This window comes from Saccostrea echinata, unplaced genomic scaffold (assembly GCF_033153115.1).
Source record: "Saccostrea echinata isolate AGI-Se365-2 ecotype Australia unplaced genomic scaffold, CSIRO_AGI_Sech_v1 ptg000034l, whole genome shotgun sequence".
NCBI classification, from domain to species: Eukaryota; Metazoa; Mollusca; class Bivalvia; order Ostreida; family Ostreidae; genus Saccostrea; species Saccostrea echinata.
Window position 1 is genome coordinate 2,160,001 of NW_026889783.1, and position 105,000 is coordinate 2,265,000.

At 34.7% G+C, this 105,000-nt stretch overlaps 6 protein-coding genes across 8 annotated transcripts; 3 read left to right on the forward strand and 3 right to left on the reverse strand.

The window, feature by feature from the left end:
- Positions 1-4,249: 4,249 nt before the first annotated feature.
- On the forward strand, positions 4,250-28,814 carry LOC133199366 (UNC93-like protein MFSD11). Its single transcript, XM_061335174.1, has 14 exons — positions 4,250-4,354; positions 8,882-8,946; positions 9,040-9,147; positions 10,586-10,665; positions 11,064-11,160; positions 15,926-16,108; positions 16,298-16,335; positions 16,562-16,627; positions 22,675-22,800; positions 25,727-25,895; positions 27,264-27,327; positions 27,423-27,494; positions 27,935-28,099; positions 28,352-28,814. The coding sequence occupies exons 1-13, from the start codon at positions 4,250-4,252 to the stop codon at positions 28,091-28,093; spliced, it is 1,332 nt and encodes a 443-aa protein (XP_061191158.1). The 3' UTR covers positions 28,094-28,099; positions 28,352-28,814.
- A 1,848-nt stretch (positions 28,815-30,662) lies between these two features.
- On the reverse strand, positions 30,663-59,387 carry LOC133199548 (transmembrane protein 184B-like). Its single transcript, XM_061335366.1, has 8 exons — positions 59,309-59,387; positions 57,446-57,679; positions 53,158-53,323; positions 46,809-46,899; positions 46,104-46,179; positions 45,922-46,013; positions 44,093-44,262; positions 30,663-34,436 (listed from the first exon to the last, which is right to left on the reverse strand). Exons 2-8 carry the CDS (start codon positions 57,677-57,679, stop codon positions 33,883-33,885), a joined length of 1,383 nt encoding a protein of 460 aa, XP_061191350.1. The 5' UTR covers positions 59,309-59,387; the 3' UTR covers positions 30,663-33,882.
- A 1,168-nt stretch (positions 59,388-60,555) lies between these two features.
- On the forward strand, positions 60,556-89,422 carry LOC133199547 (DNA ligase 1-like). The gene is made up of 24 exons (XM_061335365.1): positions 60,556-60,594; positions 70,707-70,760; positions 71,025-71,238; positions 71,408-71,504; positions 71,589-71,884; positions 71,985-72,105; positions 72,198-72,260; positions 73,920-73,983; positions 78,549-78,653; positions 79,268-79,324; positions 80,594-80,766; positions 81,159-81,223; positions 81,305-81,406; positions 82,503-82,671; positions 83,134-83,233; positions 83,322-83,407; positions 83,496-83,611; positions 83,880-84,086; positions 84,231-84,447; positions 84,638-84,720; positions 86,391-86,543; positions 87,220-87,417; positions 88,780-88,872; positions 89,257-89,422. The coding sequence occupies exons 1-24, from the start codon at positions 60,578-60,580 to the stop codon at positions 89,335-89,337; spliced, it is 2,931 nt and encodes a 976-aa protein (XP_061191349.1). The 5' UTR covers positions 60,556-60,577; the 3' UTR covers positions 89,338-89,422.
- On the forward strand, positions 60,924-62,364 carry LOC133199367 (radial spoke head 1 homolog). The gene is made up of 2 exons (XM_061335175.1): positions 60,924-61,731; positions 61,874-62,364. The coding sequence occupies exons 1-2, from the start codon at positions 61,026-61,028 to the stop codon at positions 62,113-62,115; spliced, it is 948 nt and encodes a 315-aa protein (XP_061191159.1). The 5' UTR covers positions 60,924-61,025; the 3' UTR covers positions 62,116-62,364.
- Positions 74,287-76,953, reverse strand: LOC133199368 (complement C1q tumor necrosis factor-related protein 2-like). Its single transcript, XM_061335176.1, has 3 exons — positions 76,665-76,953; positions 76,371-76,514; positions 74,287-74,696 (listed from the first exon to the last, which is right to left on the reverse strand). Exons 1-3 carry the CDS (start codon positions 76,873-76,875, stop codon positions 74,287-74,289), a joined length of 765 nt encoding a protein of 254 aa, XP_061191160.1. The 5' UTR covers positions 76,876-76,953.
- Positions 89,423-99,631: 10,209 nt separating the features above from the next.
- On the reverse strand, positions 99,632-103,572 carry LOC133199539 (protein Tob1-like). 3 transcript variants are annotated; one of them, XM_061335351.1, is made up of 2 exons: positions 103,429-103,572; positions 99,632-102,090 (listed from the first exon to the last, which is right to left on the reverse strand). In XM_061335351.1, the coding sequence occupies exon 2, from the start codon at positions 101,986-101,988 to the stop codon at positions 100,822-100,824; it is 1,167 nt and encodes a 388-aa protein (XP_061191335.1). In that variant the 5' UTR covers positions 101,989-102,090; positions 103,429-103,572; the 3' UTR covers positions 99,632-100,821. The 3 variants fall into 3 exon arrangements, with proteins under 3 accessions (XP_061191335.1, XP_061191337.1, XP_061191336.1); XM_061335353.1 differs by having other exon boundaries at positions 103,433-103,561; XM_061335352.1 differs by lacking the exon at positions 103,429-103,572 and adding an exon at positions 102,873-103,012.
- Positions 103,573-105,000: the final 1,428 nt, after the last annotated feature.

The following is a 105,000-nucleotide window of genomic DNA, read 5'->3' on the forward strand; positions in this document are numbered from 1 at the left end:
TTTATTTAAAATTTTTATAAATGATCTTCTAGATTACCTAAACTCAGCTAGTGGCTAATATTAATATGTTTCTAATATTTCAATTAAATGTCCAATCTGTAATTTTGCATATTTAATATATTTCCCAAGCACTTTCCCTGAGTAAATGAGATCATTGAGAATGATATTTTTAAGTATGATGTAAATAGAAAGATCTCATCGTTATAAATATATTTTTAAGGTAACATATTTTTATGATCTGGTGTGTAATATTGTGTAATTAATTTACAGATCCCTCTGAGACTGTATACATATTGTATATATGCAGCATTATTGCTTGCAGTTACACACCTGTTCCCATAGAATGGTATGCATATAATGATTTTATGATTATTCAGTAATATATAATGTTTAAATACATTATGATGATAATTATTGTAAAGTTTTATGATGGGAATTGATTGTTCTTTAATCGCGGAGAAATGTATGTATATTTTATGTGTAATGAATTATCTCTCTTGAAAATCATTGTATTTTTATGCTTAAATATTTACACTTCTTGACTTGTTATATTGTTAATATATTGCAGGGTTTTCTCATTTATCTGGCAATAAAGTCATGTCAATAGAACCTTCATCAGGCTGTTATTCTTCTTCGATAACCCAAAACCTGTTACATTACGTCTTGCGCACGAGAAAATATGTTTTGCACAAGATAATATGTCGTGCCCACGACATATTTTCTCCTGCGCACGAAACATTATGTCGTGCGCACGACATCATCTCGTGCGCACGAGATAATTTTTGCCTAGTATCTTTGAAAAGAAAAATCTGTGTCCCAAATATATCACCGCAAGCAAGAAACAAATAAAAAAAATAATAATAATTCAGATAGTAACACGACTTGTTCTCCGCTTATGGTGACGGAGTTTAGGTACTGGCGGGGATGTACGTCAGGCTAGTCAGCGCCTGTGTGAGACAGTCTTCTCTTCCTCTCTCTCTCTCTCTTAGGGAGGGGCTAGGTCAGGGCTCAATATTTACTAAAATACATACTTGCCCATCGGACAAATTGATAAGAAATATTACTTGTCCGACTGAATTCTGAAAACATATAAAAAAATTGTAGAACTTTATTTGAAAAATGAAATATGTTTAGTTTTGACTTATAGAGTTTGTTTTATCATTAAAAAAAAAAGAAGACACATTGCATGCTGATCTAGCTACCCCTATAGCACTGTCTGTAACCTAATCTTGGTCGTTAACGGTATTCGCGGTGATGTTTGACCAGATTCGTTCTATATAAAAATTCATGTTTTACCGTTCTATACTCTATACTAATGTTACATTAAAGTTTTAGAATTCATAGAATTTAAAACTAACTATAACAATCTTATTTACATTACTAGCAATCATTTCTTTGTTGAATTACTCACGAAATAGTGTTTTTGGAATTTTTCTATTTTTATAAATTTTTGGCAATTTAATTTTACCGCTTATGAATTATGTTCCCTGTTCGGAACTCTCTAGTCAGAGAAGGTAACTAAATTTTCCCGAAGTTTTGTAAACATTGTCTTTGGAGTTAAATGTTTGTAAGTTTTCTGATTTTATTGTCTACTTTTGGTTTTTAACTTCTGTAACTGTAAAAACTTTGGTAAGCGCTATGCATGACTGATTTCACGTAACCGATCGATCTTTATTTGTTGTTTAGTAATCGTACCTTCTCTTAGCGGGTTTCGCTACAGGTTGTTTCAAAAGTTATTTACTTATCTGACATTGTTTATTCGATAATTACTTGTACCTGTTTATTATAATTTTTTTTGTGTAACAACTTTTATAAAATTCACTTTCTATCTGCTGACTTTACAATAAACATCGTTCAACTTTAATCGGAATTGTTTCTCTTTGCCAATTTAGCATTACAGTAGAAAAAGCGAGTAGCTATCCTACCAGGCTAATTTCCCCAAACTTCACAGACGAAAAAAGTCACTGTGAAACTAAATTCAATAATTCAATTCACTTTATTGACAATTACCATGTCGGCATACAGTCATGACATAAAAAAAACGAATTAACAAGAATACATACATATACAAAGTGACAAATGTGAGTTGAACAAAATAATGTAGAGTATATTCACATATTTCTAAGTATTCATTGCTGACTTTCTTTTCTGGTGTCAAAGCACTTTTTCAAAAAACAACACATCCTTCTAGCAGTTGTAATATTTGTAGGATTGACAATTTTTCTAATGGGATTATCACTAGTATATGTGTTTACATTAAATATATCAGTATAATTGCATCTAAATTGGTCATACTTTGAACAGTATAGAACAAAATGTTTTTCATCTTCAATAAATAATTTACATGAATAGCATAAACGTTTTTCTCTAGGAATAGGGGGTTTACAGTATCTGCCCGTTTCAATATACAATGGATGGGCACTGATCCTTAATTTTGTTAATACAGATCTAAAACTTTTCTTTAAAGGCAGCTTTAAATAACTTTGCAATTTGTATTCATTTTGAATTACAATTTTACTATAAAAAGCTAACTTTCCAGAGTTTGATTTGCTTATATTTTTCAGTTGTTCATGTATCTTGTTTTGGTAATGCTCTTGTAATTTGTTTTTCAAGGTTGTGTGAGAAATATCCAAAGAAGTGATATTTAATTTTTGTAGTAATGAAGACAGTTTTCTTTGCCAAGATATTCTAGATACAAGTTTTTTGTCTTCTTTAAATGCAGAAATCACTAAATAATTATTATAATCATGTTTGTTTTCCATTTCCTTAAGTCTCTTAAAATATTTAAACATATATTCATAACATAAATAGTACAAAGGAAAATGACCCAATTCACATAAAACAGCAAGATTTGATGCCTTTCTATGTACCCCTAGTATGTCTTTAAATATTAAGTGTTGTGTTTTTTCAAAAGGAAATTGGTCTGAAGACATTAAATCACATTTGAAGTCAGTTATCCATACTTCAGATCCATATGTAATATTTGGTATTATCATTGACTGGTATAATTTTAACATAATTTCAGCTGAAAAATTAATGTTTGCAGGAAAATTTGATTTAATAGCATAATATGCTTTCCTAGCATGTTCTGATAGTTGTTCAGCTGCAAATTTCATTTTTCCATCAGATCTGAACACAACACCCAAATATTTATATTCATTCGTTATGTTAATCATTTGGTGATTGTAATAAAATCTAAATGATGTCTCATCATCTGTTTTTCTTGAAAAAATCATAACATCTGTTTTATCCATATTAACACACAATTTCCAGTCTGAACAATATTTTCCTAAAACATCTATACAGTTTTGTAGACCAACTTCTGATTCTGATACAAGGACAAGATCATCAGCAAAAAACATATGATTTATTGGCATAGTATCTAGATATGCAGGATATGTGCTTACATTTTTAAGATAATTCACAAAATCATCAACAAAGATATTGAAAAGTGTTGGACTTAAATTATCACCTTGTTTGACTCCTCTATTGGCTTTAAATTTTTCACTCATTTGATTGTCCTTTTTACAAGAATAGTATGTATTTGTATACATGTCTGTCAAAAGTTTGAGAAAGTTACCACCAATACCCTTTTTATTCAATTTGTATAAAAGTGCAGATCTCCACACAGTATCAAATGCTTTTGAAAAATCTACAAAGCAGACATATAAATTCTGTTTCTTTGTATAAAGATATTTGTTTACAAGTGTTTTTAGTACAAATATATTGTCAGTGGTCCTATGACCTTTTCTAAATCCAGATTGATATTGACTTAGTAGGTTATTTGACTCAAGATAATTGTCTAAGCGTTTCTGTAGAAGGCCTGTAAAAAGTTTTCCTAAAAAAAAAATACTAAAAAAAAAAAAAAAAGATGGGAGTTCAAATTTTTCAAAAATAATAATGAGACCTGTATAAGCATTAATTTCCGTTAAAGGTAATATTACCTTATTGATGACCACTGGTCACGATACCAGATTTTGTGAATTCTTCTTCTTTTTTTTCCTGTGATGTTTTTTTCGGTAGTTTTGTTTTTTTTTTTTTTTTACAACATCATTAGCAGCCAAAAATCAGATGTTGCTTGCTTTAACATATACACAAATGAAAGGAGATTTTAAGAAAAAAAAAGGCCATTTTTAAAATGCTTTTATTGAAGTATTCACATGATCTAAATTAGAAGCACGTGATTCGGGATTTGTTGGTTCTTTGTTTTATTATTTTCCGATCATGTGACAGATCGATGTAAACAAAAATGGCGGAAGCAAAGATTTTCGATGTTCGCCTGTACAATATTATTGTTTTAGGTGTTGCGTTTATGCTGTTATTTACCGCCTTCCAAACAGCATCTATGGCTGAGGTAACTGTAATTGTCTTCTTGATTTTAATTGTTTGAGTCGTTTACATTTGCAATGCTACCACAAGATAATCACCGAAGGTCTTTTGGTCACAGATTTTGTTATGGTGTGGTTTTTAAAAGGAAACATTATTTTTTTACTGTTTTGACAAAGTTGTCAGAAGATGAGAAAAAAAGCGAAGTAACAAATTATTTTTCTGCAACCACCTGAAACTAGACTAGTCTACATATGGTTAAGTAGTTAGAATAATCTTACTGTGTCTCGGGACGAGCCCTCACGTTATACCGGGTCCGTAGGACAATATCATTTTAACGATAGAACGTTCTATCTAATGGTTTATTCTCTATTGAGAAGTTGATGGCTCATTTTGATACTCCCTCTCAACTTCTCTACGAAAGGCCTAATAAAAGCAGTTCAGAAATTGACTAAATGAAGAACCAAAACCGGGTCCCACTTCGATCGGTATTTTAGGATTGATGCATTATCATAGACATATTTTGGATTCACAGATGTTTTTTTGCTATGGAAATGGGGTGCGTCGATTTACCCAAATGGACCCAAATGGAACCCAAATGGACACAAATGGAACCAAATGGACCCAAATGGAACCCAAATGGAAACACAAATGGACCCAAATGGAAATCAAATGGACCCAAATGGAATATTAAATATATATTATCGTATTCTCAAGTTGTTACTTATTTAAAATGATGAAAATAATAAACTTGCAAATGGAAAATATTAATTATTCATTTCTAATATTGTATTTTAAAATACGAATTATTTTTTTTTCTATTTGAAATAACTTTTGCATATTGTAGTATAAATACGTTTATTTATATCGGGTTCGGGGTTGGTCTGTAGTCTATGTGATTACAGATCACCTATTTTTAGGGCCTTTCCTTTATCGGACACTGAAGAGTGCAGACGTATCTCCGTCCTGTCTGGTGTTTTCGGGTTTGAGGCCATCTTACCCTTGGTAAGAATAATTGTACAAATTATATAGAAATATACAACAATATCATTGAATACAAAATGGAAGTATTTCATATTATAGTTTATAGATTTCATGGCTGAAGGAACCGGGGGGAGGGGGGGGGGCACGAGAGAGGCGCACTACACCCCCCCCCCCCAATAATTTTGCCGATGTATAGAATCCTATAGAAAATTAATTCGTATTTTAAAATACAATATTAGAAATGAATAATTAATATTCTCCCATTTGTAAGTTCATTATTTTCATCATTTTAAATAAGTGTCAACTTGATAATAGGATGATATATATTTAATATTCCATTCGGTTTCCATTTGGGTCCGTTTGATTTCCATTTGGGTCCATTTGTGTTTCCATTTGGGTCCATTTGTGTCCATTTGGGTTCCATTTGGGTCCATTTGGGTAAATCGACGTGCCGTGGAAATGCGATTAAAAATACCGATTCTGCTGACTTAAAAAACATTCTACACGGTAGAACACTTACTTGCGATATATGTGTCACCGGATTCGTTTATTCATTCAAAACTGCGTTTGAACCCGGTTGACCTCTAAAAAAGCCTAAAATTATTTCTCCGAATAATTATTTAACACGGAAACATTTGAGCCAATGTATCCGGATAAAAGTGGGACCCGGTTTTGGTTCTTCATTTAGTCAATTTCTGAACTGCTTTTATTAGGCCTTTCGTAGAGAAGTTGAGGGGGAGTATTAAAACGAGCTATCAACTTCTCAATAGAGAATATCTAATGGTTAAGTGAAACATTTATGCTGTTTTAAGCAGGTCTGGTACAATTATTAGATCTATTATAGCTACTTGGCTTGAATTACCTACCGTAGCTTTATTTCTAGCTACTTGAAGAAGCTTTATTTAGCTATTTCATTGCAACTTTTTACAATTTTGATTTTTACTTTAAAATAGACCAAAAATCGCAGGAATATGACTACTAATTTTTTTTACTATAGAGTTTTAAAAACGCAATCCAAAGCTAAGATGGTTTAAACATTGCTGCTTTTGAACACTTTTAAGCAAAAGATATATTTCCATTAATTGAGTAACTGTACACCACTTTGTGTGCGGTGAAGCATGGATGATAATAGATAGAATGTTCTATCATTAAAATGATATTGTCCTATGGACCCGGTTTAATGATAGAATTTGTTCCATATATTGCCAATGTAGCAAAACAAACATGAGAGATAACTCTAACTGAGTGCAATTACTATGAAGAATTCAGAAAGTTCCGAATGTTAACATGGCATGTAAATTCGAAGTGAGAAAAAACGTTGAGAAAATGCGTTGAATTTTCGTCTTTATATGGATAATTTTTTAGGTTAAAAGGCATATACAATCTCAAAAAGGTTTGTCATGATTAATTTGTTAGTTATTTTCAGTGCAACTCCTTTTGTATTCTTCAAAATCATTTCGGAGTGGATCCGCTCCGATTTGCTACATTGCAACTATATGGGACGTATTCTAACTGTGGTGAGGGCTTGTCCCAAGACACAGTTAGATTATTCTAACTAAAATGATAACTTCACATTGTGTTGAATTTTTACCAATCAATTATCATGTATAGATGGTTTTCCATCGAGGTGATTTAAGCAAGAGTTATTTCCCCATGGCTGCCATATTGTAGGTCAACATCCCCAGAACCCTTCATAATTCAACCAAATTCAATTTGTTATACTGGGCACTGAGGTAAAGATAACACTGTTATTCTTATGAATATACATTTGTTAAAGCTTCTTTTAATTCATAATTTCAATATTGTAAATATTTTTTCCCATATATTTCTGGCATGCATGTTTAAAATTGGTTTTTCAAAGAGGAAGATTCACTATTTTGACCTACAAGATGGCAGCCAAGGGGAATAACTCCGAGGCAAAATATGTCATAGGAAAACTATCTATACCATCTATCTAACTGGTCTTCTTTGTTATTTCATTCAAGAAGTAAAAGTTTGGACACAAATCAACTTTTGTATATAGCCCCAAAACTTCTTCAAGAGCGATTTTTTCATGAATTGATTTCAGATCAAAGTTCAAAGTTTAAAATTGTCACTGCATCAAAGTGCCAATTTCTGCACATCCTAAAAAAAATGCTAATTTGAGAAATAAGTATGATATATGTCGAGAAATTTGGTACTGTGTTTAAACAGTTGTTAAGAGTTATGACTAAGAGTCACACCCTTTTCAACGGGAGATAATGAAGAATCAGTGGAAAATTGGATGGGACCATAAAAAAATTTCATCTCTAGAACCACTTGGCCAGAAAACATTAAAATGAGACACTGGGGGGTTCACTTGTTTATTTAGTATACATGGTATATAGTCAGATCTTGATGAGCCCTAAAATTGAAAATATATCATAAACACATGTAAATCTGCAAAGCAAGTAATTTCAAACACAAAAATCATATAACACATGAAATATAATAGCATAACATAATGTTCAACATTATACTTTCCTTCATGATAAATTCATATACAGCGCTGCACTCTGAATAAAGGGCAATAACTCTTAATTTAACTGGATAGATTCATAGGGCTTAATTTACAGATAAAACTCATAAAAATTGAAGTAAAAATAGATTTTGGCTTTAGCTTGGTAGATCAAAAATATTTGTCAAACATACTTTATAACCAATAGCTCCATTAACCAATTTAAAGTATTAAAAATAATATCAAAAATATATAATGCATGTTCTTACCAAAGACAGTGTGCCAGGAGGCTTTTAATATATGCTTTTAATATGTACTGAAATTACATTAAATCTTGAAAAACCAGCATGTAGTCATCAAAATAATTATGTAAAATAGTTCAAGGTGCTGCATATAGACTTAAATGTAGTTTTAACATTTAGATTATTACTTAAAACTATTAACTGATTAAGCCTAATTTAATCAAACAAAGTAATTAACTTATTCAGATCTTGAGCTTTAGATAAACTTTATATTTACTTTACATGTCATAGTCAAAAAGTAAAGAGAACTAATTAAACAACCAAATGAGTAAAATTACTGGGGTAGTAAGAGAAATCTAACCTGCTGCTATCAGAACCAAGGTCTGGGTGGAAAGTGAAGAGCATGCTTTGCATGAAATAAAAACTATCACCTGGCTGGTTAATTATCATAATTAAATAATACATCACATGACACTACCAAACTGGACAAAACACAACACAACCAGGTAGCCAGGTAAACATGAAATGACATAAACAAACACATTTATAATATTTTAATCAATTTTGTTAATGTGACCTTACTACATGAGTGTAAATTCAACTGTGTTCATCTTGGCTCTCAGCATGCTCAGGGTGTTTCTATGCTAATTAACTTGCAATCTAACTCAGGTCAAGATATCCCCTGGAACCCTTCCTTACAATGATTTATTTCTTGATGTTGGTAGGCCTGTATCATGTTGATCCTGTTTTGGGTAGAATACGGGTCTGGGCTGATGTAAAAGTGTGTGTTTTTAAAAATTTAAATGACATTTTATTTATGTATTTTTGCTATATATAATTAGTCTTTTTACAGCAAAGTGTGTTGACCAGTGAAAAGAAAAATACAAATGGAACTTTTTCTGGAGATGGTTACACAAGGTCAGTGTTTATGTGTATATTATGTCATTGTTTTTTAAATGATATAGGAAATTGATTTTCTGAAGACCAACTCTCTTTAACTCTGTTTTGCAGTTTGAGCATTATCTACGTAGTTTTCTCGGCAGCGAATTGGATTGCTCCCCCTATTGTAGCAGTTCTCGGTCCTAAGTTCACTATGTTTGTTGGTAGTATCCTCTATTTGTAAGTTTATATTCAATTTATATATTATTTTTATACCCCCCGCAAACGAAGTTTAGGGGGCGTATATTGGAATCAGCTTGTCCGTCTGTCTGTCTGTCCGTCTGTCTGTAGATGAGATTTTGTCCGGACCATTTCTTGGAAACTGTTGCAAGGATTTGTCTGAAAATTTGTACACTTATTATTTGCCATATGAAGGTGTGCACCTGGTATTTTCATCATGATTGGTTAATTTTTTTGCATTTTACAAGTGTTTTTTTTCATTTTTATTATGTGGTTTTGTCCGGATCTGTTCCCAGAGACTATTGCATAGATTTGTATGAAAATTTGTACACTTATTATTTACCATATGAAGATGTGCACCTGGTATTTTCAACATTATTTGATAATTTTTCTGCATTTTACAGTTTTTTTTTTTTTTTCATTTTTATTGACTTAGTCATTTCGGGTTCATGTCTAAGGTTTGAGACATAGAATCTAGAACATCTGTACAAAAATGTGAACTACAGCTTAAAACAACTCATTAGAACTAAAAAAAATCACAAAGTATTAAAAACAGTTTTTACATTACACAGCAGATAGTGTAAATCCATTTGTCCCTTGGGAGTAATGAGTGGACATACATCTTAAAGATTAATTAATGAGTTCAGTGTGGGAAGCTGTTAGGGCATCTCTGATCAAGCAGGTCTTATCTATATCTCCTGGGAATTGGGCAGAAAGAAATAAAGATCTCTGTTGTCTAAGTCTCTTAATTGTAATTTATGTCTGTCGAAATACATAGTTACTGGAACCAGCCTTTTATTTTTAAAATGAGTTTGATATAAAGGTATTAAGATCAATTTGATTTTGTATAATTAATTATGATAAATTTTTTTTCAACAATCAATTTGCAGAGTGTCATGTCTCACAAAGATGACAGATAGTTGCAAACTATTTTTTCAATGTAATAAAAACACTGTAATTATTCGTATTGATGTTTTATTAGACTGCACCTTAGTTTTAAAAAAAATATAATGAGTAATTAAATTTTCACTCTAAATGTTTAAGCAAATTGTGAACACCTCTCACATCTAGAAAACATTAGTGATTTGGTACTTTCTCTGAAAAACCCAGCGGGGGGTATTCGTCCCTTTTGGACAGTTCTAGTTTTACAAGGTACAAATAGACATTGATTAACTATGCATTTATCGTTATATATTTATTCTGTCTAAATATTTCTTATTGTATTAAATATAATATTTTTTTTGGTGTGCACAAATAAGAAAAGTGTGTTCTAAAAAGAAACATGCTAAATAATATGGTAGATATTCTTGTCCTTGAAAACATTAAGAATGAAAAGTAATGGGTAAGTTTATGTTGAGTGATATATTTCATAGCATTATGTCCAACATTTTAAATTATCTCTCTGTCACATATTCTTTCTATGATTTTATATTTGTAGTCTGTTTATCCTGTCATTTCTGAAGCCTATGGTTTGGGCTTTGTATTTAGGATCGGTGCTTGTTGGTATAGGAGCAGCCAGTAAGTGACATGAACACATGGACCTGATTTAATGCGAACTTTGACACTTTTTAAAAAAATAATAAGTAGATACATGTAATAAGCAATTTTTATGCCTCTGATATGACAATAGAAGAATAGATTAATTTTGAATTTGTCTGAATATCCCTTTTAAACAATGAAAATGAAACTAAGATGTGCTACAGTAAAACACACTTATAGTGAACATGCTTATAATGAATTGGCACTTACAGCAAAGTGATCTTCATTCCCTGTGACTTCGAAATACATTGTATACTGAATGCATATAACTAATTAGACTTATAATGAAGCAAAATCGTCCGTCCCTGTACTTCGTTATAAGTGTGTTTTACTGTAATTTGAAATGTTTGATATTTAGTGATGGTTTGTAATTTCAGTATTGTGGACAGCTCAAGGGAACTTTCTAACAATTAACTCGGACTCAGAAACTGTGTCACGGAACAGTGGAATATTCTGGGCACTTTTACAGTGCAGGTAATGAATAAAGCAAGAATGACCTGCCAATAGAATTGTAGATATTTATTAAGACTCAAGTGAAAAGAAGATGGGTGAATAAACAAAGAAAAATGCCTAGGGTTCAACAAATAAGAAAGTGTAAAATTAAATCTCAATTATAAAAAATTTTCTTTGATGTTTCAGTTTACATTAATGTATAGTTTATGTAAAATTACCACAATTTGGAACAATCTCACAAGTATTAAACTCATTTGTCTATGAGATAGCATGCACACACCAAAGAAAACAAAAAAGAATAATTTCTTCATTCTATAACACAGTTTTTTCCCTCCTTTTTTAAAAAGTCTATCTTCAAATTATGCGTAAAAATAAAAAATAAAAATAAAAAAGAAGCAATGACCCACCCTACCTTTAAAATGCACTTTTATGACACACAACATTCGTATCTTTCTGAGAAATATTTGAAGTTCAATTAGTCAAGGGCATAGTTGCCAACTCACCCGATTTCGTCGGGTTACACCCGATTTTTCGACCCTTAACCCGATTATTTTTTATGACATGGCGGGTCATGCTTTTCACCCGATTTTTGCCGAACAACTCGAAAATCTCCCGATTTCCGGATTTGGTTCATAAATCAGGTTGCACTTTTAACTTCCAGTTACAACTCAAGCTTGGATCTACGTAAACAATGCCGATGGCTATGTCCAGTAGGCTGTGTACCAGTATTGGCAGTAAATTATCAGTGCAGGTGTAAACAATTACCTGGGAGTTGTTTTGACAAATCAAAGTTTGAAGTCAATTTAAAATGGCTTCCAATGGAACTAGATCGTTATCAGGGCCAACAGGAACAAATTAAACTGAGAAAAAGAGAAACATCATGTACATATCAAGGAATCTTGGAAAACAACTTTCTTAGTTAAAATAAATTGATCAAAGATAGTGTAGGCCTAACTGTACATTTAATACATATTGCACTTGTTAATCAAATAAATTAAAAGAGAGGAAAAATAATTTCACAACCAAAATTTAAATACTTTCAAATTTAGTACAGACTGAAAAGGCTTTTTTTTTAAAAAAGAAAATGTACTCTTAATTCAGGTCAATACTGAATAATGAAACCTTCGATGCTCTTTTTTAACATGTAAATTTAATCAATATTGATAATTTTTTGTCATTGTAAGTTAAAGCCTTTTTTTAATAAAAGAATTCTCAATACACAAATATTTACATATATATAATTTAATCAAGGTAAATATGTCATGAATGTTGTTACGCATTATGACCAGATTTTTTACTTTCCAAATCTGGTCATGACCAGATTTTTACATGTTGGAGGTTGGCAAGTATGGTCAAGGGTCATATCAAAAACAAGATGTAAATGCCATTACCTGTTATGAGTTGTGTGGTGTAGGTGTGAGCATGTCAGTCTCAAAGAAAATTCTCATACTTAGGATTTTCAATTCCCTAGAAATCCTTTTTTTTTGACCATAGAATAATTTTTGTCAAGAGAATTTTCTGCAGGAAAAAAATGTGTTTGTGACAGTCATAATTTGATACCTTTCAGTAATAAGAACTTTGCTTTAAATACTTAGTTCACAAATTAAATTTCATTTTTTTCCCCCTTGCCCACTTTCGTGAAAGTGAGGGGACATTAAATCCCATTCATCTGTCAGTCTGTCTGTGTGTCTGTCACAAATATTTTAACCTTGGTCATAACTTCAGAATGAGAAGAAACAGGGCTCAAGATTATATTTCACGTTTACATTACCTGTGACAAGACCTTTCTATATATACATGTACTATTATTTTTGACCACATGACCTTGACTTTTTTGGCCTACTTTTCTAAAAATTTAACATTACTTTAACTTGGTAATAACTTTTGTATGAGAAAAGACGGTGCTATCATATTTCACATATACATTACTTGTGACAAGACCTTTTTAATATACTATAGTTTTTGACCCCTTGACCTTAACCTTGAAGTTTGACCTACTTTTAAACATTTTAACCTTGGTCATAACTTCTGAATGAGAGAAGAATAGGGCATTCATATTTTGTAATGTACATAACCTTTGACGAGACATTTCAGAATGTGCTATGGTTTTTGACCCCATAACCTTACCAGAAAATTTGACCTAATTTTCAAAAAAATTAACATTGCTGTTAATTTTTTAAGGAGAGAAGATAGGTCATTTTTATTTGACATGTGCGTTACCTGTGACAAGACATTTTTAAATGTACTATGATTTATAACCCCATGACTTTGACCTTGAAGTTTGAAATAGTTTTCAGAAATTTTAACATTGCCAATAACTTTTAAGGAGAGAAGATGGGGCATTTACCGGTATATTTGACATATGCATTACCTGTGAGTCTTTTTAAAAAATTACATTGGTAATAACTTTTGAATGAGAGAAGATAGGGTATTTTTATTTTGCAAGTACATTACCTATGATAACACCTTTCAGAAAGACTTGTTTTTTGACTTCATGACCTTGACCTAGAAGTTTGACCTACCTAAAAAAGTTAATTTTGCCATAACCTTTGCCCCAGTAGAGACATAGCTGCAATAATGTAGCCCTCTCCTATTTTTTTTTTTTTTTTTTTTTTGAACATATCAGATTAAAAAAAATCGGAGAGGGCTACATTATTGCAGCTAGAAGAGACAGGGCTTTCATTTTTTTTCATGTGTTCATTACTTAATTGTGACAGGACCTGTGGATTGTAATATGATATTTGACATCATGACCTTGATCTTGAAGTTTGATGCAGTTTTGAGAAGCTTTAATCTTTGCTGTAAATTTTATTCAATAAAAAAGTATATCTTTTTCATATAATGGACAGACAAGTCAGGACATATAGACAAGACAGTTGCAATATGCCATAAATAATTGCATCCCAACCACTTAGACATGGAAAGTGAGGGACCACAATTCTTTGAGTTTGCTTGTTGTATATTTTAAGCTATAGGCATTTCACATGCCTTATTTGCCCATCTTCTTTGTTTAAGGCCATTTAGAAAAATTTTTCAAGTCATTGAGCTAGAAATTGCAAAACTTATACAAAAACGTCCTTTGGATGTAAAGAATTTATTTATTTCTAATGTGATATGAAGTATTTGGGTCATATTACCTTTTTATGCCCCCGTAATTGAAGATTCAGGGGCATATGTCTGTCTGTCTACAGTTTTTGCCCTGTCCGTCTGTCTGTCTGTCTGTTTGTCCGCAAAAACTTTAACCTTGCCCATAACTTTTGATTGGTAGAAGCTATGGCTTTCATATTTCACATGTGTATTCTGACAAGACCTTTCTTTGGGTGCCATCATATTTGACCTTTTGACCTTGACCTTAGAGTTTGACCCACTTTTGCAAAATTTTATGAGGCTATAACCTTGGCCATAACTTTTGAACACTTGGAGCTTAGGCTTTTAAACTTCACAAGTGTATTCCTTGTGAGAAGGCCTTTCTTTGGATACCAACATCTTTGACCCTTTGACCTTGACCTTAGAGTTTGACCTACTGTTGAAAAAACTTCAACCTTGGATGTAACTTTTGAATAGTTTGAACTAAGTCTTTCATACTTCGCATGTGTACTCCTTGTGACAAGACCTTTCTTTGCATGCCAACAGCTTTGACCTTTTGACCTTGGAGTTTGACCTACTTCAATTTTGAAAAAATTTAACCTTGGCCATAACTTTGAAAAATTTAGTGCTAGGGTTTTCATACTTTACATATGCATTCGTTGTGAGAAGTCCTTCCTTTAGATACCAACACCTTATGACCCTTTGACCTTGACCTTGGAGTTTGACCTACTTTTGAAAAACTTTAACCTTGGCCATAACTTTTAAACAGTTGGTGTTAGGGCTTTCATTCTTCACATTTGCATTCCTTGTGACAAGACCTTCCTTTAAATACCAACAATTCTGACCCTTTGACCTTGACCTTGAAGTTTGACCTACTTTTAAAAAACTTTAACCTTGGCCATAACTTTTGAACAGTTGGTGTTAGGGCTTTCATACTTCACATGTATATTCCGTGTGACAAGACCATTCTTTAAAAACCAACAATTTTGGCATTGACCTTGACCTTGGAGTTTGACCTACTTTTAAAAAATTATAACATTGGCTAAACATTTGAATGTTTGGTTCTAGGGCTTTCACATTTCACGACCATGTGTATCACTTGTGACAAGAACTTCCCTTGGGCACCATTTGACTCACTTTTAAAAAACTTTAACCTTCGCCATAACTTTTCAACAGTTTGTACTAGGGCTTTCATATTTCACAGGTATATTCCTCAAGTCAAGACCTTTCTTTGGGTACCAACATTTTTGATTTCTTGACCTGGAGTTGCATTTAAGAAACTTAAACCTTCGCCATAAGCTGCCGTACGGGGGCATCAGTGTTTCACAAACACATCTTGTTTTTAATGCAGCTGAGATAGAAATGATAAAACTTTAAAAAAAAAAAAACTTCCTTGTATTGATTTTAATTTATCTAAACAGTGATATGAAAATCATGAATCCTCTTGGAGAGAAAAATTTTTGCACTGGTCACATTTGTGTAAATGTACGTACTATGTGCGTTCCACGCAAGTCTTTTATGTATCTTATATATTTCCGATAGTTTATCTTTTTTGATTAAGTTAGGTACATGTAAACTGCAAGTAAAGAACAGTATTATTTACTGCTATTTTAATTTAGCTGAAGGCATTTTAAGTTGATAAAACTTGTGTTTTTTTCGCTACACCATAGAACACTAATGTTGTTTTCTTTTGTTACAGCTTGTTGTTTGGGAACATGTACAGTTATTTTGTGCTAAAGGGCAGTACAGACATCACAGACTCTGAGAGAACTAAGCTTTTCATTGGTCTGTCTGGGGCTGCTCTGCTGGGGGTCCTCTGTTTCCTTATTTTGAGGAAACCTGTTTCCACGGATACTGAGAACCTGGTCAATTTATCACCAAGGTAGGAACAATATTTCCCCAATACCTATAGACAGGATCATTTTAATTGTGAAATGGTATGTTCACATTGTCTCTTATGCATGTATAACATTATAGATACTGGTCTTCACAATTTATAGTGGTAAAAATGATGTGGTCAGTGAAGTATTTATTATCTTTTTATATTATTAAGGTTATTTTTGTGTTGCAGTGATAGAAAAGAACGAGAAAGTCCTCTGAAAACTATAAGTAAGGCTTATTTCTGTGAATTTTTCTTTCATCTACATGTAGCTAGAACTCATTATATGTAAAAATTATCTTCAAAGCACACATTACCTCTCTTCAATTTTGTCCCATGAACTAAACTAAGTGTTTTTAACCCATGGTAAAATAATGGTTTTGTTTATTATGTGAATAGATATGTAAATTAGTGCACTTATATATATATAATAGCTAATTATCATGTTTATTTCAGAAAGAGCCTTTCACTTACTAAGGACAAAGGAGATATTGCTATTAAGTGTGGCCATAGCATATACAGGTACATTGTATTATTTATATAACTGTGGCCATAGCATGTACAGGTACATTGTATTATTTATATAACTGTGGCCATAGCATGTACAGGTACGTTGTATTTATATTAAGTGTGGTCATAGCATATACAGGTACATTGTATTATTTATATAACTGTGGCCATAGCATGTACAGGTACATTGTATTATTTATATAACTGTGGCCATAGCATATACAGGTACGTTGTATTATTTATATTAAGTGGGCCATAGCATATATAGAGGATATTCAATGTTTTGTAGATAAATATGGAATTTATTTCACGAGTGGGACAGGATTTTTTTTATTTTCTCGAGTGCGAAGCACGAGTGAAAATATAAAAAAAAAATCCTGTCTCACAAGTGAAATAAATTCCATATTCATCTACAAAACATTGAATTTTCTGTTTATTACATTTTCTTAGATTTCCCTTTGCCTCTGTCTATTTGTTACACTTGTCATAGACTGTGACGTCATAGTTGAGCGGTTGAGACGTCATCCACAAACATGGATTTTTAACGACATATTTGGAAAAACGTTGGCAGTATAACCATTAGTCTCTGTCAGGATGGCTCATTAACTCTATCTTATAACAGGCCAGGATTTTTTTAAAAAACACTCTTCATGAAGGAAATGAACATTGTAAGATTTACTGCACTTCTGATATTCTCACTCTGTGAGAATACTTTTTAGCTCACCTGAGCTGAAAGCTCAAGTGAGCTTTTCTGATCACCCGTTGTCCGTCGTCCGTCCGTCCGTCTGTCCGTCCGTCCGTCTGTCTGTCTGTCCGTCCGTCTGTAAACTTTTCACATTTTCAACTTCTTCTCAAGAACCACTGGGCCAATTTTAACCAAATTTGGTACAAAGCATCCTTGAGTGAAGGGGAGTTTAAATTGTTAAAATAAAGGGCCAAACCCCCTTACAAGGGGAGATAATCAAGAAAAGACAAAAATAGGGTGGGGTCATTAAAAAATCTTCTTCTCAAGAACCACTGGGCCAGAAAAGCTGAAACTTATGTGGAAACATTCTGGGGTAGTGTAGATTCTAAATTGTTAAAATCATGACCCCCGGGGCAAGGGCGGGGCCACAATAGGGAATCCAAGTTTTACATTGAAATATATAGAAAAAAATCTTTAAAAATCTTCTTCTCAAGAACCACTGGGCCAGAAAAGCTGAAACCTATGTGGAAGCATCCTGGGGTAGTTTAGATTCTAAATTGTAAAAATCATGACCCCCGGGGGAAGGGCAGGGCCACAATAGGGAATCCAAGTTTTACATTGAAATATATAGAAAAAAATCTTTAAAAAATCTTCTTCTCAAGAACCATTGGGCCAGAAAAGCTGAAACTTATGTTGAAGTATCCTTTGGTAGTGTAGATTTTAAATTGTTAAAATCATGACCCCCGGGGGCAGGGTGGGGCCACAATAGGGAATCCAAGTTTTACATTGAAATACATAGAAAAAATCTTTTAAAAATCTTCTTCTTAAGAACCACTTAGCCAGACAAACTGAAACTTATGTGGAAGCATGCTGGGGTAGTGTAAATTCTAAATTGTAAAAATCATGACCCCCGGGGGAAGGGCGGGGCCACAATAGGGAATCCAAGTTTTACATTGAAATATATAGAAAAAAATCTTTAAAAATCTTATTCTCAAGAACCATTGGGCCAGAAAAGCTGAAACTTATGTTGAAGCATCCTTTGGTAGTGTAGATTTTAAATTGTTAAAATCATGACCCCCGGGGCAAGGGCGGGGCCACAATAGGGAATCCAAGTTTTACATTGAAATACATAGAAAAAATCTTTAAAAATCTTCTTCTCAAGAACCACTTAGCCAGACAAACTGAAACTTATGTGGAAGCATGCTGGGGTTTACATTACATTGAAATATATAGGAAAAATCTTCAAAAATTTTCTCCTCAAGAACCTCTTGGCTAGTAAAGCTGAAACTTATATGGAAACATCCTAGGGTAGTGTAGATTTTAAATTGTTAAAATCATGATCCCCGTGGGTAGGGCGGGGCCACAATAGGTATTACAAAAAGATCATCTGGTGAAGAACAGCAGGGCCAAAGTTATTCAGGTGAGCGTTGTGGCCCATGGGCCTCTTGTTTGATATCCTTTCAAATTGTCAGAATATCACTTTTATTCAGTAAGTATATTATAGTATTTCACTGTTGAAAATGTAATAAACAGGTATATTGCATTATTTATATAAAGATATTGCTGGGAGAGGAAAGATTTGTCCGTTTTTAGCTCACCTGAGCTGAAAGCTCAAGTGAGCTTTTCTGATCACATTTTGTCTGTAGTCCGTCTGTCCGTCTGTCCGTCTGTCTGTAAACTTTTCACATTTTCGACTTCTTCTCCAGAACCACTGGGCCAATTTCAACCAAACTTGCCACAAAGCATCCTTGGGTGAAGGGGATTCAAGTTTGTTCAAATGAAGGGCCACGCCCTCTTTCAAGGGGAGATAATTAAGAATTAGTGAAAAATGAATAGCATCTTTAAAAAATCTTCTTCTCCAGAACCACAGGGCCAGGAAAGATGAAACTCATATGGAAGCATCCCCAGGTAGTGTAGATTCAAGTTTGTTCAAATCATGACCCCCGGGGGTAGGGCGGGGCCACAATGGAGGATCAAAGTTTTACACAGAAATATATAGGAAAAATCTTTAAAAATCTTCTTCTCAAGAACAGTAAAGCCATGAAGAGTCATATTTATATGGAAGCATCCCCAGGTAATGTAGATTCAAGTTTGTTCAAATCATGACCCCCGGAGGTAGGGTGGGGCCACAATGGAGGATCAAAGTTTTACACAGAAATATATAGGAAAAATCTTTAAAAATCTTCTTCTCAAGAACAGTAAAGCCATGAAGAGTCATATTTATATGGAAGCATTCCCAGGTAGTGTAGATTCAAATTTGTTCAAATCATGACCCCCGGGGGTAGGGCGGGGCCACAATGGAGGATCAAAGTTTTACATAGAAATATATAGGAAAAATCTTTAAAAATCTTCTTCTCAAGAACAGTAAAGCCATGAAGAGTCATATTTATATGGAAGCATCCCCAGGTAATGTAGATTCAAGTTTGTTCAAATCATGACCCCCGGGGGTAGGGCGGGGCCACAATGGAGGATCAAAGTTTTACACAGAAATATATAGGAAAAATCTTTAAAAATCTTCTTCTCAAGAACAGTAAAGCCATGAAGAGTCATATTTATATGGAAGCATCCTCAGGTAATGTAGATTCAAGTTTGTTCAAATCATGACCCCCGGGGGTAGGGCGGGGCCACAATGGAGGATCAAAGTTTTACACAGAAATATATAGGAAAAATCTTTAAAAATCTTCTTCTCAAGAACAGTAAAGCCATGAAGAGTCATATTTATATGGAAGCATTCCCAGGTAGTGTAGATTCAAATTTGTTCAAATCATGACCCCCGGGGGTAGGGCGGGGCCACAATGGAGGATCAAAGTTTTACATAGAAATATATAGGAAAAATCTTTAAAAATCTTCTTCTCAAGAACAGTAAAGCCATGAAGAGTCATATTTATATGGATGCATCCTCAGGATGTGTAGATTCAATTTTGTTCAAATCATGACCCCCGGGGGTAGGGCGGGGCCACAATGGAGGATCAAAGTTTTACACAGAAATATATAGGAAAAATCTTTAAAAATCTTCTTCTCAAGAACAGTAAAGCCATGAAGAGTCATATTTATATGGAAGCATTCCCAGGTAGTGCAGATTCAAATTTGTTCAAATCATGACCCCCGGGGGTAGGGCGGGGCCACAATGGAGGATCAAAGTTTTACATAGAAATATATAGGAAAAATCTTTAAAAATCTTCTTCTCAAGAACAGTAAAGCCATGAAGAGTCATATTTATATGGATGCATCCTCAGGATGTGTAGATTCAATTTTGTTCAAATCATGACCCCCGGGGGTAGGGCGGGGCCACATTGGAGGATCAAAGTTTTACATAGAAATATATAGGAAAAATCTTTAAAAATCTTCTTCTCAAGAACAGTAAAGCCATGAAGAGTCATATTTATATGGAAGCATCCCCAGGTAATGTAGATTCAATTTTGTTCAAATCATGACCCCCGGGGGTAGGGCGGGGCCACAATGGAGGATCAAAGTTTTACATAGAAATATATAGGAAAAATCTTTAAAAATCTTCTTCTCAAGAACAGTAAAGCCATGAAGAGTCATATTTATATGGATGCATCCTCAGGATGTGTAGATTCAATTTTGTTCAAATCATGACCCCCGGGGGTAGGGCGGGGCCACATTGGAGGATCAAAGTTTTACATAGAAATATATAGGAAAAATCTTTAAAAATCTTCTTCTCAAGAACAGTAAAGCCATGAAGAGTCATATTTATATGGAAGCATCCCCAGGTAATGTAGATTCAAGTTTGTTCAAATCATGACCCCCGGGGGTAGGGCGGGGCCACAATGGAGGATCCAAATTTTACATAGAAATATATAGGAAAAATCTTTAAAAATCTTCTTCTCAAGAACAGTAAAGCCATGAAGAGTCATATTTATATGGAAGCATCCTCAGGTAGTGTAGATTCAAGTTTGTTCAAATGATGACCCCCGGGGGTAGGGCGGGGCCAAAATGGAGGATCCAAATTTTACTTAGAAATATATAGGAAAAATCTTTAAAAATCTTCTTTTCATGAACAGTAAAGCCATGAAGAGTCATATTTATATGGAAGCATCCTCAGGAAGTGTAGATTCAATTTTGTTCAAATCATGGCTCCCGGGGGTAGGGCGGGGCCACAATGAAGGATCAAAGTTTTACATAGAAATATATAGGAAAAATCTTCTTCTCAAGAACAATAAAGCCATGATGAGTCAAATTTATATGGAAGCATCCTCAGGTAGTGTAGATTCAATTTTGTTCAAATCATGACCCCCGGGGGTAGGGTGGGGCCCAATGGGGGATCGAAAGTTTTACATAAGAACATATAGAAAAAAAAATTTCTTCTTAAGAACAGAAAAGCTATGTTAGTCTTATTGATATGGAAGCATCCTCGGGTAATGTAGATTCAAATTTGTTCAAATGATGACCCCTGAGATGGGGAGGAGCTACAATGGGGGATCAAATTTTTACAAAGGAAGAAATGTGAAAATTCTTTTAAAATCTTCTCAAGTACAACAAATTCATTTGTTATATTGACATGAAAGCATCATCAGGTAGTTTAAAATTCAACCCCCCCTCCCCGTTCATTACTGAACTGATTTGTGCCTTAGTCTAGCCAGTGTGCTCAGGTGAGCGATGTGGCCCATGGGCCTCTTGTTAAATAGTAAAAGGCAAAGTTAAGCATAAGGTTTTACCAAATTTCAGTCAGAGGTGGACCTTTACACTAGAACAAGTGACTGTGAGTGCCAGGGAATGGATATTTTTATGTTTGGGAAATGAATCATCTTTAGAAAAGCTTGTGTAGAATTCTTAATGTGATATCTGCTGTAGAATGTGATGTCTGTGATATCTGCTGAGTATGATATCTGTTGTAGAATGTGATATATGTGATATCTGCTGTAGAATGTGATATCTGTGATATTATGCTGTAGAGTATGATATCTGTGATATCTGCTGAGTATGATATCTGCTGTAGAATGTGATATCTGTGATATTATGCCATAGAGTATGATATCTGATATCTGCTGTAGAATGTGATATCTGCTGAAATTCTCCTCACAGACACACAAAAAAGAAAGAGGTAATGAGTTTTATAGATGCTCAGTGATGTCCGTTTTGGAAATAAGATATTATTTACATTTTGGGGACTTTGGGTCAAAAACACTCTTCTTCAAAGTTTTTCATAATTCTTTTGAGCCTTAGATTAAACTGTTGTTTATTTTTGTTTTTGTTTTTTTTTTGTGTGTGTGTTTTTCTGTTGTCACTGTGTATATCTGTCTGTATACAGAAGTACTTATAAAATTTTCATGTTTTCAACCTTATAAACACTATGAGAAAATTTCTTGTGTATGAAAATTTAGGTAGTCATTTCATACTGATATTTTGGCAGGTATTGAACTGACTTTCTTCAGTGGGGTGTATGGAACCTGTATATCTAACACTCAGCAGTTTGGTGAGGATGCCAAGGGCCTTATAGGAATCTCTGGCATGTTCATAGGAGTTGGAGAAATACTTGGTAATTCTGGATCAGACACTAAATAAACAGAACTAACTTTATAGGTCACCTGAGTCACTCAGGTGATGTAATGCTATCTGCTTTTTGCCTGTCTTTGTCTGTCATGTGACGGTTGAACCAATACTTGAAATTGTGATTACTTAACTTAGTGGAACTCTTCCACTGTGGAGGTAGGAAACTTTTGTTAGCTGGGGACAATATGCTGTTAAATCAGTATGAGATTGTAAATTTTTTAAGGACCTGTAAAAAAGAAGTCCTGGTGAAATATCTTGCTGAACATTCTGTGAACCACATTAACAAAATTTAAAAGGAGCTGGTCCTCTTTTATCACATATTTGTTAATACTTTCCTCTAAGCAAACTCTCTTAGTTAAATTCAACCATTTCTTTCTGATAATTGTTACTTTTGGAAGTCAATAAAATACTCTTAACATTCCAGATTATACTGTCTACTATTTGAAGTGAACCCTCAGCAATACAACGTACTTTAGGCATACTGATTGCTCAAATCATTAAATTGTCACTAGCGTAAACAATATCATGTCCTAGAAATCTCTCAACATTAAGAACTTCTTTGATGTTGCAGCAAAAGAGTGGCAGTATGTTAGATAACTGTAAGTCGTGATACAAAGTTTAGAACAACTTTGGTATATAACATATATGGGCAAAGGGAAAAGGATTTCATTCTCCTCCTCCCTGGGGTCTGAAGAATGGGGCTAACCCCTTTAAAATTAATGCAATCTTCAAAAATCTTCTTTACTTCTGGACATCAAGTAGTCAAATTGTTGACATAATTATGATATTAAGCATTAATTAAATCATCTCCCCAAATTGTGAAATTAATGGCCCCAGAGTCAGGATTCCTGGAATTAGGACAGGACTCAATTGATCATTAAGTGAAAATGCATTCATTCAAATCTTTGAAAACCTTCCTGGATATAAAACAGATAAACTAAGTGCATGATTATGATGAGCAAGGGTGCTCTCTCAAAATTCTTAAAATTTGTGGCCCCATGGTCAGGAGTTTTGGTGTTAGGGCATGGCTCAATGGATCATTAAGAAAAAATGCATTTAATCAAATCTTTGAAGACCTTCTCTGTTCCTGGATACTGTAGATTCCTAAATATATGTGAGGAATTAATTATCGCATAATTTTGCGAGAAGCACTTCTTGTGAAATAAAATTGCTCAGTTTTATTTTTATGGGGCTGCAACCCATGTAAAATCTCTTGATCAACAGGTCAGTTGTGAATTTTTGTTCTCACAATTTGGCAGCAAAGAGCCATTTCACACTATTAAGTATTTGCATAAAATAAGGAATCTTCAGTATTAAGCAGACAAGGTAAGTGCATGGTTATGCTGAGCAAGGGTGCCTCTACTTAAAGTGTGAAATTCATGGCCCTCTGGGTTCTACTGATCATATGGCAAAAATGTGTTAATTTTTGGAAAATCTTCTCTGACAAAGCATATATATGTAGTTGTAATGAGCAATGATGTTTTTATCAGATTTGTAAACTTCATATCCACTGGTTCAGGGGTTAATTCTGGTACTAGGACAGGGCTCTTTTGATTATTTAGGGATTTTTTTACTCATCTGTGAGAGAAATATTCACTCAATACCATAATGATAAATAATCTGGTGACCACTAACCATTAGGGCCCTTGGGCCTCTTGTTTTATGATTTATATATGATTTATATTATGACTAATTTGAGGATCATGATTTACATTTTTTTTTATATATATACAGTAAACTTCTTTTATAACGTACTCGGTTATAAAGTATCTCTGGATGTAAAGTAGCCATTCCGTAGTCCCGGCAAAGTGTCTATATATTTCATTGGAAAAAAGACCGCTTACAACGTATTTGTATATAACGTAGTATTGCTTATAAAGTATTAGAAATTTGGTCCCGTTACATAATTACACCTCTTATAACGTATTCTGACACCTGGTTTCACACCTTTTCTATCAGCTCAGTGACTGGGATTAGTCACGGTTTGTTGACTTCATAGCTTCTCCATAATGGGTTTTTTTCTAACAAGGTTTTTTTTTTGTTTCAGGTAGGTGTATTTATAATAAATTGTTTGAATAAAGTTCATCGAGTAGATGTATTCATAATAAATTGTTTGAATAAAAAAACATCTTTGAGTCAGTTAATAGCAATATAACCGAAAATGATATAATTAAACTAGTGAAAGAAAAATACAGTAATTCAATATCAGTAAACCGCAAAGACAACGAGGACGACAAGGCCATGCCTGACACGTGCATACCATCTACCCAGACGATCAACGGACATTAGTCCGAAGTTTTCACGACTCTGGAGACTTTTGTAAATAAATGTCGTCAGACCAAACAGACAAAGATAACAGACTTTTTATATGATCTGACGATCAATAAATAAAATGTTACTGAATATTAATCTTTCTTAATATAAGAAACGAAACCAAATTTACTTGTAAATCATTTACAATCTATACATACTTTAAAATATTCAAATAACACACTAGCAGTTTGAAAACTGTTTACGGTAAAGCTGTACTGAGTACCTCCGGTCTCCGTTTATAACGTACACCAGTTATAACGTAGGATTTATCACAGTCCCTTGAGATACGTTATAAAAGATGTTTACTGTATTTTTTTCTGCTTAAATTGTAAATCAATGTTTGAACCTTGTTCATCAGATTTGAGGTATTGAGGTACATCATGTATAAAGATTTTAAACATCTAGGTAATTTACTAACGAGTACACTCCTTCTTGTTGATTTTACTGATATTGATAATGATATTTAATATTGTCCATGACTGACGTATATTTATTTACCATTTATAGTAGAGATTTTTATTATATCATTTCCTGAGCACTTTCTTATCTTTTGGGTTGATTCTGGAACTAGAATTTTTACCAAGATATTTTCTAATCAGGAGGCGCAGCATTTGGATTAATGGGGAAGAGAACTAATAAATATGGCAGGGACCCGATTGTGTTGCTTGGTTTTCTTTCACACATGGCAGCTTTTTTCCTTGTCTTCATGAACCTTCCCAATGGTTCACCTAAGAATTCTGATGACTTATCAACATTCATGACACCCAAGTAAGATCTCATTGTACAGGCAAATTTAGTACAGTTGAGTAAAACTTGGTTATAGCAAATTCTTGGGGACCTGCAAAATGGTTTGACTACCAAATGTATTTTGGGAAGATTTAAAGACAAAAGTTACCTTGTAGTTAAAAAAAAATTTGGATGAACTGAATTTCAGATTTAAAATACTTACAAAAATAGTGTCAGTCCAATATTAAAAAAATTGAGATCTATGAAAATTCGCTGTAAAAGATGTAAATTTCGTTATTTTAACCTCTATGGAACATAAAATCAGTTTGCTATATCTGTAAATTTGCTGTATCCGAGTTTGTTATATCTGAAAAAAATCACAAGGAATTGTTTAGAATTGTGCCAGGGATTCCAAAAAAAAAATCCATGTTTGTTACTGTATTATAAAATATTGATTATATACACTTTGATTCTTGAAAATTCACCAGATGTTTTAATTTAAACAATAATAAAGTACAGCATTATTTTTTTTAGATTTAAAGCAAAGATGAATAGTTTGTGCACTGTTAAAAGCAAATCAATATCTGTACAATAGGGCTGGGTATTGGCTGGAGATTTCGTATTGCGATATTTTAAACTGTATTGCGATATGTATTGCAATATTTTCGACCCCAAATAAAATGGCATTTTTAAAATTTATTATCTTCCGTTTACATGCAGAACGTACATAACTGTGTTAAATGACCAAGAAAAAATAGCTTGTTGATTTTATTACAATAATGTTTCCATTGATTGATTGATTGTATGTTGTTTTATGTCCCATTCAAGAATTTTTTCACTCATATACCGGTAGTGATTTCACCATATACCGGTGAAGGGCTTCAAACTTAGATCTTTACTCGGTACTTAGGGTCATTGAGCAGTGAGGGTTCTTTATCGTGCATACGCCTACCGTGACATGGGGCCTCGGTTTTAAAAGTCTCATCCAAAGGACCCGCAACTTTCACTTCAAAGTGCCGAGTGCCTAGCGAAGGAACAGTTGCTACCTATTTTTTATTGACTTGATTCAAACACAGGACCTTTCGATCATGGACTGAGCGCTCTACCGACTGAGCTACAGTGATGGTATTTATGCTTCGAAATAGACGTATACAACAACTTTTGCCATACTATTTCACACAATCATAAGCATTTCTGACAACTTACACTGCATATTTATCATAAAAATCCTGAGTCCAAACGTTTTGCCGGTATATCGGTACTACAAAAACGTATTGCAATATGATTTTTTTTTTCATTGTACCGCAATATATCGGAATATCAATATTATTGCCCAGCCCTACTGTACAAGTACATGTACTATTTTATGATATTATTTTGAAAATAACACTTGTATCTTGTATGTTTTAGTCAATATGTTGCAATATTCTGTTCCTTTCTACTTGGATTTGGTGATAGCAGTTTCAATACTCAGGTAAGTGTTGCAATGAATACATAGTGCTGGTGTGAATTCTAAAAGAAACAGTATGACTGTATTATTTTTGATCATGTCTTTGTTTCTTTCCACAGCTCTACTCTATTCTTGGATTCATGTTTCCAGAAGACAGCTCCCCAGCTTTTGCTTTATTTAAATTTGTGCAGGTAAGATGTACAGGTATAATCTGGATGAAGCTACATATAAACAGGAGTTATTCATGAGCTGTAAAAGTAGAATAATATAGGGTTATTAAACTTATACTCATGAATATTGGCATTAGTTGGCTGTATGATGCACGAGCTTCTGAGTTATTGGCTTTTAATTCAGGTTGTTAAAATGATGGTCGACTTAAACATACCTTAATGCAAAATTTGGCCAGTTGGTCATGCATAATTGAACAGTAATTATTATACCGCTTAAAATAATGATGTATTTTCATGTTTAAAAACCAAGATTTATTTCCAATTTTAAATTTTTTTTAAAGGGTAAATTAGTTACACTTATTCAAGCCAACCACTCCTTACTTGATGATTATGCTAAATTCTGAATAGCTCAATAGTATAATGTAGAGTCATTATATAGATATCATGCCTTTTTCCATTAGTCTATAGCAGCAGCCGGGGCATTTTACTACAGTGAGGTGCTATTACTCCACTACCAGTTACTAATTCTAACTCTGTTAGGCGTGGTGGGGACTCTGGCTTTCTGTGTAGTGGAGTGGGGAGTCAGCAAGGCTTTCAGGATGGGTTATCAGACCATCTAAAATCAGGTACTCCATCTAGAAGCCTCCTTTGCATCACTTTTCATCAATTTTATACAACAAAACATTGTGACATTATGTGACTTTGTTACAAGCAAGTATTCACTGTTAACCTGTTAGGTATACAGCAGTTTTTACTATAGTTGTCAGTTTGTCAGTCTTTTAAATGTAATTAACTAATAGTGGGAATCCCTGAATTGATAAGGGCATGATGGAGAGATTAATAAATGCAGTTACAGATATTGTTTGATATTTTTTTAGATGAGGTTTCCCCTAGAATGAGATTACCTGTGATATTATGTGGTCTCTGGACACAGTCACTTTTAACAGTCACAACAGAGGCCCCTGTAAAGCTGTGTCTGTGACATACAATTCTGCTGGATTACACTGGTGCAATAAACTAGATTAGGTTATGGAGGTGTATTTTTGTTTTCCTATTTTTTGTATGAATGATAGAATGTGAATGCCAAAATCTTGAGCTTCAGACCATTTTTGATGATTGAAAAAATTTTTTTTTATGAATGAGAATTTTCTCTGGGACAAATGAGGTTGTATTTATATTTAGTGGCATCACTTGATTACAAACTATATACACGTTGGAATCATGGACATTAACTATTTTAATTTAAAGCAGAAATTAATTTGCATTTAAGAATTTTACATTACTATGCAGCTTTTAACATTTTTTAAATATTTTGATATGCATATGCACAATGTACTTAAATTCATGACATAGAAATAAATATTTTTAATTATCATATTATAAAGTATTCTTTTATTTCATTATTCATAGTACAGAAAAACTTTAAACCTGTTCAGCTACATGTATGCTGAAACTTCACAGAATTACCATATAACAGGTATTTTCTGCGGTTATCCAATTTTGCGGATAGGACAAATCTGCAAAAATTACAATCGCAAATTATTTACGTGACTAATTAAAAGAAAGTAGAGCTTAGTATCAGTCATTTCCCATGTACCTTTGATCAACATATCTTTAAATGAATTTATAAAACGTAAATATGGCAGTGTTCTGCCAAATCCCTTAGATAAATTTTTGCGGTATAATCCAACGCAGAAATTGAAAACACAGAAATTAATTTGCTATCTTTCAAGAGTCAAATTGCAAAGTTTTCCAACCGCAGAAAATACCTGTTATACAGTATATTTAGTATATCAATGAGATTTGAAGATTCCAACATTATTATTAGTTTACTGTCTGGAATCTTGAAAAAAAAAATTGTTTAGTACCCCTAAATTTAAAAGACATAGATTTTTATGAGTGCTTTCTTCAGGATTTGAGATCCATATTTATTAGCAAAATTCTTTTATCAGATAAAAACTTGAATGATAATGCAAAAATCTGATCCTTGCTAAAAAATTCCGTGAATTTTATCACTGAACTGTTTTAATTAAAGTTGTCAAAGCCTACAAGTATGTGAAAGATTTTCTTCTGCACTCTGTTGAAACCACAGTTAGCATTTTAAAATCAAAACATTTATGTAATAAATATCCATCTAAACCTTGGGGAAAAAAGCCTAGGTAGCAAATGGTTTACAGTCTGGGAACAAAGTTTTACACAGAAATATAATCTGCTGCAAAAAATACAAGGTAACAAATTTGTAAACAACATCAAGCCTCAACACACTCTTAAAATTTGTTAAACATGGAATGTATATGTAATTTAATAGTCAAGAGGTGGGGGGGGGGGGTTATCTATACATAAGAAAGGTGACTGATGGATACTAAGCTTTGTTTAGTAACTTAAAATAGAATTACAATGTGGAATTCTTTTTAATGCTTCTTCTCTCAAAGCACAATGACTTAACCAAGACTTGGAATTCTATTTAACAATGTTGCCATGGTTACAAAGAAAAGATCATGTGTAAAAATTCAAAAATGCTACTCCTCTTACAGTTTGGATGATTTTAATGAAACATACAAGTTTAAAAATATTGGGATACATACTTTGTAGAATAGAAAAGTGTTTCAAGTCCAAAGTTTCTTTTCATTTCCTTTATTATAAGTACTGAGCTGCCAAACCTTTAGATTTTGGCATAGGGCTTACAGATTAAGTGTCTTAAATACACCTTATGATTTCTGTATGCTTCTGACTTCCTTTTTTCTCATTTAAAAGTTTTGAATACAGGAATTTTCAAAGCTTGCCAAATTCAGTTTTCACTATTATAATAAAAAAAGTCATAGTCCTTGCAATGATTATTGTATTGTCATTGTCCACTTCCATGCACACCTGCAATCTCCATGCATTCACAAATCATCTATTCATAAAAAATCTCTAATGGCTGAGGACCTCCGAGACCCCAAAACCCTACTTTACAATTTTCAATTTATGATGGCAGCTCTTTAAGTACACACCAGAGAGCAACAATCTCATCAGAGACTTCTGATTTCATTCATTTTTAACCAAAATTTAAAAAATATGACAGGCCAAAATTACAAAAGATAATTAATTTTATGTGTACTGACTTTTGATTATCATGTAAATATTGAACAAAAATCTATTATTTACACTGTCTGTTAAGTAACCATGCATGAACAAAGAAAAACAACATTTCAGTTGATATTTTATTATCACATACACAAAGACCAGGACAACATGGCACAATTAACAGTCAACAGATATGTGTAAGCTGTACAACTACTTTGTTATAAACTAAGAGTCAAAAAAAGATACAAGATGTTGTCCACTTGTCAATAATGTCTAAGATCCTACCACAGCCACAGTTAATATAAATCCTAACAGTAAGTAGTCTATTCACCATTTGTAAGTTATGGTCAGCTAAACATGCTTTCAAAACTAATTTAAGATTATAGGAATACACATGTATTACTGTTGGATGCTAGAACTGGCTCATACTGATGGTAAATGAAATACCAACGCTGTATCTACTACCAAACACCAGGAATGAGAACAATTTTGCAAATACATGTATGTAAAATAATATGTAAAAAATCCTCAAATGTAATGCCTAAAACATAATATATCTATATGTAAAACAATTACAAAAATAAATTTATAATACACACGTCCCTAAAAATGTTTCTATGAGAGTGTAGCAAGGATGGAGAAAGAGAGAGAGATGTAAAATTCATTAACCTAATTTTTTATGACAATGAATAATAACTGTTCAATGAAAAAACTGATATTGATCTAACAAAAACATTTAATGAAAAAAGGCTCAACCTCCCCCTCCCCTCATCCCTTTTCCCATATATGTGATATAGGAATACATTTCATGTTTTAATTGGTCCCAGAGACATTTGAAAAAAATTATGGACAACAATTTACAATGTTGCTAAAACGATGCAATTTAGCAAAAGGAAATTTAATGTATGTTCATGTATATACATGTACATTATACATATACTAAAATTTATGTGAAGAATTTTCCTATAACTACCATTTCACAAATAATTTCTGTGAAAGGAATTTTTTGTCATTGTACCAAATGAATGATTTAAATGCCCACCTTTTAAAATTTTTAGATAAAGTTTTGGAACATCTTCAGTATCTCCAAAATTGCACAACCTTAGAACAAGGAAATTACAACCCTAATACTTTTTTTAATGGTGCCATAAAATTAATACAAATTCCTGATCTAATAATGCTAAAAATGATTTTCTTTTTAAAATATAATACTGATAGTGAATTCTGTTGATTTTCTTTTATCCCATTCACAAAGCCATGTGATGTGCTTGAGTGGGGTATTAAAGTAGCTAAGCCCCTAAAGTGTTTGAAATTATGTACAATTTTTGCAAAACAATCTAAAACTCTGCTGAAATAAAAGAATCAGACAGGCCAGCATTAATTTGTTGTTGTTGAATGTACTCCAACTCTCATATTTCAAGGTGGGTAGGTAGGTATTATCTTACAAATAGATAATCATCAGACTTACAGATTCATTGATGTTTTCATAATGTATAGACAAGACAGCTAGACATATTTAATATTTATTGTTGTAAAAACTTTAAAACTAAAAATATCTCTTAGAAATGAAAAAAACTAACTTTAAAAAAGATAAAGACAATCTGTACTTTCCCATGAACAAATAATAAAATAAAATTTAAAGAACTGAAATAACAAAAAATGATCAGGTTGGGGTGATTTTAGCAGGTTGGTTGGAGTACATCAAACAAATCATTTTTTATTATTGGCCACATGTACATATTATAATGATACCAATCATTTTACAAGTCAATATTTCCCTGACAACAAAATTGATAATCCCTCCTTGAACAATGTCGTGGCTCTTAAAAACCGCTCGGCAACCACCTGAGCATTACATGGAGGTCAATAATTCCACTCAAGTGATGAACACATTTCAAGCTGATTATGCAACAAAAACCAAACAGAGATTAGTTAATGTGATTTGTCACAGCAAGTCTGTGTGAATATATTGTAATGCACTCTATAGGTTGTATGACAATGCTTAATAATTAATGGTCATTTACTTGGATACATTAAAAAACTTACATGTATTGGGACATCTACAGCATTAAATTGGTTTAACTGATGAATTTACAAATGTACAAGAAGCCATTTTATGTCACTGTATCCAACCACCATAAACACAGAGACCTCCGACATAATATCTCAAGGGAGACAACTTGACATTCATACACAAGTCCAATATCCTCACAAAAGCACTTACTCTGAACTATGAACCTTTACAAACCAAACTGACAATGTGATTATTGCACTCTATGCTAAATGGAATTGGTCATTCTTGTATCTGTCAGGAAAATTGAAAACTTCATTCACAAGAACACAGTCACAGACAAAAATGATATATTAACCTGTTATGGAGAGGCAATTTTAAAGCAAAAATGGTATAAATTGACCCCCATTTTTTTTTTAAACAGAACTGAATTAAAGTGAGACTAGTACAAAAAGTAAATAAAATTTGTTTTGGAGAGTATTGTCCTTCATTTTAAAATCAGAATACTAGTACTATGTACTTGTCATTTTAAAAAAATGAAACTTAATTTTTTTGTTCCTTCCCATACACGTACTGCCATCCTTTGCAGAATCCACACACACTCTCAATTTCTTCTCATATTATTAGGAGTTACAAAAAAAGTGGGGTTATGTTGATAATAACAAAGTACAAAACTTTAGCTCTCCATTATTAAAAAAGAGATTCTTCAGCGCATTGTTCAGAATAGTCATTATGACAAACAAAGGCTATAAAACAGTGTTCATACAGCTATACCTACTGTAATGTAATTCAATAGCTACTGGTGAACATGTAAAAATGATATGACCTCAATTATCACAATAACGGAACTCAAAACCTTTAACTTAATTATAGACTCTTGATATTGTATACATTTGTACAGAACACTGGTACAATCACAAACCTTAGAACTACTAACTCTAATACTACTACAGATTACATTGTATACACTAACCTTGATAACTCGGTGGGTATCAACCTTATCAACTTCTTTATATATACAAGACAGAATAGATTGTAGTTAACATTGCACATAAATATAGAAATAAGACTGTAATGGCTGTTAAATGGTTAGTGATAGCTAGAGCTGTAGTGCTTCACGGCATAACTGGATTAAAAATATTTGTTAGAATAATTCAGCTTCTGTATAGAAAGTTGATGTAATCTGTTAAGTCTTTGGAGGAAATCCATTTCCTACACAAGAAATACCAATTCCTTTGTCTGACTGCAGTGATATACATCAATTCTCTTCTCCACTAATCATACTGGTCACACAGACTAGAGATTGTAATGCGCTACCCATCATTTCAAAGTTCACTGAAATTCATCATCAGAACTTAAAAGGGTTGTCTTCTCATTAAATTTCCTTGTGGTTGAGCCAACATGAGGGCGCTGTGCTTGCTGGCCTTGGGCAGTTTCTGGTTGTTGATGGGGCAACGGCCTTGACAACACGTCCCTCGTAACATTACCATTGCGAGTGGGACGATTCTGGTACTGTTCATACGGCCATCCATCTGCCTGTTCCTCCTCGTGAGGGATCTTACTTCCTTGCTGTGTGTATTGTTGATAATTCGGGTGGAAGTTATGAATTGCATCCTGCATTATGTCCCTGGGGTTCATGGTTTCCTTGAGACTGCTGGATATGCTCTGGAGAGACACCGTTCTTCCTGTTGTATTGGCGGGCCCCGAGCTGTAGATCGAATGAGGGAATGCCAGTCGCAGTGCCAAAGCAGCAAAGAACATTTCTATGCAAATAAAGAAGTTCTGGTATCCAGCTGAGACAGTACCTAGTCCAACCTTCATGGTTCCATTGTCAGAGAAAATAGGACTTATAGCACCTGCCTTTTCCAGAATTGCCAGCACAATACCTGAAAAAGGATGAAGACGCTTGTCAACAATTGTTCATTTATAGAGACACTGTAGATTCCTAAATATATGTGAGGAATTAATGATCACGTAATTTTGCGAGAAGCACAACTTGTGAAATTAAAAGTACTTGCTTATGTTATTATGTTGTGGAAATACATGTAAAAACTCTTGATCAACATTTCATTTGAGAATTCATGATCTCGCGGCATTTATGATTCATTTAGTGATACTAAGCAAAATAAGGAATCTACAATATCCTAAATGAGATACATGTAACAGAGATTTTACAACAGTTTTTTTGTTTAACCATATTACAGTGGTTCCCGTTTTATCGAATAGTCAAGTTGTCAGCCTTGTTTTATCCGAATAGCCGAAAATTAGAATAGCCGATTGCTTCATACCGAGTCCAAAGATAGATGCATAGAGCTACATGTATTGATAATACATCGTAGCAAATTTCCAGCTTGCACATTCGTTTTCTTTTGACATGTTTACTTAATGACTTTACTAAAAATAATTTATTTTACTTACTTATGAATTTAATATGAAATTTTTTTTCAAATAAATTGACGTATAGAATATATTCTTTGATAGTTATTGCCATCTTTCTTCAGCACATGTTTACATTCCTTCTTCGATGGTCGCCATTTTGGAAACGGAAGTAGACTAAATGCTTGACTAATAACCGTAAACTATTTTTCCCTGGATAGATTGTAAATTAAAAATAAACAAAAATATTAAATATATGTAATTGTTTCGTTTTTATTTGTTTCTTTAATACGGTTGCGTATTTTATACTGTGTGTGAGTTTACCAGTCTCGTTCTTGTTTGCTGAAGAGAGATTTTGAGAGCCATGTGGAGAAAGATGGTATGAATTTTGAGACGTATTTTTATAGAACGGGCCATTTATTATTTTTACCATAAATTTTGCACTGAAAAGTGAATAAATATTAAGCCAATTGACCAAGTTAAACGATTGAATAGGCTTATTTCATTATCCAAGTAAATTGTCATACACAAGCTAATCAGTTTAATAAATAAATTTCACGCCGAAAAAATTGCAGATAATTGTCATAATTAACAAGTGCATCATTGAACCCAAGCTGATCACCACAACTGTAATCAAAACATATCTATTTACTATGCCCACTATTGACACAGGTAAGGTGCCTGTGTGCGTCCAGCCGTAACTAATCCCCTCATTGTCGTACTCAAACCAGTCAAGGTAATTGGTGTCAAACTGTGTAAACAAAGGCTTCACATACGAAGTTGGAGGTGTGAACAAGGTGCTGATTATCAAAAAACACTATGATAGTCTAAATTTTTGTATCGGATAAAACGAAATTCCAATATTTTCTCATCAGAATATCAGGTGAAATTATTAATAAATATATAAGAAATGGTTTTGTGCTCTGATATTATATTGAAATAGCCGAAATATTCGTTAAACCGCTATCCGATAAAATGGAAGCCACTGTATTATAAAATGAAATGCATGCAATGTAAGTATTGTTTCATTCTTTATCAAGTAATGAGAGAATGATATGAGACAATAGTTTTACAAAGGTATGTCTTGTACTGCAGCAGTTTTGGCACTTTTAGTATAAGTCAACGGCCTGTTGGCAAATCATAAGCCATGGAGATGGAACTAAAAATCCGGTAATTCAAAAAGTAAAATCAATTCTTCAGGATCATAGTCAATTACCTGCACTGGTCACTAGAAGTATATTTGAAATATATTTGAAACTATATTTGAAAAATGTCTGGTAACAAAGCATGCTTTCTTGAAAAGTTGAAAATATAAAAGTTTAATGCCAGGGCACACATATTAAAAACTCAACAAGAGGCCCAAGGGCCTTAACGGTCACCTGAGTATAATACAACACTAAAGGATCCATGGAAGTATAAAACAAAATTAACTGATAGACGAAGCAATGTTGCTAAAGAATTTCAAACATAGGTAATCAAAGATTACGAAGCTCACCTCGACAAATGTTATCTGTAAGTAAGGCAAATCTCACATCATATTTTTTTCAAGTTAGTATACATCCCAAGATCAATTTCCATGCAAGTTTGGTTTAAGTAAGACTTATAGTTACTTGGAAAAAGACCTGCTCCAAAAACTTTAACTTGGTCACTCATCTGGAAAATCTAGGTCAGATTCAGCATCCGAAGCAAGTGTGGTAGTGTCCATCCCTAGATGCATCATCCATGCGAGTTTGGTTCAGGTAGGGCTTATAGTTACTTGGGAGTGGACTTGCTTCTAAAACTTTAACCGGGACGCCAATGTAGGAGGTATAGCATAAGCTCATCTCGACTTCGTCTAAGTGAGCTAAAAATCTGGTAAAAATACCCTTGCTTATTGTAATGTGCTAGACCCGATTGATCTCCTTTGGATCATACTTGGTTTTCCCAAGTCTTACAGGGATGATAATGAATGCAAAATATACAAATACAAAGAACACTTGCCTATTGTGTAAGGTATTCAATATATACAGATTTTTTTTTTGTCACTTGCCTAGTGCTACAATTCAGTACACACAGACTTGGGTATATACAACGTGGTTATTTGCCACTTGTCACTAATTACAATAAGTCACTCTGGCCCTCTGCGATTCTTTGTTCACTTTGATAAAGTATAAAACAACATCCAGTCTCCTGTCAACCACAACTCCTTTATAAGTGACACTAACTTAGATCACCACATAGTATACATACTGTATACAATTACAACTTTTGCTAAATATATAAATAATCTTTATGTCAATCTTTTATACAGCTTTCCAGGCAAGAATCTGACTTTGAGCATACTTTGCTCATTTAAACCAAACATTCACTTTATTTTGTTTCTATATATATATAACATTCTTTCTTGTATTCTCATTCAATCAAATAACCTGTTAATTAAATTATATACAAGGATTTCTTGATTAACAATATTTAGCAAAGGGGAGTAACTCTCATTTGCTTCACATCACAATTGTGTACTCTGTCTCCTAGATAACCTGACAAGCAAAGAAAAGGCACATTTACTTATAATTAAATTTAATACATGTATTTACATTGATATTATTGCATTTAGCTTGTTTGCTTAGTACTCAGGGGCAGAGAAGAAGTTTTTCAAAGCATTAATGCATTTTGCTAATTAATCAATAGAACCCCACCCAAGCTCAAGAACACCTGACCCAGGGGCCATGAAATTCAAAATTTTGGAAGAGGCATCCTTTCTCATCATAACTATGTATTTAGTTTGTTTAATTAATACCAAGGGGCAGAGGAGAAGATTTTCAAAGCATTAATTTATTTTCAGTATATAATAAATAAGCCCCCCCCCCCCCCCAACATGGAACCCCTCACCAAGAAGGGCCATGAAATTCACAATTTTGGAAGAGGCATCCTTTCTCATCATAACTATGTACTTAATTCATCGGCTTAATACCCAGGAGCAGAGGAGAAGATTTTTAAAGAATTAATGCATTTTCACTATATAATCATTAGAGCCCCGCCCTAGCACCAGAACCCCTGACCCTGGGGTCATGAATTTCAAAATTTTGGTAGAGGGCTCAATGCTTATTACAATCATGCCAACAGTTTGACTGCTTGATGTCCAGGAGTAAAGAAGAAGATTTTTAAAGATTGCATTAATTTTGATGGTTTTAGCCCCACCCCTCAGGCCCCAGGGGGGCAGGGGCCATGAATTTCACAATTTTTACTCCCCTTCACCCATAGATGCTATATGCCAAAATTGGTTGAAATTGGTTCAGTGGTTCCAGAGAAGAAGCTAAAAATGTTCAAAAGTTTACAACCGATTGACGACGAACAATGAACGACGTACGCCGAACGACGACAGACAAAAACAGATAGCAATAGGTCACCTGAGTGACTCAGGTGACCTAAAAACAAAATCCATGTATGAAAAATTATCGTGCTTAAATTTTCGATACATTATTTCCACAAAGACTTTAAGTAAAAATTACCGCGATGTGAAAAAAGACGAGATTACCGCTTGATCAATTTGGACTGTGTATAATACGACCAAGCTGCGTTTTTCCCAAATGTTCAGGCCCAAAAAGGGGGTGCATATTTTTACACCAATGCATATAATATTTGGCCAAATATGGTAATTGACTTTTATTATAAAGTTAACTTTGACGCTGACTAGAATCTAGTGTGTCATTTCATAATCAATTTCTACTTTTCACTGCGTCTTCAAATTATTATAAGACAGCTAGTCAATGTTGATTATTTTAAGAGCAGATGGACATCAATATGATTAATTACATTTTTATCAATCATCACCTTGCAGGACAAGTGTCACCTGAATAAACATCCCATTCCTTGGGAACAGTGTTCAGTGTTCCAGCTAGGGTGAAATGGAGGGGCGCCGTGCCCCGCCCTCAAATCAGTGCGCCCCTCTGCCTCCCACAGGGGCCCCTGTGTCCCTTGTTAGTTCCCCGTATCATTCTGACTGTCCTTTTCCCTCATTCAAATAATTAATGTGTTCCAAAGCAGATTACCTAAGGACAATCAGCAATTCACACCTCCTGCCATGGACGATTACGCAATGAAACTCGCATTACGGTACCTGTGTACTATACAGGTGCTTACTTTCAATTACAGGTGATTAGGTAATTACTTTGATCACTTGACAGTCTGAATAGGGGTTAAAAGCTGAAATAATTTGAGAATGTCCAAGGTATCTGTTTTAATTAATATAAAACTAGAGTCTTGTATTATAGCGTTCTAAAAATAAATCACGAAGTGAAAGTAGCATTAACATTGACCTTCACTTCTATTGAAATCGTTAACGTTTTTCTAAAATAAAAAGAAGGAATTTATAATTTAAATAGTACAGAAACAAGTATAAATATTCAATTAACAGAAACAATTATTTTCTCCTTCATTATAATTTTTGACACTCTGGAAGGTATTTTATACATTTACAGATATGTAACTGTATTCAATTTCATTGCAGAAGTTTAAAATCTTAATTTAATTAATCAATTATCTGCCACCAACATGACCAATATGATAAAACAAGCAAAAATGATATTAGCTTTAAATTGTAAGTTACTACTAATATGTTACTGATGACCTACAAATACTGTATCTATTTTATACATTTGCCAAAAACAGACTCAATCAGCACATGAACATCAACATGTACTGCACTGAATAATGAGAGACACTAGCTAGTTTATAATAAGAATTATAGTGCTATTATTGAAAATAGGAAATAAGAATAGAAAATGATTAAAAAAGAGAAAGAAAGTAATATTTATTCTCAGAGGATTTTTAAAACTCTTTTTTATATATCTTAAAATCAACAAGAGGCCCAAGGGCCTTATAGGTCACCTGAGTATCATGTATCAACTTTGCCCTGAGCCCTGCCCTAACACCAGAACCTTGACCCAGGGGGCATAAAATTCACAATTTTGGAAGAGGCACTCTTACTCATCATAACTATATTCTTTGTTCATTGGCTTAATACCCAGGAGAAAAGGAGAAGATTTTCAAAGAATCATTGCATTTTTTAAAATGTAATCATTAGAGCCCCCCCCCCCCCTAAAACCAGAACCCCTGACCCAGGGGCCATGAATTTCACAATTTTGGAAAAAGCAACCTTGTGCACCTTTACCATGTACTTAGTTTGTTTAAATAATACCCAGGAGCAGAGAAGAAGATTTTCAAAGAATTAATGCATTTTCACTATATAATCAATAGAGGCCCCCCCTCTAACACCAGAACCCCTGACCCAGGAGCCATGAATGTCACAATTTTTTAAAAAGGCATCATTACTTGTCCTACCATGCACTTAGTTTGTTTAAATATCCAGGAGCAAATAGAAGATTTTTAAAGAATTAATGCATTTTCACTATATAATCAATAGAGCCCCCCCCCCCAAACACCAGAACCCCTGACCCAGGGGCCATGGATTTCACAATTTTGGAAAAGGCATCAATGCTTGTCATAACCATGCACTTAGTTTGTTTAAATAATACCCAGGAGCAGAGAAGAAGATTTTCAAAGAATTAATGCATTTTTTGCTATATAATCAATAGAGACCCCCCCCCCCCCCCCAACACCAGAACCTCTGACCCAGGGGCCATGAATTTCACAATTGTAAAAAAGGCATCATTACTTGTCCTACCATGCACTTAGTTTGTTTAAATGATATCCAGGAGCAAATAGAAGATTTTTAAAGAATTAATGCATTTTCACTATATAATCAATAGAGCCCCCCCCCCCCCCCAAACACCAGAACCCCTGACCTAGGGGCAATGGATTTCACAATTTTGGAAAAGGCATCAATGCTTGTCATAACCATGCACTTAGTTTGTTTAAATAATACCCAGGAGCAGAGAAGAAGATTTTCAAAGAATTAATGCATTTTCACTATATAATCAATAGAGCCCCCCCCCCCCCACACACACACACCAGAACCCCTGACCCAGGGGCCGTGAATTTCACAATTTTGGAAAAGGCATCAATGCTTGTCATAACCATGCACTTAGTTTGTTTAAATAATATCCAAGAGCAAATAGAAGATTTTTAAAGAATTAATGCATTTTCACTATATAATCAATAGAGCCCCCCCCCCCCCCCCCCCACACCAGAACCCCCGACCCAGGGGCCATGAATTTCACAATTGTAAAAAAGGCATCATTACTTGTCCTACCATGCACTTAGTTTGTTTAAATGATATCCAGGAGCAAATAGAAGATTTTTAAAGAATTAATGCATTTTCACTATATAATCAATAGAGCCCCCCCCCCACAAACACCAGAACCCAGGAGCAGAAAGAAGATTTTCAAAGAATTAATGCATTTTTCACTATATAATCAATAGAGCCCCCCCCCCCCCCCCCCACCCCACACCAGAACCTCTGACCCAGGGGCCATGAATTTCACAATTGTAAAAAAGGCATCATTACTTGTCCTACCATGCACTTAGTTTGTTTAAATGATATCCAGGAGCAAATAGAAGATTTTTAAAGAAATAATGCATTTTCACTATATAATCAATAGAGCCCCCCCCCAAACACCAGAACCCCTCATCCAGGGGCAATGGATTTCACAATTTTGGAAAAGGCATCAATGCTTGTCATAACCATGCACTTAGTTTATTTAAATAATACCCAGGAGCAGAGAAGAAGATTTTCAAAGAATTAATGCATTTTCACTATATAATCAATAGAGCCCCCCCCCCCCCCCCCCACACACACACACACCAGAACCCCTGACCCAGGGGCCGTGAATTTCACAATTTTGGAAAAGGCATAAATGCTTGTCATAACCATGCACTTAGTTTGTTTAAATGATATCCAGGAGCAAATAGAAGATTTTTAAAGAATTAATGCATTTTCACTATATAATCAATAGAGCCCCCCCCCCCCCCCAAACACCAGAACCCCTGACCCAGGGGCAATGGATTTCACAATTTTGGAAAGGCATCAATGCTTGTCATAACCATGCACTTAGTTTGTTTAAATAATACCCAGGAGCAGAGAAGAAGATTTTCAAAGAATTAATGCATTTTCACTATATAATCAATAGAGCCCCCCCCCCCCCCCCCCCCCCACACACACACACCAGAACCCCTGACCCAGGGGCCGTGAATTTCACAATTTTGGAAAAGGCATCAATGCTTGTCATAACCATGCACTTAGTTTGTTTAAATAATATCCAAGAGCAAATAGAAGATTTTTAAAGAATTAATGCATTTTCACTATATAATCAATAGAGCCCCCCCCCCCCCCCCCCCCCCACACCAGAACCCCCGACCCAGGGGCCATGAATTTCACAATTGTAAAAAAGGCATCATTACTTGTCCTACCATGCACTTAGTTTGTTTAAATGATATCCAGGAGCAAATAGAAGATTTTTAAAGAATTAATGCATTTTCACTATATAATCAACAGAGCCCCCCCCCCCCCCCCCCCCCCACAAACACCAGAACCCAGGAGCAGAAAAGAAGATTTTCAAAGAATTAATGCATTTTTCACTATATAATCAATAGAGCCCCCCCCCCACCCCCACCCCACACCAGAACCTCTGACCCAGGGGCCATGAATTTCACAATTGTAAAAAAGGCATCATTACTTGTCCTACCATGCACTTAGTTTGTTTAAATGATATCCAGGAGCAAATAGAAGATTTTTAAAGAATTAACGCATTTTCACTATATAATCAATAGAGCCCCCCCCCCCCAAACACCAGAACCCCTGATCCAGGGGCAATGGATTTCACAATTTTGGAAAAGGCATCAATGCTTGTCATAACCATGCACTTAGTTTGTTTAAATAATACCCAGGAGCAGAGAAGAAGATTTTCAAAGAATTAATGCATTTTCACTATATAATCAATAGAGCCCCCCCCCCCCCCCCCCACACACACACACCAGAACCCCTGACCCAGGGGCCGTGAATTTCACAATTTTGGAAAAGGCATAAATGCTTGTCATAACCATGCACTTAGTTTGTTTAAATAATATCCAAGAGCAAATAGAATATTTTTAAAGAATTAATGCATTTTCACTATATAATTTATAGAGCCCCCCCCCCCCCCCTACACCAGAACCCCTGACCCAGGGGCCATGAATTTCACAATTTTGGAAGAGGCATAATTGCTTGTCATAGCTATGCACTTAGTTTGTTTATATAATACCCAGGAGCAGAGGAGAAGATTTTCAAAGAATTAATGCATTTTCACTATATAATCAATAGAGCCCTGCCCTAACACCAGAACCCCTGACCATGGGGCCATGAAATTCACAATTTTGGAAGAGGCACTCTTGCTCATCATAACTATGTACTTAATTCATCGGCTTAATACCCAGGAGCAGAGGAGAAGATTTTCAAAGAATTAATGCATTTTCACTATATATTTATTAGAGCCCCGCCCTAACACCAGAACTCCTGACCCAGGGGCCATGAAATTCACAATTTTGGAAGAGGCACTTTTGCTCATCATTACTATGTACTTAATTCATCGGCTTGATATCTAGGAGCAGAGGAGAAGATTTTTAAAGAATTAATGCATTTTCACTATATAATCATTAGAGCCCGCCCTAGAACCAGAACCCCTGACCCTGGGGCCATGAATTTCAAAATTTTGGTAGAGGGCTCAATGCTTATTACAATCATGCCAACAGTTTGACTGCTTGATGTCCAGGAGTAAAGAAGAAGATTTTTAAAGATTGCATTAATTTTGATGGTTTTAGCCCCACCCCTCAGGCCCCAGGGGGGCAGGGGCCATGAATTTCACAATTTTTACTCCCCTTCACCTATAGATGCTATATGCCAAAATTGGTTGAAATTGGTTCAGTGGTTCCAGAGAAGAAGCTAAAAATGTTCAAAAGTTTACGACCGATTGACGACGAACAACGTACGACGAACGATGACAGACAAAAACAGATAGCAATAGGTCACCTGAGTGACTCAGGTGACCTAAAAAGGGAAAGCAATGTCTCTATTAATTTTTTGATTTATTGAACATCTTAATTGCATGGAAACTAGTGTTGGGACAACAATCTGATATATAAATGATAATGTATCGTGATGACGACCACAATATCGTGATATGTATCACATTATAGGGTACCTGTACCATACCAACCCCAAAGAAAGCACATGAAAGTTTCAAACTTGGTGTACCTTGCCAGAATGACAGGAAAATGACAGATTTGACAGTGAGGAACTTCCAGACAGGATCATAAGGACTCAAAAGTTCTCTTGTGGCAAAATAAAACAGGAAGAGGGCATACAGGGCAAGGCTGACCGATGTGTTGTATATCAGGGTAATGTACAGGAACCCAGAGGAGGGGCTGAAAGATAAAAATAGACACGACTAAAGCAATACAAATATACATATATGTATGCAGAGCTCCAGATAAGGTGCGTATTTGCAGAAATACGCATTGAATTTTACAAAATACGCATTGAAAATTAAAACTGGGTGTACAGTTATGCATTAGCAATCGTAGATAAGCATTACACCACGAAAGTACTGCGTGCGATGGTTTGAATAATAAAAGTACGACTTAGTTAACGATATGAATTGAGGTTAATTTTAACTCAGTGTTTGATTTTTCTCAAAACGAAATACTGATTTAAATGCGTTTTATCAACCAGGAATATTCAAGTAATGGCAACGACGATTTCCATTTATGGAGAAAGAATCAAAGATTTAGATTAAAATCGATTTCTTTAAATAGAAAGACTATGCACTAGGCATACTTACATGTACTTTTAAGCATGCACACAAAAGCTTGTGTCGTCTACATAAGATGATATTGTAACAAGTGTAATACATAAGTAAAGAAAACAATGTTACCTAGAAAACAAACGATAGTTGGAGGAATAAAGTCTTAGCTGGAGAAAAAAAGTTTGTACTGCAATGTTATCAAAGAGGACATGATGTGTAAGGGGAAAAAAACCTAGTGAAGATCATATTAAAACCATATCGAAAAAAAAAAAAAACGAGCTCTGTTTAATATCAAGACCAATTAAATAAATACCATTAAATAAATTGCTGTAGAGGGACATTACGCATAACATGTATTTGAATTTACCGATCAAGATTTCCCTTAGATTCTCTAGAGTTTTTCTGTTTAGTAGGACTGTTACACACGGTTTGTACACAATTTTTTTTTATTATGGGTTCATCTGATTTCTCTCAATTGCCATATTAATGAAGATTTTTTTTTCTCTCGGTTTACTCTTGTTACGATATCGTCTTAAATAAAGGAAAAGTTTTATGTGCCTATGGTAACTTAACCTACTGTATGATCTTCCTTCTCAAAAAAGAACATTCAGTTTTAGCAAAAAGTCTAATGGATATATTTTTAAAATTTATTTAAATGAATGCAGGAACTGTCCTTTGTAGTATTTTTTCCTTTCATCTTCTAAAACACTTATATTTCGATAACAAGCTCAAAATCAAAATAGATGTCAAAACATTATATATTAACAAAATACTCTTAAATCATGATCAATTTGCTGAAAATCAAAATCTGCATTTAATGGAAAATCAGGGAGTAAATACACTTTGGGGTAAAAAATTATCTGGAGCTCTGTGTATGTACATAACAAAGCTCCCTTTATCTGTTAAAACTTCTTTATTATCATTGTTCTGATCAACTGATTTTGTCTTTGCATCATTTCCCCTGGAAAATTGATTAATTGATCTCAAAATTCAGTACTATGTCGAGAAATGATCAACAAATTAACTAGAGGTACAGAGAACACTGAGCTTACAAAATGACACCCCTGCCTTTCAGGCAGTGCCTGAGAAACTATAGAATAAGATTATTTTTTTTTGGCCTAATCCCAACTCACCTCTTAATATACTGAACATAACAGAAGTAGTCATGTCATATTCATTTTTTGTACTTAGAAATAGATCAGATTTGGTCTTTGCTGCTAGTGAGAATTGATTGTTTGGTGAACTAACAGATATTGTTTTATTCTACATTTAAACTTACGAGAAGTTTCCATCCTTGTAGAGACCGAATGCTTGTAAAATCAGGGTAATCACAGCCATTACTGGTTTAACAATACAGAACTGCAGGGTGGCCTACAAATCCAACCAAATAATAAATTATACACAGTACTGCAGTCAGTGGTTGATTACAGAGTTGTTTTGCTACATCTAGGGACATCTTACCTGTTTACAGAATCGGAGAAATCCAATGGTGTACTGTTGTCCAGCTAAACAGCAGGTACACCAGATCCAACTGGACCTACATTTGTAATGAAAGCAGCATTTTAATAAGTCATATATCTACAACTAGTCTGCCTTTAAATCAAAAACATACCCTTAATTCATACACTTATATACATAAATAAATCAATAACTGATATGTAACATATTTCATTTTATATTTCAGTACAGTGTTCGTCTCTCAGTCTCAATATTTAGTAAGTTTTGTATAAATTAGAATCATCAATGTCATCATTAACTTTAACAATAAATTATATTTATGCACAGAGCTTTCAAAAAGATTAGAAATAGGTGGTTACTTTTAAAAACTAGGAAGTACCTTGTGGAAGCAAATTTAATCAAATATGTTATTGAATTTCTCTCCATTGTATATCCGGTAAAGTCCTGGTTTCAGAAGGGTAAAAGTACCAGGTACTGGTAGATTTTGAAAGGCCTGCATGCATGTTTTAAGTTATGCAAATATGGACTTTTGAGATTAATACAGTTTCATTGATATTAACCATAAAAAGAAGAATACTGGGCAAGAAAAGTGGAGGCCAAAATTGATATTTTTATTGTCAATATCCAACTATATTAACCACTTCAAAAGTCCATAATAACATTATCATAAATTCTACAATTGAATGTAGTTATGATAATTAAACTCACTTGATTGGTTTTCCTCTGATTTCTGACATAATGGAGCTCTCTCCTCCTAGATATTCATAGCACAGACTCAGAAAACTGTAGATTACAAATGCTGCAAAATCAAAAATAAATACCATGAAATTATAATGAGGACTGTTTATCTATTTCTTTGCTATTTGAATTTGAGAGACTTGCATCAAAATATATAAATTGTCCTCAACTATTTATGATTATTCAAACATCCTTAAAGCTGATACTTTAGGTAATCTTGCTCATTATAACACTCAAATATAACTACTATACAAGATAAGTCACATTTTCTCCCTAAAAAATTAAAAAAGGTATTTGTATACTCCTCTGTGTTTACATTTCCAAATAGTTTTCCCTAAGATTCTTTACAAAACATAGGTAATCAAAGATTACGAAGCTCACCTCGACGAATGTTATCTGTAAGTAATGCAAATTTCACATCATATTTTTTTTCCAGTTAGTGTACATCCAAAGATCAATATCCATGCAAGTTTGATTTAAGTAGGACTTACAGTAACTTGGAAATAGACCTGCTCAAAAACTTTTAACCTGTTAACTACTCAAGAAAATTTTGGTCCGTTCCAAAATCCAAAGCAAGTCTGGAAGTTTTCATCCTTAGATGCACAATCTATACAAAGTTTATCATAACAGGCCATAATATTATATAGCTACTCCAAAAAATTATCTTGGTCACTCATCTGGAAAATGTAGGTCAGATTCAGAATCCAAAGCAAGTCTGGAAGTATCCATCCCTAGATACATCATCCATGCTAATTTGGTTAAAATATGGTTAAAATTCACTCATGTGGAAAATCTAGGTTAGATCCAGCATCCGAAGCAGGTGAGTTACTGTACATCCCTAGATGCATCATCCATGAAAGTTTGGTCCAGGTAGGGCTTATAGTTACTTTGGAAAGGACCTGCTCCAAAATCTTTAACCTGGTCACTCATCTGGAAAATCTAGGTCATATCCAGCATCCCAATCAAGTTTAGTAGTGTCCATCCCTGGATGCATCATCCATGCAAGTTTGGTCCAGGTAGGGCTTATAGTTACTTGGGAATGGACCTGCTCGCAAAACTTTAACCTGGTCACTCTTGTGGAAAATCTAGGTCAGATCCAGCATCAGAAGCAAGTGTGGTAGTGTCCATCTCTAGATGCATCATCCATGCAAGTTTGGTCCAGGTAGGGCTTATAGTTACTTTGGAAAGGACCTGCTCCAAAATCTTTAACCTGGTCACTCATGTGGAAAATCTAGGTCAGATCCAGCATCCCAATCAAGTTTGGTAGTGTCCATCCCTAGATGCATCATCCATGCAAGTTTGGTCCAGGTAGGGCTTATAGTTACTTGGGAACAGACCTGCTCCAAAAACTTTAACCTGGTCACTCATGTGGAAAATCTTGGTCAGATCCAGCATCCGAAGCAAGTGTGGTAGTGTCCATCCCTAGATGCATCATCCATGCAAGTTTGGTCCAGGTAGGGCTTATAGTTACTTGGGAATGGACTTACTCCTAAAACTTTAACCAGGACGCCGACGCTAACACCGACACCGACGCCGGGGGTATAGCATAAGCTCATCTTGACTTCGTCGAGGTGAGCTAAAAAGGAAACTGCTCATTTTCTCAGGAACTAGCCTGGATAAGCATGACTATCTCCATCGTTACATCATAATTCTGTACTTGATGTCAAAACTATAGTGCAAACTATTTTAAAAATTCAAAAACTAAAAGTCTCTGATGAGTCTGTAGCTCTCCTGGTGTGTACTTATGATAACGAAAGATGTATTTAAGAAATAAAGTCCGCGTTTTCGTGAATGTTGCAGGATAACCTACGAGGTTGGGAAATGTTGTTTGAAATATAAAAGCCAAAGCGTTAGCAGAGGCTTTTATTTTGGTTGATTTTTTGCATCATATTTTCGAGTGTGTTTTTGACGACCTGTACATTACAAATATAATTTCTCATTTAAATCAATTTCCAAATCTTCCAAGGAAATGTTAGTTGCTTCCAAGTAGTCCTGGATGATTCTCAGATACACAAATATTAAATTTTATGAGTTCTTGCTATTCCTATTATCCAAAAGTTGGTCAATCTCCCCGTCCGAGGTGTCTGCAAATCTTTTTACCTGTTGTATATTTGACTTAAACGATAAACTATTGTGATGTCACATTGTTTTTGGAGTCGGGAAGGTTAAATTATGTCCCTTTTTATAAATCTTCCAATCAAATGAATTTGACAGAAAAGGTAGGAAAATTCTCTATGAATTATTCCTAGCCGGTCAATGGAAAAAAAAAATATTGAATGGTCAATTTTTTGGATGGACTAATATTTCAATTATTGACTGTTCGTCTATATAGTTATATAGAGAGAGTATCTTACTGCATCTATCTAAGTATAGTCTACTTGTGTACCAAATCTTGTTGAAATCATATTTAAACTGTAGAAGGAAGAATCATACACAAATTTTCTATTTTTTGTAACCATGGCAACACCATTTGCCTTAATCAAAAACCAATAGAGTTATGTTGTATCTTAGCATTATCTACTTGTGTACCAAGTCTTACTGAAATCAAACAGAAACTGTAATTTCACAGAAAGAAGAAGGTATGGTTTTAGCTTTATTGTGCCCTAAAAATTCAATACTTTCAAAAAGTTTTGAAACTGGCTTAAACATTTGTTGAGTATATGACAGTGATAAATCAGGAAAAAATATAGCATGAAAGAGTACCATTCTGGAAATATGACGTCATTAATTTGATGCATTTCTCTATTTTAAACAGAAAAAGCCTCAAAATGACCCGTTTCAAGGGTTATTTTCCTTAAGAAAATAGTGTCCACAGCCGTCGCCCACCTTTATTTTCGGATATGTTGTGTAAAATTCTTTGAAAAATCACATATCTCAAAATCTTTGTGGGCGATGCCTGTGTACAAAATCATCTGAGAGAAAATTCCATTGAAAATTGGTGTCTTCTGCAACTTTTCAAGGAAATACGGGAAAATGCAAAAGTTTATGACGTCACAATTAGCATTTAGAAGATCATGTGAGAAAAATGATTTGTATGATCTTTCTGCGTGTAATTTCAATGATTCAGAAATCATGAGTTTTAATTTTTTACATTACTTTCATTCTTAAGAAAAACAGGGCAAAATTTGTATTGAAACCGTACCTTGTTCTTTCTATTTTTAGTAACCATGTCATCACCACTTGGAACTCAAAATCCAATAAACAGAATCACGTATCTTCGCAAAATCTACTGATTTACCAAGAAGTATTGAAATTTAACCAAAAATGTGGGAAAAGAATGGTTTTTAAAGAACTTCACAGAAATTCCTATTTTTTGTAACCATGGCAACACAATGTGACAAAATCAAAAACCAATTTTTTAGAATTACATATGTATCTTAGTATACATGTACTTGTGTACCAAGAAGAGTTGAAATCAGACCAAAACCAAAGGAAGAGTAGCCTTTTGAAAGAACTTCAAAGAATTTTCTATTTTTAGTACCCATGGCAACATTGTTTATCCCAATCAAAAACCAATATTGAGAGTTATGTATCTTAGTATAGTCTACTTGTGTACTAAGTTTTACTGAAATCAGACTAAAACTGTAGAAGGAATAGTGTTTTGAAAAATTGTTCACAGACAGATAGAGAGACGATGGACACCTTACCAATACATGAGCTCATCTGGTCTCTGACCAGTAGAGCTATAATAAATGAATGACATAATCTATGGCCAGTCATCAGATGAATAATAACATATGAATTTTTAAAAAATTAAAATTTTTGATAATTCACAAGGTACATAATCTACATACTAGTTCATATCCTCATGAATTATGATAAAAAACAAGAGGCCCATGGGCAACATCGCTCACCTGAGCACATTGGCTAGACTAAGGCACAAATCAGTTCAGTAATGAACAGGGGGGGGGGGGGGGGGGGGCTTGAATTTTAAACTACCTGATGATGCTTCCATGTCAATATAACAAATGAATTTGTTGTCCTTGAGAAGATTTTAAAAGAATTTTCCCATTTCTTTCTTTGTAAAAATTTGATCCCCCATTGTAGCTCCCCCTATCTCTGGGGTCATCAATTGAACAAACTTGAATCTACATTACCTGAGGATGCTTCCATATCAATAAGACTAACATAGCTTTTCTGTTCTTGAGAAGAAATTTTTATTCTATATGTTCTTATGTAAAACTTTCGATCCCCCATTGGGCCCCACCCTACCCTGGGGGTCATGATTTGAACAAACTTGAATCTACACTACCTGAGGATGCTTACATATAGATATGACTCTTCATGGCTTTACTGTTCTTGAGAAGAAGATTTTTAAACTTTTTTCCTATATATTTCTATGTAAAACTTTGATCCTCCATTGTGGCCCCGCCTTACCCCCGGGGGTCATGATTTGAACAAACTTGAATCTACACTACCTGGGGATGCTTCCATATAAATATGACCAATCATGGCTTTGCTGTTCTTGAGAAGAAGATTTTTAAAGATTTTTCCTATATATTTCTATGTAAAACTTTGATCCTCCATTGTGGTCCCGCCCTACCCCCGGGGGTCATGATTTGAACAAAATTGAATCTACACTTCCTGAGGATGCTTACATATAAATATGTCTCTTCATGGCTTTACTGTTCTTGAAAAGAAGATTTTTAAAGATTTTTCCTATATATTTCTATGTAAAACTTTGATCCTCCATTGTAGTCCCGCCCTACCCCCGGGGGTCATGATTTGAACAAACTTGAATCTACACTTCCTGAGGATGCTTACATATAAATATGACTCTTCATGGCTTTACTGTTCTTGAGAAGAAGATTTTTAAAGATTTTTCCTATATATTTCCATGTAAAACTTTGATCCTCCATTGTGGCCCCGCCCTACCCCCGGGGGTCATGATTTGTTAACTTGAATCTATACTACCTGGGGATGCTTCCATATAAATATGACCAATCATGGCTTTGCTGTTCTTGAGAAGAAGATTTTTAAAGATTTTTTCCTATATATTTCTATGTAAAACTTTGATCCTCCATTGTGGCCCCGCCCTACCCCCGGGGGTCATGATTTGAACAAAATTGAATCTACACTTCCTGAGGATGCTTCCATATAAATATGACTCTTCAAGGCTTTACTGTTCTTGAAAAGAAGATTTTTAAAGATTTTTCCTATATATTTCTATGTAAAACTTTGATCCTCCATTGTGGTCCCGCCCTACCCCCGGGGGTCATGATTTGAACAAACTTGATTCTACACTACCTGAGGATGCTTCCATATAAATATGACTCTTCATGGCTTTACTGTTCTTGAGAAGAAGATTTTTAAAGATTTTTCCTATATATTCCTATGTAAAACTTTGATCCTCCATTGTGGCTCCGCCCTACCCCCGGGGGTCATGATTTGAACAAACTTGAATCTACACTACCTGGGGATGCTTCCATATGAGTTTCATCTTTCCTGGCCCTGTGGTTCTTGAGAAGAAGATTTTTAAAAGATACTATTCATTTTTCACTAATTCTTAATTATCTCCCCTTGAAAGAGGGCGTGGCCCTTCATTTGAACAAACTTGAATCCCCTTCACCCAAGGATGCTTTGTGGCAAGTTTGGTTGAAATTGGCCCAGTGGTTCTTGAGAAGAAGTTGAAAATGTGAAAAGTTTACAGACAGACGGACAGACGGACTACAGACAAAATGTGATCAGAAAAGCTCACTTGAGCTTTCAGCTCAGGTGAGCTAAAAATAAAATTCATTTCTTAAATGCCCCTGTGGTCTACAATGCATAATATGAAGAACTGAACCTCCCTCTGAAAGAAAAAGTCAACTGCTAAAGGTATCTTTATCCAAACACTCAAAGACATAAACAATATTTTATGATGCTCAAATAATTTTTCATGTTTTTTTTTCCTGACCAAAAGAAGCTCAAGTTTTTACTGGTAAATGTACAAACAATGTATAACTTTTTATACACACTCTTTAACTTGTTAGCACTTAGGCTGGAATTCATATTCTAAACTACCTCTGTCAAACCTATTCTTGACAATAATGCCATGCACACCAGTTACGATGTTTTAAACAGTGACTCCTGCATGGCCTCTTTTTAGCTTCTAATTACTGCTAGTACATAATTGGTCATAAATTTATAGGCACATTTGATTACATCAAGCATTATTTTTTAGGAGGAATATTGTGCCATTTTTTGTTGCCATGACTTCTAATATACCAACAAATTATGTGTTAGGTATTGATTTTCAGTTTCCTTTTTCTCACTACTTAGATATACATACTTTTAGTGTTTCCTATTGGTTTCATTTTTCTCAACATAACACACTCACCCTCATAACAATCTCTTACACTGTCAAAGTACACATAGTAGTTGTCATTGTTAAAGAACATCAGGCTTAGGAAGGAATCAAATGAGTAAATAGGAACAATAAAGAGAATCCGTACAATCCAGCGCTGCTCATTTGGGCAGGTATAATATCGGAGATGGAGATAAATCTGCAAAAACAAAACAGGTCTAGTGTCAATTTACTGTTTAACACTGCCACAAAATCAGAATATATATTACTATGTGTATGTTTATAGATTATTAGACTGAAATGCATGAACTGATGCCCTCTTTAATGATTTGCAGGTTATCATGAAAATATACTTCTCTTATCCTTGAAAGCAAAATTTTTTTATGGAACTGAACTTTTTCTAAAAATATTTTTTGTATAACTATTATATTATAAATAGCTTTCTTAGTTTAATATGTATTAAAAGTCTGTATAATATATACACAGATTCTCTATTTGTCTCTTGACTGTATATAATTAGGTATGAAATCAGGCTTCTCTAATTAGCATGTGTTATCCCTTTACAAACACAATTCTGTTAAACTGTCACTGCAGGCAGAATTGCGAATAACATTATTATTGGAAGAATATGTCCGTGATGTAAGGACATGTTTTCTCGCTATAAATATATGTACTCCATTAGTAAGGACCAGAATCTAGTGATATCCTAAACATATAGTCTTGACACTCTCTTACATGCATGGTAATTCAAAAAAAAAAATTTTATTAACATCAAAATAGTAAAAGCAAAAGTTTAGATCCATCTTGAGCCACCATCCTCTGTTTAATAAAAAGGCAGAATGTAAGATGAGAGGACGAGGTTATAATCATTTTTATTGATAGTACTATCTTATAGCCTGTTTATAGGTAATGACAGTCTTTTGTCAATTAATGACCTAAACAAGCGGGGTCACAGACCGCAGTAAACAAAACATACACCACTATCTATAATAGATTTATTCGCTGAAACCATGGTTATTAATCACTGCAGTTTGAGAATATGGACTTTTGAACCATGTAGAAAACACTCTTCTACCAAATGATGATCAAACTCACACATTTAAAAAAAATCATAAGAATTATTGATACAAAAGTGTATAAAATAAAAAAATGAGTAGTAAAAACTAGGGATGTCAAATCAGTCAATTTTTGATAATCGGTTACTCGGACGTTTTTCTGATTGAGTACCTGGGTACTCGGTAAAAATGTAAATACAAGTTTGTTCATTTTTAATTGTTAATTTGTTAAACCCAAAAGCTGTTTTTATCACATTTGATGAATGTATATAAACATGGAGTCCAACGAAAATGATTTTTGGTACTAAATTTATTTATTAAAATAAACACAAATGATGCAATTAATACATAAAAAATCACAAATGGTTTACAGTTCTTGTTTAGGATCTATTTCATCAAAAGGACGACAATCTGTTGCGTAGGTTTGTGATGATTAGATTAGCGAAAGAGAAGGAACGGATCTTATAATTGTTTGGATCGCTAGTCAAATATTTCTTCATATGTTGGTTGTTTCCCCAGTATACACTACACTTACCGTGGAAACTGACTTTAAACATTTTTTTGAATCTTTACTTATTTTGAAGTGGGTAGTGGCATTTCTATGCATGTCCAATTTCGCTGCCGTATATTAACTAAATAATTTAAAAATGATTTGAAAATAATAGACCATATTAAACGATGTTCACTGAAAAACAATCATTTGAAGCCATCAAAAAATTAAGGACCACAATACTGTGGAATCATCATTGTTCGTGGGGGATCAATGTTCGTGGATTTCGTGGGTAACCCTTACCAACGAATTTACATCCTCAAGAACAATTATTTTGTCAACGTACTGATTAATTAAATGTACCAAATAAACAAGCTGCCCACGAAATTACATCCCCACGAACCAATAAAATTTTGCTTGCCCACGAACATTGACTCCCAAGAATTTAAATGATTCCACAGAAGGTAAGAACAGCTGTGTACCAGGTGATTGGTCACTAATTACTGTATATACACACCCACAGGCAATATCGGGTGTTTACATGTGTAGATGGCGACGCTCTAATTACCCGTATGCATATTTAAGTTATTTTTTGATAAGTTTTTGATAAAAATATGTACTTTAAAATAAGAAAAAATACACATCTGAATAACTGAGTACCAATTTTAGTATTCGATACTCGGACGTTCGATCGAGTACCTGGTTAACCGGGTACTCATTGACATCCCTAGTAAAAACATAAAAATACATTCCGAATTATTGCTTTAGATGTTAAAAGTTTTCTTTACAATGATAAATACTTTTGTATTCAGCCTGTATAATAAATCACACAGGATTATCATGATTATAAAAATTCTTTCAGTGTTCCAAACTTTCATTGTTATCATGCAGTGTTATTAGTCTGTAATTGTTGCCATGGTTATACAGTGAGTAGTATTTCTGTAGAGATTACACTCACATTGATCAATATAGCCCTGACTCCTATAGAAATCAATAACATCAGCAATAACTCTGTTATAGACTTGACCAGGCTGTCATTTTGTTCCTTTGTTAATTAAACAAGAATGTCACTGTCACACTTTATCTTCATGTTCCTTCAGAATGACATGTGTATATATATATATATTCTTCATCAAACACACTTACATACATGTACAAAAAAAGATTTCTATGTTTCTTTAACAGTGCATGATTTTTTTTCTTATCAAATAGGCATGAATAAAAGATTTTTTTTTGGTGAAATTAATTTTCATCACTGGCAGTACATATTTAGTATACATTGTGCTTTAGAAAAATCTGATACTGTTGACCCAATAACTTTCATTTCCAACTGGACCACAAAGACTTAAAAATAAGCAACATTGATATAATTATTTCAGTTTATGCTTCATCCAGTATATCATTCTTAGTATTCTGACATTATCTCCTCCAAGGGAAAGTTTTCAATTTAAATTTTATGTCTGTGATAAATGGAATTAAAAGGATTACTAAATCAAGATCATTATCTCAGAGTTTACCATATTGCTCTCAACAGGATGATTCCTCTTAGGAATGAAATCTTTATCTAAACGGTTTGTTAATGCTTCATGAAGCAAGAGAAAGCTTTGTCTAGAAATTTATCCATTTTACAGCTTTTTTGCATCAATATTGAAATAAGGATTGGTAACCAATTTCAGAGTTGTAGGTCAAAGGTCAATGACTAACTGTAATGAGAAGTATTAGCATACCTGATGAGATGTGGATGACATTGTTATCATATCTGATTACTCATGAAGATAGGTTATTTTACCTGATGAACTGTGATGAGGAGTCTTATTTTACACAATGAACTGTAATGAGGAGTATTATTTTACACAATGAACTGTAATGTAGGGGTGAAATGATACGCCTCCTTCACGATACGATAAGTATCGTATAATTTTGTCACAGTACAGTTATTTTTCGATATGATACATTTTGATAGCAGGAAGCAAATTAAACGTTGCTTTATGTTTTGTTTCACTAAATCCCAGTCACTAAATCTACTTGCAGATTGACTAGAAGACACTGATAACAAGGAATTTACTGTTAAAAATTATTTTACAAACTATCCTCAAACATTTACATTTTTAGATTTTAATTATGCTGAGTAGCGTGTTTTACCTATGCCAAACCTGACTGAATAACGATCCTGACCAAAAAATGAAACAAACCAAAAATGGAGATTTTGCACCATGTATCAAACCGAGAAAAAATACAGTCGTGAATCGATACCGCGGTGAAGCGTTTCACCCCTACCGTAATGAGGAGAATAATTTTACCCAATGAACTGTAATGAGGACTCAGGAGTATTATTTTACCTGATGAACTGTAATGAGGAGTATTATTTTACCTGATGAACTATAATGAGGAGTATAATTTTACCCAATGAACTGTAATGAGGAGTATTATTTTACACAATGAACTGTAATGAGGAGTATTATTTTACACAATGAACTGTAATGAGGAGTATTATTTTACACAATGAACTGTAATGAGGAGTATTATTTTACCTGATGAACTGTAATGAGGAGTATTATTTTACCTGATGAACTGTAATGAGGAGTATCATTTTACCTGATGAACTGTAATGAGGAGTATTATTTTACACAATGAACTGTAATGAGGAGTACTATTTTACCTGATGAATTGTAATGAGGAGCATTATTTTACCTGATGAACTGTGATGAGGAATTGAAATGAGGAGTTACTGTATGATTTAACCTGATTAATTATGAAAAAGAGTATTATTTTATACCTGATGAACTGTAATGAGAAGTGCAAGGAATGCAAAAGCTCCACCGATGCCCTGAGCTGCAGCAGTTTGTAGGAAGATGAGGGGTATGTGGGGCAGGGTCCCATTATGTACATCATCAGAGCTGTTGGTGGTAGATGACAGGAATGGCACAGTAGTACTGACAACTGAATGATTACTAGTAGTGCTACTAATTGTAGCTGATGTTGAAGGAGTGGATGTAGTTGTATCGCTCATCTACAACATGAAAAATATATTTTTTACTTCAACTATTTATTTCATGTCAAGGTTGTCAATCAAACCAAAAGGTCTAAGTTCTAGGTCAGAATTTCAGTAACCTAATTACAAACTTCGCTGACAAAATACGGGGTATAGTTTGACTTTCTAATATTATAATATTGATTTCCTGAAAAACTATACAAATCTTCAGACATGAATATCACCTTTGGTGACTTGCATTAAGGGTCAAAATGTCTATAGTTCATAAATTGATCAGAGAAAATGAACTCATGAAAACAACTGTAAGTTAATGAAGGGGTCCTTCCCTATTATTCAGGATGAGCTTGATTTCCTTAGAGTAAGATCATCTCTCTAAAGCATTCCTTTACAGTAAATAAATCCTAGAAAATTTTTCAGCACCTTGGACAATATCTTATTATTTACATTGCAGAGTAGAAATGAAATGAAATAATTACTGCTGTAATAATTGCTAATCTTCATGCATACAGAAAAGAGGTGGGGGACATGGGAAATGAAGGTCTTTTTGTTTTCAAGTATAGTTGTATATTTTGATAAATTCCTGGCTCTATTCAATAAACTTATACTGGTCTCATTTTTGAGAAATGTCACCTTGACCATAATGCAAACACCATTAACATGATTAATTAAAAACAAATACACAAGGACACTAGAAATGGCATTATATACAAAACATTTCTGTGCTGATAAATGCATTTGGAATATGTTAACTCAGATATTATTCTGTTGAGAAACTTCACTTTTTTATATTTATTTTGCATTCAAACATATAATCATCATGATGATGCATGTAATTTATTAACATACTATTCATAACAGAAATCATTCCAATTTCTTCATTTTTACTTTACAAAAAAAATCTTACATGGGCAAAATAGAAATGGCATTTTTATTTTGCTATGAAATCAAAAATTCAAACACTTTATTTTCTGGTTTGTGCATCACATAATTTTAACGCATTGCTATGAAAGTGTTCTGTTGAGAAACAAAGAGTGTGTTCATTTCAAAATCATTGTCAATTTATTTATTGACCCCCCCCCTCCCCACCCCCACCCTGAAAAAAAATATGTATGAAGAATTCCCATAGATTTGAATTATCAGGTATCATTTATGAAAAACATTCTTATTCATAATATATTAATCATTCAACTCTATTATATTTTCCGGGTTTTTTTATGTTGTATCCAGTAAAGCACAAAAAACCCTCACTAATATCATGCTACATAGGATGCTTTATATGTACCCTGCTTAGGATGTGTATAAGTTCATGCTATAACAATATATCCTTGCTATAAAAAGGGTATTCAATTGTCCCAAACCTGCTGAAACAGTGCAAAGATCTATATCAGTATATGCAAGTAAACAGTGGTGTATACCAGCTGTATACCACTATGACGTAATTGTTCATTGATACACAATTCCACACATATAGTTACCATGACAATTGTATAATTTTAATAACATATCTCAAGGTATGGCAGAAATGAGCAAGTAAATACAAAGTTTATAGATGTATGACAGCTCATCAGGACAGATTTAACACACTAAATTCCTTCTACAGATGAATAACCACTATCCGATTCGTTTTCATCATCATTACATACAAACCTCTTCAAAATCCCAATATGCGTTTATGGTTTCATTGCCAAAATAATTTTAGAGATATCACTGCACACAAACTGTCACTCACTCACTGTCCTCTGACCAATATTTCTAATTTTACGGATGTGACGTTTCCAAATTATGACAAATGACGTCTGATTTTGCTAAATCGTTCCTTATTTTATTCGTTTTGATTGTATTGGAACTCATCATTATTAGACTCTTACAAGCGTATTTATGTTGTATTGATATTTTCAGATGACAGAACACTAACAAAGTTGTTAATTCATTTTATAAGAAAGTAAATTTATTTGATCAGAAAGTGTTAAAGAAAATGATAATTAAAAATATTTAGTGATAGCTTGTAACTTTTTATAGTTTTAAAAAAATATTTATTTCTTTATTTTCACACGCATAAAGGCACTATATACTGAACATATCTTATACAAACTCATTTTCTTTTAACTTTTAATAACTTAAAAGTACCTAAAGATGATCCAACTTCACAAGAAATCGTCAATATCTTGGGCTCTCAAGATCATCAGGCGCGTAATATATCAGAAAAAATTGTTATCTTACCTGAAAAAAAAAAGAATTGTCCAAACTCGAAAATCTTATTTCTTGAAAGGGGGGGGGGGTGAGCTTTCTAACTTCAGTTCTTTCCCAACCAAAATTTAATGTTAGTCCGGCATACATTAGCACATTATGACCTGCATGATTACCATGATTTGATCAGCAGTTGACTACACTGCAAAAAGGCGGGGTGGACCAGTCTTTCAATAAACATTTTCAACAGTAAAAGGTCATATTTCAATTCAATTTATTGACATCACCATAATATTATAAAAATGGGGGGGGGGGTTACCCCCCACCCCACCTCGGCCGGATACTACATGCCTGACTCATCACTTTGGTGACCGGGAAGGGGGGCAAATCTATGTGGGCTAATTTTTTCATTTAATTGTGCTCGTTGGAGAAGAGTATATATCTTTTCATTTAAATTATCAATACGATGCTTACATTCAAATGAATTTGTTTCGTGTTTTCTTTAGAAGTTTACCTCATGGGAAGGGGGGTATATGCATATCCTCGTGAAGTAAAATTTTGTTCCATCAAAATGGCTAAACTTATTCGAGTCGAATTGATTTTATGTATAGTTTTGAGCAGTTGAGGATTTCAAGATAAGAAACAACTTACATAAGGAATGAATTAACCAATAAATCTTTAACGTCAAAAAGGTAAGAAAGCTTTTGGCGGGAAATAGCAGCAAAAACAATGCAAAAATCCATAACGTGAGTACAAACAAGCAAACGGATTATAAAATTGTTAAATATGTCTTCATGTTTCCGTTTTTTTCAACTGCAGATGTCACTTTTTTTTTTTATAGTTGTTACATATTTTGAGGTTTATGTTTAACTATTGGAAAAAATTACCTTGCTTTATGGGGGACGAACACGCAGAAAGTCATTAAAAGATTAAAAATTATATTGGAAAAGCAATATAATTCATTAACGATACTAATTGCTCTAATTAAATCGTTTTATAAAAGGAAAAAAAATAGTCTCGCAGTCTGCAGGACCAATCACTCTGAAGAGTTACCGTTCTTGTGACGTGTTCGCGCACGCGAGATTGATCTTGGTAACCATTGTTTACAAGATCCGCCATAGAGTCGCGAGGTTAGCCGTGTTTGGGTTACTGTGAATAACATACACAAAGAGAGAAGATGTCTGATTTTGGGTCTGAAGAGGGTGAGGAGGATCAGGGTCCATACCTTGGAGAATATGAAGGAGGACGAAATGAAAACGAAGAACGGCATGGACATGGAAAAGCAACATTACCAAATCAGGACACATACGAGGGAATGTATGACTGTGGAAAACGACATGGCCAAGGTGTTTATAGATTCAAAAATGGAGCAAGATACATTGGAGAATATTTAAAAAACAGAAAACATGGTCAAGGAACATTCATATATCCAGATGGTTCAAAATATGAAGGAAGCTGGGTAGATGATCAGAGGTGTGGCTTTGGAAAATACTCCTATGTTAATGGTGATACATATGAGGGAGAATGGAAAGATCACCAGCGACATGGTCAAGGTACATACACATATGCTGCAACTGGCACAAAGTATGTAGGCAGGTGGCAAATTGGGAAAAGGGAAGGACATGGCGAACTGATTCATGCAAACCATAAATATGTTGGCGTGTTCAAAGAAGATAAGCCAATGGGAAAAGGAAAATATGTCTTTGATATTGGATGTGAGCAGCATGGAGAATACATTCCTATTGAGCAGGAGAAGGAGGACAAGCTGGATGATGAAGAACCTTCAGCGAATATAATCCCAAAATGGAAGGCTGGCCAAGTTACAGCTATTCATCTGAAAACAGAGGAGGACATGGAGGAAGAGGCCAAAGAACAGGCAGAAGGCAAGTATTAATGACATCATGATTGTAAATCAAGTTATAAACATTTATTGTCAAAGTTGTGCAAAATTTTGAAGTTTCGTAAGTTCTGAATGATTAAACCACACTATTTCATTATGATATATTAAATATTTTAAATACACAGAAGCTGCAGTTGAAAAAGAAAACCAAGAACAAACATCTGAACAGCCTGCAGAATCACAAGGGGAGACAACTGAAGAAAAGAAGGAAGAGAAACCAGAAGGTGGGGAGACCGAGGAAAAGAAAGAAGAAGAACCAGCTCAAGAAACAGCCCCAGAGGGAGGGGAGGAAACCACGGCTGGGGGAGAAGAGGGGGGAAATCAAGAGACAGCTGATGCTCCAAAAGAAGAAACACCAGCAGAATAATTCATATCATTATTTTCATTTAATTAATAGTGAACTATCTGTTTATTCTCTTTTGGAAAAAAAGCAGTTTGAGTATAAGAGTCAACATTGATGGATAATAATGGATATCAGTATTACGATGGCAGGACATGTGTCTTCACTCCTTCATGTTAAATCAGATACATGTGAGAAAAGTAATCTCTCTTTGTGAACAAGCTTTGATCTGTACAAATGAACTGAAATCGTTAATAAATTATTTATCTTTTTTAATCTTTTATTGTCCAGCAGTTTTATAACAACTATATTTAATTGATTAAAATCTACCTGGGTAATTGTAATGCATGGAAAAAAGTTCCTTAAGGTCCTGTATGTTAAATTTGATCATGTGCCAACCTGAATCTTGATCCTGATAAATATTTGAAAAATATACCTTATTTACTTAGATTTATATATGTGACTGACTGACAACGTTAGAATCTTTAACTCATGAAATTATTTATTTTCTGAAATATATTAGGGGAATCTGTTTAACATTCCCATTCAGGGCTTTTAAAAAGAGTAGAAATAGGTGGTACCTTAAAAAAATAGGAGGTACATTGTGGAGGAATGAGTCCAGGTCAGCTAAGTTGTTTTAAATATGCAGCTCACTCAGGGCAAAAGAAATTATGGCCAGTAAATGTAGATTTTGCACACATTGTGTACTCAGTCCTGTATACTTGTCAACTAACATTCAAACATATAATGTTGACGGCAAACTTCAAACTGGATGGTTGAAAAAATAAAATTTTTAGGGGCTGCATTTCTAGCCATGCATCTGTAAAATGTTAAGTAAGTTAATGAAGTCTGGTAGCTCTGTAGTTTATCTTGGAGAAAATGGCTTTATTGCTAAAAAAATAACTAGCCTGCTAAGATTAGTTGGCTGTGTGATTCCCTGTGCAAAATTATTTAGGTTACCAAGTTTTATGTTGAGTCACTTGTCACCTTGCCATTTCAACTTTTAAGTTTCTTCCAAGTAATCACTTGCTTTGTAAGTCTCCCTGCCTGTATTTTACATTATTTTCCACATTTTAATGACTTTCTAAAAAAAAAAATAGTGCTCTGATTTCAACCAAGCATTGTACAAAGGGGAATGATAAAAAAAAAAGTGCAAAAAATTACTGGTCAAGTGATGACTTTCAGTGGCCCAGTTGACCAAGTGCAAGTCAAAATTTCAGAAACAATTGCAAACAGTTTATATTAATAAACACCTAACCACAGGTTTTGAGTGGGATAGCTTTTATCAAACCCATGCCAAGAACTATTTCCCAAGGGCATATTTTGAATTCCTAGGCCAGGAAATTATAACTTGACAACTCAAGTATTTTTTCTTTTTAATGAAATCTATATTAATATAATTGTTCAAATTTTAAAATCAAAAATGGTGCAATAAATTTAGCTGCAGAACTGTAGCGTTACGGTTTTATGTTTTAGTCTTTGACCGTAACACTACAGATTCCATAATGTAAATAAAGTGCAATTTATGGTGCGAGATTTTTCCAGCAGTGGTCAATCAACTACCTTTCATCCCCTAATTCTAGACATATTCTATATTACCAACCTGTATATTTTATCCACATCCTAACCGTTTACAGTTGTCTCTACAGACCAATAAACTCATGCCATCTGACAACAAATTCACAACAAGCGAATATATTAAGAATATTTTAGCCTCAATAAGTTCTAGGATATTATTTCCACTAGTTCATTTGAGGATTTGTGTAACTTTTCTCAAGTAAGGTGTTTCTGACTGTTCACAAATCGTGTTGTACTTTTGATTCTTCCCTTGGGCCTAAAATAAAAATTTGTTTGTTTGCAGTTGCCTACCGCCCCACTGAAAATGCATCTGATCCAAACTTTTTTTAGCCTTTTGTAATATTTTTTTTTAATTTTCAGGATATTGAAACTGTTTCATTTTTAATTTTTGATTTTTGTTTTAATCAAGCTGTGGTTTATAATAAGAGTGGGGATTATTCATGGAATTATGTTTAGTGGGCCTATGAAAAGCTCTATTATTTGTTATCTAAGAAAAATCTGAAAACTTAGATTTTTTTTTCAAAAAAAAAAAAAAGAGAAAAAAGAATACCTACCTACCTACCCACTCTAAAAATTATAGGTCAGCAACTGCAAACAAAGAATTTTTTAAGCTTGGCCTTGTGTATTTATCATGTGTAATAGAGAACAGGATGGATAAGTGTTGAGATGTGAGTTATACACCTTTAGAACCCAAATAAATCAAGGAAACAACAAACTGAAATTTTAACAAAATTTAATAAACAAAACAAAAATAACTTTTTACAACAAAATAATTAAAAATAATAGAAATGAAATGTCTATCTGCAGACCGTCCTAGGAAGTGTCCTGGAAAGTAGGGTTAACTAATCACAGCACCTCTGCTTAACATTTTCAGAATTTTGGTGTTGAATTTCCTCATACATAATTTTCACAAATGAAACATTGAATATAAATTCACAAATAACACATAAATCACTGTTTCCTAAACTTTCATAATGCAAAATTTAATAAACAAAACAAAAATAACTTTTTACAACAAAATAATTAAAAATAATAGAAATGAAATGTCTATCTGCAGACCGTCCTAGGAAGTGTCCTGGAAAGTAGGGTTAACTAATCACAGCACCTCTGCTTAACATTTTCAGAATTTTGGTGTTGAATTTCCTCATACGTAATTTTCACAAATGAAACATTGAATATAAATTCACAAATAACACATAAATCACTGTTTCCTAAACTTTCATAATGCTGTGTGGATTGTCTTTTGGTTTAATCAATATAATTTTCAAAGAGTGGAATTCTTTTGAACACATAACTTTATAAATGCTGGTCCCGAGTTGTCCGTCAGGGCTGCCGTATCTGACTCTCTCTCACATGTGCTGTTGTAAATGCATAACAAAGACTCTCCCTCTTGCCCTGGACTGTCTATTGTATCAATGGAATTTAAGTACCCCGCCCAAGACCTGTGTCATTTTAGAAACGGGACAAAAGCCCGAGGAAATAGGACCCTGGGGAAAAATAGTAAAAAAAACAACCATACTTAATGTATAGATTCTAACTATATAAACATATTTTACAAATTACATTTTCAATCCCGTAAATACCTGATGTACTTTTGAGCACCCGCCCCGGCTACTTCAGAACAAGCCAAACAGGTCTAATCGTGGCTGTTACTTCCCAGGTACTACCCGAACACGAGCTCTCAGGTAGATAAAATTGCTAACCGAGGGGCTCCCCACAGGATAAAAACCAGTATCTATTATCACACGATAGGGGTATCTTAAGGGCAAAATTTAGTTTGTTACAATAAGATACCCTTGTGGCTGGATATAGGCCCTACAATAATAAAAATAAACTGGTCAATTGAGCAAGCACTGGTCAAAGGAAAATTTCACAAACCACTGAGCCAATATCTTATTTTTATAAACTGTGATAGAGATTTTTAGCTCACCTCAATGAAGTTGGGGGAGTTTATGTTATAGCCTTGGTGTCGGTGTTGGCGTCCCAGGTTAAAGTTTTTGGAGCAGATTTCTTTTCGAGTTCTTCATCAGAGATGCATGGAAGATGTTTCTAGTATGTTTTATTGTACCAATTTTTCAAGGTTTCAGATGCTGCAATTTCAGCTAAAAGAATTACCAGGTTAATGTTTTTAGAGCAGGTTAAATTTTTTGGAGCAGATCTCACTTGCAAGTAACCATAAGCCCTATGTTGACCAAACTTGCATGGATTACACATCTAAGGATGCACACTACCAGGCTTGCTTCGGATGCTGGATCTGACCTATGTTTTCCGGATGAGTGTCCAGGTTAAAGTTTTTGGAGCAGGTCCATTACCAAGAAACTATAAGGCCTATCTGAACCAAACTTGCATGGATAATGCATCAAGGGATGAACACTGTCAAACTTGCTTCAGATACTGGATTTGACTTACATTTTCTGGATGAGTGACTATAAGTTTGAAGTGTTTAGATAAGTTCATTCCCAAGTAACTGCAAGCCTTATCAGACTAAAATTACATAAATGTTGCATCTAGGGATGCACACTACTAGATTATTAGTAGAAGTGTGGGACTTTGCCTTACTTAAAGACAACATCCATTGAGGTGAGCTGTGTAATCTCTGATTACCTATGTTTGAGAATATTGTCATGGTTCCAGCCTGCACCCCCTGGGGCCCAAAATCTTAAAGAAAAAAAAACCCTCCTAAACATGCAAACTCTTAGTCATATGATTAAATAATGAACACATAGCCCTGTATCTAATTTGAAGGGAATTTTGATTAACAGGTTATTATTAAGTGGTTGAGTGGTGTTTTTACTACCCCACAGTTATTATATCAAGGCAAAAATAACAGGTCACCCAAATGTTCCCATTTCCGAAGGGAATAGACATTGCAGCAAAAAACCACTGAGTCAGTGCATCGCGTTGACAAAATAATATTATCCCGTAACTAAAGGAAGTCTGAGAGTTATTTGAATAAATAAAAGGACAAGTGCACTTAAGCAATGCTTAATGGGCTCTTTTTCAGTGCCGTTTTAATTCAGAAGATATTACCAAATTGTTCTTTTTTGGTAATAGTTAAACACAAGTGGATATTTCTAATTAAAATCACGTTAAAACATCACCTAAATCAGCATGGATTTGAAACAAATGAAGATTTTTAAATGCCTATAGATACCTTAAATCCGGAAAAGTCGTACCGAACCTATTTTGAGTTTCGTTTATTTAAATCAAGGGGAGGAGACGTTTAAATCGGACACTTGAACAATCTGATGGTGGATCATTGACAGGCGCGTTTTCCGAATGATAATCTTGCGCTATTTTACCTGAGAAAAAAAATCGAAGTTGTATAGATGTCTGTAGCCATAGTGATCAAACTAAGAAATTTGCACGCTTGCATTTGAAATAATACAATAAGTATTAACATTAGTTCCTTTAAATCTTAAAATGTAAAAAAAGTGTATATAGGTGGCTTTCATTACCGGTACCATTGTCTTGCATGAATGTTAAAAATGTTTCAATTGACGCTTTTATGTATGCTGATTTTTTAACGACACTAAACTCTCCTAACCCTCCCTTGTTCATAAAACCAAATACATCCAAACTTCTCTATGCGGCACGTCTTCGATATAATGATACAAAACATGGCTATCTTTTACAGTGGAAATATTTACCTGGGTAGAACTCACGTGACTACCGGTATTTTAAATAATTTATTCCACGGATGGGTTCAACAAAGGTAATACAGGTAAATAGCTCTTGTTTGCTATTGGAAAAACATTGAACTTTCATACATTTTTAGCTCACCTCGACGAAGTCGAGATGAGCTTATGCTATACCCCCGGCGTCGGCGTTAGCGTCGGCGTCCCAGGTTAAAGTTTTAGGAGCAAGTCCCATTCCCAAGTAACTATAAGCCCTACCTGGACCAAACTTGCATGGATGATGCATCTAGGGATGGACACTACCAAACTTGCTTCGGATGCTGGATCTGACCTAGATTTTCCAGATGAGTGACCAGGTTAAAGTTTTAGGAGCAAGTCCATTCCTAAGTAACTATAAGCCCTACCTGGATCAAACTTGCATTGATGATGCATCTAGGGATGGACACTACAACACTTGCTTCGGATGCTGGATCTGACCTAGATTTTCTGGATGAGTGACCAGGTTAAAGTTTTAGGAGCAGGTCCATTCCCAAGTAACTATAAGCCCTACCTTGACCAAACTTGCATGGATGATGCATCTAGGGATGGACACTACCAAACTTGCTTCGGATGCTGGATCTGACCTAGATTTTCCAGATGAGTGACCAGGTTAAAGTTTTAGGAGCAGGTCCATTCGCAAGTAACTATAAGCCCTACCTGGACCAAACTTGCATGGATGATGCATCTAGGGATGGACACTACCACACTTGCTTTGGATGCTGGATCTGACCTAGATTTTCCAGATGAGTGACCAGGTTAAAGTTTTAGGAGCAGGTCCATTCCCAAGTAACTATAAGCCCTACCTTGACCAAACTTGCATGGATGATGCATCTAGGGATGGACACTACCAAACTTGCTTCGGATGCTGGATCTGACCTAGATTTTCCACATGTGAGACCAGGTTTAGATTTAGGAGTAGTCTCATTCCCAAGTAACTATAAGCCCTACCTGGACCAAACTTGCATGGATGATGCATCTAGGGATGGACACTACCAAACTTGCTTTGGATGCTGGATCTGACCTAGATTTTCCAGATGAGTGACCAGGTTAAAGTTTTAGGAGCAGGTCCATTCCCAAGTAACTATAAACCCTACCCGGACCAAACTTGCATGGATGATGCATCTAGGGATGGACACTACCACACTTGCATCGGATGCTGGATCTGACCTAGATTTTCCACATGTGAGACCAGGTTTAGATTTAGGAGTAGTCTCATTCCCAAGTAACTATAAGCCCTACCTGGACCAAACTTTCATGGATGATGCATCTAGGGATGTACACTAACCAACCTGCTTCGAATGCTGGATCTGACCTAGATTTTCCACATGAGTGAATTTTAGCCATATTTTAACCAAATTAGCATGGATGATGTATCTAGGGATGGACACTTCCAGACTTGCCTTGGATTCTGAATCTGATGTACATTTTCCAGATGAGTGACCAGGGTAATTTTTTTGGAGTAGCTATATAATATTATGGCCTGTTATGATTAAACTTGCATAGATGGTGCATCTAAGGATGAAAACTTCCAGACTTGCTTTGGATGTTGGAACTGACCAAAATTTTCTTGATTACTAAACAGGTCAAAAGTTCTTTGAGCAGGTCTATAATTAAATCAAACTTGCATGGATATTGATCTTGGGATGTACCCTAACTAGAAAAAAAATATGATGTGAAATTTGCCTTAGATGTAGATAACATTCGTCGAGGTGAGCTTCGTAATCTTTGATTACCTATGTTTAGTATTTTAAGTACAAGCCTAATCTTGTACAAATTTCCTACTTTCACACAAGTTTTATAAATGTATAATGCGCTTTTTGTCGTTCACACAAGTTTGTACAACGTTAGGCTGACAGTAAACAAAAGCTTTGAAATGAATGACCGTCCTCGATTTACAATAGAAAATCACGAATGTTGGCTGACCCCTACCACATTGTATGGCTTTGCTCTTTGTATATTCATGAATTTCTCCGATAAAATTTGTTGAATCTTATGGTTTAGATATCAATTAATGATCTGAGATGAAAAATTATGCTTAATTTGATTTTTCAGTTTTTAGCTCACCTCTACGAAGTCGAGATGAGCTTATGCTATACCCCCGGCGTCGGCGTTAGCGTCGGCGTCCCAGGTTAAAGTTTTAGGAGCAAGTCCCATTCCCAAGTAACTATAAGCCCTACCTGGACCAAACTTGCATGGATGATGCATCTAGGGATGGACACTATCACACTTGCTTCGGATGCTGGATCTGACCTAGATTTTCCGGATGAGTGACCAGGTTAAAGTTTTAGGAGCAGGTCCATTCCCAAGTAACTATAAGCCCTACCTGGACCAAACTTGCATGGATGATGCATCTAGGGATGGACACTACCACACTTGCTTCGGATGCTGGATCTGACCTAGATTTTCCACATGTGAGACCAGGTTTAGATTTAGGAGTAGTCTCGTTTCCAAGTAACTATAAGCCCTACCTGGACCAAACTTTCATGGATGATGCATCTAGGGATGTACACTAACCAACCTGCTTCGAATGCTGGATCTGACCTAGATTTTCCACATGAGTGAATTTTAGCCATATTTTAACCAAATTAGCATGGATGATGTATCTAGGGATGGACACTTCCAGACTTGCCTTGGATTCTGAATCTGATGTACATTTTCCAGATGAGTGACCAGGGTAATTTTTTGGAGTAGCTATATAATATTATGGCCTGTTATGATTAAACTTGCATAGATGGTGCATCTAAGGATGAAAACTTCCAGACTTGCTTTGGATGTTGGAAGTGACCAAAATTTTCTTGATTACTAAACAGGTCAAAAGTTTTTTGAGCAGGTCTATAATTAAATCAAACTTGCATGGACATTGATCTTGGGATGTACCCTAACTAGAAAAAAAATATGATGTGAAATTTGCCTTAGATGTAGATAACATTCGTCGAGGTGAGCTTCGTAATCTTTGATTACCTATGTTTCACATTTTACCGGGGCCCATAAGTGCACTCGTTCTTTGAAGAAAAAATAAAACATGGGTTACTCAATGTCGATAAAATCAGGTTACAAGTGCCCGAGGTAATTTTACTGAGTCAAGCAGGGTAATCAACACCTATGACCCTTGTGTTTTCTAGTTGGGGTCAATTTTCATAGAAAAAAAGTATTAAATTTGACCACACACAAAATTATAATAAAATGTTGCTGATAATAAAAATTTTATAAAATACATTATTAAAAAAGTTAAAAGGTATAATATTTAGGGAATAACTAGCTGTTCATTTGATACAAGGTGGTTAATGCTGGTTTAACAGTTGCAATGACCAAACGATATTTTTCTTATAGATCACATTTTTCACTGATAATTTTCTTTTTCAGATCTTTTTTCACATCTCCAAAGCCCAAGAAGGATGATGCCAAGCCTACCAAAAGGTAGGTTTTTTTTTGTTTTTTTTTGGTCAGTTTAAGAAATTACTTTAGGTAATCTATAAATGGGAATATCATGAAGTCCTTAATGTACTGGAATTGTAGATGTATTTACTACAAACTAAGTTTACAAAAAATTCACTTCTCATTGTTTTTAAAATATGCAGTACAAGAAATCCATGCAAGCAACATATTTAAGACAATTTCAGTATATTTATATACCAGGTAATATATTTTTCTGAATAATTTTTTTTAATTGTTTTATGTTAGTGTGATTGATAATGAAGTTAAAGAGGAACGTTCTCCCCTGAAGCAAAACAATGGATCTCCTGTGAAGACTTCCCCTGTGAAGGACTCACCAGTGAAAGTGTCGAGAAAGGGGAGGAAATGTCGGATCATTGAGAGTGACGAAGAGGAGGAGGTAGATAGGTGTACTCGTGATTCCGAGGAGGAAAACCAGAAAAACAGTCCAGAACCACTCAAGGTAGTTCTAAATTAAAACATTAGATTTTAATATGATGTCTAATAAAATGCTAGAGTTCAGAAAGAAAAGGTAAATTAACATTTACTGAAAAGTGTTACTATAATTCTGTTATATGCTTCATTATTTCTTTGAAAATAAAGGATCATATACAATACTTTATTCATTATAGGTCAATGGAGTTGAGGAAAAGAAAACAACCAGCTCTGTAACAGAGAAGTCAGAATCCCCTGTGAAGTCTCCCTTTGGCCTCCCAGTCAGAAAAACAGGTATTTATATACTGTACAGATTTCTTACCTATAAAAAAATAATACTGAATATGAAAAGCTTTAAGTAATGAAAGTTTTCTACAGCAAGGAAAAGCATGACAACACCAAATAACAAGAAGAAAAGCCTTGTGTTCAGTCCTGGTAGTGAATCTCCAGCCAAGAAACCTAAACTAGAGATCAAGGAAGAGGACAAAAAACCTGAAAATAAATCAAAGGACATGTCTGACAAAGAGGACATAGAAACAGAAGTTATGGAAGAAAATGTAGAGGACGACAAAACAGAGGAGAAGGAGGAAGATGAGGACAAATTAGAGGACAAAGTAGAGGGAAAAGTGGAGGATAATAGGGAGGAAGAGGACATGGAGACAGAGGACACTAAGGTGTTATATATGAATATCAAGTGACATATAAATTACTTGAGTTAAATGTCTCAAACTAAATTTATAGGTTATTAAGTGACACAATTTATTGTCTAAACAGAAAACCGAAAAGGTATCCTCATCCAAAAAAACAAAGAAAACTCCAAAAACCAAGAAAACTGCAGCCAGGAAAGAGGATAAGACAAAGTCCAAGAAAAGCCAACCTTCAGATGAGGAAAAAGGTCAGTAAGGTGACTTTGAAGAAGCACTGATTAAATTATTTTTGTAAACAAAATACATATACCATTACAAAACTTATTTTTTGGCATTGTAGATACAAAGACAGAAGATGAATCTGGGAATAAAAAGCCACAAAAAGCATTTCATAGTTTCTTTGGTATGATCAAAATTTTAATTCATAAGCTGAAATTTATATACAGAAAGAACTGTTTGGGCTCAGTTAAAGCTTACCAGATAGGGCTAAAGGACATTAAATGAGAAAACAGAGGCAGCAGGGCGGCATAGGTAATACAAAGATGACAAGTAACAAACTCTACCATTTCAGTAATGAATGAGTACTGTGTAGGAATGAGAAACTGATAAAACAGTTTTCAAAGTTAGAGTAACAGTCATGGTAAGTATCTGAAGCCCGTTTACTGGACTTTTTGTCTGTTTGCGATTCAGGTCCAGCAGACATCAACAAAAGCAGACTGGTCACTTACAGGAAACGTTTGACATGAGTTCTGTACAAAATATATACAAACACACACGTAATGTACTTTAAAAGAAACAACCAAAATTAAACCAAGCGTCTTTGTCGGGTCATGTCCATTCCAAGCTTTTAACATCCTTGAAAGGAGAAAAATGGATGAAAAATTTTATATCCGTTTGATGTCCATTAAAGCTGGTTAGGTGTGACTGAGCCCTTATTTTTGAAGTGCATTTCTACCTTTGATTTGATCTATTATCATCTTATGATCAATTGAAAATAAAGTACTGTCAAATTGTGTTAAAGTATTTTTGCTTATTGTAAATCACTTCTTATTCACATTAACTATTTTGGCATAATTATGAGATGTTGTGTGCTTACTAAAATTTTATTCTTGGTTATATTTTTATTACTAAATATTGTACACAGAAATAACCAAAATTCATGAAAATTTATTCTATTGTGCAAAAATACCGTGTCACAAAAATTTGGTTGTTCTATAATATTCTTATGAAAATTGTGAAATTCAGCTAATTCATTGTTTAAAAAAATGTAACATTTACAGAGGAAGTTAATTTGTTTGAAATCATAGTGATTTTTTTTTCATATTGAATGTAGATTTGGTTAAATTCTTCATGATCTCTAGGACCTCTGGTGAATCCACAATTAAAGGTCAAAATTTAAAAGATAAGAATATATTGAAAGTCTTTAAAAATCATTATGGAATACATGTATGTATTTAAAGTCTTTGAAAATCTTGGTGGAATATATACATGTATTGAAAATCTTTTTAAAAAAAATATGTGGAATATATATTGAAAGTCTAAAAAACAATGTGTATTTTTTTATTCCCTTTTCAAGGCTCGGGGATAGAAAACACATGTTGGATAAAAATCATACCCAACCATAAATCATTGAAGATACTATATGTAAGCTTACATGTTGAAGTATCAAGAAGGGCTGAGGTTTGGGCCACAATACATGGTTGAAGTAAATTGGAAATATTTTTAAAAATCTTCATTTGAAGAGCAGTAGGGTACAATTTGTCAAAAAAAAATGTTATTTTTACCAGGTAGTGTGAATTCAAGTTTGTTTAAATAGTGATCCCTGTAGCCAAAGGGGCCACAAGGTCAAAGTTATATGTAGGTATTAATAGGGAAAAATGTTCAAAATCTTCTCATGAACAGCAGGGTCATTATTTTCTGCAATCTGATTTTGGGGCCAGGCCTTTATATAAATAATTTTATTGACATTGACATTGAAAACCATCACAAACATTGAAATAAACTTCAATTTTACATAATTTATGTATCAAAAAATGAATGCAATGCAATCTTTTTCTTGAAGCACCAAAAACTGAACCTAAAACAGAAGATTCCACAAAAGAAGGAAAGAAAACTGATGACAAAAGGTAACTAAATTTCGATTCTCTCTCTCTACCCAATATTTTTACTGTAGACTCATTATTTTTTGTGAGTACTTAATAATGCAAAATGACTCACACACATCAAATTGCAAGAACTTAAATTTGTGTGTGGAGTGTTAATTCTGTTATATTGCATATATTCCAGTGATATATAAATAAAAGGAAGTAATTTAATTTTGCGAGTGGTGTTTTTCTCAAAATAACATGATAATAAACTCTTCACGTATATGTGGGAATCTAGAGTAATAAAAACAATAGTGATTTTCAGTGAAACAGCTGATTAGCACATCAAACATCCTTGTAAATTAAATAACCAGAAAAGGTTGAATAGTCATTTAACAAAGAGGAGTTCTTCATTAGCTGCACCCACACATGATCGTCACTAACGAGATGAATTATTAACGAGTTACTTCCTGTTCCGTAACCTGCCCGATGATCTCCATGCATCGGAACCATTGGCTGCCCATTAAACATGATCCATGCATATGCATCATAGTCCAACATCCCCAGTACATGAGCTGTAAACAGATAGGTTCCATTTACTTTGCATACAAAGTGAGAGGAGAAGATGTCAAATGATTCCCCCAAGTTCAAGAAAACCTGGTCATAGGTGATGATGGTGTCCTCCCGTACTGGCCCCAGGGGTGAGGTCCGACTGGCAGAGAAGGCTACTGAGGGTGGGAGAACTGAGGGCTCACCTGAGTTTAAAAAAAAAAGTCCATATACATTTCAACTTATTTAATGAAGTTAATTTAAAGTCATCTATATGTAATATTGATAGTCTGTATTTAGTGAAACATTAAGAATTGGCATTATGAAAGTTAGGAAAAATTTAGCTTTTGTCCTACTGTACTATACACATGCATTTCCACTGTGAATTAAGGTCTAAGATAAATATGCTGTTTTTATATCTCTCTCATTTTTTGTCTTTCTCTAATGTTTACCTCTGTCATCTTTTTTTACCCAACAGAAGAATACCTCACTTATAACTCCTGCTCTGTGAAGTGCAACATTCAGTCACATAATCAGAGGTCAAAAATCAAATAGAGAGTTGTAACAAGTAATGCTAAGGACATAGTATTTTACAAACAGATCCTGTGTTACTTGTTTTCATTTACAGAAAATGTCCTTGTCTGTCTTTTCCTCGGAATTTGTCATCAGTTTGGATCACTGCTCAAATTACAATTTACAAATTCATGTTGTAGCCCAACAAGTTTGGAAAAATACTTTGTTTGATTCTGACCTTTCTGATTCAGTCAAATGTCCAAACACATTGATGCAGATCTTTATCACACAAGGTGGTTACATAATGAATTAAACTAGACATAGTGCTGATGATGTCACAGAACCTTATCTTCAGAGGTGAATGCCTAATTTAATCACTTAGACATTTCTGTACCAAAGAAAGTGCACGCACTTGATTTGTATCAGTGATTAGTGCCTACCTTTCTATGCTGGCCACAGTGTCCTGACATACTGACACTGACCTTTCTGTACTGGTCACAATCTCCCAACATACTGACACTGACCTTTCTGTACTAGTCACAATGTCCCAACATACTGACACTGACCTTTCTGTACTGGTCACAGTGTCTCTACATACTGACACCGACCTTTCTGAACTGATCATAATGTCACCACATACTGACCTTTCTGTACTGGTCACGTCTCCACATACTGATACTGACCTTTCTGTACTGGTCACAATGTCTCCATATACTGACCTTTCTGTTCTGGTCACAGTGTCCCAACATAATAATACTGACCTTTCTGTACTGGTATAATGTCCCCTCATACTGGATACTGACCTTTCTGTGCTGGTAACAATGTCCCCACATGTGGATACTGACCTTTCTATACAGGCCACTGTGTCAGCACATATTGATACTGACCTTTCTGTATTGTTCATGTCCCCTTATATGGAAACTGACCTTTCTGTATACTGGTCACGATGTTACTGACCTTTCTGTATTTGTCACAGTATCCTGACATACCAGTACTGACCTTTCTGTACTGTTCACAATGTCTCCACATATACTGACCTTTCTGTACTAGCCTCATTGTCCCCAAATATGGATACTGACCTTTCTGTAAAGGTCACATTTTTCAGACATATTAATACTGACCTTTCTGTACTGGTCACAATGTTGCCCATACTGACCTTTTTGTACTGGTCACAATGTCCCTACATATGATACTGATCTTTCTGTACTGGTCACAATGTTGCCACATACAGATACTGACCTTTCTGAGCTGATCACATTGTCCCCATGTACTGAAACATTTATCTGTACTGGCCACAGTGGTGATACTAACCCATATGTACTGCAAACAGTATTAATCTTTAATGGTCCAGTCCCACTACCACTAACCTTTCTGCCCTTTGGGCCCTAGTCTTCCTTCAGTCCCTACTCTCCCTGGTTCTCCCTTCTGCCCCTTCTCTCCTTTATCCCCCTTTTTCCCTCTTCTGCCTCTTTCACCCATTTTACCTGGTGGTCCCATCAAGCCCTGCACACCTGTAAAACAGGGACTTGTCTTAAGAATCAAGTAATATATTAAAGATTTAAATTAGTTTTTTTTTATGTAGATTTCTTTTTAAAATCAAAAAGTAATTAAGTCAACAAATTATCAGATGGTGGTGGTCTGTATCTTGTTCAGATCAATACCTTGAATCCCTGGCTGTCCAGAGTCACCCCTTTCCCCTTTTGGGCCCCTCTCTCCCTGTAGACCATTGGCCCCATTGTGTCCCGGTAAGCCAGGAGCCCCTGGCATACCTGGGGGGCCGGAGCAGTAGTCTCCTTTCCTGATGATCATGTTTCCTGGCTTAGCCTTCAGGACAGGGAGAGATAGGAGAAACAGAGTGGTCACCATCTGCATTGTCAGCAGTTCCTATGGGAACAATATCCAGGGGGATTACATTCAATAAACACAAGGAGGAGAGCTTGATTGGTTTCATTTCAGCCATTAATAGGTGGATCAAACATAAGTTAAAGGATTTCTCATGTATTGCATTGTTCATGCTTTAAATGTTGTACTTAGATAAGAGCATATTTTCAAATATTAACTTTAAAAATATCTCTTTTTCTTTGGCTCATGTGTAAAAATTCTCTCTAATTTTTTTTTTGTTTTTTTTTTTGTTTTTTTTTTTTTGTTTTTTTTTCCCAAGAATATTAAAGAAATATTGAAAGAAAAACAATTTGCAATTGTTTATCTTTTATGATATTAAGAAAAAATGTGCCACAAGTTGGCATAAAAGTTTGTTTTAATGTTATTTTATGAAGGATAAGAATGTAATGATTAAAATTTGGAAAATGGACCCTGTTTTCCCTCTTGTTGAATATTTAACTAAATAAGAGTCAAGTTTTCGTAATTAATGAAAAATTGGAAAAAGCCCAAATCTTTTGAATCCTATAGTGGTTCTCCTTGAAGGCAATTGACAGTGAACTACAAAAATTTATACTCAGGCTACGTATTCATTAATTTATTTGTCATTAAATGCAAAGATTACCAGAAATTGAAGCTGGAATATTCATAATAATAAACAAATAATTTACTTTAACCAGCTGATAATTATAAAATCGAATTTTTTTTTTTCCTGAGGTTAAAAAATCAGTTTTGAATATAGAGGAAACATGTTTCTCAAGACATCATGTGTTACATTAAATAAAATATTCTTACCTTTAGCAGTATTTAATCAGATTCTTTCATTTTCAACATCCTCTTGAAAAATGAATTAGCACCAAATAAATGTCACTTGTGAGTGATAATGAAATTTATTGTTCCATTTTGAATTGACAGCTGTTACATAGTGATGACTGCAGTCTTAGCTTTATTTCTCTAATTCACCATTTAGTGAGTGTTGACTTGCTTGTATGGCAGACCTCGGTAATGGCCAGGTCTGCTGGTGATGTCATTTGATTCTCTCAGCCCCAGACCAGACTTACAAAAACGAGATAACTAGATCAGTTATTAGGACTTTGATGTTCAGAGTTTCCATCAAAATCTTACGGTTCTATTTGTATCTTTTTGTGTTACTATTGATTTCAGTAAATTAATACGGTAATGATATTTAAAACTAAGAAATGATCATTGTTAATGAGCATTTTGTTTTCTCAGAGAGAATTTCAAGTTTCCATTCCAATTATTCTTTGACTAATTGTATCTCATCTGAAATATGCTTTGTCAAGAACAAAAAAGAATAAGAGAATTTGTCTTTTAGCAAGAATCAGTCATTTAAAAAATTTGGCATTACTTTAGCACAGTGTGTTTTGACCATGACCTGGATCTTGAAGGTCAAGATTAAAACTGTTCTAATCATCTGAATATAAATTATCTGTCTAGTCACAATATTCTATTCCCTGTGTTTAAATGTGAACCAATCCATGTATTTATGTTTCTGTAAAATTAAAAAAAAAATTTATAGCAGACTTTTTTTTTTTTTTTTTTTTGTTTTTAAAAATTTGCAATGATAGTTACCATTTATAGTTTAAAAGAATTTTTTTCATGAAAATAAACACACTTTTAATCTGTAATTCTGATTAATCACACAGTGTGAAGACTTTATCATCTGGTAAAAAGGAAGAAGACACGGGGTATAATCCAGCAAAAACAAATTATCATCCTATTGATGATGCTGTATGGAAACAAGGAGAAAAGTAAGACAATCAGTTACCTAGCACTGAAAGGATGAATATCTGAAATAGATTTTAAATTTGTGACCAAAATGGCAGATGTCTATATGTTTAAAATAACTACACCTCTCCACCCGATACACCTAAATTAAGCCATGGGCAAACAAATTTACTTGTACCAACACCTGGCTGGACATATTAAAATTTCTACTAATTAAATATTTGATAAATCTGTCTCAAATCAACTAAATGTACTGACAGCGAACCTTAACAGGTCAAATGGCAGAACTTGTCAGTCTGTGTAATTGGGATCAAAGTTATGCTGATAGAGTCCTTTAAGTCAAAGAAGAGCTGAGGCCTCTTTTGAATAACTTTTGCCGGGCCCAAGGCAGATGACGTAACAACTAATATTTTTTGAAAAAGGCAATTATTTTCTCAGGCAAGTAGATCTTTTGGCAGGGCTGACAACTTTCATAGCAATCAGCTCTGAATGTCCAGCTAATTTTATGGTGAGTCGTGTATAGTGCTAAGTTTTTTTTTAGGTAATTCATTCAAATGATATGATTGAAATGAAATGTATGTGTATTTATGATCTTTAACACTGTTTAACAGTTCTTTAAGTTGAGGATTTTTTATAGAGTTCCTTACCTGGCTCTGGCAAAGACATTTGAGGCAATAGAAAGCATCTCAGGAAGGTAAGTCTTTGAAGCAATAGAGAACATCTCAGGAAGGTGAGTCTTTGAGGCAATAGAAAACATCTCAGGAAGGTAAGTCTTTGAGGCAATAGAAAACATCTCAGGAAGGTGAGTCTTTGAGGCAATAGAGAACATCTCAGGAAGGTAAGTCTTTGAGGCAATAGAAAACATCTCAGGAAGGTGAGTCTTTGAGGCAATAGAGAACATCTCAGGAAGGTGAGTCTTTGAGGCAATAGAAAACATCTCAGGAAGGCGAGTCTTTTAGGCAATAGAAAACATCTCAGGAAGGTGAGTCTTTGGGGCACTAGAAAACATCTCAGGAATGTAAGTCTTTGAGGCAATATAAAAAATCTCAGGAAGGTAAGTCTTTGAGGCAATAGAAAACATCTCAGGAAGGTGAGTCTTTGAGGCAATAGAGAACATCTCAGGAAGGTGAGTCTTTGAGGCAATAGAAAACATCTCAGGAATGTAAGTCTTTGAGGCAATAGGAAACATCTCAGGAAGGTGAGTCTTTGAGGCAATAGAGAACATCTCAGGAAGGTGAGTCTTTGAGGCAATAGAGAACATCTCAGGAATGTAAGTCTTTGAGGCAATAGAAAACATCTCGGGAAGGTAAGTCTTTGAAGCAATAGAAAACAACTCAGGAAGGTAAGTCTTTGAGGCAGTAGGAAACATCTCAGGAAGGTAAGTCTTTGAGACAATAGAAAACATCTCAGGAATGTAAGTCTTTGAGGCAATATAAAAAATCTCAGGAAGGTGAGTCTTTGGGGCAAAAGAAAACATCTCAGGAAGGTAAGTCTTTGAGGCAATAGAAAACATCTCAGAAAGGTAAGTCTGGAGCCAAGTGACCAATTGTTATCTGTCCCTGTCTGTCAATGTGTTTTTCAGCATTTTCCATCCATTTTGACATAAAGCTTTGGTAGGTTAGTGGGAGCAAACTTAAACTGAATATCTTACATTAGCTGTCATACCTGGCATTGCACAAGCAATTCTTTGACTCTCACAAAAAAGCAAATGATGTCAGAATGTTAAATGGCATTGTAACTATAGAAAACAGAAAGATACATTATTTTATAAATGTAAACAAAGAGTATTTGATATCTAGCTTTCAATGTAATAAGTCCAAACCAGAAGAGCTAGGGTCTCTTCAGAGATTTCTGGTTTGTCAAAAATTTGTTATAAAAAAAAGTGGAAAGAGAATTGATTAGAGTACTGTATCTTAGCACTGTTTACCAGAATATGAGTAAGTGAAAATGTGTACAATTTCAGGCTGAAGACAATAGAAATCTTGTGTAACTTTCTGCGTTCTGTGATTGTTCTGAGCTCTGGTGACCTTGTTCAGTGTGTATACCTATGTCTGAACAAATTAGCCCCAGCATACGAGGGACTGGAGCTGGGCCTAGGGGAGACAGTTCTGATAAAAGCCATTGCCCAGGCAACAGGTAAGTTGTGCAGTGTGTATACCTATGTCTAAACAAATAAGCCCCAGCATACCAGGGACTGGAGCTGGGCCAAGGGGAGACGATCCTGATAAATGCCATCACCCAGGCAACAAGTAAGATCCAAAGATTAAAATTATGATGGGTTTGTAGGTCACAGAAGTTAATAAGATGACTAACTCTTATCAGTTTTTGTTCATTATAGTGTATTGTTCTAATACATGTACTTCTGAAAATGATTAACTTTTAAACCACTGTACATTGTCTCAGAATGTCCCTGGATAAGGTATACATGGTAAAACAAAGGGAATATCTTTGAAATTATCAAAGCTGATAGGGTATGTTTGAGATTATAATTATTTTGAGTTGTTTCCAAATCTTGTGTGTTGTTACAGGTCGAGGCCTGGACAAGATTAAGGCTGATGCTCAGGAGAAAGGCGATCTGGGTTTGGTGGCTGAGGTAAGAGGGAGTCAGTTTGAGAGATATATTTATACATTCGTCACCTCACAGGTCGTTGCTTGACTAAAAAATCTCTTTTAGACAAGCCGGAGTTCTCAGAGGACTATGTTTGCTCCACCAAAACTGACTGTACCAGCTGTGTTTAGTAAGCTGAAGGAGATAGCTGCCATGTCTGGTAATGCTGTAAGTATGTCCAGTAGGTAAAGTATGAAGTTTTACACATAGATAGTACATGTTGTATTTCTACTGGTAGGTAGTACATGTATTTCTACTGGTAGGTTGTGCAAGTTGTATTTCTGCAGATAGATATCTAATATGACTATGGTTTGCAGATAGTTGGATTTTTTTTTTATTTAAAGAGTTACAAGGCAACCTGATCAATATTGAGGTGCATATTATATGTCTTACATGTATATTTACATAGACACTATCATAGTTGCCAGTTTTTCAGCTATTAAAAATAGGGAACACTTTAGTATACCAGTCCCTGTGAATATGGTGCTAAATAGGTGCCACTGAAGGCAGTGTTCAATATAATATAAGCAATCAACAAAATCGATAAAAAAAGGTTACAAATCACAAAATTGAGCTGAAATTAGTATTCCTTGTGAAAAATTGGGTTTAAAAAACATTCATGTTATCTGGCCAGCGGCTAATTACGGTACACCTGTGTAATTATTCAGATTACCCAGGTGAAATCATAATGTAATTATCTAGTTTTGATGACAAAAAGGCGCCGGAATTCAGAATGTACAGTGGTCGGAATGTACAGTGTTTTATTCAATATAAATTATGTAGAAATTTTTGGGAATAAAATATGAGGTTGGAAAGTCCAGTGTGCCGTGCATTGGACAGAGGGCACTGTACTATAGTTGATCACTTTATTTCATCCAATGAAAGTTCTTTGATATGTACATAAATTTTGTTTTTGTTAGTGTTGTTCCTGCTTGCCTTGATAATGATCTTGTCCTATCGGAAGCCATTTTATAATGACTTCAAACTTCAATTTGTCATAACAACTCCCAGATAATTGTAAACATTTACCTATACAGTACATAGCTATTGACATTGTTTATGTTTACGTAGATCTTAGCTTGGGTTAATAAATGGAAATTACAGGTATGAACTAATTTACAAACCAAATCCTAAAATTGGGAGATTTTTGAGTATGGCGAAAATCAGGTGAAAAGCATGATCCGCCATGTCATGAAAAATAATTTGGTCATGGGTCGAAAAATTGGGTGAGTTGGCAACTATGCACTATCATTCAATTTTACAGGCCATGACAAAGAAGATTGAGAAGATCAAGGGAATGTTTGTAGCATGTCGGCAGTGTGAGGCAAGATATCTAATCCGATCACTAGGGGGGAAGCTCAGAATTGGTCTAGCAGAACAGAGTGTGTTAACAGCTCTGGGAAATGCTGCATTTAGGACTCCACCTGGGCAAGGTTGGTACTGTTAGAATAACCTTTTGCAAATTCATGGCTAAGGATGCACGATAAAATTATTTGTTTATTCATTCAAACTTTTGAAGAACTGTTACCGGAAGTGTGAAAAATGTTGTAAAACAACAGCATCCTAACATCCAAACATGCTTTAATAGTATATTTTAAAAAATTGAAAAAGTGGAGTCAAGTGTCGCACCATACATGTTAGAAAAATTATTGATATTCATTTAAAATCATAGTAAAAAATTGCTTGTAAAAATACCATAATATTATCATGATATTTTTGGAAAAAATCATGATATATCCTGATGCAAAATTTTTGTCAATAAACATCCCTATTTATGACACACACAAAATGGAAGAATAGCACAGAAACCTGGCTATTTTAATGTTTTGTAGTATATTTCATGACCACTTTTCTCTGTTTTTGGGTTGACGAATTTCCCTTGTCATGATTTTCAGATTTCCCACCAGAAGTGATAGATGCTGGTAAAGGCCTTGGTGCAGATGCTCTAAAGAAGAAAATGGAGGAATGTGCACTTATAATCAAAACAACTTATTGGTAAAAGCATTCAGAATTCCTGTTAAGTTTTTCTTCTGAAATGTTTACATTTAACTTTGTTCCTCAACTATCTTTTTCATACTTACAGTGAATGTCCAAATTATGAAGCAATCATTCCAGCCATGATTAAGTATGGTATAGAGGATTTACCAAACCATTGCAAACTTACCCCTGGTAAGAACTGAGGAAATGAATAAGGAATAAAAATAATTCATTCTATATTTATATAATTCACTTGCTGACATAAGACTGAATTTTGTAGGTGTTCCCTTGAAGCCTATGTTAGCACATCCTACAAAAGGAGTCAGTGAAGTCTTTAAGCGATTTGATGAGGCAGACTTCACGTGTGAATACAAATATGATGGAGAAAGAGCGCAGGTAGACAGCTTATCTCAAAGCTCAAGTCGTATACTACCCCCAAATTAATATGCAAGCATTCTCATGTAATGTAGATGTAAGTTTGTCAAAATTGGCCCTCAATCCAGGATAGGAGCTGTCTTACATATAGGAATTATACATGTATATGTTAGAGAAAATCGTGGGAACTATCTTTTGAATTAAAAAGACTATATGAATGACAATGAAGTTGATACCTACAATGTATTTCTTTTTATTAACTCTGTAATGTCATTCTTTTTACTTGTAGATCCACATTCTAGAGAATGGAGAAGTTCACATCTACAGCAGAAACTCCGAGGATAATACAAGTAAATACCCAGACATCATTGCACGGATACCAAAGGTGAAGAGCGAATCCGTGCTGTCCTGTGTCCTGGACTCAGAAGCTGTTGCCTGGGATGCAGAGAAAAAACAGATTCAGCCATTCCAAGTTCTAAGTCACAGGAAAAGAAAGGTAATTCTAAACATGCTCTTTAAATCAGCAGAATTAAACACGAAAAAAATTGTTCAAGATATAGGATGGAAAGTTAATTGAGATAATTTTGCAAAAAGTTGTGATTGGTTTGCATTGTTGATCATAAGGCTGATTGATTGTCAGGATGCTGATGCTTCTGAGATAAAGATCCAGGTGTGTGTGTATGCCTTTGACTTGCTCTACCTAAATGGAAAATCTCTGGTGAAGGAGCCATTCAGGAAAAGACGAGAACTTCTACATGCCTCCTTCACGGAAGTGGAGGGAGAGTTTATGTTTGCCAAATCAATGATATCGTCAAACACAGATGAAATTGCAGAATTTCTAGATGAATCCATTAAAGGTATGTGTATTAAACATGAGTGCTTCTGATCTCTGAAATATTCATTTGGAGAATTTGAAGAAATGTTTAGAGTAAAAATTTTGCTATTAATTGCTAATTATTATTGCTGATATTTAGCTAAATTGTATATCATATGCCCATACACTCTGGTATCAATATGGTAATACATGTACTCGACAAATTTTTCCAGGAAACTGTGAGGGACTGATGGTGAAGACTTTAGATGTGGATGCTACTTATGAAATAGCAAAGAGATCTCACAACTGGCTCAAGGTATCACTTACTTACATGTATTTAAAAATAATATTACTGTGAAATCACAGATTTTTGTAGGAGTTTAATTTTCATTGGTTTCTAGGTATGAAGAAACCAACAAATTTATGTCCACCTCGAAATGTAATTTTTAGCTCTACTGGTCAGAGACCAGAAGAGCTTATGCGATAATAAGGTGTCCGTCGTATGTCCGTCCATCTAGCTGTCTGTCTGTCTGTCCGTCTGTAAACAATTTTTCAAAACGCTACTCCTCCTACAGGTTTGGTCTGATTTCAATATAATTTGGCACATAAGAAGACTACACTAAGATACATAATTCTGTATATCTGATTTTGATTTCAATGAATGGTGTTGCTATGGTTACTAAAAATAGAGATTTCTGGGAAATACTTTCAAAACGCTACTCCTCCTACAGTTTTGATCTGATTTCAATATAACTTGGCACACAAGTAGACTATAATAAGATACATAATTCTGGATATCGTTTTTTGATTTCAATGAACGGTGTTGCCATGGTTACTAAAAATAGAGATTTCTTGGAAATACATTCAAAATGCTACTCCTCCTACAGCTTTGGTCTGATTTCAGTATAACTTGGCACACAAGTAGACTACACTTGGATACATAATTGTCTATACATGTACCAGTTTTGGATTTCAATGAACAGTGTTGCCATGGTTACTAGAAATAGAAATTTCTGTGAAATACATTCAAAATGCTACTCCTCCTACACTTTTTGTCTGATTTCAGTATAACTTGGCATACAAGTAGACTACACTGAGATACATAATTTTCGATATTGTTTTTTGAATTTGTTGAATGATGTCATAAAGGTTACTTAAATCCAAATTTCTGTAAAATTGTTTTAAAAGGCTACTCCTCCGATAGTTTTAGTCTGATTGCAATAAATCTTGCCACAAAAAAGAGACTAAACCAAGGATCATTATTCTGTTTATTGCTGTTGCAAAGTTTCAAGTCCAAGTGCTACTTTTTTCTTCCTTTATAAGTACAAACAGTAGAGTTACAGTCTTGTCAGAGACTTCTGGTTCACATATACTACTATTCAACTATTCTTCATCCACGAAATCCATATTTTTTCCTTCAAACCACAAAAATTTGACCCTACAAAAATGTGTAATTTTACAGTAATCGGTGTATATTTATCTGAACTTGGGCTTAAATTTTCATTAAAGTCAAACGTCTTTTGATCGAGAACTTGAAAACCAAAATCCCATGTCATTGTAGGCACTGGCAAAATAAATTCTGCTGCACAAGATAGAGGCTATGTCTTAATTTTGGAAATTCACATAGAGTTTGTGCTATCTAGATTTGAGAAAGAAATTCTATTTTAACAGACATTTCACACAACCAGTAACATGTTCACAGATATTTATAAAGCTTCTCCTGGAGATTTCCCATAGCTTACCTTGAGATATCAATACATGTATTTTACTTTTTAGCCCCATTTTGTCAGTAAACTAGAGCTACAAATGAAAGGAAAACCTTGAAGCATTTTTGATTAATTAAAAGTTTGATAATTTTATTGGTTTAAATTTGAAAACATTTTATAATGAAACAAGTTTATTGCTGAAACACCGTTTATCTGATGCATTGCTGATATATTGAATTGTTCTTTTGATATTGATCTACTCTGCTTTACTCACGTTAAGCTGAAGAAAGACTACCTGGATGGTGTGGGGGATACGCTGGACCTGGTAGTGATGGGGGGGTTCCTAGGAACAGGAAAGAGGACTGGGCGATATGGAGGATTTCTTCTAGGATGTTATGATGAAGAAAATGAAGAGTTCCAATCTATTTGCAAAGTATGTCAGTTGTCTTGTATTGAAACAAACTGCAAGCAACACATGTCTAGCTGTGTGTGTGTCCGTGTGTCTGTCCATAACAAATTTTTGTTGCAGTTTTCTCAGCAACTACTCATCACAGATGATTGAAATTTTAGCACACTCTTTGTTTAGGCATGCCATATGGTGGGATTCATTTTTGTGCAAAATTTCCTGTTTATCCATGCGTCTGTCCGTACCATACATAACAAATTTTGGTCGCAATTTTCTCAGCATCTACTTATCGCAGATGCTTGAGTGTTTATCACACTCTTCGTTTAGGCATGTCATATGGCGGAATTTATTTTTTACGAATCTGATGTCAACTTCCTGTTTATCCCTGTGTCTGTCCATAGTTGAACTTGTGTATTTACATCAGAGCTGGGGTATTATTAGTGAACATTGGCTCACAGACTTCTTGTTTTACTTGTAAGATTTATTTCAGTGCTGCTTAAATGTTTCATAGAGTATACAACAGAAAAAACTTGTACACAAGGAGACATTTACTTAGAATGTTCCTTGTAGTGTAATTTGGTATACCTAAAGTAAATGTAATCAAATGTAATCTGTAAATTTTCACAAAGCTGGATTTGAAGTATTCATTGTTAAGCCAAAACCTCTTTTTGGATCAGCTATATAGAGTTTGGTTACTTGACAGATTGGGACAGGGTTCACTGATGCAGACTTGGAGAAACATGCCACATTCTTTAAGGAGCATGTGGTAGAGAAGCCCAAACCGTACTACCAGTTTGACTCCTCTGTAGAACCGGATCACTGGTTTGATGCGGTGCAAGTCTGGGAGGTGAAGTGTGCTGATCTCTCTATTTCACCCACTCATAAGGCGGCAGCTGGAATTGTAAGTTTTACTCCAGAGTATACATTTCTCCCTCTAAAAAAAAGCAGCAACTGGAGTTAAAGTTTTACTTCAGAGTATACATTTCTCCCTCTAAAAAAACAGCCACTGGAGTTGTAAGTTTTATTTCGGAGTATATTCCTCCCACTTAAAAAGCAGTGGCTAGAGTTGTAAGTTTTACTTTAGAGTGTCCATATCTCCCACTCACAAAGCAGAACTGGAATTGTCCATTTCTCCCACTCAAAAGCAAGTACTGGGGTTGTAAGTTTTACTTCACTCGCAAAACAGCAGCTGGAATTGTTAGCTTTTACTTTAGAGTGTCCATTCCTCCACTCAAAAAACAGCCTGGAATCTTAAGTATTACTAAGGAGTGGACATGTTGTAAATGCACTTTGTACATTCAAAAGGAATATGTAGTATTTTCTGTCTCAGATGTGTACTTTTTAATCATGCCTCTTTTTAAAGAGATTATTTCTTGATTCATTGAATATGCTTGATTTTTTTTTTAATGAATACATGTATCAAAGTTTAAATTTTGTACCATTAATGTGATAGAATAATAAACTTAAAGGTATTCCATGGAAAATTTTAAGTTTATGCAAAAGGGGCAAGATGGTTCTCTATCAAGAAAATTTGTTAACTACTTATTAGTTAGTTTGTTTTTTTTTTCTGTTATCTGTCATTTGATTTCTTATTTTGACTGTATGCAAACATGGTGATGTCAATAAACTGAATTGAATTGAATATTAGTAAATATGGAAAAAAAAATTTGAATGTTGAATTTACACTACTGATAAAGCAATGGTCTTTGACTTCTAAAGAACCTGTTAAATTTTGATGTAGTGAAAATTAATCGCTGAAATTGAGTACCAGTAGGTCTCTTTAGAAAGTTTTGGCATTGTTCTTGGCTTCATTTATCTTTATAAGAAATACAAGGAATGTGGAAATGCACTCATAAAAATGAGTAATGAGGACTTGCTCCAATATCACTTGCTGAAGGCTGTAAGAGTTGGTTGTGTAAAAGTCTTGTTTGACTTGTAACTTTGTAAGACAGGGTGTGTAGCAGCTCAAGCTTTGTACAGCTGTTTTGTAGAGGTGTTGCAATATGTCAAAACTTCAAACCAAAATCATGTTATTTAACAAGATGTTATGGAATTTACAAAGAAACTTTCTCAATAAGTCACTGTGATTTTAGGTTGATCCAGAGAAGGGTATATCTCTCAGGTTCCCCCCGTTCTGGAATTTACAAACTTTCTCAATAAGTCACTGTGAATTTAGGTTGATCCAGAGAAGGGTATATCTCTCAGGTTCCCCCCATTCTGGAATTTACAAAGAAACTTTCTCAATAAGTCACTGTGATTTTAGGTTGATCCAGAGAAGGGTATATCTCTCAGGTTCCCCAGATTTCTGCGAATCAGAGATGACAAGAAGCCTGAGGATGCTACTTCAGCATCACAGGTCAGTATGAAGTCTTGTTACAGGTAATGTTAAAGAATTTTGTATCAGATTTGGGATGGAATGTGTGGAAAATTTCTTTAAAAGAACCAAGCTACATATTTATGCTTTTATAAGGTTATATAATACAATGGCTACTCACCTTTTGTATGGAAAATCTTCAAGGTCATGACAGTGTTTGTCGATGGATGAATGTTTACAGTGGCAATGTATAGTTGTAATTTTCCTTTTAAGTCAAATTTAGATACAAACTTCTAACGCTGATTTTGTATGAAATGTTTTTTGTAAACTAGTGAAAAGAATTTGATAGATGTATTTGAGTTACTAGAAGGCAGTATATATTAAAACTAAAAACATAAATCAAACGATGTGGATTTTTTTTTTCAGGTGGCAGAACTTTATAACAATCAGCAACAGATTCAGAATCAACAAAAGTCTGAAAAAGACGAAGTGGAGGACTTCTATTGAACATATGTCAATTTAAATTATAAATGTAACTTATTATATATACCTGTCTAAGAATGCAATAAATTTTTACTTGAGAGAAAGGATAGTGCAGTTCAAGAGTTGTCGCTCTTTGAAAACATGTTCAATGTACGTAGATAACATATAGGTAAAGCAATATCAATGTCGATGTATGTGTAAAAGATTTAATTAAGGGTTAGTAACACAATTATTTTTAGATTCTCTATCATTAGAATTTTTCGTTGTGTATCGTATTCTGCATTGATTTATTTACACAGAACTGTAACAAAAAGAAAATTCCGGTGACAAAAAGAGTAATTAGTCAGAGGAGAGAATAATTAAACATTATTAAACAATACAAATGGATTTGTCAAACAGTTGCATTAGCCCCGGGTAGAGGTGACCTATCCTAGGTAAATACTGCAGCCGACTGATGCTCGATGCCGATGTCAGCTGCTGACGACTTCCTCTTGTAATCTGTTACTGCGATTTTATCAATCAGTAGTTCAGGATGACAGGATATTAAAGCTAGAACATCTAAATCACCATCAACTTGTATAAGCCTCACTGCCTGGATAAACAGGAAGTCAAGGAGAAAAACCAATTTGATGCCAACATGACGAGATTTTTGGGGCATGTAGATATTGATGGGTCCTTCCGCTATTTTCTGTCCAAGTTGGTCTGGAACTTGTCTGTCACTTTATTTTACGGGGACCTTATGTTGCTGGTATTTTTTATATCTAATGGTGAATTGGCATTGAAGGACATTACCAGTTTAGGTATCTTTCTTGGAAATGTTATCTCTAAAAGACGTGAAATCAAATAGCTATAAGTGACTGCGCACTAGTCGGTCTTGGTCTTCATTGATTAAGCGGTAAAAGGACGATACGTGCAACCCGGGAAAAATCTATTTCTGTGGCCGTATTTTTGTCTTATAAACATTTTATGGAATGGTATTCTATTGACGTCATTGTCCCTTTCTCTTATGGCGGACACTAGTTGGGAATGGCTCTGTTGATTATTGGTTAGATGCAGCAGTAGTTTACTGTTATTGACAAGATTAAAACTGTCACGTTAACAGCCTCAGTTCTTGTTTCAATTTGTCAAATCTCAGTAGGGCCTCGAGCACAAAGTATTGTTGTCGGACAAATACGGCATTCGTCGAAGAATTAATTTTGATAGGTTACTTAGAAGATTTGTTTGACAAGAATGTGTTTTGGGGAATAAGATGTAATATTAATCATTGGTTAAAGACACGAAAAAAAATTTCTGCCAGAGTACCAGCAAGTTACTTTAATATTTAATCATTTTCCCTACAAGTTCCGGGTATTGCCTTTGGATCAGACGATATCCGGTTGCGTGCCGAGAGAAAACAGGAGAAGCTTGTTTGCAGTTGGTGAAGAGTGGAATGGTTTAATGAAACAGCACGACACTACGGGAATACACCTGCTAAACGGCAAAATAACGTGCAAATCCGATTCTTCCCCCCTGTTATGATCGGGAGATTTCACTGTTGGCAAACCCGATACCTCAGACCTTAACTTAATGACGTCATCACTTCTTTAACTGCCTAACGAATATTCATTTCTTGATAAATATCGTGACTTTGTAAAGACCTTTGTTTTCATAATAGTAATGGTCACGTAAATTGCAGTCATGTCCATGGTAACATGGGGCGATTAATTTCTATCCGCTAATAAAAATGATTCAATGTTTGAGGGCAAGTTAATTCAAGTCCCTCGGATTCGAACAAAAACAAAATATATTGAACCAAAGTATTGCCGATAAACCTTGTAAATTATTAAAACTAGATCTCTATTTATATATTGTGTAAATAATTAAATTTATGAACATGACTAGACCAAGATTTTCTCCTTATAACGAGGTATTTTCTCATAATAACACTTGTTATAACATTTCTTTTCTCGTTGTAATGAGAATTTCTCGTTAATGTGAGATAATTTTCCAGTACCGACACAGAAAGATTTTAAAGTGGATATGTACAGTGAAAATCTTGGTGAAATCCTGCGATACCGGGTACTGTATATTACCTGCAGGTCTATTTGATATAGAACGTTTCCGTGAAGGCATATACATGTATATTTTACCTGCATGAAAATAGATCAAGGATAGAATGAGGAAATATGTGATGTAGTTATCGTGATTTTAAAATAGTAAAATCAATGAAAGAAATGGAGAGAGTCGGTGTGAATCCGATTCCTGTAGAAAACGATATTAGCTCACCTGAGCCAAAGGCTCGAGGCTTTACTGATAAAATATGACGTGAATTCAAGCGTTCAAAAGGAAACCTGAATGTAAAATCAAATTTATGGACCACAATTGGAGGTAAACCTTTTGACAGGAATATATAGGATTATTTTAAAAATAGAAACTCAAGCACAGAAGAGCCCCAATCATATGAACATCCCCATGTAGTGAATATTCAAATTTGGTCAAATCGATATACTCCTGGGGTCAGGGTGGGTTCACACAAGAGGACCCATTTTATAATGGAATACCCTAAAGAAAAATCCTTCTCAAAAACCGAAGGGCAAATAAATCTTGGTCTCTGCATGGAACTAGGGATGAGCCACAGGAAGGGATTGGAAGTTTTTCATATTAATAGATTGGACAGATCTTTTTCAAGAATCTTATTCTCGAGAACAGCAGGACTGCAGTTTTGTATTAATATGCAAACATCCCCATTTGTTGGAGATTCAGTCTGATTCAGTCATCAAAATTTTACATCGGAAAATATAGTAAATTTCGAGAACAGCTGAAGTAGTCATATTAATATGAACGTCCCCATGTAGTGTACATGGCCTCTAGAGCTAAAATGGGATGATTGATGTAAATTATATCTATCTCGTTGTATATAGCGTAAATTCAAACTTATTCAAATCATGGTGCCAGGATGGGGCCAGCCGCCACTAAGGGGGTCAAAAAATTACACAAAAATATATAAAGTTCAGTAAGAATAAGGAGTTTAAAATTTCTAAGCTCAATCCTCAATATACCATTATTGCTTGAATTGCTTAATCATGGAATTTATAAATTGATGGCTTCATTTATCCCCAAATTGATTTGTCAGAATGGCAAGGTAACTCAGGTGATCATTGTGGCCTTTGGAACTCATATTGTTAGTTTCGGGTGGCTTCATAATTGTTTGCAATGGGTATTTTATTGCATGCTATTGCATTTGTTCATGCCATTGGTTGTTTAAATATGATACACGTATATTTATATGTTGTTTATAAATTAAAAGTTTTTTGAAAGCAAAATTCGAATTTTCGATAGTAATTTATAAACAACGTATATATAGTATTTGTTTAAACAACCAATAGCATGAAATAATGCAATAACGTACTTAATTGTTGCTGTCACTATCCAGATGGTCAATATATTATCCCAGTAATGAGTCAATAGTTTGTATCTCAGTAGTTTATCGTCATATAATTAAGATATTCTACAACAGACGAATCAGTAATATATATACTAATTCATGAAATAAGCCATAGAATATTAAAGAAAAAATAAAGCAAACAAACAAAAAAAATTAAAAACAGACTATTTAATTTGAAGGCGGCTTTACCGTATTATTAGCTCACCTGAGCTGAAAGCTCAAGTGAGCTTTTCTGATCACATTTTTTCTGTAGTCCGTCTCTCTGTCCGTCCGTCCGTCCGTCCGTCTGTAAACTTTTCACATTTTTGACTTCTTCTCCAGGACCACTGGGCCAATTTTAACCAAACTTGCCACAAAGCATCCTTGGGTGAAGGGGGTTCAATTTTGTTCAAATGAAGGGCCACGCCCTTTTCCAAGGGGAGATAATTAAGAATTGGTGAAAAATTGGTGTCATCTTTTAAAAATCTTCTTCTCAAGAATCATTAAGCCGGAAAAGTTGAAACTTACGTGAAACGTTCATTACATAGTGTAGATTCAAGTCTGTTCAAATCATGACCCCCGGGTGTAGGATGGGGCCACAGTGGGGGATCAAAGTTTTACAAAGGAATATATAGGAAAAATCTTTAAAAATCTTCTCAAAAACAACAAAGCCACAATTAGTCATATTGATATGGAATCATTCTCATGTAGTGTAGATTAAAGTTTGTTCAAATCATGACCCCCGGGGGTAGGGTGGGGCCACAATGGGGGATCAAAGTTTTACATAGGAATATATAGGAAAAATCTTCTTCTCAAGAACAACAAAACCACAATTAGTCATATTGATATGGAATCATTCTCAGGTAGTGTAGATTCAAGTTTGTTCAAATGATGACCCGTGAGGGTAGGGTGGGGAAACAATGGGGGATCAAAGTTTTACATAGGAATATATAGGAAAAATCTTCTCAATATTGAATATGGAATAACATGTATCCTCAGGTAGTATAGATTCAAGTTTGTTCAAATCATGACAGGTGATCAAAGCTTTACATATGAATATATAGGAGAAGAAATCTGCTGACGAAGAGCAACAGGGTCATATTGACTCAGGTGAGCGTTGTGGCCCATGGGTCTCTTGTAATTATTTATTATACGTCTACTAAATCTTGACCCCCGGGGGTAGGGTGGGGCTACAATGGGGGATCAAAGTTTTACATAGGAATATATAGGAAAATTCTTTAAAAATCTTTTCAAGAACAGGAAAGCCATGATTAGTCATATTGATATGGAAGCATCCCCAGGTATTGTAGATTCAAATTTGTTCAAGGCATCCTCCAGTAGTATAGGGAGGGGCCATAATGGGGGATCAAAGTTTTACAAAAGAATATATATAGGAAATATCTTTAAAAATCTTCTTCTCAAGAACAACAAAGTCATGATGAGTCATATTTATATGGAAGCATCCTCAGGTAGTGTAGATTCAAGTTTGTTCAAATCATGACAGGTGATCAAAGCTTTACATATGAATATATAGGAGAAGAAATCTGCTGACGAAGAGCAACAGGATCATATTGACTCAGGTGAGCGTTGTGGCCCATGGGTCTCTTGTAATTATTTATTATACGTCTACTGGTTTTTTCCCTATATAACATTAGATCGTTAGATGTGACTAATTCCCTTAGAAATCATTGTGAATGGACTACTCCCCCTGTGTTAGTTCAGTGAGTTAATCCCTGCTTTGAAATCACGGTATCTGAATCCTCTAAATTTTCCGTTTGTATCGGTATAATAAAACAGTTAAAAGTGTATTATTGCGGGAGTTAGCAAGATTCCAGTTCCCCTCGACCAGGACTATTTCCCTCGGCTTCGCCTCGGCAAATAGTCCTGGCCTTGGAGAACTGGAATCTTGCTAACTCCCTCAGTGATATACTTTAACTGTATAATATTGATATTTATATTGCATGAACATATAGTGTAATTGCCATGTTCATCTTCCGTCTGTCCGTTCGTTTGTCATTCTTTGCATATATTTTTACGAAAGTTCATACACTGGTATAATTTTGATGAGATATATTCAACTGTCATTATGTTTTGACATTGACCTCCCCCATGACCTTGACCTCGCTCCAATTTTGTCCTTAGCTCAGTTTAAAACTTTTCGATACTTTCATCAAACTCCATACAATGAGAGTTATTGTTTCTGACGTTGATTTTCCCTGTGACCTTGACATCACTTTTTTCCATTTAACGTTTATCTCAGTTTCAAAGAAACTGTTTCAAGTTATTTTCATCAAACCTCAAAAACCAATACAAATTGGTGGGAGCAATTCAACCGCGTCATAATTTTTTTGACCTTGAATTCCCACACCTTGACATCACTATTCCTCATTTTGTTTGTTTGTTAGTTTTATTGTTTAACGTCCCTCTCGAGAATTTTTCACTCATATAGAGACGCCACTACTTGCCGTGGAGAGCTGCAAATTTTGACCTATACTCGGCACTTAGGGCCATTGAGCAGTGAGGGATCTTTTTCGTGCTAGCACCTACTGCGACACGGGACCCCGGTTTATACGGTCTCATCCGAAGGACCGATCTCCACGTCCCAAAGTGGGATTCGAACCCGCGACATAAGGATCAACTCCTTACTCCGCGACTCTAAAGCGAACGCTTTAATTACTGCGCCCCGCGGGCGACTCCTCACTTTGCATTGACCGAGATATTTTCCTCAAACTTCATGTATGCACAGAGAGAAATCGACGAGAGCAATTAAACTTTGTCATCATTTTGTGCCTCTTCCTTCCTTTACACTGATTTCACTATTCCTATGTTTGTGTTTACCTCCGTTTCAAAGAAACTTCAAAATATTTTCATTAATCTTCATACAATGATACAAATTAGTGAGAAATATTGAACTGTGTCATATTTTTCTGACTTCTCTTTTCGAATCTGATTTAAAGAAGCTCTTTCAAGATATTTTTATTAAACCCTATGTGACATTTTTACTTCTTCTGAGCCGAAGGCCATATCTCAAGAATCTCTTGGCCATATTTATCAAATTTGTGACAAAAGTATTCTAAGGCCAAGGGATATCAATAGATCAATAGGGATGTAACCATGAAACCAGGAGAGATAATTTGGGCAATATTAAAAGAAGTAGAGGTTGCTCAAAAATCTCATGAACCGCTGGACAGATTATCACCAAACTTACATATAAGAATGAGGATAAATTCTAGATTAAAATTGTTCAGTGCATCACCCTAGAGCAAAGGGCGTAGCCTAAAGGTCACTTCAAATTGACCTAAAATGATATTTTATTAAAACTTTGTTATTTTGCACACGATGAGGACTAGGGTCATCAAAGCGTGTCAGTTGATGCATCTTAGGACAGTTACCGTGAATCAAAAGTAGAAATTGATTATGATGATATATCTTAGACACTTTGAAGCCTATGATCATCAAAACTTGTCAGTTGATGCATCATGGGGTAATGGAGTGTGTTAACCAAAAAGTAGGTCGCCGTGATCTACTTTCTGAATTTTATGGCTAATAATTTTCAAAACATTTTAGTTTATTATTTTAGATACTAAGAAATTTAGAATCCTTGCCTTGGGATGTTTCAATTAAGACTAGGTCACTTTGACCTACTTTCTGACTTTTGCGGCTTATCACTTTAAAACCTTTTATATCTCGGCCGCGACTGACCTAAGTCGATAAAAAATGGGTAGCAACTGTTCCTTCGCCATGCGCTCGGCACTTTGAAATGAAAGTTGCGGGTCCTTCGGATGAGACCTTAAAAACCGAGGCCCCGTGTCACGGCAGGCGTTGGCACTATAAAGATCCCTCACTGCTCAATGGCCCTGAGTGCCGAGTAAAGGTCAAATTTTGAAGCCCTTCACCGGTGTATGGTGACCTCTCTATATGAGTGAAATATTCTCGAATGGGACGTAAAACAACATACAATCATTTAAAACCTTTTATATAAGCGTGAGGCACCAGGATATGTTTATTTAAAACTAGGTCACAATGACATTCTTTTTAAAATTTTATCATTATTCAAGGTCAAAACTATTTAATTTTAATACTAAGAGGTCTAGGATCATCAAACTTTGTCAGTTAATTTGTCTTGAGGCCTTTGGATTCATTGACCCAAAAATAGGTCACAGTGACAGAGTCGTACAATTTATCAGTGATTCTAAGCCCATGGGGACCGTGCACGGTAGCTCAGTCGGTAGAGCGCTCGCTCCGTGATCGGGAGGTCGTGACTTCGAATCTCGGCCGCGACTGACCTAAGTCGATAAAAATTGGTAGTAACTATTCCTTCGCCATGCGCTCGGCACTTTGAAGTGAAAGTTGCGGGTCCTTCGGATGAGACCTTAAAAACCGAGGCCCCGAGTCACGGCAGGCGTTGGCACGATAAAGATCCCTCACTGCTCAATGGTCCTGTGTGCCGAGTAAAGGTCAAAAATTTGAAACCCTTCACCGGTATATGGTGACGTCTCTATATGAGTGAAAAATTCTCGAATGGGACGTAAAACAACATACAAACAATCAATCTTGGCCCTTGGGTCTCTTGTTTTACCTTGACCTTCCTTTGATCTCGACCTTCACTTTTCAAGACATTTTCATCAAACTTCTTACTAACAAACAAATTGATGAGAGCAATGCAACTGTATCATAATTGTCTCTGACCTTGACATTCCCCTTGATCTTCAATTTTTTTTCATTTTGCTCTTAGTTCATCTTATTGAATTCCATAAAAATTACATCATATAACTCCATTCAAAAATAAACCTCTGGGAGAGCATTTCAACCATACAGACTAAAGATATCATATATAAATTGTTTCATATAGAGGACCCGGGTTTGATTCTCGTTCGCCGTGCTGCGTCAAACCTAAGACGGACTCTTCCTTCGCCAGGCGCTCGACATTAGAAGTGAAAGTCACGGGTGTTTCGTATGAGGATCTTATAAAAACCAAGGTTCTGTGTCATGGTAGGCGTTGGTGCGATAAAGAACCCTCACTGCTCAATGGCAGAGTGCCGAGTATAGGTCTAAATTTGAAGAGCCCTTCACCGGTATATGGTAATGACTCTATATGAGTGAAAAGTTCTCGAATGGGACGTAAAACAACATACAATTAATCAACCAGTCAGTTACGTATAGAGAGGATGACCTTGAAACAACAAGACTTCATTTGGATAAAATAAACTGGCTGTTAAATACTTAGTGAATAGGGTGGATCAACACTTTCTATCATGCTACAAAAGGTAACATCTGTACCAAGTATCAGTTTTGTATATTTAAAAAAATTAAAATTAATTTTTTCCATTATCTCTGATCGAAAAAAAATCCCAGGTTTATTTCTTTTTATGCACCCATGCCTCATTCATGCCCTATATATATGGACATATTTCTACTTTGTCTATTTTAACGACTGTCTATACACGGCACCAAAAGAGTTCTTATTCTAATCTTAAGTGAAATAAGTTGAAATATATAGTACATTACTCAATTTGTAATCAATTCAAATAGTCTTAACGTTATAATACGCCAAGATAAATTTGCAAACTCCACCGGCAAGTGGCGGCGTCTCCATTTGAGTGAAAAATTCACGAGAGGGACGATAAACAATAAACAAACAAAAAATTATTTGCATGTATTTTCCTCATTTAACAGTGATTTCTGTTTCATTATTACTTCGTTGTCTCTGATTTTTTTAAACATTGTTTTGATATCCTCCTAGCAGTAAATGGCTGGTACATGTGCTGATAATGAAATAAACTCATTATTTACACCTTCATATGACATAAATTTGTTAATGTCCAAAAAAAAAAAAACACACACACACACACAGAGGGTCCATAAGAATTGTTTTATCAGTGGTAGATGTGGGTGTACATGGCAGACATTTAAATTGATAGCAAAGCACTTTGCAATGATCTTTGTCGATTCAAACAAGTCTTAGTTGCTATTAACCTTTTTTTTTAATTGCTTAAAAAGAACACTGTCTTGAACTCTGACCCCACCTCTTCTCTGTACTCAATAACATATACTTGTGTATCCCAGATAATTCAGAGTTCTCAGCTTCGCCCGTTAATTTGGTCATTACTATACTGTACTGTGATAAGTAAGTAATAATTGGGTATCGTTATAAAAATTGGTCCAATCAATACATTTCTGGCCAAGTTTAACCAGAAAGCGGATATGTTTTCCTTGAAAAGTACTCATTCAAGATTGTGCTCTACCATTACTTTACGATCCCTTTAAACTGACATGATCATTATTAAAAAACATTATTAAAGTAATATATTACCAATAATTAATAATAATAATTTATCTCTTGGGAACTGGGCAAAAAGAATCAGCCGAGTTGGATGAAATAGTTGGCTAGCCTAACTTTTTACATGAATTTGGTGAAATTAATTATAAGTGGACTGTCATATTTAGAAAAGGTAGACGAGGACAGATTAGCCGGGCAGGCCCAACCTGTGACAGAAGGTCGAGCCCGAGGCCGTGCTCGCACCGATCCCCGGTTGAATAATGAAAAGCGATTATGTATATAGCCTGTAATTTCGTGTAGTTATGGCACAAACTAGGATTGAAAGTAATCAATTAACGTCTTTTTTATGTAAATCTGTTCTTGTTTTGATTTTCGTTATTGTACACCAACGTTTTCATTCATATGTTTGAACTAAAATACTTTCGCAACTTTTAAGCAAAGACTTGTATACTAAGAGTATAAAGGTCCCTGGCTTTTAAAAGTCATCATTGCCGCACGTCATTCTATAATCAATACTGGTGTTTCGATACATTATCTCTTTTATTAATAAAAAACAATACAAACCTGGGAGTGGAGAGATTAATCTTCGACGGGAAAAAAGTGTTAGAAATAAAACAGATAGAGAAAACACAAGGTCTAAAAATACCAATTTTTATTACAAACTTAAAAATATGTAGCAATATAAACAATACAATTCTCAAACATACAAGGCCATGGAAATGAATGATTATTGCACAACGTATGATCACACACACCTTAAACTGACCTACCGAGACAGGTGCTATTTTGGCATGGGGTCCCACTGGTCACGAGTTATCAACAGGACGGATTCCTATAGCTAGGAACGGGAGAGGAGATAAACTAACAGACAAATGAGTTATTGCTTTCAAATAAAGATGGATGAATAAAAAAGAAGCAGTTTCCAGTTTCATAACATTTTTCTTGAGAAAAAGGAATGATGACTAAACCCCCCCCCCCAAAAAAAAAAAAAACCCTTAATGTTCTGTCATTAAAGCTGTTTATCACAATCTGTCCATTTGTCTCATTAATTTTTAAAATTTTATATGAACTTTAGATTTTTTTTATATGCAAATTTTAATTTCTCAAATTCTAATTTAGAAGTCCGTTTTATATATAATTGAGGACTGAGCAAGTTCTTCCAGGTAAAATATCAAGAAAACCTGTGTTTGAGAGTGACCATTAGAGCATTGATAATTTTGATAATTAAAAGGCGACAGCAGTCATGATGACCAGTGGTGGATACACCCGTCCTGGAGGCCATGTAACAGCAAATAATGAACATGGTGTGTATAAATAGGCTCTATCAAAATGATACTGGACTCTCCATAGAAAACCTAATTCCCATCTGTATATACATATAGACCATCATAAAAAGTGTACGAATATATATAATCTTTTGTACGAACGACTTGAAAAAATTATAACTAATATAAAAATAATTTAACTGCTTAGCTATATAACATATGATATAATATGTGGAATATCTAATTAAATAAAAACAATAAATCTCCACTAGTCATTTGTAGAATGTACATGAACCACTCTACTATGGGACTTTAATACGATAATTGATGCCCTCCAAAATATGTCAATATAGATATAAATACTAAGTGACACAGTCACTTATGGCAGCATGAACCAAACCCAGCTACAACCGTGAATATCGAGTTAGGAACATGTTGTCTTCCCCTCAAGGAGATTTCAAACCAACAGATCCTAAAGAATGTGAAGAATCTCAGCTAAACATCTACGATTAAACACGTAAAGTGTCGTCGTCTTTCACTCAAGCTATACTACCCAAATCCTAATTGGCCAACAACATGTGAGGAAACTGTGCCGTATATGAAATGTTATTCAAATTTATTCCATCTATGAACGACTTGTCCGAGTCCGGTGACACAGCTACGGAATTGGCGGGAGACGTCAGCGGAGACGAGGCTGACATGAAGTCGTTCAAATGACCAGGGACGTAGCCTTGACTGGACATCGGTGATCTGACTACTCCGTTGTCACTGATTGGAGAGGACGGACTACTTCCGTGCTGAGGTGAGTGGAGCAGATGTTGCGGCTGCATCTGCTGGAGTTGTTGATGATGGAGCTGTTGTTGAGAAAGATAAACACGGTTTTTCTGATCCATGTAAAATTCGAGGCGTGGATCTCTTGGAGATAAGGAACGCGGTCTCTGTGGAGAACAATAGCCATTTGGATTAGGAGGATGGAGTACTGAAGACCGCTGGCGGAAGAAGTTCCCCAGTTCTGTTGGCGAAAGACGCGTAGGTCTTTTGGCATTAGTTTTCAATTTTGTAGATCCAAACTTTGTCTGTGCAAATGAGGCTGCTGTAAATTGAGTAACGGGATTATCCTTTGACACGAGTGTAGCTGGTGGTGTGGGTCTGGATAGAGTGGAGTTGAACAGTGAGCTGGATGGTGACGTAGACGCGCTGGCTGACCATCCTTTTGATGACGTCGGCGATGACGGAGATAGCATTACAGGTGATAGGCAAATATTGTTCAGTGAAGCCGACAGGTTGTCGATAGGTTTAAAACATTGTGCATCAGGATTGAATGCACGGCCTGCCGCCTGGATTTCGCGATCAGCTGTTTCGGTACTCTTATCCTTTCTATCACTGTACAGAATTTTTATTTGTCCTTTTTCTCCGATACGATATGATACTTCTGCAGGGTCAATCCAGACGGTTAGTTCCTCAGGGAGATAGGACTTGACTTCTTCCAAGGATAAACCGCACTCACTGGCGGCGTGGATAAACACAGGATCGACTTTCTCTCCGTTCATTCGAACACACCTAAAGCCAGAACCTTTAAATGGTTTGTCGGGATACCAATGGCCTTGAAACTTTTTCTTCAGTCCTCTCTCTAATTCCTCTGCGAGCATATCAACCCGTCGTCGTGGTAATTTGTTATACAAGTAGGATATGACAAAGTTAAGGGCAACTGAAACTTCCACGTGCATTGTGTCCTTTGTTTAATCGTGTTTGATTTGTAAATCTATACTCAGTCTCCCGATCTTCAAAGAGTCTTTGTAGTGTCTTTCGCCCTGCGAATCTGAATAACGCTGAAAGTAAAATAAAGTAATGCTATATTCATGGTAGTCTAACATGATTGTATGATGAATCAATAATTCACAATGTGTCTTACACGACACAGCTGTTATATATACAGATCTATATGTTCAAGTCGATACCTAGCCTTTTCCACTATTTCCCTTTCCCTCGAAAACAGAGGTTACCGTGACAGCAAAGGTTACAACCACGAGGATTCCGGATGTTCGGATCAATTAGTAAATAAAATAATTCTAATACCAGAACCTAGATTTGCTGTCATTTTAAAAGACCCGCATTTTGATTGGCCGTAAAAAAAGAGAAATTTCAAGCATCTTGTTGTATTGTTCTCTCGCGGCCTTGTTTACATTTGTATCAAATGTTCGGGATATTTGTTTCCCCCGCAGATGAGAAGGCAGTTATATTTAAATGCTACTGAGGCAGATCATAAGAATGAGTATTATTTCTACGGAAATATCTCAATGCATTTTCGTGACAAAACAACACACTATATCAAAAGGAATTCCTAGATTAGCGTTGTATTGACGTCACGATGGGATAGGAAGCAGAAGATAGTAACATATTGATGAGTCCTAGTAAAGTGTTTGTCCAAGTTCATCAAAAGTTACGGAGCACGTGACACCTCATGACGTTTGACGGGGAAATGTCAAATTCGATATCTTAAATAAAAAATATATATATAGTATCACCTGTAAGATTTTTTTTTTTTGCTTGTGTTACAGTTAAATATGTATATCGTTTATTAAAACTGCTGTGGAAATAAACTTTCACTAACCTTGGCGTAAGCTCCGTTTTGAGATGCGAGATAAGTTATCGTAAAATTACCCCCTATTTATCGGGCACCAGGCAGTGCAGTCACTATATAGATGTAATGTATAAATTTATTACGGAATAGAGACAGTACAGTCAAGTGGGGGTTTGGTTTTATTCTCCAAACCTTTCACATTTGTTCAATCCTCTTACGCTTGTTATCAGAAGCAATACATAATGCATTGAATACCAAAACACATATTGCAAAGATAATGCTGGGGTAAATATAGGCTTATGACGCAAAACAGTGTTTCACCTTCAAACTTGCAAGATGATGAGCCAAATTGTAAACAAGCAAAGGAAGAAAAAAAATCCATAATAGTAAATGTAACTTGCTCTGATCATTCGAAAGGCATCGTGTAAGACACAACAAAACAATTAAAGTCCTATAAAACTGACCACGGCCCGTGAACTGACATCATTTGATCACCTATACCTTACCATATGGTTATTTCTCGGGAAAATGTTACATGTGATATACTGCTAGGTGAAAAAAAATTTAAGTGGGAAAAAAAACTTACCTACTAGGTATTATTTTATCCAGATTGAATTACAAAAGGGTATACGAGTTTATACATTTGTACAGTGTTATCGCAGTCCAGTGCTGAGGGATGTATTCCCTCCCTGTATGTTTGTCTTGGTGAATGTCGTGGTTAGCTGTGCTATAAATACAGACCTTGTTAATATTCATGAGCTCGCAATAATACATAATTACAACACGCTGCTTGATGTACTGGTGATATGATCAGGTATTTGAACGAGCTTATGTTCCTGACCATTGATTTTTAAAAATATGATATTTAATGTAAATATCGTTTTTTAAGGAAGTTCAATCACTTCAAAGAAAACAAATAAAAATATTCGCTAGCAGCCATGTTGTAGCAGACGATTTTTCTATGTAAACGCATTGATTTCATTAGTGAATATTTCTTTTTCCAACCTTTAACCTGAACATAGATTATGCAAATCGATTTATGTTTTGCACCAGGTTGCACATATACTTTGTTGGGACCACATAAATGAAAAAAAAAATCGATTTAATTCTTATCAACGAGTAATAATTGATAGTGATTGGACTCGTCTGTTATCGATGTATTTAAAAATGCTTTTTAATTAAAATGTATCTTCATTTTCTAATTTAGTATTTTTTTAAAAAGAAAGATGAATTCAAAATATGTTATCCATATATGTAACCAAAAATGATAATCGGTTTACTTGTAAAGGTAATAGCAATTGAAAGCCATTCTGTTGAAGTTGCTTTCGTTACTTGCTGGTAAGATTGAATCGTTGAATGTCAGACTGAAAGAACAAATTCATTTGAAAAATGAATTTGTATGAAAGGTCGGTATCATGCGATGCTTTAGAACAAAACCTGCTTATGCATAAATATGGTTACCCACCATTAATTATAGGAAAACGAGGGCTTTAAAATCCCACCTTCCTACATGTATATTTGAAGGAGGCGGAAGTAAATTTAAACTCTTAAAATGTCAATACAGACGAACAATCTTGAATGACATCATTGTACGTAGAGTTCGTGAGATGCATTTTATTGTTAGATATGATGTGGGAAATTAACACATTGGCATTAATGAAGCGTCACACTGTGATATATTTTAATTGGGGAAAATCAATGTAATACTTTTTTAAAAAGTATTTTCTTATTTTCTTCAAACTTTCAAATTTCTTTTTAATTTGTAATTTTCCCTAAAGGTATAACAAGTGGACATAACAACTTGTAAGAGACGAGATGGTACATTCGCAGCTAGTTGGAACTCGAGAAACTCGGAAATGGTAACCGTAACACGATGTTAACAGACATAATGTGACAGAAGATTACGTTATATAACTAGACACACATACAAAAACTAGGCACCGATTCATGTCAGCCATAGAAACATCTTGCAATTCTTGCGCCATTTGTCCCATTAAATTGGTATTTATATCCAAAAATAGTCAAACAAGAATACATTAATCAATAAAGTCCTTCAGATAGGATATTAGGTGAAGTAATTTAATCTATAGTAATTAAGCCGGGTAGCCCGGTTTTGTCTGAATACGCCCTTTTTCATCTATGCAAAAATGTCATGTAT

Coding starts and splice junctions, on each gene's coding strand:
- LOC133199367 (XM_061335175.1), top strand. CDS start 61,026: ATGTCTGATTTTGGGTCTGAAGAGGGTGAGGAGGATCAGGGTCCATAC. Junction 61,732..61,873: donor GGCCAAAGAACAGGCAGAAG/GCAAGTATTAAT, acceptor TTAAATACACAG/AAGCTGCAGTTGAAAAAGAA.
- LOC133199368 (XM_061335176.1), bottom strand. CDS start 76,875: ATGCAGATGGTGACCACTCTGTTTCTCCTATCTCTCCCTGTCCTGAAG. Junction 76,515..76,664: donor TGGACAGCCAGGGATTCAAG/GTATTGATCTGA, acceptor CCTGTTTTACAG/GTGTGCAGGGCTTGATGGGA. Junction 74,697..76,370: donor AGGGCCCAAAGGGCAGAAAG/GTTAGTGGTAGT, acceptor TTTTAAACTCAG/GTGAGCCCTCAGTTCTCCCA.
- LOC133199539 (XM_061335351.1), bottom strand. CDS start 101,988: ATGCACGTGGAAGTTTCAGTTGCCCTTAACTTTGTCATATCCTACTTG.
- LOC133199548 (XM_061335366.1), bottom strand. CDS start 57,679: ATGAGCGATACAACTACATCCACTCCTTCAACATCAGCTACAATTAGT. Junction 46,014..46,103: donor TTCTCCGATTCTGTAAACAG/GTAAGATGTCCC, acceptor TTGGATTTGTAG/GCCACCCTGCAGTTCTGTAT. Junction 44,263..45,921: donor TACAAGGATGGAAACTTCTC/GTAAGTTTAAAT, acceptor TTTATCTTTCAG/CCCCTCCTCTGGGTTCCTGT.
- LOC133199547 (XM_061335365.1), top strand. Junction 71,239..71,407: donor ACAGTCCAGAACCACTCAAG/GTAGTTCTAAAT, acceptor TATTCATTATAG/GTCAATGGAGTTGAGGAAAA. Junction 72,261..73,919: donor AGCATTTCATAGTTTCTTTG/GTATGATCAAAA, acceptor TTTTTCTTGAAG/CACCAAAAACTGAACCTAAA.
- LOC133199366 (XM_061335174.1), top strand. CDS start 4,250: ATGGCGGAAGCAAAGATTTTCGATGTTCGCCTGTACAATATTATTGTT. Junction 16,109..16,297: donor CTGGTCAATTTATCACCAAG/GTAGGAACAATA, acceptor TTTGTGTTGCAG/TGATAGAAAAGAACGAGAAA. Junction 16,628..22,674: donor TGTGGCCATAGCATATACAG/GTACATTGTATT, acceptor ATATTTTGGCAG/GTATTGAACTGACTTTCTTC.